This window comes from Canis lupus, chromosome 27 (assembly GCF_011100685.1).
Source record: "Canis lupus familiaris isolate Mischka breed German Shepherd chromosome 27, alternate assembly UU_Cfam_GSD_1.0, whole genome shotgun sequence".
Lineage (NCBI taxonomy): Eukaryota > Metazoa > Chordata > Mammalia > Carnivora > Canidae > Canis > Canis lupus.
This window is the reverse complement of record NC_049248.1, coordinates 15,632,092-15,767,397: the sequence shown is the minus strand read 5'-3', so window position 1 is coordinate 15,767,397 and position 135,306 is coordinate 15,632,092. Positions and strand designations below refer to the sequence as shown.

Below are 135,306 nucleotides of genomic sequence, written 5' to 3'. Positions count from 1 at the left end.
CTTCTTCCTTTTACATATCTCTATTTTTGAAAAATGTCCACCATTATATCTATTAATTTTTTAATGTAAAATACAATAAATATATTTGGTTAGAAATTTAAATATTTGATAACTTCCCTTGCCAAAGGTACTTCAGGCTTTTTTTTTTTTTCCACAAAATACTCTCAAATGATACCAATAAAATACAAACCACTTATCATCTAGGGTTATTTGCAAGAAAGATAAATAATCTTGGTTCTCATGTTCATATAACGAAAACAAACTCGAGTAGCATTAGTTCAAGTGGTTTTCAAACTATTTAAAGTATAATTCTGTTTTTAAATGAAATCTTAAACAGAACCTTAATATTTAAAATAATTTACACCAAGGTACAGGTTTCTCAGATGGTCCTAAATCTCTAGTGACTAGGACAAATATGCATTTCCTAGGTTAGGAAATCCCTAAATCATTCTTGTGGAATCTTGGGGTTCATGTAGCTCAATCCTCTTATTTTACCAGAAAGCAAATTGAGGCAGAGAGGTTACAGTATCTGTCAAGATAACACAGCTGGTAACTAGAACTTGCATTTTCTAAGTCTAAGGTTCTGGCTGTTATGTCATACCATCCTAATTCCTGACTGCAATTATTTTAGGACATGACATTTCCCTGACTCAATTCTGGATTGTGACGTACATCTCATTTGAATTCTTGAGTCCTTATCCTTTACTAGTCATCAATACCTAGAGTCCTGCTTTCATTCCAGACCTGAGAGAAACCTTCTCTGCCAAAAATGTCTGTTCCTCAATGGTGATTTTCTGATTTCCCAGGGCTTGTCTTTAGCGCCTCGCCTGTTATCTGACCAGATGCTCATTACTACATGGCTCCTCCTCTTTTGACAGTGAAGACTTGTTTGAACCTTAAAGTGCATCTTTTATGTCTATTCCACATTTGGCCTGACTTTGCAGTTGAAAGTATTCCAGATACCATGTGCCTTTCCCCAAACTTACCACTCCCTTGCTGAACAACACATTTAGGTTTCTCCACTTTTCTGCTCTCTCTTTCTTGTCCAAGCCATAGGGAAAATGTGAGAGTACATTCTGTCTTGCTTTTCTAAAAATGATTGAAGTGGTGTATATATATATTTTTTTCTTTCATGCACACAAGTCTACAAAGTAATGGTATAAGACAACAAATGACTAATAAGCTTTTCTCTAAGATCAACATGAAGGTGTCCATTCTCATCACTCTTATGCAACATACTACCAGAAGTCCTAAAGCAGTCAGGCAAGAAAAAGAAGCAAAAGTTAACAGAATTGAAAAAGAAGTAAAATTGTTTCTGTGTGCAAACGACATGATTTTCTATAGAGAAAATCCTAAAGACTCAATCAAAAAGCCATTAGATCTAATTAATGAATTCAATGAAGTTTCAGTATACAAAAGTAACATATTAACATATAAAAAATGGTAGTATTTCTCTACACTAACAACAAGTTTTCTGAGAAAGAAAGAAAAATCAATACTATCTGTAATAGCACCAAAAAGAATAAAATACTTAGGAATAAATTTAACTAAGGAGGTGAATAAAATCTCTATGCTGAGAACTGTAAGACATTGATAAAAGTAATTGAAGAAGATATGAATAAATGAAAAGGTATCCTGTGTTCATGGATTGGAAAAACTATCATTGTTAAAATGTCAATACTACCAAAAGACATCTAGAGATTCAATGCAATCCTTGTCAAGATTCCAATGGCATTTTTTTCAGAAATAGAGAAAAACACTCCTAAAATTTATATGGAACCACAAAAAACTCCAAAAGAAGTCCTGAGAAAGAAGGACAAAGCAGGAGGCTTCACATTTTCTGATTGGAGTACTGTAAAGCTACCGTCATCGAAACAATGTGGTTCTGGCATAAGGACAGACTAATAGACCAATGAAAGAGAACCAGGAGGGATCTCTGGGTGGCGCAGCGGTTTGGCGCCTGCCTTTGGCCCAGGGTGCGATCCTGGAGACCCCGGATCGATTCCCACGTCGGGCTCCCGGTGCATGGAGCCTGCTTCTCTCTGCCTGTGTCTCTGCCTCTCTTTCTCTCTATGTGACTATCATAAATAAATAAATTAAAAAAAAAAAAAGAAATAGAACCAAGAGCCCAGAAATAAACTTAAGTATATCTGGTCAGCTAAGATTTGACAAGGAAGCCAAGAATACTCCATGCATGGAGAAAGGTAGTCTTTTAAATATATGATGTTGGGACATTTGGATATTCATACGTCCAAAAATGAAACTGAAACCCTATCTTACACTACTTATAAAAATCAACTCAAAATGGATTAAAGACTTAATGTAAGCCTTGAAACCATGAAACTCCTAGGAGAAAACATAGTAATAATCTCCTCACCATGGGCCCTGGTAATGATTTTTTGTATGTGACACTGAAAACATAAGTAACAGAATAAAAAATAAATAAGTGGCATTACATCAAACTAAAAAGTTTTGCACATCATAAGAAACCATCAACCAAGTAATAAGACAACATACAGAATGAGAAAAAATATTTCTTTGCAAATCATGTATCTGATAAGAGATTAAGGAAAAACGATATAAAGCAAATCATATGACTCAATAACAAAAATAATAATAACAACAGAGAACCCAATTTAAAAATGGGCAAAGGAACTGAATAGGCATTGCTCCAAAGAAGATATATGAAAGGCCAGCAGAGACTTGAAAAACTACTCAATATCACTTGTCATCAGGGAAATGTAAATTAAAATCACAACGAGATATCATCTCATGCCTATTAGAATGGCCATCTTCAAAAAGACAAGAGATAGGGGGCATCTGGGTGGCTCAATGGTTGAGCGTCTGCCTTTAGGTCAGGACATGATCCCGGAGTCCTGGTATCGAGTCCTGCATCAGGCTCCCTGCATGGAGCCTGCTTCTCCCTCTACCTATGTCTCTGCCTCTTTCTCTGTGTCTCTGTTGGATAAATAAATAAAATCTTATTAAAAAAAGACAAGAGATAGCAAATGCTGATATGGATGTGGAGCAAAGGGAAGCCTTGTACACTGTTGGTGAGAATGTAAATTGGTACAGCCACTATGGAAAACAGGATAGAAGATCCTCAGAAAAAGAAAAAGAATACTACCTATGATCCAGCAATTTCACTTCTGGGAATATATCCAAAGGAAATGCAAACATTCACTCGAAAACAAACACTGTTTGGTCTCATATGTGAAATCTAAAAACAAACAACCAAACAAACAAAAACCAAACTCAGAGAAAAATAGATCAGACTTGTGGTTACCAGAAGCAGAGGGTGGAAGGAGGGGAAATTGGTAGAAGATGGTCAAAAGGTACAAATTTCCAGTTCTAAGACACTTGAGCTGTAGTGTACAGCATGATGACTGTAGCTAACACAGCTGTATGATATATAGAAAAGTTAAGAGTATAAATCCCATGAGTTCTTGTCATGGGGAGAATTTTTTTTTCCCTTTCATTTTCTTTTTTCCTTCTTTTTCTTCTTGTTGTATATACAATGAGAAGATGGATAGTGTCTGAACCTATCATGGTAATTATTTCACAATATATGTAAATCAAACCATCATGCTGTATACTTTCAACTTATACAGTGATGTGTGTCAATCATTTCTCAATAAAAATAGAAAAAACATTTTAAAGAAATAGATCGAGATTGACCTGGATTTAAAAAAAAAAAAAAAAAGTAAAATGTTTGTAGAGGGGATTCTTGCAAAGATTATTTTTCACTGGAGTTTAAGATGAATTATTTTATATAGTATGTCAAGATAACTTCAGTCACAAATCTTTCCAGATTTCTGCCTTGGATCTAATTCATAGATGGTCATATCCTTCTCTGTATTTATTAGTCATTAAGTGAGCCTTAGGTGAAAGCCTGAGGTAAGGAAGAGTTCATCTGACAACAAAGATCATCCAGGCTTTTCTCTGCACCTAGAAATATACGAAAATGTCTGCAATGTTATTCTGGATCTGTTAGTCAGCTGCCCTGGTCCTTTTATGAAACAAAGTGGTAATTGCCTATGACCTGAGGTTGATGCCAAAAAGTTTGGGATCCTCCTCTACGTTCTCTCTATACATTTATTAGAAATTTTTATGTTCCAAGTATCAGAATACCCAACCCAAATTCAATTAAAAGTGATTTATTAACTCACATAATTGACATAAATGATTAGTCCACAGGTACGTCTAGTTTCTTTAGAGCTTAGACCAAGTTTTACAAAATGCATTTGCAATCTCTCTTCATTACTCAGCTCTGCTTGCTTGGTGTCAGCTGCATTCCAGGCAACCTCTCCCCTCATGTTTGCCAGGTAGTCCTGTCTCCAGAAATGTATCAAGTCAAAGAGGTAAGCTTTCCCAACCCTAATTGGTGTGAATTGGGTCATGCATCCATCTCTGAAATGAGGTAGATAAAATACAATGAATGGCTCATGCTGCTGTGGTGGTTAATTTTACATGTCAGTGTGGAAGGTGCTTTTGCATGAGATTAATATTTAACTCTGTGAACCTTGAATAAGCAGATTGTCCTACATAATGCGGGTGGGCCTCATCCCACCAGTTGGTGACTTGAATAGAAGAAAAAGACCAGCCAACGAGAGCAAGAAGAAATCCTCTGGTAGACTGCCCAAGGTTTTCATCTGCACCATCAGGTCTCCTTGGTCTCCAAGCTGCCAGCCCACACTAAAGATCTTGACTTCCCAGCTTCCTTCATCATTCAAGCCAATTCCTTATAATACATTTTTTATCTCCTATTTGATCTATCTACCCATCCTACTAGTTCCATTTCCCTGGAGAGCCCTAGGCTAATACAATTGCTGAATGGGTCTTCCTCCAGAGGTGGGAATAAGAGAGAGCTTCATCCAGATGTTGAGACAGAAACTAGGAATGGTCTTAGGGAGGACATAGCAAGGCATGGGTCTAACTAGACAATGAACAAAGATCCACAAAGTTTTCACAATTTTTTATGACCTTCTGTTCTCTCTGCTTCCTTTTGTAGCTCATTCTTTAGACCAAGTAGCTGGCTAGATTTGAAATTCAGTTCGGCCACTTATTAAATATATGACCTTTGGTAGGTTATTTGACCTCTCTGTTCCATGTTTTCTCCTCTGTTTCTCACTTAGAGATAATAATTAATAATAATAATAATAATAATAATAATAATAATAATAATATAGTTCATATCTACCTTATAGGAATGTGATGATTAAATACATAAACAAAAAAAACAAACAGGGCCTGAACATAGAAAATATATGACTGCACTATTATTATTATTATTATTATTAATCATAACTTCCTTTGATCTCTACTTCTTCCCTATTTATTGAGTTCCTAGTTTCTCCACATTACATTGTTCACTGCTCCCAATTGAACTTTCCAGACCTATTGTTTTTCAGGTTCTCTCTGACTCTTCCATTGTAATTTACCCATGCCAATAAGATTTTTATCAATGCATACTTTCTTTAATTTATAAAACTGAACAGACAACCTAGAATCATAATTTTTAGAACTTGTGGAGATCATCTAGTCCAGTAGTTTCCAAAGTAGAGTACACAGGAGTTTTGATTCATTTAGTTGAGGGAGAAATACTTTAGGATTTATATTTTATGTATTTTAAATGTAAATTTTAAAAAAGAAATGAGTTTGTTATTTAATGAATGGATTCATGATAACATATTTGTGTGTATATTATTTATATATATATCTTATAATACTATATGTTAGAGGGTAAATGCTCAATTTTTTTTAACTGATAAGATAATGTAATCAAAAAAGCTGAGAGACCAGTGATCTCACTTGGTCCTCTTCTTCACAGAGGAGGCAAGTGACCCCAAAGAAAGAAACAACTTACCCAAGATCTCAACAGTGAGTAGAAGAAACTGATTTTCAATGGGAGACAGTGTGAGATGACGATAGCTAAGTCATTTAAACCATGGGGTCTCAGCTTCTTCATCTTTAAAGGGGAAATTATAAGCCCTACCAAATAAAAATGTTAAGATTATTGAATTAAATGAAAGTGTATTAAAGAGGGTAGCAAAAAAAAAAAAATAAATAAAGAGGGTAGCACAGTGGTTGACCCAATGAAAGGGCTCAATTAACATTAATTCTCTTCCTTTCATGTCTCAGAATAGAGGTCTTTTCATTGACCTATAGTGCCTCTCAAAAACTGGAATAAATAGTGCTGTGTTATTTGGTGCTAATAAAGATATATATTACTAAGGAAAATTTTTGCATTTCAAAGTATTTTTAAAGGAGGCAAACATCATCATCATCATCATCATCATCATCATCATCACCCCAGCACCACAATAGACTATAGCTGAGGATATAGGGGTAACAGTTTCTTTTGCTATCTTCCCCACAAATCAAACCATCTGAGTCAACATTGTTGTTGGTATCAGATTTCTCTAGTGGAGGAGTTTAGGAGCAGTGATCTGTTTGGAAGGGGAAGCCAAGGACTTGTCCTAAAGGGGGCTGCATAGAAAGTGCACTGTTTATTTAATGTATATTTATTTGGAGGGGACTATTCTATTGCCCCACCCTCACTGCAATCATCTCTGGTTGTTGTCACATATCCAGTATCCTTAACCTAGCAGTCTTTCCACTCTTTCTCAAAATCCTATGCAAACAATAGTAAATCTCTTTCGTATTCATATGTGTTCCAAATAGCCACTATCCTATGCGAACTCTTCACTTTCAACTTAATAAGTCTTCCCATCCTTAAATCAAAACTAATTAGCTTTGTTTTTCAAATTGCTGACACTGGGGGTCTTTGCTATAACAAACCTGTGTGTGATTAGTGATATAACGGCTGGTGCTGAGCTTGGGCAAATATTTATAGAGTAATCATATTGGATAGGGTTGAATAACCTCTTGGATTAAGTGTGAGTGTCTGCCAGGCAATGCTGCAAAATTGTGCTAATTTAATGGTACAGTCCATTGTTCCATCTACTGATACAACCTCTACAGACACTGATACAAATATAATCAGGGATATTAGGGCACAGTATGGTTCCTTTATTGGCACCCGTGGCAGTAATATGCCAGAAGAATCCAAATATCACTTTGCAAATATAGATTATGTGGTAGGTAAATGGCAGCTCACTCAGGGAGAAGATTAAATATACGCGTGTACACGTAACATAGTGACGACCCTAAGGTAAGTACCATTGGATAAATAGTTGTTGCCTTATTTGTCTATTAGCTATGAAAGGGACAATTTTGCTTTTATTTACTTTCAGGAACAGTAAACAGACCTGAATTAGGCAAGCCAGTGCTAAAGGAGGATTTCTTGTATATCAAGCTGTACGATATTAATGCCAACTGCTCATGGGGGATACGGCAAGTAAATCTGAAAATATACACAGTTAATTCTCAATAGTAGTTCTCAACTTGCAGTCTGAAAGGAGATGCAGACCTTGGGAAGGAAGAAAGGAAAGCAGTAGCTTTTAAAAATCATGCGGTTAGGTGATGGCCAAATGGAGTCTACAAATTCCATCCTAGTGTGTGAACCCGCTGTCCAGTGCTTTGCCAGCCAGGGCATTGGGACCTATTAAAACAAAATACTATAATATTAACATACAAATTACTTTAATAAACTAGGTCATTTCTTTACAAATAAATATTACTTACTTGCAGTGTTATATGAATGTTAATTTTTTAAAGATTTTATTTATTTATTTATGAGAGACCCAGAGAGAGAGGCAGAGACATTGACAGAGGGAGAGGTAGGTTCCTCGTGAGGAGCCTGATGTGGGACTCGATTCCAGAACCCTAGGATCATGACCTGAGCCAAAGGCAGAAGCTCAACCACCGAGCCACTCAGGTGCCCTATAAATGTTAATTTAATAAAGAGTCTATATTTGAGACATATAGGTAAAAAGACCTGGAGTTTTTTATTTGCATTAATAATTGCAGTTGCACCACTTTTTAAAATACAGCTTAGCTATCTTTTTTAGACACTCCAACTGGTTAGCTATATTTAGATGTGAGGAGGAGGCACAGTAATTCTTAAAGAGTTCTATGTTTCTTACAACTGACTTGACTGACAGTCCTTAAGTGCTATTTCTTTCAAAGCAAATATGACTCACAGCCCTTAGGTAGAGTGTGTGCACAGACTAGAAATATTGATCTGTCCACATCCTAGAAACATTAAGACACAATAAAAAGAATTTTTAACTTAATTCTGAATAATGCAATAGCAAAAGCGTACGAACAGTACACAATCGGCAATGGTAATGTATCCGTAATGTTTTCTAATGCCAAGGATTTAATTTAAACTCAGAAAACAGAATCTGTCTTTCCAGCCCAAACTCACCACCCCCAGCTTAACTGTGACATTTCTGAGAACAATAAGTGCCTAAAAAAACTTACTCAAAGATATAAATAAATATGCATTATTTCAGTCATTGGGTACCCGGGACCCACCTCATAATAACTGGTCGCCAGCTCAAAATTTAGAAATGAGAGCAACCAGGAGGCAGTCTGGTAAGACTTCCCTTCAGAGTTTGCTAATAATGGAATGAAGAAATCTTCCCTATTACTCCACATCAACACTGGCCAGAGGTAAATGGAGGAAGAGGCAGGTTGCAATAGGCAGCCTGGCACCAGTCGATAGATACTCCCCTCCCTGGTGCTTCTTCAACTACATGGAAACTTCTTTTTCCACTTGCCCCTGGCCAGCCTTCTTGCTGCAATTATTTCTGGTTCCCACAGAAGGCAGCAGAGAATAATCAATACTGCTGTGGGTTACAAAACATGAAGTTTTCTTAGTTTTGGCTCCAGTGGTTTTCCCAGCCTCGCAGAGGTGCCAGCTGCTGGATTCTTCCCTCCAACGGTAGTTCAACGACAGGGTTGCAGGCTACATGGCTGTCACTACCTTAGGAGTAGTATTTTCAATTAAAAAAAATAGGTTTATTACATATAGTTCTGTTTCCATTTAATAAATGTATATAATCCTTCCCCAGGGCAATGGAGATATGCTTCCACACAATGACATTATTTGGGGAGCAAATGGCAATAGATGGAAGAAGAATGGGTGAGAGGCCCAGAGAGCTGATGAGTGTAGGAAGAAAAAGACAGATGGATCACCAAAAGACAGTGTCCATGACTTCTGACTTCTCCTGTTTCCCAAGCCTGTCTTTCTGCAAATCAGTGCCCCAGTCCTTCACCCTTTCCTTCCTCAGTACCTCCCTGGAGTTTTCAGTGATGTGCTTGGCTCTCACCGCATAAAGCCGAGTATCGCTTGGGAAAATGCACATTCAGCCTTCACCTATAGGTTAAAACTTACCCCATACAGTACCATCAGCCCAGTCCTTAGGCAGAAGGAATTTAAGGGTCCATATTTAAGATGCTTTATCTCCATGTTAAATCAGGTTGATTGCTTTCATGACATTGTGATTAGGGCAACCAAGTTTCTGCAGGGCTGGATTCCTGTCCCTGAGCCATCTTTAGCACCTGGTCTTTCACCTCATTTGTGCCCCATCCCTGTATGTAGGTTCTTGACATCTACTGCTGAATGTCTGAGTATCTGTTTCTTTGGATCTCTGACAGATGTCTCTATAGAGACAGGCCCCATAATAACTATGTTACCCCATAATATTACCCCGTAATAACTCCATCTCTGGTTAGCAAGACACATGAGATTCAGTCTAACCCTGCTTCATATGCCAGCTCTTCTTTCTCCTTGGAACCATCTCCCAATTTCAATTTCTCTTTTTATACTCATGTCCTTGTCCTCCCGAGTCCAGAGCAATAATCTGGTTACAGTCCTATTCTAGAAGCCCTGCCATGTCTATGGACCCTTGGTTCTGAGGATCTTTGAAGTGGTTCAACTCCATATCCCCTAGAAATTCTGATCCAAAACAGTCTAATTAATTCCAGGCAAGAATCTGTATTTTCAAGAAGCCAATTTTTATGGTTATTTAAGCTTTGGAAACACTGCCCTAGAGCAACTTTTCTAGAGCACAATTTGAGACTGACTAAAATTCTTGTGATACCTCCATGTCTTGTGATACCTCCATGTCTTAAATGAGCCAGTGAAGATTTCAACACAAATTCTGGACTGTAGGAAATGTTTTTGAACAGAATAGGACATGTGTTTCAGGCAATGGGCTATTTGCTTATTGTTTTAGGTGGAGTGGTGTGATTCAAAACTAGAATCATTCTTTGACAGCTCTGGAAACATCATTAGAGACAGCCAATAATTAGAATGAAGCAAGATTATAGTTTAAAAATAGGTCAAATGAAAAGGACATAGAATGAGAGCTAAAACAAAAAGAATTCCATGAAACCTGGAAACGGAGAACTGAGTTTACTATGAAGAATGTTCTGACTCTAAGAACTATCAATTTACCCAGAAAGCATTCCAAAATATGCTTTGTAGAACCACAACCTGTAAATAAAGAACTTAAAGGAAATTAAATGTACGTTGTTATCTGTGGTGGCCATTGGTGCTTTGCCTCCCTGCACATTGCCACCATTCTGCAGCTGTGTTTTTTCTGGTAATGTCTGACAATATGGTTTGTTACATAAAGCCTTTTCAGTAGCTTCTGTCTCCTATTTCTGCAGTTAGCAAAAGCTAATCACAAAACATACAAAAGTGTCCAGAAAAAGGCAAGTATCAATATTAATTACACACCACAGGTTTATGATGCAATTCTCTTCCTCAGGAAAGTGCTAGAAAGAAACAAGAAAAGGAGCAAAACGAATGAGCAATTGTCTCTAGCCTGGTCTTGTAATAAGAATTGATTCATTAAATATTTCTGAGGATGGCAGAGTCATCTAACTCAATAGAACCTCCTAGATGCTCTTCCTGACATGTAAATCATCGATGAGCAAGAGAAACCTACAGCAGAGCTGAAATTTACTACCCCAGGATGTGGCCCGAGCTGGGTTGGTCTTCTTCCAAGTGACAAGCCCTGCCAAGCGTTTAAACACCTGCTGTAGTTATCAGGACACATATTCCCTTAGACAACTGAGAAACAACTCATCGAATAAGCCAATAAGTAAAATAAAGCGCCAAATATGCCCTCAGCAGAGGCTGATAAAATAAAACATTTAAATAAATTTAGCTGAATACTTCCAAATGGCACACCTGACAATGAAGGGAATGCACAGTGGTGGAAGCCATCAAGAGAAAAGCAATATTGAGCCATTTTTCTATAATTCTCAAAAGCTAAACCCAGATCTAACCTCACCTTCATCGTCTACAGCTAATGTGACTTCTTGCCTGAGGGTGAAGAAAGTGAAATAGAATAAAACAATAGCAACAATAATACAGTTTAGAATTACATGTTACAAGGGACTTGGAATAAAGAATGCAGTCCTCCCTTATTTATTTAGGTGAAGAATGATGCTTTTCTACCTTTCCTTGTTATTTTTTCTTCCTCCACTACTTAACACCTGTTCAGAAGTCCCTGACTTAAGAGGCAGGGCTTAGCTAATGAGGTGTGTCAACACAATTGGAAGCCCATTTCTAAATGAAAATTGCACTCTGCTGTGAGCACAATCCCTTCAGGTTGGAGAGAACATTGATAAAGCAGCAGGGGGGCTAGCTGGTGCTTTCTCTGGAAGAAGGAGCCTGTAGGGTTCCCCAGCTCGGGGAGAGAGAGCTTGACCTAGAGCTATGGGCGAACGTGATAATTCTCCCCCAAATTAGTCATATTTCTCCAGGTTACCTTCAGAGATAGTGAGTAAAGACAGATATAATCCCTCTCCTAATTGTAAACCAGCACCAGCCTAATTATATTCCCATTTACCCCAGATACTCTAAAATCATTGGCTTTCTGTTTGCTAATTCCTCTTATTCATGGTTTTATGACTCCAGAGGAGGCTTTAGGGAGTACGAATTGAAAAACAGTGCAGTGAGTTAGTTCCACATAGACATTAACTATGAAAAAGTAATGGAACGGAGGAGAAAAGGGACGGGAAGAAAAAAAGCCTCATAGTTTAGATGATTTCAGTCAAGGCTGGAGGAGGAGGTGAGGATTTGCCATTTAAGCATGGGGTGAAGGTCACAGATGCGAGAGTGCAAGGCAGTGTTCTAGCCATCCAGCCTGTATTTCCTATCTATCACTCATTCTGGGATAAACTCCATTCCCTTTGTCTTAGGATGTGTTCATATTTAAGATCTATGTAACTGTATTTTTATGTCTGCTTATTAACATTAGCCCTGGGAGGGTCCCCCCATACCAAAGATTATGGGATGATGCTGAAAATCATTAGATGTTAGGACCTGAGAAGTCAGACAAAGGGTGAAGGTCACAGTGGTAAACATGTTTATTTAAGTCTTTCAAGGTAATGTTATCTCCATGTACCTTTCCCCAGTCGTCACCCCACATGATAAGTGTGGTTATATAATGACATGTTGGGAGGAGGCAGTGTGTGTGTGTGTGTGTGTGTGTGTGTGTGTGTGTTAGAGAGAGAGATCATGCTACGTAGTTCTTTATTGAAAACAACTGCTCTTAAAACAGGCTTAAATGCTTTATTCTTCTGTGGCTTTTTGAGGCAAGTTAAATAATAAAAATCTTCCGAGTTATTGCCAAGATCACATAATGTTTATCTCTTAAGTTTTCCCAAGGCCACAACTAAAAAGGAGATTACAACACCAATATTACAGGGTGCTACTATCAGGGAAGGTCAAGCTTTACCTTAGCCTTCAGTTGGGGAAATGGCTGTTGCTGGCCAGATCAGTACTACTAGTCCACAGGCTAGAAAAGGAGGAGGATCAAGGTCGAACAGGACCAAACAAGCACACTGTCTGAAAGGGAAATTCCTTCCTAGAAAATGGGCATTTAAGGTGGAGATATATTACTAGAAGGCAGTGTGCATCCAGGATTGATCCTTCACTGCTACAGATCAAGAAATGTAGTGGTCACCTCACCCAGATGACACTTAGGCCCACATTTATACCAAAAGCAAGCAGCCTCACAACCTCGTAGAGAAGCTGAGAGCAGGAAGAGTGATCCAATCATCTTCACACCCACAGCTGGAAGAGTTCCTTCTAAGGTACTCAAGCAGCATGGCGGGAATCAATCCAGAGAAAATCTAAGAAATTCCCATGAAAATTTTTGCTTTAAAGCAGACAGGTTATTTGTGTTTTTAGGTTTTTGTTTCTTATTTATGCTAGGAAACATTGAGAAATTGAGTTTAAATTCAAAGGTTGCTTGGTAAATATGGAATCAGAGAAATGGAAATCGCATGGCCTCAAGAGATGATAGTTTCATCAAACTATGCAGCCTAGTGAGTCATTCCTCTCCACTGAAGGGTTGTGTTTGCCAATTTAATCACATATTTGTGTTCTCTAGTAAACTTACGCTCTTTCTTTTGAATGTCATTCTTTCCCTGGAAATACATTTATTTTCACCCTACTTTTTTTTCTGGATTCCATAAAAATTCTATTATTTGTATTTATTATCACCATGCTTCCCATTTTTATTTAATCATCCTTTTTTCCCCTTTTTTTCCATCTCCAGAACATTTTCCCAATTAACGTGTTAATTTTTAAGGTCTAGCTTAAGGCCTTTCTTTCCTTACCTGCCCTGCTGACAGTTTTAGGGACTTTAATATCTGATTCAATTTGATACACAGCCATCACAGGCAAGGCAATGGATTAAGTGCTGGAGTGTATATAAACATTTATGAGATATAGTCCTTGGTTGTTTTTTTTATATTTTATTTATTTATTAATGAGAGGGAGAGAGAGAGATTGGCAGAGATATAGGCAGAGGGAGAAAGCAGGCTCCATGCAGGGAGCCCGACATGGGACTCGATCCTGAGTCTCCAGGATCAGGCCCTGGGCTGAAGGTGGCGCTAAACTGCTGAGGTACCCGGGCTGCCCTCCTTGTTTTCTTCATATCACATCAGCATCACATTGGTGAGCCTGTTAGACGACTTCAGAGAGTCAGAGAGTAGGGCGTGCATGTGCAAGAGTCTAGAACATTGAGTGCTTGGATTCACACCCTGCCCTGACACTTGCTAACTGTGTGATCTTGAGCATCAATTTGCTCAACTCCTTTGTGACTGTTCCTCATCTATAAAGTAAGGATGTTAATAACAGCTTCTAGCCTGTGAGGTTATAGTGACAGCTAACTGAGTTCATATGATTAAATTTCTTGGAATCATCCCTGGTAAATAAACAAACAAAAACAATATGTTTGCTATCATGCTCTGTTTTCTCAACTGTTAAGACCTTCACATTTACTTCTTTGTGACTACCTATAAGCACAGAGACACTTTGTGTTTATTATCATGTGGATGGTCTTCTTTGTCACTTAATTTTCTGATACTTTTAGTCATGGAGATGTGGATGGGCAATATTTGTCCTTGTGTTTATTCACTCATTCATTTACTAAACAAAATTTTGTTGTGTAACTTCTCTGTGCCATCCCTTTTAACATTAGATATTCAAAGATAAATAAAATAGATACAAAGCGTCTAGCCTGATGAAGCCCTTAGAGGAAGAGAGAGGTTTATACAAATGAAATAATAAACAAGATAATCACCAAAAATTGTGATACAAGAACTATGAAGAAAATGAAGAGAATGTTACGGTAACAATCACAGGAGGGGCATCGCTTGTGACATTTGTGATGCATTATGAGGTGTGAAATGTGGCAGGAATCTACTAACATTAGAGCTTGGAGGCCATGTTTAGGAATTTGGATTTTATTCTAATTAAAACAGGAACCAACTGAATTGTTCTCAATACCGTCTCTGTATTGAGAGGCAAACAGGATGGGCAAAAAACAAAAATCAGAGTCCATCAGGAGGTCACTACCATTGTCAAGAGTGTATAGATGATGAGAGGTGAAAATTTTAAGCTGTATCTTGGAGGTAAAGCAGACAGTACATCTTCCAAGTAGATGGATAAGCACCATAACAGGAGAGGCTGCTTTCTCAGTGAACCAAGAAGTGAGACAGGTAGATGACACTTCAACTGGGGTGGGAGTAAGGGGTGCTTAAAATCTATTTATTAATTTAAATTAGAGATGTAAATGAATTAAGAGGAAAAAAATGGATCCCAAACCTAAGTCTACTAACAAGTGATGATACATGATCAAAAAGGCCTTTTCCAGACAGGATTATAAAGTAGGTAATGTTTGTCCTTGGCTTCACAATCCATACTTCAAAAACGTTATTAATAATTTTTGAGACCTTATATAAACTGAATGCCTTTCATTTTTTTCTTTTTTTGTTTTTATTTATTTATTCATGAGAGACACAGGGAGAGAGGCAGATATAGGCAGAGGGAGAAGCAGGCTCCCTGCAAGGAGCTGATGCAGGACTTGATCCTAGGACTCCAGGATCACGAACCAAACCAAAGTCAGATGCTTAACCACTGAGTCACCCAGGCATTCCACTAAGTGCCTTTCATCCATTTTCTCACTTAATTCACACAGAAGCCCTGTAGGCATTTACTCTGATTACACTTAATTTAATAGATGTGGCAAAATTGAATCTCAGTAAAATGATTTTTCCAATATGATGGAACCAGGGGCGACACAGCTAGAACTGAACCCAGGCAGCCTGAACTCCTAACCACTAAATAGAACCACTATTTTACACTTTTCATGACATGCCTAATGCTCTTTCTCTCTTTCTTGTTCTTTCTCCCCCACCCCTGCCACCCCCACTCCAACACACACACACACACACACACACACACACACACACACCTCTCTTTAAAATAAAATCTTCCCTCAGGAGGAATCTGTCACTCCTAGTCCCTCCAAACCCACTAATGACCTACAGAGTTTTGATGAATTACATCTTTCATTTCAATACTAGAACCACTAATTGTGAATATCAAGCGTGAGCAAGACAGTAGAGAGATGCTTCCTGAGACACAGCAGCCTTACTGGTTCCTCTGATAGCACATCATAGCCAGCCCTGTGGATAAATGTGGCCTTAGCCAGGAAAGGATAAATGATAGATGATTTGGAAGGAATAAATGACAGGAGTGTTAAAATGTTTTAGGGCATGGGACATTCAAATAAATGCTATTGGATGATTTATTTTCCAAAAGGTGTTATATTCACTGCTGAAACACACCTACGTGTCTGCCAGAAATGTGGCCATAAAAAATCTATGTGTATAAAAAATTTACACTGTAGTGAGCTGACCTCAACCTCTCATTTACCAAAGCCACTGCCTTAGCTCCCAGAACACATTTCCAACTTCCTCCTACACTTCAACACTTGTCTGTGCCACTGCTTTCTCAAGCAGAATGGATTCAAAATTCCACTCATTACCTTCTCCAAACGTTTAATATTTGAGATCTGTTAATGCATCCTTTCAGCCGTTGCCAATACTATAAACTTCAAAGTTTTCATAATCACCTCCCTCATCCTTACTCAGCTTTCCAAGTCCAATCCAATGCAATAGCGAATGCAGGAATGTGTTCTTCCTAATTATCTCACCCATCAACCCTTTTTTGCCATCTGCATGTGACTCATGTAGCCCTAGTCTTCAACATGTCTTAGTGCAATATCTTAACCCAGGTTTTCTAAAAATCAGAGTTTAAGGCAGAGCATAAACACTAACATTTTATTGAGGGGAAGGATAAGGAGCAATGAGAAGATGAGGCCAGGGAAAAAGGAAGAGCAAATACAAGATGATCTGTTATGGAGCTGGTATAGCTTCTCAAAGAAATCCAGAGAATTTTTCAGTTCTATAAGGCAGAATAAAGCACTACTAGGAAGGATCTATGGGAAAGGAAAGGAAAGACGAGCAGATTATCTCTATCTCTCACTGCTCAGAGTCTTCCTTTTGGGCTTTAACTTTCCCATACTTCCATCTTGTTACTGGATCCCTCTGGACAGCCACTCGAGACATTGGAGCCTCTACATGTCCACTCAAGTAGGACCTAACATCATAGCTACTGTGGCTCCCCCATCGCAATGGGTGGCATGACATTCGTGCTGAAGCCCGGTCCTCAACTCCTGGGGAAAGTGTAAGTGACTGGTGGTATTAGGAAATAGGTGACTAAGACTCCAGCATGGCATGGTGTGAGCTGTTGCTGGTACCCACCTGGACAGAAAATAAGGCAATTCACTGAGGTTGCGGTAAAAAGGCAAGCTGATGTGAGGACACAACTGACTGAGTCTGATAAAGCTCACTCAGTGCAATTCAGTTCTATTTTCACCCTCTAATAATATATGATCTTATATGTAAACAAGATGGCCCCATTTGTTCTCTGGAGGGAATGTATAAAACCAGTTATCCAAGATTGTGCCAGTCGCCATCGCCTAAAACAACTTGAAGAGGTTAACAACACAAGCTACATTCCCAGCTGCTTTGGCCAATCCTATAGCCACATCAATATATATTATATCTCTCTTCTATCCACTTCGATTGTATTCATTCTTGGCCAGAACTCTAGTTGGTCTGTATTTCTTACCTAGTGGATAACCTTAGGCCTTCCTTCTGGAAGGGTATGAGCTATAATTTCCTTGTCCTAGGCAGGTTGTGATTGCTACAATTGCCCATTCACAATTATTATAATGCACACAGGCGCCAAGGAAAAGCCCAATAAATCTCCCCAGTTCCACACATGTTCCTTACTGCTCCCATGTGTAGTAGAAGCCCTGGATCCTAAGAGTAATCAGAGTCAATCACCGTGGCCTATAGAGTAACTCTTTTTTTTTTTTTTTTTTTGCCTGATGGTCTACTGCACAAAAACCGTATAGGGGCCAAGCAGTAATTATAGCTTTCAGTTCTAACTTCGCAAAGCCTAAATTTTATAGGGTAAGTGGGAGAATGAAAGTGTCATAAAAATAGATCCTATTCCTATCTTTTCATTCCTTATCCTAAATATTTTTGCTATTAGGGATATGGTTCCAACTACTTGTTGCAGGTACAACAAATATACTGGCTTACTCCCTTAAAAATTGTCCTAAATCAGCCTTCAACAGTCTATTCCATATTTTATCAAACTTTCTACTTGTGAATTATGAGAAACACACATGAATATCTTGGGAGTGAGCCAAATGTTGTACCTCCCTTGCCAAACAAATGGATCTCTTAGCCCAAGGCAATATTGTGTGGGATACTGTGTCAATGGATTAGCCTTTCTGTAAGGACTGGAATGTAATGCTGATATGGGTACTGCAGGAAAGAAAAACAATCCCACTCTTTTAATCTCCTATTACCACTATAATGAATCACCACAATTAGTGGCTTGCAACAACACAAATTAATTATCTTACAGTTCTGAAGATCAGAAGTCCAACATGGATTTCACTGGTCTAAGATCAAGGTGTTAGCAAAGTGTATTCTTTTCTGTAGGTTCTAGGGAGGAATGTGCTTCCTTGACTTTTCCACTTTCTAGAGACTGTCCACATTCCTTAGCTCATTGTCCCCTTCCTCAATTTCCAAGCCATCAATGTGGAGCTGAGTCCTTCTCACACTGCCGTCTTTCTGATTCTTTTATCCACATCCAAGGGCCCTAATAATTAACATTGGGCTTATCTAGAAAATCCAGGATAATCTCTCTATCTAAGGTCAGCTAATGAAGAACTTTAATTCCATCTGCAACTCTAATCCCCATATGCCACATGAGCTAACATATTCATAGGTTTCAGTAATTAGTACATAGGCATATTTGAGGAGGGGGCAACATCATTCTGTCTGCCATATCCACATCCAGAATAATGCATTTTGTTGAACCAGATAAAACTGTCATTTATGTAGCACAAAAATGGTCATATATTGACAGATTCATATGCTTCAATCTATTATCAGTTCTGGTAAAGATGAGTTACTGCCTTCTTCAAGATGGAAGGCCTTCAGTGTAATTGACCTGTGATCATGTGGCTGGCTCCAAAAACATGGTGGCTTAGGAGAGGTGTTAGTCATAGCTGCTGGTGAATTGTACATGCCACAGTGCTGGCTGCTAGATTGCCTTAGTAAGTGGAAGACCCTGTTGTTGAACTTATCTTTAGACTCCACTGCTGCCACCATGGTCACTCTATTTATAGGCCCATTAGAGAAATCCTGGAGTATCAAGGACAATGCTGGATGAAAGTCACAGAACAGCACAACTAATTTACCTTGTATTTACACTCTTTGCTATTACAGTGGGAATCAACTGTTCATGGTAACTTTGGCTTTGCCAGCAGCTGCCCAGAGGGTCCAGGTAACACAACACAAAAGAAAATGGGCATCAACACTCATAGGATTTTGGCCAGTTGAAGACAGAAGACAGGGAAGAACTGGCAGATAAACTGCTTTCTGTTTTTGACATGTTCTGAATAGAAGTGCTATTCAGTCTTGCCAGTCAGGTATGGGGTTTGGTTCTCTGTTAGATACTATAACCAGCACTTTACATTTGCTCTGTTTCATTTCTTGCTTCACTTTCCTTTTCCTTCACTGCTTACATTCCCAGGCTATCATGCTTCATCTCCCTCCTCCCCACAAAATAAAACACGAGCGCATATTTTGCCTGTTTCTGAGATAGGCTAGCACAGCTATATGATAGGTAATATTAGGCAGCAGACTCAGAATGGAATTTTGACGTTGAATTACCCACTGGTCTGAAGTATACATGTAAGGATCAGATCTCTAGATGCAGTGGCATCCCAGTTCTTAAAGCTAACTCCTATGGTTAACTGGGGGAAAAAAAAAACTCCTATGGTTAACTGGTTAATATACATATATGCATGCAAAAGCAAGGTATTAACAGGAAAGGAAGTGTCTGTTATAGTTGGGGCATTGATAATGATGAGGATTGTTAATCACTATCATAGGATAGTGATTCGTGAAGGCATTGGAGGTCTTAATGAAAGAAAATGATAGGCTTAGGCACTTCCTTACCAAGTTAAAACACACTGTTAAGGCCACAGACAGCCTTAACAGAGATTTGTATCTCATGTAGCTATGAAGGTTGTGTCAGAGGATGACCTTGTTCCAGAGGAGGTTGAGCCAATTTGTGATATTAGGAGATGAAATGATTGTGGCCATCATAGAGGCTCAAGAGCCTGCTTAGTGACATTGTTGGGGCTGCTCAGGCCAGGGAGAGAGGCAGACAATAAGCTGGGTTTGGAGACAGGTGGAGCTAGGTAGATCTGAGCTGACACATAATCTATTACAATAACCATGACAGCAGCCTCCTATGGCCTCCCTTCAAGTCCATCCTTGTGATTAGAACTGGTTTTATTGAAACATGTCAATCCCCAACAAGTTTTCCTTAAATATGAAAACTCTATATTCCTAGAAGCCTACTTAGGATATTTTCCTAATCTATCTATCTTCCCTAATCTGTTTTCTAATCTACTCTGCTCCCCTTTTCCTATCTTTGAATGCAAGAGCTATTGTTCCTGCTCTGGAATTTCACCCTAATCTGCCTACATCTGATGGTCTGCAACTCTATGATCAAAGCCCCTAACAAATGATAGTTTTTCAGTAAATCCTTCTAGGACACCCAGACAAAAGAAATCACTTCCTCTTCTGTGTTTCCCCATAATTTAACCTAGACCTTAAGGCCCAAGTCAGAGACATCTATTCAGAAAATGCAGCTGTGATGTAGTAGAAAGGGCATAGGACCTGAGTGGTCTGGATTGTAATCTATATTCATTTGCCAGGGCTACCATAACAAAGTATCACCAACTGGGCAGCCTGAACAACAGAAACGCATTGTCTCATAGCTCCAGAGACTTAAAGTCCAAAATCAAGGTATTGGCAGATTTAGTTCCTTCTGAGAACTATGAGGAAGAATTTGTGCGATGTCTCTCACCTTGATTTTAGTGGTTTGCTGTCAATCTTTAGAATTCCTTGGCTAATAGAAGCATCATCCCAAACTGTCTTCATCTTCACATAGCAATTTCCCTGTATGTGTGTCTGTTTCTAATTTTCCCTCTTTTATAAGGACACCGGTTATATTAGATTAGGGACCCATCCTACTCCTCTATGATCTCATCTCAATTTTTCTAATTACACCTGCAACAATTCTATTTCCAAATAAAGTCATATTCTGAAGTAAGAGTCAGTACTGCAGCATGTGAATAGAGTCGGGAGTATAGAGGCAAGGGGTAGAGAGATACAATTCAACCTGTAATCCTAGAATCCCAATGACTTTGGAGAAGTCTCATAATTTTTTTAGGCTTCATTCTACTTATCAAAAAAACAGTAATAATAATAATACAAATATAAAGCCTGGATTCAATGAAGATCAGTAACTATATTTTAGAGCTGGTAGGTGGAATAACAGAGAAAGAGAAGGGATTAAAATGAAAGAATTTTCCCTAATTTAAGTAACAATGTCTGCCTCTCAACAATTCATGCTTTTAGAGTAAAATCTGGGATTAAAAGGTTGGCCAGCAAATAGGATACAGCAAGAGTATAGAGTAGTCAGTTCTTCATTCATAATGAATTTTTCTTTAAATGGTGAGGAAAGAGAGAGCAAAAGCTAGAGCATGCATGAAAGAAAATTAGAACATATTACATGATCTTCCTAGGCCTGTTTCTACATCTGAAAAAATGCTTATCTCCTACAAGTATGAAAAGAGCACCAGGAGTTGTAAGCTAGCTGTCTCTGGAAATATGTTAGCAGATACAGATTAGCACTGTTTATTTGAATGTATGTGCTGTTCTATTTCCTCCCCATGTTTCCTTTTACTTTTTTCATACATATCTTTCATCATACAAGTACTGAATTCAGATTTTCTGTTTGTATCCACAAATATTCTGCTGCACTTTTAAATAATTTTCTTAAGATATATATGTACGTAAAATATTTCTTTATGAAATTTTTATTATGCAAGGGGAGAACAAAAAAATCTTCAGGGTCAAATCATTCTCAGAAATCATTGGCATTGAAAATAATTTGTATTCATTAATTGAAGCTGTTGGAAAATTGTACCTTAGAATCCCCAACAAAGGCATTTTGCATTATTCACAACGTTTAAATGAGGCTGTCAATCTCATTACACAATAAATAAGGAGGTTATAATGGTTTTGCATAGTTGCAACTATTAATGCTTTTAGCAGAGACTTCCTAATCTTAATTTAAATATTTAGAAGACCCTCAAACACGCGTACACATATGCACACATGACAGAGAGAGTGAGAGCAAGAGGGATTCTTCCAACAGTGTTCAGGCAGATCACAACTCTACATCTCTCCCATCTCTCCTATCTTCTGTCTGAGATTTTCAAGTCTGTCGCTATCAACTCCATCCAGCATTCAATTTTATCTTTTGTATCTGGTATTTGTGGTCTTACATTAGGCAGATTGCTGGAAGAGAAACAGATCCGAATGATAGTTCCTCTACCTGATGCTCAGCAAACCAATAAAAACTGACCCTGAGATTTTGAGGTGAAGAAAAGATAGGCTATTTATGGTATGGCACCATGCAAGAGAATGGGGAGCTAATGCTCAGAAGTCCTGAACTCTTATTTCAAAGTGAGAGCTTTTCAGGGCAAAATTTGGGGCAGGGATCTTCTGAGAAGGTGGAACCCATTGATTAGAGGTCCATAAGATCATATTAGCAGATGCTCTGGTGCCACTTCATTCAGTCCCCTGGTAGGTCTTTTCCACCTCAGGAGACTTGGAATCTGAAAAATATATTTATTCTTTACATTATAGATTTCTTTAAGTACATCTGGTGACTATATCTTTAGAGTAGTGCTGATTAACAACTTGTAGGCTAGTGGGATTGCATCTCTATAGGTTCCTTGGTTCATCCATCTGTGCCTGGGGTGATAGAATCTCTAGTGTTCATTCTTTCATCTGAAGTGAGAAGATGGACATTGGCTTCATAAGCAAAGTGAGAAAAAAGACTAGAAGTTGAGTACAATAAGATTCTCTTGTCATCAAACAGGTTGAAAACATACATATATACAAATAACTATAATATAAAACAGAAGACACCATAGAGAGAAATAAGTTACAGTGTGTGTTCAAGTGAGGAAGAATCTCCCTGTGGACAGGAGTAAAGGAGGATTAGGAAGAGCATCATAGAGAAGCAGTGTTAGTCAAGGGCTGTTAGCAATGAGCAGAATTTTTGAAAAAGACACAGAGACAATAAAGAGTCGAACTCAATTAAAGTGCTAACTAGGTCCCCAAAGCTCCACCAGACCTTATGCCAGTTAACAAGTATCCCCTTTCCTGTATCTACTTCCTATTCCTTGTACTCTCCTATTTATTCAACATCCTTGACCAACTCCTTTGACTTCACATGCTATCCCTGTCCAATCATAGGCTTCTTGCCTCTCCATCTGGATAAGCAGAGCCCAGTTCAGCAGGGTCAGTCAGTCTAAAACTGTAATCACAGCATCATGATGCTTATTTGTTTGCATGTCTCCTTCTTTTCCATTTGACCATGCTCTTCTGAAAAGCAGTCATAACTCTTTATCTGTGGGCCTAGAACCTAGCAGGGCACTGGGCACATGCCAGGGGCTCAATAAATATTAGTCCAGTGAGTCCAAGTCCCACCATATCAACTCAGAAATATAAAATGTGCTTGCTGTTTTAAAATCTTCCCTGAACTTCTAGTCAACATTCTGACTAACATGTGGTTTGTAAGCCTGTGGCCCAGTTTTGGGGGGATACTCCTAATCTAAGATAATTATAATTATCCAAAATAATAAAATATAATCTAATCTCTGTGATATTGTTTCACAGAGGCTTATTAATGCATCTTTTAAATTTTCCTTAGGGCTTGTCATGTACAGTTCTGGGCATGTATAGATGCCCAATAAGCATGTTTATATTGATTAATTAGATAGCATTTCAAAAATATTAATGACCAGTCTCTCAGAATCATTTTATTATATTAATCTAACGTGTAGTCATCGGACCCTTACTACGTGTGACACTGCACTGAGGTGCCAAGGGGGTGTTGGATGGTCGAAGGAGTGTGCCAAAATCGCAAAAGAAGTTTTTATTGCATCAGCCTGTTTGTACCAGGCTTAACCAAATAAAACTTGAAAATTGACCTGATGAGGTGATCTAAAAGTCTCTTTAGGCTCATAATTTTCCAAGGCTCATTATACAATTTCACATTAGAGTTTTCAGCTCTTTAGATCAAAAAGTAATAGACCAAAAACAAACTAAGAATATAAGCAATATTTAGACCACTGTAGGAAGACTCATCCCCCCCTCTCAGCTAATTGACTGAACCAGAAAGCCTAATTAGTGCTACAATCACTTCATACTGGAAAGCATTCACTGTACATTAGAAGAACCTAATGTTAACCAACATTGTACATTAAACCTAGATCATGTTCACTAGCAAGGAAATCATTTTTAATGGAAAGAATTCAGTTTTAATGTTCCGTAATGGGCCATTTATTAGTATACAAGAGGGTCAGAAGAACTAATTAGAGACTATTTGAGCAAGTGTAAGTAATATGGTTTTCCCAGGTTGCCAATTGGGATTCCAAATCCCAGAGCAGAATACTTACATGCAGATACAGTATCAGATTTTACAAGCCTGTGGGATTATTTGAGTGCCCCAAAGCTCAATTTAAATGCCAGGTTGAGAAAATTTGCTTCAGTAAAGCAAGTTTAAGTCACATTTGTCCTTTTGATTTTTATGGGATCTGTGCAGCCAAAAGCCTACTTAGTTTTTTTAAAAATTAGGTTCATGGCATTCTTTTTTCATCTTATGTACTTCAGTATATAAATACTGAAAAGTAAGATCTCTTTTTTTCCGCACAGTCCAACATTCATGACAATAATTATCTGAATTGCTCAATTCCCACTATGTTCCTGTTTGCATGCAACACACTTTACCAGCATTTCCTCAATGTGAAGCCCTCCTAACAGTTTCTTTTTTTCAGCAGTTGTGAGGAAAGCTGTCTGAGGAAAGGGAGTAATTTTGGAATTTGATAGCAAGGCCCCTGAGGATATGAAAACTTGCTCAAAATGCATTGTACAACTGCCTTAGGCAAGTAAGGTATACCCAAGCTATGAACATCTGGCTTGCAACTATTATTTACATAATGAACTCGTTCTTTCCCACCCTCAGTATTTACCTCAGGATCCTCTACTCTCTCCCTCAGGGAGTGCTCCAGAATGCAGCGGAGCCATCCTACACCAATGTCAGCCAGCTGGTAGCCAGCATGGCCTCTACTTCCTTACCTCGCTCTTCAGGATCAAGCACATGCTTTGCTCCTCATGTTTGTCCTTTATGGCTTGCACTTTCATTGTTTCCATCTAAGGTTTTGTTTTTTTTTTTTTTCCTGAATGTATAAATTTCTTCTTCAAGCAACAACCAAAACTCTTTTCTTCTTCTTCTTTTAAACCATTCTTTATGGATTACCTATTTACTTTTCTGTTTAATTTTGAATTAAGATTATAACCTATATAAAACAAAAGAGTATAAAAGTCAGTCTTATGATAGAGTTTACAAAAGAAGTGTGTTTAAGTAAACTTAAAGACAAATTAAGAACAGGAGCCAAAATTATCCCCCAGATTAATCTATAAGAGCAATGGAATCTACAATACAAAGGAACAAGATGAGAATCCGGTTCTGAAGGTAAGATAGAATAGCAAAGAAACAAGACTTTTCAAGATAATTTTCCATTGGAAGAGGAGGAGAAGGAGATTTGTCCTATATAACACCAACAATTTTTTTTAAGATTTTATTTATTTATTCATGAGATACAGAGAGAGAGAGGCAGAGACACAGGCATAGGGAGAAGCAGGCTTCCCACTGAGCAGGGAGTCTGATGTGGGACTGGATCCCAGGACCCTAGGATCAGGACCTGAGCCAAAGGCAGATGCTCAATCACTGAGCCACCCAGGTGCCCCTGACACCAACACTTCTCTTGAAGTTATAATAAGAACATGTGGCATTTGCATGGGGTTAGATAAGTGGAATAATAGAAAAGATAGCATCCTAAAATAATCCCACACAAATGACATGGTGCGGGAATTAGAGATCAATGGGGGGAATAATCGTTATTAAGTCAGTGAGTCTAGGACAATTTGTTATCTACATGGAAATTAATTAAATTGGATTCTTAACCCATACCATATCCAAAAATGAATTACTCCTTGTAGATTTAAGGCAAATATGAAAGGTAAAACTAGAAATTATAGAATAAAATACAGGATATCTTTTAGTGCAGAGACTTCCTAATAATAAAACTGGCACATCATATAGTAAAAGATAGGTATGTTGCTACATTGAATCTAAAAACTAAAACAATCTAAAAACTTAAATTCATCCAACAACATAAGGGGTTAAAAAGAAAAATCACAAAGAGGCACCTGGGTAGTTCAGTTGGTTAATCAGCTAACTCTTGGGGTCTTAATCTCACTCAGGGTCCTGAGATCAGTTCCTACTTGGGCTTAGTGCTCAGCATGGAGTCTGCTGGGGATTCTTTCTCTCTTCCTCTCCCTCAGCCTCTTCTCCTCATGTTCTCTCTCTCTCTCTCTCTCTCTCTCTCTCATATAAATAAATAAATAAATACAATCTTTAAAAAAAAGACAAACCATAGAGCAGAAGACTTTCACTACACATATTTTTAACAATGGAATTATATGTAGAGCCAATAAGCAAAAGACAACACAATAGCAAAATTGGCAGAAATATAAATGAGCATTTCACAGCAAAGGCAAATAGCCCTAAGCACATACTAAGATGCTTATCTTCCTATCCTCGGGTCGCCTGGGTAGCTCAGTTGGTTAAGCAGTTAAGTGTCTGCCTTCTGCTCAAGTCATGATCTCAGGGTAAGAAGACTGAGCCACCTGTCAGTCTTCCGGCTCAGTAAGGAGTCTGCTTCCCCGCTCTGTCTCTGCCCCTCCCTCTCCCAGCTTGTGCTCACGTGCTCTCTCTTAAGTAAATAAAGTCTTTTAAAAAAAAATCCCTATCCTCATTGGTAATCAGAAAAAAAATGTAAATTAAAATCAAAGTAAAAAAGTGAGTAATTAATTTTGTGAAAATTAAAATGATAAATTAAAAAATTAAAATTCAATCAAAAACAAGGTGAGAGTCTCTAACACACTGCTGGTGATGATTTAAATTGTTGCAGCCACTTCGAAAAAAGTTTATTCTGATAGTACAAGGGAAAATTGAACATAGATATATCCTGATTCATTAGTTTCATTCCTAAATATATATGCTATGGTCTGAATATTGTATCTCCCCAAATTCATATGTTGAAACCTAATTCCCAAGGTGATAATATTAGGAGGCAGGGCCTTTAGGAGGTCATGAGTCTAGAGCCCTCAGTGATTAGTGCCCTTATAAAAACAACTAGAAAAAGCTCCCTTACCCCTTATGTCCTGTGAGGACACAGAGGAAAGGTGGCCATCCAGAAGCTTCATCTTACTCTCTGAAGAAAATCCATGGTATTTTAATAGGGATTGCTTTGAACCTGTAAATTGTCCTGGGTAGCATAGACATTTTCACAATATTAATTATTCCAACCCATGAGCATGGACTATTTTTCCATCTCTTTGTGTCTTCCTCAATTTCTTTCAGAAGTGTTCTGTAGTTTTGCTTGGAATCAGAAAAGACCCCGAATAGCCAGGGGAATATTAAAAAAGAAAACCAGAGCCAAGGGCATCACAATGCCAGATTTCAGGTTGTACTACAAAGCTGTGATCATCAAGACAGTATGGTACTGGCACAAAAACGGACACATAGATCAATGGAACAGAATAGAGAACCCAGAAATGAGCCCTCAACTCTATGGTTAACTAATATTCAACAAAGCAGAAAAGACTGTCCACTGGATAAAGGACAGTCTCTTCAGTAAATGATGCTGGGAAAATTGGACAGCCATGTGCACAAGAATGAAACTAGACCATTCTCTTACACTAGACACAAAGATAAACTCAAAATGCATGAAAGATCTAAATGTGAGACAAGAATCGATCAAAATCCTAGAGAAGAACACAGGAAACACCCTTTTTGAACTTGGCCACAGCAACTTCTTGCAAGATACATCCATGAAGGCAAAGGAAACAAGAGCAAAAATGAATTATTGGGACTTAATCAAGATAAAAAGCTTCTGCACAGCAAAAGAAACAGTCAACAAAACTAAAAGACAAACTACAGAATGGAAGAAGATATTTGCAAATGACCTATCAGGTAAAGGGCTAGTATCCAAGATTTGTAAAGAACTTATTAAACTCAACACCCAAGAAACAAACAATCCAATCATGAAATGGGCAAAAGGCATGAACAGAAATTTCACCAAAGAAGACATACACATGGCCAATAAGCACATGAGAAAATGCTCTGCATCACTTGCCATCAGGGAAATACAAATCAAAACCACAATGAGATACCACCTCACACCAGTGAGAATGGGGAAAATTAACAAGACAGGAAACAACAATGTTGGAGAGGATGTGGAGAAAGGGGAACCCTCTTCCACTATTGGTGGGAATGTGAACTGGTGCAGCCACTCTGGAAAACTGTGTGGAGGTTCCTCAAAGAGTTAAAAATAGACCTTCCCTACAACCCAGAAATTGCACTGCTGGGAATTTACCCCAAAGACACAGATGCAGTGAAAAGCCAAGACACCTGCACCCCAATGTTTCTAGCAGCAATGTCCACAATAGCCAAACTGTGGAAGGAGCCTCGGTATCCATTGAAAGATGAGTGGATAAAGAAGATGTGGTTTATGTATACAATGGAATATTACTCAGCCATTTGAAACAATGAATACCCACCATTTGCTTTGACATGGATGGAACGGGAGGGTATTATGCTGAGTGAAGTAAGTCAATCAGAGAAGGGCGATCATTATATGGTTTCATTCATTTGGGCAATATAAAAAATAATGAAAGGGATTATAGGGGAAAGGAGGGAACATGAGTGAGAAAAATCAGAGAGGGTGACAAAACATGAGAGACTCACAACTCTGAGAAATGAACAAGGGGAAGTGGAAGGGGAGGTGGGTAGGGGGGATGGGGTGACTGGGTGACAGGCACTGAGGAGGGCACTTGACGGGATGAGCACTGGATGTTATACCATATGTTGGCAAATCAAACTCCAATCAAAAAAAATATACAAAAGAAAAAAAATAGAAGCTCCGTTCTCATCAGATGTTGACTCTGCTATCACCTTGATCCTGGACTTCCCAACCTCCAGAACTGTGGGAAATACATGTTTGTTAATTAGCCACTCAGAATATAGTACTTTTGTTATAGTAGCCCAAACAGACTAAGACAGAAAATTACCACAGAGAAACTTTAATCTTTGAGGAAGGAGACTTATTTTTTTTTTTTTTTTTAGGAAGGAGACTTATATAAGGATACCCTTAATAGCCCCAAACAGGAAATGACCTAAATGTCCATCAACAGGGTAAACCATGGTGTGTTCACACAATAAAATAAGATTTAGGAATGAATGTTAATGAATTACTATTATATGCATCAGATGAGGTCATTGGCCTAAGGACCCCTGCTGTAGAGTACTATCCATGTCCTCAGGGTTAAAAAAAGTACCAGCATTATACCCATATTCCAGCGCTCGGGAAAGGGGAAGAAGATGCAAAGACAGCAATTTTCTCTAAGGAAGTGGCCGGGAAGTCACAAACATCACTTCTAATCACACTACCAAGAATTTAGTCATATGAGCATACAATGGCTGCAAAAGTGACTGCAAAACATAACCTTTAGCTAGGCAGACAAGTGCCCTTTTTAAGCTCAGGTGAAAGTTCTATTCCTATAGAAAAGAAAGGAAGTAATATGATATGCAGATAGAGACGTAGCCCAATCAACTGTACGCAATCCCATTCCCTCTACCCTCTCTCCGATTATAACTTTTATCATGAAATTCCTGTTTACCATTCCCATTCATATCTGTGTGTCCATGACACTGGATACAGATTTTTTTTTTAGTTTTTAAACTTTATATGCATGGTGTCATACTAGATATATCATTTTGCACGTTCTTTCCCATTCATCCTTACGCTTTTGAGGACTTTTGTCCCTTTCTAATACATGTAGCTCTACTTCACTCAATTTACCTGCTGTATAATGTTCACATGTGAATGTCATACAAGCTCTCTATTAATTCTCCTGCTGTTGAAAATTAGGTTGCTTTCAATTTTTCTCCAAAGTCCAGAGTTAGAGAAAAGGTGTTAGCAATGGTCCAGGATGGAGATAACCACACTCTGAGCTATGTGCTGTGTCGGTACTATGAAAATTAAGAAGGTGGAGCATACTCAGGAAAAGGAAAACTTGCTTTTAATCTCCTTCACAGGCACTTTTCTTCCTCTTTTTCATAAATTAGTTTTCATAAATTAGTTTCCCCCCAAGTTTTGTCCTCTTCTTGTTCTTTAATCTCTCCCTATATAATATTGTCTGCTCCAGTGAATCAAAGTATATAGTCAGCCTTTGCAGGATTCCTCTCATCCTTACTGCATAGACCTCCTGGCTACTCCCTCCTTTCCTCCCAGCCCTTCCCTTCCCTCTGCCTCTCTCTTAAACCACCCCCCACATGCTCTCAATATACCAATGCAGAGCAGTTCAGCTCCCTATCCCCACCTCATTTAATTCTGCATTAAGTTTTGAGAGTAGGGCATATCTAAAAGTTAAAATGATAATAAAATTTGAAAAACTGTACATGAAGCCTTTATTAAGCCTTTGACAAAAGTTCTCTGTCCCTCCAGCCTGCGTGTGTGTGTTGTTATTTGTGACACGACTCTTTGGGTAAGTAGGGCAGGGAGGAATGGAAAGGGAGTGGTCATGTTTCCAGTTACAAATATGGAGGTATCTATTCTTGACATCCTCCTTTGCATGTGCATGTATGGAAACTTGCTTTATGTGTGTCCTCTAAGCATGAATTAGCACTAATTGGTTTATATACCTGTTGTGTGTTTCAGCCACTTTCATGCTTTAAATCTTGGGCTGAATATAGTTGACAGAGGTAGCACTAATTAATTAATGCCACTTTATTTTGCATACTTGGAGTAGGGTCTTGGATATTAATGCAGATTTATGTAAAAATAACCAAATTAATACTGCTGTGACACTTCTTTTAATGGGATCAGAGCCTATTTCTAGATAGAAACAAGTTAATGTAAACATCTGCCTCTAGGAACTATTTTTCTTCAACCAAGATTGATTTTGATCTGTCTCACAGAGTTATTTAAGGAAAAAGAAAGTTAGAAAACCTCTTTAAATACAACATGCGACTTAAATGCTAAGGCAGCAAAGAAACTTTTTTGGGTGGGAAAACAAATCAGAAAGCAAAAAAAGGATGGATTCTCTTTCCTGAATCATAACTTAGCTTGAAACACCCTCTAGAAATCCTTGACACTACCAGCTTTTTTATGGATCATGTACTAAAGATCACAATCCTCACAGCAGTCCATCCTCTCCTGAGTTTCCTATAGGACCTCAATCAAACTGGCTTTCTATAGTCTTGGCCCAGACTAGCAAGAAATCCATCTGGTAGTGTGAGGTTGGGTCACTCTTGCTGGACACCCATACCACACCCACATCCTAAGTCCATAAAATCTACTGTGTTTTACTTAAGCAACAAAGTAAGATATACATACAGTAACATAAAACAAATAATAAAGCATCAAGGACCTAAAAAACCAGCCTGGAGGATGATGGAAGCTTTGAAGACAGGATCCAATTAAATACCATAATGCTTCTTTCTTTCACTTTTTGCTCAACATTCCTGTGTACCCCCAAAACAACACACACACACACACACACACAGATACTTTGCTTGCTCCAAGAACTTAATTAATATTATTGACCAATTGATTGTAAATAAGAAGGGGGGAAAGTGCCTCCAGAACATAGGAGATAACTTCTTAGTATGATACATTTACACACTGTTGATGCAAACAGGTAAGATTGAGGTGTCCCAAATATTTAAGGATATAGAAAGATAAATTGGGAAAAGAGTTTAAAAGGTTTTATTGGTGAAGAGGAAGCTATTAAGGGACGTGATGAATCACTAAATGGATATTAGCAGTAGCAGTATCTTGAACTTATATGGAACTTTTTATTTAATAATATTTGTGATAATTTGTTAATAATTAAACATAAACTGTACCTTGATTTCCTATCTCTATGAAATACATCTTAAATTTCTTCCAGATGCTCATCTACATTTTCCAACACATCCTCATTGGTCTGTGTAGTAGAATAGTCTTAGCAAGACTATGGAAGGGGAGAAAGAAATAAAAATTTTATTGAGTATCTACCATGTGCCAAGATAGACTAAATATGTTATTTCATTTAATCCCCACAGCAATCATATGAGTATTACATTACCATTCCCAATTTTTAAATGAGAAATCAGAGATTTAGAGAGGCAAATAATGTTTTTAATGTTTCACTAGAAGGTGGAAGAATTGGTATTTGAATGGAAGTCCATCTGGCTTCAAATTCCAGCAAACTTCCTTTCCCCTACGTTAAAATCCTCCCTAATGAATGTAGTATATAACTGTGAAGAGATCTTCATGGAGAAATTCTCCCCCATGACCATAATCTAATTTCAAGAATTATTTTAATGGAGAAAACTAACATCAAGTCTCATAGCAAAGCCTGCTAGTAGTGAAAACCTTTAGGAAACTTCTTAGAATACTGATCCCTATAGTAGTTAGGCAATGGCTTTGCATCCTACTACTAAGTCATTCCCAGACTAGACTTTTCACTAAAATGCGGTTGATTGCAAGTGACTTCCAAATCCAAACAGGCATTTTAGGTCTATTTAATAGATCAATACAGTAATTCACTCCTGGGCCCCTGAAATCATTTGTTTGGACCTGATGTCTATGTAGTCAGATTGAGGTGTACACATTAGCATGTGCAAGGAATTACATAAATAACTTGCATTGAAAGATGTTAAGCCAATTTAGATTGTGTGAAGGAGGCAGTATTTAACTCATTTCCAAGTGACTGGGATTAAATGGGTCATTATAAAGGCAATGCCTTCAATGAGCATCGCAAAGGAAAATAAACCTTTTGGCCAAAAGATACACTCCATCATGTACAGATGCTTCAGAATTCAACTGAGCAGAGGCTAGAAAGAAAAAAGTTAAGAAAACCTAATATAAGTTGAAAGGTTTTTTTTTCCCCTTCTTTTCCTTCTCCTTTTTAATCACTTCTATTTGACAGTGAAAGAATCTCCCAAGGGAAATAGTAGAGGACCTGTTGCTTGATTCACTTAAACTCAGTGGACAAAACACCAGAGGGGAATAATTTTGCCTTAATTCCCCAGAGGAATGGGTCTATGCGGAACTAATAATAATTTTCCATCTCTAATTTTGATGACACAAAAACCAGAGTTATGTGCTTATTTGATCCAGTGTTGGATCGGATTTTAGCAGCAACATTTCATACCAACTGAAGTCTGTTAATTATGTGTGCTGGGATACCAGCCAAAAAACTATTACAATAGTCTGAAGGGAATAAAGTAAAAAGTTTTAACATGGATCCTTCCATGAGGAACAGAGAATTGGCAGTAGAAGGAAAATTTCATTACAGCTGAGGTGTGACTCATTTGTCAGGTGTCGAAGTAAAAGAAGATTCTCTATAAGAGAAACAAAAGAGAGTCCTTTGAAAAGAAAGTTAAAAGGAAATCCTTTGCTGATCAATGAATGACTTCAGCGTGCCCACAGATGTAACACTGATAACAGTGAAGCCATATAAACATTCATTCATTTATTCAATCATTTGATAGACAGTTGTCTTATCACCAAGTACTTTGCCAGATGCTGTCAATTTGAAGAGGAATAAGACTCCATCCATGTCTTCAAGAGAGAAGGACAAAGTGGGGGAAAGGTGATATAAATAGAGTGTAATAATATAACATCTTGAACTACAGCTACATAGAAGCACAGAGAAAGAACATGTCACCTGCCATGGACTGAAAGCATAAGGACATCTTCCTAGAGGACAGAAAAGCTGAAATAAATCTGGAAATGTGAAGAAAACTTAGCCAACTGGAGAGGATAGTATTCACAAAATAGAAAACTTCATGGCCAAAGGAAAGAAAGTAAGGCCAGTGCTACATTGGGAACTATTAGTTCAATGTTGGAGCAGAGAGAACCCTGAAGGGAGAGGGAGAGAAGCCACATTATGGTGAGCAATGAGAGTCTTCTTAAGGAGCAAGGGCTTCATCCCGGGGAGTGACAGGATATGGAAAGGACTATGGAAGCTAGAGAAGGGATTGTAATGTCACCAAAGTACAGACAAAGTGATTAATAGGAAATCTCTTACAATAATTAAGGCAAGTGATAATAAGACCGGAATAAGAAACACTAAGGATAAAAAAGAGGAGACAATCTGAAAAGTGTCTGAAGGTAAAATACTTACAGCCTAATGACTGATTGGATGTGGAAGACAGTGAAAGAAGAGAAATACCTCAAATGGCAGATGTTTAAATGAGAAAGGGGAAGGGAAACAATGAAAGGTAACAATGCTTACCCCCAGGGCCAGGACATAAGCTAAAAAGAAAACATAATAAAGACATGTAGGAAGAGACTCTGAGTAATCCTGGTAAATCATGCCATTTCCCTGAGCTAAAGTCTTCATTTTTACCTGTGGTACTTGCACTGATGCCATTGAAGGGATTTGAGCAAGAATCCCCAACATGTGGATTATTTTGAGCTAAAAGCTCAAATATGGTGATCTTGTGGTCTCACAAGAAACTCTTTGCCCCTTCCTTTACTACCTAGAAGAATACAAACTGGAGGTCTTTTCCAGAATTAAAGTAATTACTAGAGGTAAATTTTATCTGAGTGACCCTTCAGCATGGCAGAGTGAACATCTAATTACCAAACATCTGCTCTTCTTATTGCCCTGTGAATTGCCCTCCTCCCCTTTGAAGCCCCAGTCCCCCATCCTATTCCTTAGCACAAGATGGCATATATCTCATTTTGCCTTTCTGTTTTTGAACCCCTAATACATGTGGGATTCCCATACACATGAAATTAAATTTAATTTTTTTTTCTGTTAGTCTGTCTCATGTCAACTTAATTCTTAGACAAGCTGGAAGAATCTTTGAAGGGTAAATGAAAAATTTTCCTCCCCAACACTATCTAATAACATACCCAGGTTTATTATATTTGTGTTCTGGTGTTTTGTTTTGTTTTGTTTTACCAGATAACATATATCTGTATGTTACATATAAAAGTGCCTCAGTACATTTTGGTTGATTGAATTTGAATCTAAATCTGCTAGTACTTACTGTTCCATGCCTTCTTTAAAGTCAGATGCCAAACTAGTTCTATAATGCTCTTTTAGGCCTATTATTTCCTTCTCTTTTCTTTATTTTTCTATCAGTGTCTCCAACAGACTGAGACACACTGAAAATTTCTATTCAATCTGATTATCCTGTAGCACAATTCTGATATGAATCAGCATTTTCATTATATAAATCTCAATTTTCAGTTCAAACTACCAGTATTTAAGGCATTACATTTGGAAACTCTGAATCATTCAGAGTTTACCTGTAAGTACAAGCTAAGAAAATGATAAAAATCAGAACTTAATTCTGGTAGCTATTTAGACAGATGGAATATCAACATGGCCTTTCTATTCTAATTTTTACTAATCTGCCCTGACATATAAATTTTTTCATTCATTTAGTGAGTATTCTTTGAGAACTACTTTGAGGTTATTGGATGTTTCCATTGTGAGGGGGTAAGGATGGACAGCAAAGCATCCTGCTATTATGGAACTTAATCTACAATAGGGAAATATTCAATTAAATGTGTGTGTGTGTGTGTGTGTGTGTGTGTGTGTGTGTGTGTGTGTGGATGGATAGATAAATGGATGGATAGATGGATGGATACATTGGTTAAAAATTAGGCAGGGTAAGGTATACTGGACTAAAAGGGCTTCTTAAGATGTGAGACTTGCAGTGTTAAAACCAGAAAAATCCCAGGCAAACCAGAACAAGTTGGCACTCTAACGTGTGTGTGTGTGTGGGGGGGGGGGGGGGGGGAGGACAGAAAACAATTTTAAAGAGGAAGTTCAGTGTATGCCTAATTGAGAAGATGGTATCTGAGCAAAGCCTTGTTGGAAGTGAGGAAGTTAGATATGTAGATATTTAGGGGAAAAGTATTCAAGACAGAGGAAAAAGCTAAGGAAAAGGCCCTGCAATAGTGACATATTGGGTGTTTGTGAACATTGTGAAAGTATGTGTCATGGATGGACAATGTCTACAAGGCAGCAAAATTAAATGAGTGAGGTTTGAGCCAGAAAAGCAATATTCAAATCTAGGATCTTCTACTTCTTAATAGTCTGATATTGGACCTCTACAAACTCTCTAGAGGAATAATTATACATTTTTGGCAATATAAAAATACTAAGTTTAAATAGTGATCAGATAAAATTATATTTGTGCTAAATTACCAAACCAAATGAACTTGGACCCAAAATTCATTGTAGCTGTTTTATAATAAGTACTCTTTGAGTCATTTAGATTCTGTCAATATAAATAAACCCAACATGAGACCAATCAGTATAATTTCTCTTCTACATATTTCTGCCTTTGTCTTAATAATAAAATATGGGTGTGGAAATCCCAAAAGCCTTCAATAAATATTTGGTATGATGATAATAACCCCAGCCTTAAGCTGTACCAAGACTAAGTGTTTCACACACACACACACACACACACACACCCTTAAAAACTTGGATTTTCTCATCACTTTAGTTCTTATTGACAGCTTAGCTGTATAATTCATACTGAAGAAAATCTTTCACTGAGAAGGACTTTATACGAATTAGTTAGAACTATTGTTTTCAGTAAACCATGCAATTGTATTAAATTTCATATTCATTTTCCATGTTGTGGACAGCATTTACCTGTTCAGCTAGAGTGAATACTTCAAATAAAACTAGATTTACAGAGTCCAAATCTTTCCTTCTTGGTCATTTTCTACTCAAGGATACATTTTGGCCTGACATGAACCAAATCACAACAGAAGTCTCTTTCTTTTCATATTTTACCACATCCTAAGCAATTCCTCCAAGGACTTCCTCAGAGTTATCTGCAGATGGGAAAGGCAATTCACAATGCAATAAAATTTATAGCTCATAAAATTATGAATAAGCCAAACGTTAAAAAAGAAAAGTTAAACTAGGTTTAAAATGATTTTTATAATATCAGCCACATGAATTGACACAGAAAATGAATTGCAAATGTAAGGGAATGCAACAACTAAATGTTCTGTGCTCTCTGGGTGTTAAATGGAGACTGTCAGCATAGCACAAAGAGATTCAGGAAATAGTCATTGATTTCTCTCGGTAGAGGTGGCCAAAGGAAGGCCCAAAGTAGATTCTTTAAAGCAGATTAACTGGGTATGACTATAAGTACACAAGCCAAAAAAGGGAGGTATTTGGAAATTAGATGATGAAGTGAAATGAGTCAACCCGAAATCTTCTATATGGTTATTTTGTTAAGAATGATAAAAATACAAGCAAATAAAGAATTAAACAATCTAATCTTTATTTTCTCTCAGTACTAGAAGTTCTTTTTTAAAAGAAATATTTGAATACTTAGCAATATTAGAATAACCTCAGTTTTTCACTTCACTAACCTACTTACCATGGATACCCTTGGCAACAATGACATCAGTATCTAGAAGGGTTGTTGATGAAAACAGATATTATAAATATCTAATCCAGAATTGTCAAGTCCCCAACACAGAAGTGTCTTTGGTGGTCTTTTCTTCTTATACCCACCTTTCTTGGATGACCTCATATATTCTATTTGCTCTAATGATAATATATACATTGATGATTCCTAAATAAACATCATTATGGCTCATATTCTTATGCCCCCAACCCATATTTCTTCTATTGAGATCTGAATATTTCTCAGTAACTTCAACCATATGCCTATGTTCACACTAAATATCTGGCCCCAACCTGCTCTTTCTTCTATATTTTCCATCCCGGTTAAACATCTTTCTCCCAAATGTGTGTGGGGACCCAGGAAAAGGGTAATGAAGTCGCATTTTATGCATCCTTCTGGTACCAATATCTCTGGCTCATTCCAACCAGTCAGCATATTTAGGCATCAATACCTAAGACGTGTCTTCTGAGTTTCTCTTTTTGTCTATCTCTATTATCACTTGTTCATTCCCAGCTTTTCTCTTACTTAGCTCTGTATCACTGTGGTCCCTCTGAAAACTTCGTTTCTGAAGCTCCCTTACCAATTGATTTCTGCTTCAGTTTGATCAGGGTGAGTGGCACATGTGGAAAATTGGAGGCTGGGAGAAGGAAGAGGATCAAGTTATTCTAGCCACATAGAGACCCAACTATTCCATATTTATCAGACTTCAAGGTTTTTCTCAAACTCTGGATAGAATTCTTTTTTCACCTTTTCCACAAAGCAAGTTTCCACTGTCTTCAAACCTACCTCAAATACAAACAGATTGTCTCCTCACCTCACCTCTTACACAGGCATCTTATATAAGCATCAAGCAACATGCTCACAGCACTTTGAAAACACCTTCAGTATAGCACTTAATGTATCAATGAAATTGGTTCCTCATCAAAGATATTAAGGATACATTTTATTCTTATCTAACTTGACATTTGACATTCAGTTCTTTTTAAATCTACTGGGCAATCCCACCTCTGCCACTCCTGTTTTCTTCCTATGTTTCCACTCACACAACTCTTTTCTCTGTCTTAAATATTAAAATTCTCTAAGATATTTTGTATTGCCTTTGTTTTTCTCTTCCCACCCTTCTTGACTGGCTTCAACCACTTTTATGTTTTCATTTAGCATCAGTAAATAGCTGACTCAACCAGTATCTGTGGTCCATGTTTGGATATGAATATACTGAGTATCTCTTTCTGTATGATCCATAGGCTTCTCAAAAGCCTCTTAAGAAACTTAGTTCATTATTTTCCTCAATTTCATCAGGTTTCCAACTACAAAGTCCCTCCACCAATCTGTGTCTCAGGAAATAGCATTGTAAAACTTCTCCAGCCTGGGAGTCAAAATTGATTTCTTCTCCCCTAGCACAGATATTTAAATCAGCCAGAAATATTTTAAATTAGCCGCTTTAATAACTCACTAATGTGTACCCTGTTTTCTATCCCCATCAAAATACCTTAAACAGACACCTGAAAAGATGTTCACCATTACCAATCATCAGGGAATTGCAAATCAAAACTACAATGAGATATCACCTTACACCTGTAAGAATGGCTAGAATAAAAAAGACAAGAAATAACAGGACTTGTCAAGGATGTGGAGAAAAAGAGACCCTTGTGCACTGTTGGTGGAAATGCAAATTCATGCAGCCATTGTAGAAAACAATATGAAGATTTCTTTAAAAATTAAAAATAGAAAACAGAATTACTGTATGATCCAGTAATTCTGATACTGAGTACCCAAAGAAAACAAAAACACTAATTTAAAAAGATATGTGCACCCCTATGTTTACTGCAGCAGTATTTGCAATAGCCAAAATATGGTAACCCAACTGTCCATCCATGGATGAGTGAACTAAGAAGTAGTATATATATATATATATATATATATATATATATATATATATACTTCATCATAAATAGTGTTATAATGTAGTAATGTTACTCAACCATAAAAGAAAATGAGATCTTGCCATTTGTAACAACATGGTTGGACCTGATGGGTATAATACTAAATGAAAGAAATCAGGTAGAGAAAGACAAATACCAGACGATTTCATTCACATGCTTTTAAAAAACTAACGAGAGGAGGGAGGGAGAGAGAGAGGGAGAGAGAGAGAGATAGAGAGAGAGAGAGAGAGAGAGAGAGAGAGAGAGAGAGAGAAAGCTGACTCTTAAATGCAGAGAACAAACTGGTGGTTACCAAAGGGGAGGTAGGTAGGGGATGGGTGAAAAAGATGAAGGAGATTAAGGGTACATTAGTGATAAGTGCTGAGTAATGTATGAAATGTGGAATCATTATATTGTACACCTAAAACTGATATAACACTGTATGTTCATTATACTTAATTAAAAAAAAAAAAAAAAGTCCTGGAAATCCCAAAACACAGCCATTTCATTGGCTGGAATAGAGATAGGGAGAATTTTCCACATTGAATGCCTCTTCCATTGTCCAGTAGCCTCTGCGGTATCTGGCAGTAGGTATGGAGGAAATGAAGCTCTTTTCCTCACTGAGTTTACCCTGCAATGCTCCTAAAGAATGTGCATGTGCTCCACATGGCTCACTAATGGTGAGTTTGCCTGCCCTCTGTTGGCTTTTGGGCGCAGCACAGAGCGCTCAGAATTATAGTGTTTCAGTGGACATGCGCCCCCCTTGCCTGCCGACCGACAAGGGCAGTGCAGGATGCTCTGGGTTTACTGGACATAGATATGCAGCCCCCCACTCACGCACGACTACTAAACTAATAAATATTTAATATCAAACGAAGAAAACTACTATACTGAAATAAAAAGCATCTTGGTATTAATAGAGGTTAAAAAATACCCTTAAATAGAGTCTCATTACTTATTACCCAGATTGCTTCTATACTAACCAGTTTCTATGGCCTCCTGTTCATACTTCCCATTGCTGCTAGAAAAATGTTCCTCGTTGCTCCCTAGAATATAGTTCTGACTGCATCAATCCATATATGGAAACTTTTGATGGCATTCTACTAAGTTCAGAATAAAATCTATACCCTTTATCTTTATAAAAGATTCTCCACAATTTCACCTCATCTAATTCATCTTTCACTACCCCCTTCTTTTCACTGTGCTCATGTCCTATCAAAATATTTGCAGTTCTCAAACTCTTTCTTTGGTTTCACATATCATTGCCTGTGGCTCACTCCTCCCCCTTCCCAGAATGCACTTCCTTTGGCCTGGATAACCCATTCTTCTCCATTGATATTTCACTCAACCCTACCACCTCCAGAAAGCTTTTTGTATACAGTTGCCTTAAAGTGTATTTCATCTGTTATCCCATAGTGCCTTGTGTTGTGTTATCCCATAGTGCATACTTCTATGAAAACAATTGTCACTATTTTCTTTTTTTTAAGATTTTATTTATTCATGAGAGACACACAGAGAGAGGCAGAGACATAGGCAGAGGGAGAAGCAGGCTCCTCACAGGGAGCCCCATGCTGTACTCAATCCCAGGACCCCAGGATCATGACCTGAGCCAAAGGCAGATGCTCAACCACTGAGCCACCCAGGTGCCCCAATGTCACTATTTTCTAATTTTATTTTTATTTCAATCTCTACCATCAGACTATAAATTCCTTGAAGGCCAGATCTATGTCTCTTTCTCTGAGTCCTCTCTACTTATTATAGTTTTCTAGGATAAGCAAAATTAAATAAATATCTCTTGGATGAAAAAAGTCATCTTGTCACAGTCATATGTACATATGGAATATCTAAAGTATATACTTATTGAAGAAATTGAGAGTTAATGATCAGGTCTTATTTACCCTTGAATCCCTAGCATCATGCAGAATGGCTGACATACAGCAAGTATTCAATAAATGTTAAATTTTTATTGGCCCTAAATACTCCAGATTGAGTTGATTTGGTGCCTGAGTTCCCTGGAAAGCCATGCCAGCCCTCTGCTCTCTTGTCCTATGTCAAACTATGGAGTAATTTAGTCTGTCAGTCTGTCATTTGAAGACCTATATTAAGCAAACACTGTGAAAACCTTAAAAGATTTGGTCTTTGTTCTCTTGGAATTTTTACATAGTTGCATATATAAGTTTAATACCAGAGTCCCTCACACGATCAAGACAGAAAGGCCTTACTATTCCTATAAAATAGTTCTACACACCCCTTGCCCTCTATGGATTCAGAGGTAACCTTGTTCCCATTTGTGGATGCTGTTTTACAATACAAAAACTTTTCTAAAATCCCTATCAAGAGCTAGGAAATGAGTCAGAAAAAGACATCTCACTCTATGAGATAACTCTCTCTAATTTCCTCATTAGTGAAAACGACATCATCATAAAGAATATCTGCCAACAATCTGATATAAAAATGTACATGCATCATGAAAAATAATTGCTGTTCAATTACTACTGAATTATAAAGCCGCCGTACAGGTGCAATAATGCAAGAGCTTTGAAAGTATGAAAAACTGCTTAGCTTAGGTAATTACATGTGTTCAAATAAAGTCCCCAGAATAAAATTTGCAGTTTGAAAAAACCAATAAAATCAGAACCAGAATGCTATTTATAGCTATATATTTTTTAATTTTCTGGGTTTTTTTCCTCTTACATAAATTTTGAAAGGCCAGGCATAATTTTTAACTCTGGGGTCCAGAAAAAGAGAGCGATGTAGTAGCTCTTCTGTGCTTTCTACCTTCCCCACCTCTCAAATTGGATCCACAGGGACAGTACTACAAAGATAGAAATAGCCATAACCAAGGTAATTGTATCTTTTAAAATAGTTAAATCTTACTTATGCCCTCTGCATAGTTTACATATATGAAAGAAAAAATTTATAGGAAGACAATTCCATTACTATTGTGAAAGGGATATATTTCTTATAAATTTCCAAGGTCTTTAGCAAGGGAAATTAGAATCAGAGAGCCAGAAAGGACCTTAAATCTCATCTAATCCAAGGCCTTTAGTCACTTTTTAAGAAAACGGAGGTCCTAAAAATTTTATTGTACACATTTGTGTAGACAGTGGAAAAACTGGATCTAAACACATTCCTATTATATTATAGATTCGATTAAGCATAAGCTCTATTGTTCCAGATCAGTTTCTAATTTTCAAAGAACTCAAACTTCAAAGCTCTAAGACATATTTTTACCCAACTGCAGTGTTATAAAAATAAAATTAGACTAGCAGCAAAAGGACATGAATTTATGGCAGGACAGGCTATTAATTAGTTAAAATAGCTTAGAACAGTCATTTCACCTCTCAGACCTTCAGTTGTAAAACACTGTGAAACAAGGAGCTTGGCCAAAATGCCCTCTCCCAGATCTAAAATTATACAATTTTGAAATTAGAGGCTAGCTGGTCTAAAATTATGAGTTTCTAAAATGAGATACGACCAGTCCTATTTGTGTATCCCCAATTTCCAACCTCCCCCACCAATGGTAAGACATCTTCCTTAGGGGAGGCATCATTCCTTTAAAGCATGTCTGTTAACTTATGGCCAAGCTCATAGTCTAAGCAAATAATTGTTTTGCGGGAGGGTGGGTGGTGGGTGGTGGGTGGGGTGTTAACATTCATCATTACTTTAAGTTTTCAAGACCAGTGCTATAGAAGTTAATTACTTCCTCCTACATATTTTCCCCAAAAGTGGTGCAGGCAAAACCCAAATCTGAGATGAATGACAGAGAATTAGTTTTACCTTCTTGTTGATTAACATAGAATGTGGTCCAACCACTTTCATTTTTGTTTTAATGAAAATATAATCTAGTGTTAAAATAACAGCCACATTGTTTAATTTACTCTAAGTAATAAGAGGAAGTGACTCAAAAGAAATTACAATTAAATGGTGCATGGGTGGCTCTGTTGGTTAAGTAGCTGCCTTCAGCTCAGGTCATGATCCCAGGCTCCTGGGATCTGAGCCCCACAAAGGGCTCCCTGCTCAGTGGGGTATCTGCTCTTCCCTTTCCTTCTGCCTCTTCCCTGTTCATGCACTCTTTCAAATAAAGAAATAAAATCTTTTAAAAAAATTAAAATTAAATTAGATTTGTATTTTGTAATTAATTTTAAAACAACTAAAGCATATCTGTTTTCCTATTTTAATAAAAACTTCAATTTTTTCTCAAAAAAAAAGATTATTTTTGCTCTACAGTTTATGTTTAGCATTGGCTGTGGTCTCCTACAGCTGTCTCTAAATCCCTTCCATAGGAATAGCATAAGAGCCCCATAAATTCTCATGAAATTTGAATGGTATTCAACAGAGGTGATTAACTACTAAGCAATGTTCTAAGCTTTCTTTGCTTTGGGAATGTGTACTATTGTTACACAATGTTTCATTGGAAGGTAGGTTTACTTGGGCTCAAAGCAAGAAGAAACTCCACATGCATTAAAAAAAAAAAAGTGAATCTGATTCCCCTCTTTCATGGCCTATTGAATATGCTATTGGGGCCTCAAACTCCATCTGTCACATAGGTCATCTTCTTTTACCCCAGATCTGTTCCTTTGTGCTGCATAACACCACTATCCACAGAGATGTCTATACTAGAAACCTACACATCATCTTTATTTTTTTTTAAAGATTTTATTTATTTATTAATGAGAGACACAGAAAGAGAGAGAGAGAGAGAGAGAGAGAGGCAGAGACACAGGCAGAGGGAGAAGCAGGCTCCATGCAGGGAGCCTGACGTGGGACTCCATCCCAGGACTCCAGGATCAGGCCCTGGGCTGAAGACGGCGCTAAACTGCTGAGCCACTCGGGCCATCATCTTTAATGTCCTTCCTTCCTCATGCCACACATCTAAGGAGCCCTAAAACTTCTGTCTGAATTTCTATCAAATCCTAGTGCTTTTTTCCCCTATTTATTTTTACCTAGATTGCTATATTCATACTCTAGGTGGTAATGGTGGGAAAAAGAAGTAGCTAGAAATTATTGAGTCATGCCAGTGCGCTCTCTGAGCCAGATCTTCTGAGTCTGCTCCTGCCTTGAGCCATTAAAAACAAATTCTCAGGTCCTTCAGAGTAAATGCTCTATATTACAGACAACACACTCTGTTAGGAAACCCTTCGCCTTACATATTTTCCCCAAACTGAATTCTATCCCTCAAAAGAACCCAAGCATAGATATTGCTTCAATGGAAACCTTTTTGTGAATTTGCTGATATCGGGATACAAGCATTACTGTATTTTCTGTGGCACTTTCTTTATCCTCCATCATGATACATAGCTCACTGGACTGTAGTTCTTGCTTGATTGTTGATATTCCTTACTACATGGTAAGCCCCAGAAAGTCAAGGCTGGTATTTTGGTCATTATGGGATCCTCAGGGCCTGGCTTCTACTGGGCACTTAATAAATATTGGGTTATAGTTAGATAAAGTCCACTGGTACGCAGGGATGCTGTTGTTTTCTTCATAATGTCCCCCAAATATCTAATCCTAAAACATTCTTTCATGTATTCATTCAGGAAGTCAACAACACATTCATCCATTCAAAATGTTTTAATACATAGGCATCAAGTGGATTTTACTCAGTTACTAGAGTCAAGATCCTGGTAGCAGACTGAGAAAACCAAAGGAATAGCACTCCTTTGAGAACTCTGAATAAAGGTTATTTGTATCTGAATTTGGCAAATGGCATAGCCACCATCAGCCACTAGACACATACTAAAGCAACTAGTACATTCCAGACAATGTGCTAGGCAGTGGGGCTATAAAATCAAGTAGTAAACTGCTCCTGTTCTCCAAGATCTCATAATCAGTGCAGAAAATAGTCATGCAGACTAATTAATAGAACATAACATTATGCATTAAAAGAGAGAGAGAGAAAAGAAAGAAAGAGAAAAAAGAGGAAGAGAAAAAGAGAAAGAGAAGGGAAAGAGAAAAAGAGGTATAGTGTTTTCAGAGCACAGAAAAGATTATCTGAGAATCAGAGGAGCCTTTCCTGAGGATGTGATACTTATGCTGAGTTTTAAGGAATGAAAATAGGCTCCCTGAGTGGAGAAGTGTTCCAGGCAGAAGCAGTAGCATGTGAAAAGCATGAAAAGATAAAAGAGCATAGCCTAGTCATGAAACGATGAGTATGTTATCCAGCTCCATGGCAGACTGGCAAGGGAAGATTCTTGTCACAAGGCAGCAACTTGATCTTCAGAGGCCTTAGGTGCCAGCAAAGAATTTTTAATTTAATCTCTTAGTCTAAAGGAGTTGTTCAATGACTTTAAGCATGGAAGAAAATTGATCAAATTCAAAATTTTAAGATTTTTTTTTATTAGAGACACAGAGAGACAGAGACAGAGACAGAGACAGAGACAGAGACAGAGGGAGAAGCAAGCTCCATGCAGGGAACCTGACGTGGGACTCAATCCCGGGTCTCCAGGATCACACCCTGAGCTGAGGGCAGCGCTAAACTGCTAAGCCACCGGGGCTGACCAAATTCAAAATTTTTTAAAAAGCCTCTGGAGAGTTTAGGGAGAATTAAATGGAAGAATGTTCCCCGATATCTTGGAATTGGAAATGACTTTAGGTGATATGTAGTTTGGGCATTAAATAATGTAGAATTCTGTGGAAAAAAAAAACTGTTTTTGTTTTTACATATCTTTCCATATTCTTATTATATAAAAAGAAAAAGCATCTGTTAGGTGTAGGCTCTGGAGTCAGAACACCTAGGTTGAAGTTTCTGCTCTAGAATTGATTATCTTGAATAAGTTATTTGGATTCTGGGCCTCAGTTTCCATAACTGTGAAATGGAGTTCATAAAAATAACATTTATGCCATCAAGTAGTTTCAAAAATAAGTGAATTAATTCTTAGAACAGAGCCTGACCGAAAAGCACTTAATAAATGTTAGGTATTATTTTTAATTAGTATTATTATGTTTATCTTCTATTAGGGTGAGTGATACCATTTATAGTAATTATTTAATTTTTCCTGTTAAATAGACTTACTTGATTTTAAAGAGCAAATCATTCTAAACAATACTGCTAAGGAAATAATATAACATATGAAAAAAATCAGGACAGTCAGAGGGACAAGAGAATACACAGGTATGGCAAATAGGTGAAAATAATGTACACATGACTGGGGTTGAGATCAAAGGAAGCCAAACTGGAGGCAGTGAGAAAGGGAGAAAGGTTAAAAATTCAAATTTAGATCAGGGTAGAAAAGGTGAAGAAGAAAAAGATGGATTTGTGAAACATTTAGAAGGTTGAATTGACACTACTTTCATGCTCCCAAAGTCTAGGATGGTGCCTGGCACGTGGAAAGAACCCAACAAATATTTTCTACAAAAGGATAGATAAAAGAGGTGAGTAAACAATAAAGAAAAAGTCTAAGAAATCTCACAGTTTCCAAGTCTGAATATTTGGGTAGGTGGTGATGTTAAAGAAAGTAGAGCAAGAGGAGTAGGACCTGGAAAGAAGATAATGAGTTAGCATAGGATGTGATGAATCTGAATTTTTCAGTAGAAATCTAGATGGTGATGTCCATCAGTTTACCAGAAACTCAGGACAAATGTCCTGGTTACACATATAGGTTTGGTAGCTAATCAATTCCATATTCTTAAGTACATCTTTGTTTTTCCTTCATGATCAAAACAAAGACAGAAAAATAGGGATGGTATGGATGGTTTTGATCAGTCAACATTTTCCAGAGAAACAGAACCAAAAGGATACACATTTATCTTCTATGTAGGAATTGATTATTGTGAGGAATTGATTTACATGATTGTGGAGGTTTTATGAGTCCTATATCTGATTGAGGACTCTGAGAGGCTGGAAATCCAGGAGAAAGTTACAGTTCTGGACCAAAGGAAAAACAGGAAGAGCCTATATTGTAGGGAAGTCCAAAGGCAATTTCCTTAAGGATCACCTTCTGCTCAGGGGAGTGAGCCTTTTGTTCTATTTTGGCCTTCAATTGATTGGATTAAGCAATCTGTTTTGCTTAAAGTCAGTGATTGAAACATAAATCTCATCCAAAAATGCCTTCATAGAAGCATCCAGAATGTTGTTTGGCCAAATTATCTGGGCATTGTGGCCTAGCCAAGGTGACACATGAAAGTATTACAGTGTACATGTGATAAATCCTTCTCATCTTACTGACTTTATACACATATATCTTCTATGTAGAGTTCAGTGCAATAGCAAAATTTATAATAGTCATTAGTTGGTATGGAAGAAAATCCCCTCTGGAAGACAATGGCCTTCATTATTAGTTATCCCCAGAAAAAGAAGAATGGAACATTTTCTGTGTACTTGGGACTGCATGAACTATTATCTGCTGGGGTCTGAAGTAATTCTCTTTCTCACTAGATAAAAGGACCAGGGTAGAAATATATATAATTGCCAGAACCTCTGTATAATGGAAGAGTAAGGATTAACACAGAATGTCTTTCCTAAAACAAAACTACAGCCCAATATGTACCTTTGCATTTCCACTTTCAGCCTGAACAATGCAGCAAAAATTTCATCTCAACAAGTCTTTGTGCACAATTTTTAATAATTAAATTATAGTTAAGGCCAGTCCTTGGTCATGTTCTTGACAACATTCAAACCAGGTTTTTACCAAACTTCATAGTCAGCAGAATAAAATGGAATTGATAGGCCTAAAAGAGTAAATATCTTCAAATGACCTTTGTGCTTATCATATACAGAAAATTATTGAGCTAGGAAAGCTCTTCCCTTAAAAAATGCTTATTAAGTGTTTAGAAGACCTATGAAAAGTCATTCCACAAATGTACATAAAATTTGAAAGTGTTACAGTAACACATTGTAAAATACTACAGCTTTCTCAAAAGTTATAATCAACTTGGAGATTATAAAAATATTTTATAATCCTGCATTGCTAAAAATAGCCTCCTTAAAATCAAGGGTTCCATTTCTGGTACATTATCGCAGCCCTCATGGGATCTGATGCAGTCACACTCTGGCTTCTTAGTAAAAACCATGGAGGATCATTACTTCATCAAATGAGCTTGTGACTAATTTTCCATATTAAATAAGATACATTTTCCAATACCTATAAGTGTGGTCAACACCACCCTACACATTGACTTATGACTTTTGTTTTGCCAATGAAGAATGCTACTGTTAAGTATAGTCTTTGCATTCCAAAAAACAACAAAGGCTTTTCAATTAAAAAAAAAAAAAAAACACCTGAAGTTTATATTGCAATTTGATTTATGTCAACATGCCTGAAAGCTTTCCCACATTTTAACTCAGTAATATGGTTAAATACTAGTCTATGAGTATAATGTGGGTTCTTAAATTCCATATGTGAGTGACTTCATATATTTGTCTTTCTCTAACTTATTTTATTTAGCATAATACTCTCTAGCTCCATCCTTGTCATTGCAAAGGGCAAGATTTCATTCTTTTTGATGGCTGAGTAATATTCCGTGTGTGTGTGTGTGTGTGTGTGTGTGTGTGTATGTGTATACATACCACCTCTTCTTATCCATTCAACAGTCAATGGACACCTGGGCTCTTTACATAATTTGGCTATTGTTGACAAGACAAATGATCATAGGGGGAAAGAAGAGAGAAGAAGACCAAGAAACAGTCTCTTAACTATAGAGAACAAACTGAGCATTACCAGATGGGTGGGGGGGACCTGTTAAACAGGTGATGGGGATTAAGGAGTACACTTGTGATGAGCACTGGGTATTGTATATAAGTGTTGAATCACTAATTGTACACCTGAAACAAATATTTAAATTTTTTAAAAGAATGTAATGTGGAAATAGGCAAAGCTTTATGAATAAATACTCATTCTAGCATTGTTTATAAAGGTGTTTTTTCTTTTAGATGTAAATTTATATTCAAAAGTTAAAGAACATCTGGGTTATAACTGATCTGGGACAAATGTAACCAACCAAAAATGGAGGAATAGTTAAGTGAATGATGTATCTATTAATGCAACCATAGAAATTTATGTTCACAAAGACTTCATAATGGAATGTTAAATTACCTACAAAAGGGATATAAAATGCATTATACAGTAGGTGCATATAATTATATAATTTAAATATTTAAAGTCTATTAATAAAAAAGAGTTACAGGGGAAAACAGCAAAATAAATTCTGCAAAAACTCTCACTCTTTTTCTATTTCCAGATATTTTCCAGGTTGGATCTAGGGTACATGCATTGCTTTTAAAATGGAGGGAAAATATGATTTTATTAAGGGAGCTGGAGTGAGAAAGAAAACAAGCCTGATGTTTGGGGGGGAGGGGGGGCGGGTTGGCGAAAGTTTGCAGGAAGTTAGCATAAGCCTCATTTACAGGCTCAAATTTGTTGATAAAGGTGATGGTATTCACTGATCCCTGCAAAGTGTTACTGTCTAGTGGAATTGACGCTTGGTCCTTTAAGCTCTCTCTGAGGTTGATATTGAGAAATAGTTTAAAAAAAAAAAAAAAGAGGTGTTTTCCTATTGCTTTAACTCGACTCAGTAATTGCTGTTGCACTCCCGGACTCAACCACCTCCAAACCACATGTTTGCATTACCTGTGGCCCGTCTGGGGACAAGGAAATGCACTGTAGCTGAAGAATTCAAACATGCTAATCATCAGGCCCTGGAAAGGGTTAGCGCTATCCTACTTCTGATACACCCCTGTGTCAGGTGCTAATTAAATATATACCCAGTGGCTGGGGAAAAAACTGTTCCCTGAACTTGGGACAAACAACAACAAAGTATCACTTAGGGTTCTCTGTAAACCACAGAAATCAAGCATGTCTAACTTAGTCAAAACTAAAATTGACTGAAAAGTGAGTCCTTTACAGAAGAACAACTAATCATGTCTCCTGAAGAATACCAACCAGGATGGCACTGAATTCTCCATCAGTACCTCATGAACAATCCCTTTTTTGAGAGCTACACCTGAATGACTCCGCTTGCACATCCAAACTGGAATCATTCCACCCATGATGAAAATTCTCAGGGAGGAAATAGAAGAGGATTGCATGGGACCATGCGCTGATTCCTTTGGCCAGAAGAAAACCCCACCAGGATCCCATGGAATAGATGGCAGTTATTCCCCAACAGTAAGACTATCTTGGGGCTTGCCCTAGGTGGTGCCAGTTTCTATCGACTTTTCAGGAAGAACTATAAATAGCTTTATGTTCACTCACGAAAATGTCCAAGTTTAGATAACATATTGCATGATCACTCTACACAAAGGAAAAATAGGGCGTTGTTACCAAAGAGGGGGAAGTGGATGCTGAGCAGATGAAAATAGAATGAAACTATTAGTAGGAGCTGAAGCAAAGCATTTGCTCCCAATCTCTCAGGTCAAAAGATAAGAATCAGAGTCAAAAGCCCTTATCAGGCTTCTGCTTCTGACTCCAACATAAAATTAACATTCCTTTACTTGAGTAACTGTTGAATTATGACTTTAAGCCAATAGTTCCATCTCCTCATCTTCCTATGTCCTTGCAGCTAAATCCAGAAATGTTCAAGTGTTCCTCTTTTGCTGCTGCTTTTTTAGCTTAATTGGTGCCCTCCTGCTTTCCAAAATAGAATGCTAACATCCACTCACCCAGCTGGAGGAGGGTCGGGGTGATACCGGATCCAATATTCCCCAAAGCATGTGTGGGATGGTTGCTGCATCCCTGCTGCTGACTAATAATAAGGAGTCAAAAAGCACCTTTTGATTTTGATTTCCTCTGAGAGGCTGTTCTACAAGCATGGGGTCAACTTAAAGGAAAAAGGGTTTTTGTTTAATATTTTCTCCTTTCATTAGCGCACTTAAATTACTTTCTTACAAACTCTGCTTGTTACCTAAATGTACTAGCACTTTTTGTTACCTAATTAGCTTTCTTATCAGAATTCCAACCAAAAATAACAAGAAATGTAATAATGATAAGGTATCCTGCCCCCTCAAAACAGATTTCCTTCCGCGCTTTATCTCTTGGTGCTGTTCTGGCTTGTTTAATTAAAGTATCAGAAATTATTAGGCTCAAATTATTTCTTGATCTAGCGCTCAAATTCTCCCGAAAAACTGCTTCTTTTGCCTCAGTATTTAAACCTTTATCAGTGTGAGACAGATGAGTTTCCACACATATGCAACAAGATTCGTGTAATACAATATACGTTTGGAGGAAGAGCCTAATTAGCCTCCAAATAATTAGACAAACAAATCAGATTTGGCTACTCTGGGCTACCATGAACATTTAAATCCTTGTGTCTCCTCTCCTGTGCTCCCCAACATTAATGTGCAAAAGAACCTTGCGAAACTTTAGCATGGAGCTGTGAAATTCAAAGCAGAGATCTTATTTATTTTTTCATTAGGAGGGTGGGAGTAAAAAATCACCCAGTTCAAAACACTGACATAAGTTGTATTTGAGAAGGGGAGTCATGTCTGTTACAGATTTGAAAATAATGGATGAGAAAGTATCCTTACATCACAGCACTGAGAAGGAGAAATCTATAAGGCAACCTGGTTATTTCTCTTTGGGATATACTGTGAAAAAAATTTGGGTTGGAATCTGCTTGCTTCTGGTGGAGATGTGTGAGAGGTTCACTTTCTTTGAAGTTGTCTGCAATATGATCCCCTTTTGCACTGTCAAGCTTGGCTATCCCAATTACCAAGCAGCCATTTTGAACTTGTGTTTTATTGGAACTTCAGTACTTAGCCCAATGTTTGCAGGATGGCTTGCTGATGTCTGTCTAGGAAGAAACAAACTGGTATATGTTTGCTTATGTCTACATTTTCTGGGTGAGTGTCCTTCTGGCTGGATCGTTTTGCAACTTAGTTGAATAGATTTTTGTTAGAATTTTTACTCTCTGTTATCTTTATCTTGTTCTTAGTGTAAAATGTGATAAATGAAGTAAGAATGTTGTTTCAATTTGCTTTGTTCTCTGTATTATTTGGGGGATGTTAGTAAATGTATGTGCGCGTGTGTGTGTGTGTGGATATGTGGATGCTTTGATACCTATATTGTTGTACTGATTGTATTTTATAATAATTATCTCTTTACATATCTATCTTCTGTACTCCTCAAACACACTTCTTTTCCCCCTTGCTACTCCAAGCCCAAATTTGTGACAAATTCTAAATGAAACATGAGGTTCATTTGCTTCACAGCTAAGATGAAGTGTGCTAAAGATTTTTGAAGTTCATGTAAAACAATTGAAGAATGTTCTCATCAAAAGGTGGTTTTTAATTAGTCATATAGTAATTAAGATTGCATATGAAGATATGATTTCTATATTATGAACTATGGTTACATGCTAAATACATTAATAAATTCAAACACTACAGTAGGCTTCTTTGCATAGAGAAAAATAAATATATCTACAAAACTTTGGGAGTGAAGTGATTGTGAGAAATGTTGGAGAAATGTCAAGATTGTTTGATAAGGTACAGAGAGTGAGTTGATGAACAGTCTAGAATTTTGGACTAAAAAGTTCAGTTGTTCTTCTGTATAACAAGGAGTTACTGAAGATATGATGAAAATATCTGGGAAATGTTTTTTCTTCAATAAACAAGATAGGCAACCAAAGTGAGAGGTTAAATAGAGGGAGACCAGAATACCTCAGGAGCATGGTCTAGGAGAAATGTCAATCCAGGAGAAAGCATATGAAAAACTGTAAAAACATGGCAACTAAACAAGAGCACAAATATTATGAGGAACAAAAATTAACTCCAAGTTTCTGAGCTGAGGGACTTAGGAAGCTAGTATGTGGTTTACAATACTGAGAAATTTAGCAGAAATGCAAGTGTGGGGAGACAAGGGAAGAGATAAATGAGTGAGGGATGAATATCGAGTATTCAACAAACCCTCCAATAAATTGCCATTCACCATTCATCAATTAGATTGTGATCCAAACATAACTCATCAGTTTTGTTAAGTAAAAATGAAGTCACTGCATGGCAAATATTCATTCGACATTCAGCAAATATTCTTCAGTGGCCACTCAGTGCCAGGCATTGTCCCAGGATCTGGGAATGCAACAGAAAAGAAAGCAATCTCTTTTTACCAAAGTTGACTTTCCAGTGTGGAAAAGAGAAAACAAATAAGCAAAAGATATTATGTAAGATGTTCGGGAGTATTATGATGAAAAATATAGGTGAGTAAGGGACAGAACAGACTAGACAGTGACATGATTGCTGTTCTGTATCAGGGAATGTTTTCTGATGAGGAGTCATTTAAGTTAGTGTCTGAATGATTTACTTTTCTCAAATTGGTAACTGGCCATATCCATGGTACTTGGCAACTTCTTATTTAACACGGCAATTCCTATCAGTCTAAATTCCTGTGTAAGCATCAGACTAGAATTGAGTCCAAATTTTGGAATTTGACAAACAAAAGACCTAAGTCAGATCCATAGCCATTCATTTTCTTGCTAAAAGCTATTTCCTTGTGCTCCTTACTCATGGCTGCCATCAAATTCTAACCAATCACTGAGTATCAGAGTTTCTATAAAAAATGTGTCTTTTGTTTCAAATGCTAACCCTTAGCTCAAAATCCAGCTTTCTTTTTCAAGGCCATTACAATGGCCTGCTTACTGGGCTATCAGACAATCAGTGTGACTCCAATCCATACACCTTTCTACTCACAACATTGACTTGCTCAAAGAATACATCTATATATTGGCTCTCTTGCCTAAAAAACAATACCTAATTTAGTTCATAAGAATCTTTACAATCTGTCCCAAATTTACCTTACCAGACTTTTGTCTCAAAAATGACCTCAACCATGCTGAAGTTCTTGCTTGCCTCTAATCCCCTACTTCTCTCCTATTACTTATACTTTTTTCTATGCCTGAATTTATCAACCTTCCTTTATTTCTCTACCCCATAGCCAAGACAAGAAAAATCCTGTCCTCCCTTTAAGACCCAAGGTGTTCAACCACATTCTAATCATACCTCTACAATTTCACTTACCACATTATAATTTCCATCTGCATGTCTGTCTTCTACGATGGACTTGTTAGCTCCTGGAGTGGAAAGTCAGCTGTCCCCCACCACCTAGCAGAAGATATGACACATCCTGGTGTTTTATACAGAGCTACTAAGGATATGTGCTGATTTTGTAGTGCACAATAGCACACATCGAAGAGACTCTATCATACATGTCATAGACTTGTATTTTTATTACTTCAATTTTATAACAGATAAAAATAAAGTTTTGATCTAATGCAATCAGTATATTATGACATTTTCTCAAGAGATGGAAGTAGAGTGCCTTCTTAATTTGCACAAAGGTACCACTAAAAGTGCTTTGTCTCTAAATATATGGCTGCTGCAAGAAGTAACTCCTCTGCCCATCTCCTTTGGTTAACCCTTAGCCTAAGCAGGCTTTACATCACACTTCCAGAGACAAGGAGGATTGAGGGGCAGAGAGAAAGCAGCTGGGATCATATTTGGCCAAACTTAATAGGAAACATTTCAAACTCACTAACTTACAGGGCCTACTCTCATGATAAATCATTTTGATACCACATACTGAGTACACATATTCTTCAGATTGTAAAGTCCACTATAAGGGAGAGAAAACATTAGACCTAATTTCTGCCTTTAAGAAACTTATAGTCCAAATGAGAAAACTAAACACATACAGCCACCATTTAAAAATAAATAAATAGGGATCCCTGGGTGGCGCAGCGGGTTGGCGCCTGCCTTTGGCCCAGGGCGCGATCCTGGAGACCCGGGATCGAATCCCGTATCAGGCTCCCGGTGCATGGAGCCTGCTTCTCCCTCTGCCTATGTCTCTGCCTCTCTCTCTCTCTCTCTCTGTGTGACTATCATTAAAAATAAATAAATAAATAATAAATAAATAAATAAATAAATAAATAAAATAAATAAAATAAAATAAAATCAGGGGATCCCTGTGTGGCTCAGCGGTTTGGCACCTGCCTTTGGCCCAGGGCACGATCCTGGAGTCCCAGGATCGAGTCCTGCGTGGGGCTCCCTGCATGGAGCCTGCTTCTCCTTCCTCCTGTGTCTCTGCCTCTCTCTCTCTCTCTCTCTCTCTCATAAATAAACAAATAAAAATAAATCTTTAAAAAAAAAAGTCATACCAGCACCTAGGTGTCTCAATTGGTTGAGTGTCTGCCTTTGGCTTAAATCATGATCCCAGGGTCCTGGATTTGAGTCTGGCATAGGACTCCCTGCTCAGCAGGGAGCCTGCTTCTCCATCTCCTCCTTGCTCATGCTCTCTCACTATCTCTATCTCTCAAATAAATAAATAAAATCTTTTTTAAAAATTAAAAATAAAAAAATCATACCAAAAATATGAATGCTAAATCAATAAAATGGAGGACAAAAGTAATAGGGAGAAGCCATTTTTCGCTAATCAAATTGACAAAAAAAAAAAAAAAAGATGATTTGACCAGTTGATGAGAATTACAAAAAGTGGCAGATTATATCTGGGTTACTCTGTAACATTGGGAAAGCCACTTAATCTCACCAAACCTGAGTTGTGTTTTTTTTTTTTTAATTGGACTAAGAAAATCTATCTTCTGACATCACAAAGGTTTTCCAAGATGAAACAACATAATACATGTAAATGTTTTACAGAATTTAAAGATCTTAGCAAAAGTATGGAATTGAATCATAATTTCTATTAAACAAGGAAAGTGTTGTAGTCCCTGAGAGATGGAGTTGAGAAGAGGCTCACCACCCACTCCTTGTCCTTTCCTGTCCTCCTCTTCTCCCGCCCTGTACTGAATCACCCACCTCACCTTCTCACCTTTGTGTGTGCCAAGATGGCTCTGCTCAGTGGCATAAGAAGTGAGAGAAATCAAAGGGCAGGAAAAGGAGAAAGAGAAGTAGAAAAAGAAAAGAGATCTATATTCTTCTTACCACTATGATAATGTTCTCTGTAAAACATTTTCTTTAACAGGCTCCTTATAAGTCTGAGATCTTCAAATTTTCTATCTCTCTAGTGATTGAGAACAAATAACCCTTACTAACAGTGGTTTTCTCTGGGGGTGAGATTACAGGCATCTCTCATTTCTTATATATTTCCAAATTTTGTTAGAATGGACATGGTTTGCTTATACATTCTGAGAGAGGAGATAGGTCAAGTTAAGGGGAGGGGGAATAATTAGGCCTCTGGATGAATTAAAACACCTATTGAAATTTTTCACATTTAGGAAATCATGCTATCTCCAGAATTGCAGTGACTAACAAATATTTCAATGAAAAAAATCACATAAGGATGCTACTTTCAGAGGAAAACCTTATTTATAATGCCATTTGGTGATTCAGTTGGTCTATGCCATATTTATTCTCCTTTTTTCTCTACCTACAGGCTCTGCTTTGTTATCTGTGGTTGCTTTTCCCTTGGAAGATTTCTATATAGGCACTTACCATATGATTAACAATATACCAAAAAAAGAGCAGAACAGGCTGTTTTACATAGCGCTATTAGCCATCTGCCTTGGCACAGGAGGAATGAGAGCCATCGTCTGCCCACTGAGTGCTTACAGCCTTCAGGAGTATGGATCCCAGAAACAGATGTCTTTTTTTAACTGGTAAGCATCACTGGCCAGGAAAGAAATGAGGCTTATGACATTTCTCCTCTTCTGAGATTTCTCATTGTTTGCTCTCTGCTCCCATTTTGATGGTAGTAATTCACTGTTTGTCATTGACTGGCCTTGGTAAAGTGATGACGTGACAGTGCCTATGACAATGATTCAGCCAGTAACTGTGAGAGTCTATGAGTCAGGTACAGACCAACACAGCTTACCAGAGCCTTCCTAAAACACATAGATAAATTATAAACAAATGTGAGGTGGCTTGTCATACTTAATAGAAGGTGGCTTTGGAGCCAAATAAGCCTTTACTCTACTTAACACAAGCTATCTGACCTTGGTCAAGTCATTTATTCTCAAAAAGTTTCAGCTTAATCATTTGTAAAAGGTTATAATACCTCTTCTTGGGTTTTATTAGAGGCAATAAGATGTGTCTTGCAGCCAGAGAACCTGGCACATAGTAGGTGAAAATAAGTGGTAGCTATTACTAGTTCTGCCCACACTGGAAGAGACTAATATTTGGCAGAGATTATAAATTCACAGGATAGTGCAGAGAAGATAAAGAGGATAGAAAAAAGTATTTTATAATTTGTGGAAACATCAACCAGCAACTCTGTTTTGTATCCACTTTGCCCTTAACATCTAAAAGAGTTTGTATTCCACAAAAATCAAACTGCTGTTCTGTGAATCTTTTTTCTCTCCAAGTTCTTAGACAGTTTTATGTGGTTTTAAGTAATCGATTTTTTATTATCCAATACAAATTCAAAAAATAATTTTGATCTTTACATAGAGTTCTTCAGTGTTTAGTACGGAATTTTGTTGTTATTATTACTTGTCAGTGGATGTCAAGTAGATCTGAGATACATTCTTTTGTTCCCTCTTTTCTGTGAAATGAGTTGTCAACATTTTTCTAACTATTCTGTCTTTCTCCCAGTGTTAGCAATGGAAAAAAAAATCAATGCACAGACAGAATCAGACAAAACATTTAAAGAAAATTCATATTTAAAGCAGCATTAAATGAAAGAATTTAGAATAAATAATCTAGGTATATATAACTATCCAAGGCAGTTTCTTTCTTTCCTTCTTTCTCTCTCTCTCCCTTTCTTTCTCTCCCTCTTTCTTCTTTCTTTCTTTCTTTCTTTCTTTCTTTCTTTCTTTCTTTCTTTCTTTTTCTTTCTCTCTTTCTCTCTTTCTCTCTTTCTCTCTTTCTCTTTCTCTTTCTCTCCCCCCCCCAATTATATTAATATTACAAAGCACTCAGGCCTATTTTGGATTCAGTCCAAACGTCAGAAAATAATGCAGTTTTACCAAAGGTGGAAGGGACTCTCTACTTTCTTATAGCAAATTCTGCCTCCTTGACCTGCCCAAAGGAGAAAGAAAAATCCTTCTTTTTTATTCTATTCGAAGGTTTTAATCCTTAATTAGCAACATCATTTTGATTAAATAAGACTCTAGAGGATTAAGACTGGAGAGCAATCAGTTGTTCTGAAAGATAGCTCTGGAGAATTTATTGTACTGTGGTCTTAGTCATTCAGAGTTGTGTTTAATCAAAGTGACATTTCTCAGTGTTGATTACAAAGGAGACATTATATGAATGAAATATTTCCTTTGGGAAAGGGGGGACTCCCAATGAGTTTGTACTTTAGGCCTTTAAAGGGGGGATGGGGAGTAGGGTGAAAATGAATTTCTGCAGCAGTGAGGAGCCAGGCCAAATTTAGAATGAACGCATTTCAATGTGGTTTCTTATTCTTTCCTAATTTCACTAAAATCTCTAATAAAAGCTATCATGCAGGGGCGCCTGGGTGACTCTGTTGGTTGAGCATCTGACTCTTAGTTTTTGGCTCAGGTCATGATCTCAGGGTCAAGACATCTAGCCCACATTGCATCAGCTCCATGCTCAGTGGGGAGTCTGTTAGAGGTCCTCTCTTTCCCCGCCACCTCCCCCTTCCCACCATGCTCAAGTGCTTTCTCTTTTTCTCTCTCTCCCTAAAATTAAATAGATAATCAAAATAATCATGCAGAGTTTTTAAAACCTAAAGTTAAAGCACCTAGAAATGTGCATGGGGAACCAAGATGTTACTTTTTAATGTGGTAAAGGATTCTCTGGATGGTAAGCTTCTTGAAGGCTGAATCTGCTTGTTACAGGTTTTTTGGTAGTTTGTTTTGAGGGGTTTTTAAAATCATAATACCAACCTACAGGGAAATTTCTCTGGGCAACTGCTTTTTGTAATTTATAGAAAAGAATGCTAACTCTATTGGTATACATACTGCAGGGGTGGGTAGCAAGATGGACAGAGACACTTACAGAAGACAGAAGGGACAGGATCCCAGCTCTGTCACAGGAGTTTTATGCTTTTCGGCAAGTCCCTTTACTTCTCAGAGCACCAGTATCTCATCCACAAAACGAGAATACTCTGGAGGGCATTTGTATAGCTTATAAATAAAGTATCCTAGCACATCATAGATACTCAAATTCTGATAGCTATTATTATTAAATGACAAATCAGCTAAAATCATTGTCTAAATTCTGGGTAAGAGGGAACCCATTTAGGAGGAGGCCATCTTTAAATGGGCAGTGCCTTAATTTAAAATCTATTCTCCAAGTAAAAAATGCTTCTAGAAATCACAAGCTTGGTTAATATAATGAATTTCAGTAGTGTCTTTAAAAAAACAGCATACCACTTGAATCTGTAACCGCTTGAAAGTTGCATCCAGTTCTATTTTCAGCACAGATGTCAGATGTTCCTAGTCACAGGACCTTTAATGAGATGTGTCATTGCATCTATACCACCTAAAGCTTCCCAGTGATTATGTTAAATAGTATAGACTGGAAGTCTCGAGCATTGAAAGCACCACTTCCGAGTAGAGCTGCCAAGTGTAGGTGAGAAAACCACTCCCAGCCAACATTACCATCTGGTACTGGATCTTCCTCAAGTATGTACCTTATTGAAAGAATAAAGCTAAACTCCCTGAAATCAAGAGGCATAATAATCTTCCAACATCCTTGTGCTGTTATCTAGATTAGAACCTGAATCTTCCAGCATTTTCCAAAATCTGAGGTGTGCAATTAAGAGTTCACCACATTGGAGATCATCTAGGTAAATACACCTGTGCAGAATCTTTTCTGGAAGCAAAAAGAAAGGTGGATAATTAAGTCTGTCTATAACCATAATTTTAAATTCTACTGCAATTAACTTCAAATCTTGCTTCCACATTTCTCTACTTACTTCACCTGGTAATTTGCATCTGATCTGCATATCATAGTCTGTTCCTAACCAGTTACCAGAGTGAATTATACATGATTTAAAAGTCCAAATAGAATATTGGTAGAGTTTGAAAAAAATCTAGAGACTGACTTATTCTATTCCAGAAATTTTAAATATCTGGTACACAGATTGATTCTACATAACATTTGTCTCACACTAAAATATTCTGATGTTAATACTTGAATTTAATAACTTTTATATTAGGGAGACACTAGAGGTAAAAATTTATTATCCCACAGAATTTCTTTTCAGAAGCTGTTTTACTATTCACTTGAGTGTTATTTGAAAGCAGCAATCCTCAATCCTAGATGGACATACCCCCTGAAGACTCAAAAATACTGATTCCTGGGCCTCAATATCAAAAGCCCAAAATATATTGGTCTGTGATGAGTTCCAAAGACCAGGATTTTTTGCTTTCTTAAGTTGCCTAAGTAGTCAGGTTTAAGAACTACTGCTCTCAAGTAGTCATCTAATTTTGAGAATCACTTAAGGGCTTTATTTAAAAATGTTTCCCAGGCCCCACCTGTAACACCCAAAATCAGAATTTTCTGGAAGCATCGCTGTTAATGCATACGATTTTTATCAAGTGCTTCAGAATTTTGAAAACAATTCCAGAGGTATAAGGAAAGGGGATACTAATGTGGTCTAGAGATAATTTTGAAAAGAAATGGAACTGGACTTTTTTTGAGTGCACATACTGGAAGCTGCGTGGCTTTGGAAAGTTTTGACAATTCCCAGCAATTTTTCACCACACTTAGAAATATATCTGGTTCAGAGATCCTACCTAATCCTTGAGAAGAGAAAAGAAATAGAAATCTACTTAATTCTGCACTAGTAAAATCATAATTTATAAGGTATATTTCAGCCAACAAATTCAAAGCAGTTCATAGAATAACTGTATTAATACTCAGAATATCATCTGAGGTGCATACTGAGGCATAGCCTGTAAATAGCTTTAGAAAAAAATCACTAAACCTTCCAAAATTCTATTTGCATGGGCTCTAGCCAAGTTGAACAAATGCTACCCACCCACTCTAATAACAACAGTCACCTCCTTCCTTACCTTTGCCAAAATTGTAAGCTTTCAGGAAATACACTCAGAATTCCTCTCCAACATATAACTGTGGAAACCAAAGAATATTAAGGAAAGTAAAAAGAAAAAGAAAGAAGAAAGAAAGAAAGAAAGAAAGAAAGAAAAGAAAGGAGTAGAACGAAAGATAGAAAGAGAGAAATGACCGTAACTAGAAAGAAAGAACAGAAAGAAGAAAGAAGAAAGAACAGCACCAATGACCCAAGAAAGAATAAGGCAGAAAGAAGAAACGAAAGAAAGAACGAAAGAAAGAAGAAAGAAAGAAAAAGAAAGAACGCAAAAAGAAAGAAAGAAATAAGAAGAAAGAAGACAGAAAAGGAAAGAAAGAAAGAAAGAAAGAAAGAAAGAAAGAAAGAAAGAAAGAAAGAAAGAAAGACACATTTTTTTATGTGGCTTACTGCTCCTTCTTTTTCTTAAGCCCTGCTTGGTTGCTATTCAACTTGGTAGGTACATGACTAGGGGCTTATTTTCATCAACAAACATGCAGTGTTCTAAAAATCTTAAATGAAGGAAATAAGAAAAGGATATATAGGAACAACTGTTATGGTTGTTGAAGGAAAAAAGGAGGGGAATTCAAGAGAGAAAAAGAATAGAGTAAGTTAAAAGAAGGAGAGGCAAGGAGAGTAAGAGATAAAGAGTGAGACATTCTCCTAAATTTCTTAATTAAAAATATTCCCTTTACTTAAATTGTGCTGCCTACTCACCAAAAATCAAAAATCTTCCTTTTAAATGTCTTTTCTTTAACTGCAATGTTGAAAAAAATTACAGATAAAAGTACCTAGAATTGTAAAATTTCCATTTGCTGCTTCGTTCTTAAATTGATGGCTTCCAGAGTTTTCCTTGAAGTCCTTCAATGGGTCAATGGTTATGGTAAAAGGAGCAACCATTGACAACTACCTTCCACCAAGAAATTAGCAACCAAGTGTTTCCTTGACTTTCCTAAACAGTTCCATTTTATCCCACCCAGGAGCCACAATCCCCTAGTGAAGTATCTCAATATTGTTCAGTGCAAAATAAAATATTCTCCCTGAACTCTGTAAACTGTCCACTGCTACCAGAAAGACCCAAGAACTTGCCTTCCCTCTTAGACTAAAACAAAAAACAAACAAAAGCAAAGCAATGCAAACCATTTTCCCTAAAATCACTGATAATAAGTCTGAAGTATGTCAAAATGGGTCAAAGAAATGACAAAAAAATTGAGCAACTTTATTCATTATTACTAAATAAGTTATGGGAAATGTTTAAAAGAAATAATTTCAAAGGGACTGTTGAGATTTGCAGCGACAAGTTTTTTCCCACCTTATTTGTATTCAATACCATAGGATCACGCAGACAAAAAAAAAAAAAAATTAGACTTATACCTACTCCCAGTTATTTGCAGTTCCCAGTCTGTATTTAAAAGTAGGCTAAGGAAACATATTTTTACTGCTGCTTTCAATTTTCCTTAATCACTGGTATTTATTTTGCTTTAGTGCTTTGCTCTCTGACTTTCTGTGTGAGAGGTGCTTTATATACTCAATTTGCTAGTGAGCTATGAGATGAAAGGAGTCTTAATGGTGAGTTTGAACACTGTGGATTTTTATTTCTTTTTTTTTTTACAGTTGATACATATACAATTTCACCCTTAATTATCTATGGCTTATCCTGTCCATGGATCAATAAAGGCATATATAAAACATGCTTGTACTAGGTAATTCTTCCAGAAAATTACACAATCAAATAGGTTGGATGGCATTTGTTAAAATACATTTAGTACTTGGTGTGAAATCTCTTCCTATACATAGATATTCAACACTATAATTCTTTTGTTTCTAACCACTTTTCACGAGATTTAAGTCTTAGAATAATTATAATTTTCCTTGACCCTCTTTAGAGCATTTTAGCTTATATCACCATGTTCTGAAGAGCCACACAATGTCCTCTTGGATTTTCTCAGCAATATTGAACATTTAAAAAAAGGGTTTCCTAAAGATTGAAAGAAATATACACTGCTTGCAGCCCCAGCTTCTCCCAGTTGCTACAGCCACAACTCAAGTGTGCAGCTGAAGCAGCATGGATGACCAGAGACAGAGCCTAGGGACTCTATCCAGTTGTCCTATAAAACTCTAACTTTGTGTCTCACCTGCAGTGTGACAAGTTTCTAGTCATGAATTATAGTAAACCAGGTTCCTCAGCATGGCCATGTTTGATGTTTTATCACTTTCCTAGTTCAATTATTGAAAGTTTGTCTTTATATGTTGTTGTTTGATCACTTGATTTTTTTAATGAGATGCCATGTTATTCATCAATCATTTATTTCCTATCCCTTTACTGTGGACCCAGAACCATGTTATGTCCTGTGGAGACAAAGAATAAGCTGTTGCTGTCAGAGAGCTTGACAATCTATAAGTGAGAAGATAGAACGGACAAAAGTGAAATCATTCCAGAACAGATTGTTTTAGAAGTTCAGAGAACTTCTATTTAAGACAATATTGAATGAAGGAAAAGAAATTTGATATGGGACTTTAGTTAAGTAGGGATTGGGGTGTCTAGTGGCTCAGTTGGTTACGCATCTGTCTTCCGCTCAGGTTATGATCCCAGGGTCCTGGAATGAAGCCCCACGTGGGGCTCAGCGGGGAGCCTGCTTCTCCCTCTTCCTCACACCCCCTCCACTACCCTGCACACGGTGTGTGCTCATGCACACACTCTTCTTTCTCTCTCAATTAAATAAACAAAATCTTAAAAAAAAAGTTATAGGGATGAAAATGAGCAAGCCTGTTTAGAGGAGAGTGAAAGGACAAGGCTAGCTGGGCGCATGTCTCCTTTCCAAATATACATCACACACTTACCTCCCTCTCTTCCTTGACTTTGCTACCCCCACAGAAGTTCACGCCTGGCTCTCTTCCAACTACAGTACCTGTGATTGGTCTCCTTACCAGGCCCTATCTACATGCATAGAGCTGACACAGTAATCCTTTTTCCCATTTGAAAGCAAATCATTTCAGCCCCCTAATCAGTCACCTTCAAATGACTCCCCAATGTACTAAGAATAAAAACCAAACTCCTTACTATGGACTTCAAGTCCCTGCATAATCTGGATCACCTGTACTCACTGATCCTCTCTTCAAACGCTCTATTCCTTGCTCACCATGCTCCAACTTCACGGCTTGTTTTGTTTCTGAAATCAAGATGGATGAAAAGTGAAGAACAAGACGATGTTAGCTTAGCGCAGTGCAGCTACAGTCAATGTTCTTCATTCAGGTTTTACAAAAACCCTGTCTAGAGGGTACCCTATTTTAAAAACAAAGACCCAAACTTCCAGAATGCCTAAGACACAGTTTGTGATTCTCACAGTAATCACTCAAATTCATGTCTTTTTTTTAATTAATTAATTAATTTATTTATTTGAGAGAGAGAGAGAGAGAGAGCATAAGCAGGGAGGAGAAGCAGAGGAAGAGGGAGAAGCAGGCTGCCTGCTGAGTAGGGAGCTGGTTATGGGGCTCAATCCCAGGACCCTGGGATCATGACCTGAGCCAAAGGCAGATACTTAACCAACTGAGCCCCCAGACATTCCAAATTCATGTCTTTTGAGTACCATTCTAAAGAGAAAAAAACAATATTTATAATTAATAATATATAAAATGTGGTGAGAGGCATGAGTGAAAAGTAATTTCAAATGTTAAAGCTTATACTAATGAGGAAATGGTGGTGTCATCAACTTGATAACTAGAAAGACCTAGGAAGAAGTATAAAAAGACACCTAAAGTTAGCCTCTTCTTAGAGGGTACACCAGCACAGATGGCTCCTACTCATGGCTTTGCAACAACACAGCCATGAGAATTTAGTTGAATCAGTTCAGGTCTCCAATGCCAAAATTCCTTCTCCGAAACAGAGATGGAAAATTTTTGTGATCTAGGGTTAGGGAAAGATCTCCTAGATACAACACTAAATGCATGATCCTTAAGAGGGAAAAATAATAATAATTGGGCTTCAACAAAATTAAGAATTTATGTTCTTCAAGAGACGCTGTTAAGAAATGAAAAGGCAAGTCTCAGCCTGAAAGAAAATATTTATTAATTATATATTTGATGAAAAGACTTGCATCCAGAGTATATAAAGAACACTTAAAATTCAATAAGAAAATAGACAACCTAGTTTTGTTTTAAATGGGCAAAAATTTTGAACAGCAATTTCACAAAGAAGGATAAAAGCACATGAAAAGTTGCTCAATATCGCTAGTCATTAGGAAAATGTAAAATAAGAGCCATAATGGGATATGAACACACATCTATTAAAATGGGTAAAATTAAAGACTGATCATACAATGTGTTGGCCAAGATGTGGAGGTTTCAGAACTATCATACACAGTTTGTGGGTAATGCAAAATGTTATAATTACTTGAAAACCATTTGGAAATTTCTTAAAATGTTAAATATTCATCTATTGTATCATCCAGCCATTCCACTCCTAGGCTTCCTCCACACCCAAAATTGAGTCTTTATCTATAAAAAGATTTGGATGTGAATGTTCAGAAAATTATTTGTAGTAGCCATAAGTTGGAAAAACTGTCCATCAACAGATATATAGATAGATAAATTGTGGTATATTTATGTAATGGAATACTATTTAGCAATATAAAGGAATGAACTGATAAAAGAAAAAAAAAACAGCATGGGTCAGTCTCAAAATAATTATGCTAAATGAAAGAAGCCAGATAAAAAGAGTACTTTTTTTTTTGTATGCTCCATACCCAACACGGTGCTTGAGCTCACCACCCTGAGATCAAGAATCAGAGGCTCTACCAACTAAGCCAACCAGTCACTATCATCAACTTCAAGCAGCCCCTTAGTATTACCTAGCAAGCAACCAGTATTCAATCATTCCCTTCCTCCTCTTTTAGATGAGTTCTAACCTTTTCTTTTCTCCTCAAACCTTCAGTATCCCTATAGCCATTCTTACCTGTTGACTCTGTTTCTTCTTTCACTTAGAAAAAGAAAGAAGAAAGAAAGGTACAGGGAAGAGAAGGGAAAGGAAGGGGAGTAGGAGAGAGGGAGGGATGAAGGAAGGAAGGAAAGGAAGAGGGAGGGAGAGAGGGAGAGAGGGAGGGAGGAAGGAAGGAAGGAAGGAAGGAAGGAAGGAAGGAAGGAAGGAAGGAAGGAAGGAAGGAAGGAAGAAGGAAGGAAGGAAGGAAGGAAGGAAGGAAGGAAGGAAGGAAGGAAGGAAGGAAGGAAGGATCAATTAGAACATGTAGAGGAAATGCCATAGGATGAGCCCTATCCTTGACAGACCCATCCCTCAGAGTCTGGGGACAACCTGTTACCTGATTCCACCCAATAGAATATGGCAGAGATGACAGATATTAACCCCTGATTATGTTGCTATATGGCAAAAGTGCAGGGATTTTGCAGTGTAATTAAAGGCTCTAGGGGCACCTGGGTGGTTCAATCAGTTAAGCCTCTGAATTGGTTTCAGCTCAGGTCATGATGTCAGGATCATGAGATCTAACCCTCATTGGGCTCCTTGTTCAGCAGGGAGTATGCTTGAGGCTCTCTCTCCCTCTCCCTCTGCTTCTTCCCCCCTTTGCACACACACACTCTCCCTTTCTCTCTCTCTAAAATAAATAAAATCTTTTTTTTTTTTTAAGTCTCTATTCATTTGATTTTAAATTCGTCAAAGGAGAGATTACCCTGGAATCCTGGGTGGGCCTTATCTAACTAGGTAGGGCCTTTAAACCTTAATGATAATGTTAAGTGTTCTAAAACTTAGATCTCTTAGTGTTTGCCCAAATGAAACATTTATCAGAATTCATAAAACTCTATATTGAGCAGCTATTTAATTGTATTTAATTTTACATCAATTTTTTTTTAATTAATGTTAAGACTCCTCCTCTGCAATGGGATTCCAATAGTGGGGATTGAGACCCGATGAAAAGTTGAGTGATACAGATTATTTCCCAAAAATTACAAACCAGACTACTGCTATAGGTACTTCATTATAATATTATTTGTTAGGAAGAGGTACTGAAAGTGTTATTCAAATGACACTCATTTTTCTGGTTTAATGAATGATCTAGTATTACCAAGGTATTCCTGAGTTTACCCTTACTTTGAAAAAGTAGAATAAATAGGAAGGATCAACTCTTTACTCACACAATCTTTTACAGATTCATTAGGCACATTTTTTAAAAGGTGTTATTTATTTGAGAGAGAGAGAGAGAGAGCATGAACCAGAGGGTGGCAGGTGGTAAAGAAAGAGGGAGAAGCAGACTCCTTGCTGAACAAGCGGCTGGATATGGGACTTTATCCCAGTACCCTAAGATGGTGACCTGAGCAGAAGGCAGACACTTAACCAACTGAGCCACCCAGGTGCCCTCATTAGGCATGTTTTAATAAGTATTATCTACTGCTTCTCTAGTGCCACAACACGTAGTTGAGTGGTTGCTATAGAGATGGTATGACCTACAAAACCTGAAATATTCACTGAGGCCCTTTCCAAAAAGTTTGTCAACTTCTACTTTAGATAAGAGAACACATTCTTTCTACCTCTGTTCTAAAAAGGAATGAAACCAAGATAACAGAATAAGATATGTATAAGAATATGATAAGAATATGATAAGACTCCATAGCTGATATGTATACACTTAGTAAGAAATCCAATAAACAATATTTGCACATTCTAGTTCAGCTAACAGACCAACACTTCATAGCTTACATTTAGATCAAAGCATTAAACTTAGCAATCGTTCTCTGAAGTAACTGAATGGTATCTGAAGTAACTGTCTGTGTATCACAGGTTTTGTTGGATCATGAACCTGAAAGCAACTGTTGTCTTTCTGGGAATATCTTACATTCAGCACTCAGGGGCCTGGGTCCTAGTTTTACTCATTCCTTTTATGTCTACACTTATGGCTCTGATAACTCTTCATATGATGCACTGTAACCTGATTTATCAGCCAGAAAAATGTAAGTAAATCACAACTTACATTAATTTCTTGATTTTTATGGTTTTCTTGATCTACTCAATCCTCTTCATCTTTGATCCACTGTAACTTCTCTTTCAACTCACAGAATTTGTAGAGTCTCCTAGGTATTATACTTGAAAGCAACAGGGTCTGCAAGAATATCAACAATCTCTAACTTGTTTTGTTTTTTCCTCGTTGAAAATAGTTTAATACTTGGGTGTTTTAAACATAAACAAAAGTAGGGAAAAAAATCATGTATGCACTCTCAGCTTCAACTCTCATCAACTCCAGTCTTTCCTCATCCTGCCTGGTAATTTTGAAGCAATAATTAAATATTATAGTATTTCTAAGTGAAAGAAGTCAGTAAGAGTAGGACAAATACCCTATGATCTCACTCAGATGTGGAATTTAAGAAAGAAAACAGATAAGCATATGACAAGGAGGAAAAGGAAAAAACAGAGAAGGAAGTAAACCATAAGAGATTCTTTTTTTTTTTTTTAAGACTTTATTTATCTATTCATGAGAGACACACAGAGAGAGAGGCAGAGACATAGGAAGAGGGAGAAGCAGGCTCCATGCAGAGAGCCTGATGTGGGACTCGATCCTGAGACTTGAGGATCACTCCCTGGGCCAAAGGCAGACACTCAACTGCTGAGCCACCCAGGTGACCCATCATAAGAGATTCTTAAAAATAAAAAACAAACTGAGGGTGGATAGAGGGAAGTGGGTGGGCGATGGGCTAGATGGATGATGGGAATTAAGAAGTGCACTTGTTGGGTTGAGCACTGGGGTGCTGTATGTAAGTGATGAGTCACTGAATTCTACTCCTGAAATCAATATTGCACTGTATGTTAACTAAAATTTAAATTTAAAAATTTAAGATATTATAACATTTCATCTGTGTGCATGTATGTCAATGAAATACTTTTTAAAAAACATATTCACAATGTCATTATTACAGACACACAGGCACACACACACACACAATGAAAGAGAATTTCTCAACACAATTGAATATCTGCTCACTGTTAAGATCTCTGTTTCCATTTTTTAAATTTGTGTATTTTGTTTTGTTCTAATCAAATCCAAATAAGGTCCCTACATTCTAAATGGCAGATATGCCCCTTACATCCTCTATAGTCCCCTTTCATTTCTGTCTCTTTTCAAAAATTTTTAAAGAAATCTGTACATTCACAGAGCATTTCTCATAGTCTGGATTTTGCTGATTGCAATCATGTATTGTCACTCAACAGGTGTTTCTCCTTAATTCCTGTTAATTTTCTGAAAGACTTAAATGCTTGATCAGATTAAGATTTTTTTTTTTTTGGCAAAATTCCTTCATAGATGGTGTTCCGTACTTCAACGAAGAGGTGTGATGTCTGCTTATCTGTTTTTACAGTATCAGCTGATGATTTCTGTCTAATTCCATACTCCACTTTGGTTTGCAAGATGGTGGTAGTCTATAGTTATTCCTCCTTTATTACCTGAAATAACTCTATAAAAAGAAATATCTCCTCATTAACTATTCAGTTATACAGAGGTACAGTTTATATAAGAAGAAGAAAACAAATGTTTAATTCTTTTCCCCTATTTTTAAGCCTTCAAATTAATGAGTTGAACTTCAATATCGTCCATTGACAACCTGTTAGTTGTTGTTTTTTTAAACTATTATTATTAATTAATGGACTTAAAACCTTCAATAAGTTTCAATCCACTGCAGTTATTGATGTTCAAATTATTCCATATTTGGGCAGTGAGGTCCTTTTCATGTTGGTGGCTGAGTCCTTCAGATAAGTCCTTCCGTTATCTTTAGTTGCTCTCTTGCTTTCTGATATGACAACAAACTCTGTGGTTATCATTTCCTTCCCTGAACTTGGAATCATCTTTTTTCCCCAAAACACTGTTTCCTTTTCATGTACATTGGTATTTAGAGACTATAATTTTGGCTCTGGGGATGCTCAATGCTATTTAGTCTATCACAGTTTCTAGGCTTTTCTGTGCACAGAACTACAAAATGTAATTTTTTTCTTTCTAAAATAACATACATTTTGTAATATACTAATACTCTAATCAAAACCAGTGCTGAAGGATTTTTACTTATCAAACTCAGATCCTTTTCTATTTCTTCCCAGGTCGACAATCCTGGTTCTTAAGGACAGCAATACATTTGCACATTTGCTGTATCTTTGACAATAACACCCCCAGTATGGCTGTTGAAAACACTTTCAAGATTCTTGCAGGTTTTTTTTTTCTTTATGTTATAATCCCTAGGAATGCACACCAAACTTACTGTGTTTTAAAGTCACTTATAGTTTTTCTTTGTCTGGTTATGTCACTAACTTTATATACAATTAAGTGTATTTGTTCCATTTTTCTTTATACTTAGACATGTTTTTAAAATTTAATTTAAAAAAATAAAATTTAATTTTTTTAAGACATGTGAACATTTCATGTACTAAAATTCATGGACGAAACAAAGTGTATTTGTATTCCTCTATCCTCTCCTATTCCCTTAGGTCTACACTTATATATTTTTAAATAATTAAAAATTAAATGGAAGGATTCCATTTTTGAATAAGGGAAAATACTAAAGTTTTATATGCATATGTATATGTCTCCATGTATGTATTTTCTTCCCTCCTTATATAAGCAATAGCTATTATTCACTCTTCTCACCTGCTTTTCTCATTGAATATAACGTAGGGATTGCCTCATGATTGTATATACAAAATATGCCCCATTCCTTTTTTTTAAAATTATATATATATATATTTAAAATTTTTATTTATTTATGATAGTCCCACAGAGAGAGAGAGAGAGAGAGAGGCAGAGAGACATAGGCAGAGGGAGAAGCAGGCTCCATGCACCGGGAGCCCGATGTGGGATTCGATCCCGCGTCTCCAGGATCATGTCCTGGGCCAAAGGCAGGTGCTAAACCGCTGCGCCACCCAGGGTTCCCTGCCCCATTCCTTTTTACAACTGCTTGGTACTCCATTGTGTAATGAACCATTGTCTATTTCACCAGTCTCATATTGTTGGGCATTTGGGTTGTTATTTTTTGCTTTTGCTATGTTAAGTAGATTCTAATGAACAGCCTGATGTAATCTGCTCTTTGCATTTTTTCCTTCACCTTAAGGATAGATTCTTAAAAGATTATTTAATCAAGTAAATTACCCACAATTTTGCTATATTTTGGCAAATTCCCTTCCATAGTATACCATGTTGTGTTTCCACCAAAAAATGTATGAGAATGCCTATCTTGCCATAGTCTTTCCAAGAGTAATGTGAAACTTTAGGATTTTTGACAGTTTGAGGGTGGACAGTGGCATCTCACTGAAGTTTTAATTGACATTTCTCTTATGAGAAAAGTTGAACATCTTTTCGTTGTCTAGAACAATTTGTATTTCTTTCAGTGAACTATCTGTTCATACATCTAGTCCATTTTTTTTTCTATAGGATTGTGGACTTTTTCTTTCAGTTTTTGGAAGATTTTTCTGTATTGGAGATGTTAAAACTTTGTCTAATGATAAAAGTTGCAAATATTTTTTTCTGACATAGGCAGAGGGAGAAGCAGGCTCCCTGCGGGGAGCCCAATGTGGGACTGGATCCCAGGACCCTGGGATCATGACCTGACCTAAAGGTAGACACTTAACCACTGAGCCACCCAGGTGCCCCAAATTTGCAAATATTATTCCTCATTTGTCATATATCTTGAGTTTGATTCCTGTGTTATTTTCTACATGCAAGATTTTTTAGTTTATTTTGTCTTTTTTGGGGGGGGGTTAGGTTTAAAATAAAATTTATCAGTCTTTTCCTTAATTGCTTTAGATTTTGAATTACGTTAGAAAAGTTTTATTTACTCCCAGATTATAAAGATATTCACTCATAACTTTTCTATCAGTATTCATATTCTTTTTTCTTTTTTTTATCTTTGCATTTCTGACCCATTTGGAAGTTATATTAAAATAAGTTTGAGGGTGCCTGTGTGGATCAGTTGACTAAGCCTCCAACTCTTGATTTTGGCTCAGATCATGATCTCAGGGTCATGGGATCAAGCCCTGAAATGGACTCCATGGTCAGCACAGAGTCTGCTTAAGATTTTCTGTCTCCCTCTGCTCCTCCCCCTGCTTGCACACACACACACACACACACACAAACACACACACTCTCAAATAAACAAAATCTTTTTAAAAATAAAATAGGTTTTAAGAGTGAACTTAGTTTTATGTTTTCCATATAGCTATCAAATTATCCCAACTCACTTATTTAAAATTCTGTATTTTCCCCACTATTTTGAGATGTCAGCTTTACTGTATACAGCAACTTGTATTTCTGGAGTTTTTGCTCTGTTCCTGTGGTCAGTCTATTTTTATCTATCTTGTCTAACTCTAACCTTAATTTCTTATAATTTTCCTTTTACTACTATCAATGTCTTTACTACAACTATGATCACTAAGAGTGATGAAATGAGGTGTATTTTTACAAATTGAGTACCTTCACCAACATTACTTTATTCTCACCCCCAACCTGTGAAGTAGGTGGGAAGGGTACTGTGTATCCTTTTATAGCTCAGATTCCATATGTTTTACTCTTCTCCTGTGGCAACTTCAGCACATCTTCACCATATTATGTTGAAATGATCTACTTATGAATACAGTTAGGTATTCCTGTGTCTTATATGGTAAATGCTCAGTGTTTGTTATTGGTAAACTGAGTGCAGAAACTGAGGCATAATTAAACTAAATGACTTACCAAGGACCTCACAGAAAATGGCTGATGTGGAACCAGAAAGCAGGCCTTATTTTTCTCAGGCTAGGTCTCATTTTATTTACTTATTTTTATGTTTTAAAATTTTTATTTAAATTTGAGTTAACATACAGTACAACATTGGTTTTAGGAGTAGAATTCGGTGCTTCATCACTTATATACGACACCCAGCATACAGCTCATTTTATCACAGCACAATCAAGAGTGTAGAAAATTTCATCCACAAGAGCTTCTGACCCCATTTCTCAGGACCCTGTAGTCTGTGGATCACAGCTAAGCAGTGCATATCCTCCTAGCAGGCTGTGGAATCGGGTTCAATATGCAGAAAGGTATTTGAGGGATGGTCTTTGTCAGCCCCACATGGCAAAAAAAAGAGAAAAATGTAAAGTACTAAATTTTATGGAAAGACAACTTCAGCTATTTCTAGAGTGTATAATTAGCACATAATCCTGGAGTTTTGTGAATATATGTATTTATTACACGCACATACAAAAATATATAATTTTTAGATTTAAATTTTCTAAAAACTATTATGGCATCCATCCATTTGCTTCCTGATTTCCTGTTTGAGAACATATTTATCTCAATACAGAAGTATAATTCTTCATATTACATATTTTAACATAGATGAAGTAAACTGTCTTTGGAAAATTACAAGAAAAAATTATTAGTTGCAATTAAAAATATGACAGAAAATCTTCATGAGTTGTTTACTTTATACAACACTCCATAAAATGAATACTTCGCAGTTTTGAGTTTTGTTTTGTTTTCTATTTCCAAGTTATAAGATCACCCAACTATGATGAAGTGAAACTCTGTCTTCCCTCTAGCAAACTATATAATCCTTATTTTGGCTTCTTCCTCTCTGATGACTAAATTGGAAATTCCTCAAAGCTGTAATTCAAAGCCATAGGTGACCTTAAAGAAATGATTTTTTATATGCTACCTTTTATTTTAAGGTAACTTTTCAAATGTGGACCATGCATTCCATTATGTTTAGCTGTCAAGCACGGCCTTCATTTGCATTTCTTCCCACTGCTATAATTTTGAGAACTGGCAGGTGACCAAAGAAGAAAAAATGTGCATCTACCATCTAGAGTGCAATGTAGGCTTTTTTTATTATAATTAAGTAGCATAGATATTCATGATTAGATCAAGGTCAGAGGAGCAGAACATCAGAGCCAAGGACTTAAAGGTACAAAGAATAGAAAAATTGCTTTCTAAAGTTTTTTTTTAATAGTAATAGCTACAATCTTTAAGTTTTGCAATAAAACATTTAAAATAGCTCATCTGTTTTATTTTAAAATGTGCACGCCTGGTGTGTTTGCCATGCACATTTAAACTAGAGCTTGAAGTCTCAGTTGCATTTTCATTCCTTTTTTTTTTTTTTTTTTTTTTTTCAACTTCCCATTTCTGCTCCTGGTGCAGAAAAGCAATTTGAAAATTATAATGACAATGGATTTTTTTTAAACGGAGTCTACATGACACCCCAAATTATTTGTACAGAGGGCATGAATTTTCTATTAAGTCTAATGGATTAATCCAAGGAGGCGGTGTGATGTTTAGATGTCAATGTTTTCAACAGGATTATCTCTCCTGACATTCAGAGCTAACTCCCTGGTTTGATGGGGCAACTGTTGCTCTCCTCGGGCAGACAGATTAACTGTACGATTCTTTTTCTTGCCCTTTCCAACTAGCTTATGATTCCCTCCCAGGCCAGCTGATCAATTTAGGCTTACTATTTCCCCTGCTTTCTTTTCCCCTCTGACTTAAAACCCGTATAGCACATTGTCCACTCCTTCTCAATGCCCTTGATAGTCTTTTTCTTTTCTCCTCTGATCATCTTCTAACTGATGCGAAACCCTAGGATTCATTCCAGGGACCCCATATCTTCATATCATTTTTTCTTAAGTAATCTCTTATCCCACTTTCAATGCCAGCTATGCACCAAATGCCCAAGTTCATATTGACCTCACCTTGAAACTCGTATATCCAACTTCTAGTTAACATTTCTTTTACCACACAAAACTTTTATTTTTTCAATTTGATACATTTCTACACAGTTTACCTCCCCTCTCCTATCATATATATACATTTTGAAATTCAGAGAGAAGAATTCTAATCAAATTGTGGATTAGTCACATGTGTTTAATGCTACTTCTCAAAACGTCATTAAAATAAAAATACAAGGATGAAAAGGTATAAGCCCTCAAAAAGTGAAAAGGAAATAGGTTATTAGAAGACAAGAGCTCATACATTTCTTGAAGATGAGCATTGACATTTTGCCCTGCTTATCTAATAGTCCTCTCAAACTTAACCTGACCAAAACTCAACCCCTGATTCACCAAGCTGTAACCCAGCCCCTTTCTTGTTCTCTCCATCTCAGTGTAAATCACCAACATCCAGTTTTTTAAGGGAAGAATAAGTAGTCATCCTCAAATTGTCTCATTTCTTCAAACTCCCCCCACATCATAAAATATTGCTGGTTGTTCAAACACATATCCCCTGCTGTCCACTTCTCTTCATTGCTATCACTATGTCCAAGTTACCACTACCTCTTGCCCTCTAGCAGCTTCCCTTCTTGTTTTCTAAAACCTATGATCCACACCACTACCAGACTTCCAGAGTAACTTCTTAAATGTACAATATCCCCCCTCTGCATAAAATTTCTTAATACTTTCCCATAACATGCGAGTCAGACCCCAAGCTTCTTACTTTAGCCTGTAAAGTCTGATTGATCCCTGGCCAACTCTTGGACCTCACTTCCTTCAATATTCTTACTAACTGAGCTACTGCCTCATTGGCCTTTATGGATCCTGAACCTCTTTCAGCTTCTTTCTTTCTTTTTCTCTTTCTTTCTTTCTTCTTTCTTTCTTTCTTTCTTTCTTTCTTTCTTTCTTTCTTTTTCATTTCTTCTTACTTTTTAAGAGATTTTTATTTTATTTTATTTGAGAGAGACAAATAGAAAGAGCATAAGCAGAGGGTGGGGGCAGAAGGAGAGAGACAAGCAGATTCCCCACTTAGCAGGGAGCCTGACCCTGAGCTTGATCCCAGGACCCTGAGATCATGACCTGAGCCAAAGTCAGATGCTTAACTGACTGAGCCACCCAGGTGCCCCTCAGCTTATTTCTACCCTATGACATGTCTCACATATGCTGCTTCCATATCTTTTGCCTACTTCTGGTCATTCAATCCTCAGTTCAATTTTCAACTCTTTCTGTAGTCTTCATACTCTATCCCATAATGAATGTCTACCTTATCGGTCCATTTTGTTTTCATCATTGAACATGCCTAATATTTTTCTGCTTATTTAGTGCCTCCCCCACCATAAAGAAAACTCAGGGATTTGTGAATCTTGTTCACTATTATATTCTCAGGACCCAAAAGCCCTTGGCACATAGTAGGTACTTAATATGTTGAATGAATGAATGATTGCATTCACATTTGTTTGGAATCAATTATGTGCCCTCCTTGTCCTAGCTAAAACTTTAGACCTCCTTCATGCTCAATCATTTCTTGTTCTTAACCATTTTGTTTTTGTTGCTTCATATTACCCTGTCAGATATAATTTTATTTGTTTAAATATATTTATTTTTCAAAGTTGTATTCAGTTGAAGCTAGTGCTATTCAAAGTCTTGTCCACGGAACAGTGCTGATCAATGAACTGTTTGTTACTAGTGTGCAAGAAAATAAATACAGACACTGAGAAGAAACATGTAGAAATATTTACATAAAGTTAGATTTTATGTCTGTTTAATCTAATAATAAAAATGTCAGAACTTATATTTTATATTTTATTTTATTTTATTCTTAAATGAGATTATTTAGGTATTACATTTTGCAGTATTTTTAAAATGTATTGACCATAATGATTGAAACTTAAAAAAAAAAAAAAGTTTTTTTAGCACAGCTAGTTTAAGAAGTAATAATCTAAAGATTTCTCTTTAGCAATAAGATGATAGGCACACCCGGTGGCACAGCGGTTTAGCGCCGCCTGCAGCCCAGGGCATGATCCTGGAGACCCTGGATTGAGTCCCACGTCACGCTCTCTGCATGGAGCCTGCTTCTCCCTCTGCCTGTGTCTCTGCCTCTCATTCTCTCTCTGTGTCTCTATAAATAAATAAATAAAATCTTTAAAAAGAAAAAATAGAAATAAGATGATAAAGATATTCAACTGTTTAATAAGATTACATATATCAATTTGCCATGCATTAAGAGCAGATGCGGGGATCCCTGGGTGGCGCAGCGGTTTAACGCCTGCCTTTGGCCCAGGGCGCGATCCTGGGGACCAGGGATCGAGTCCCACGTCGGGCTCCCGGTGCATGGAGCCTGCTTCTCCCTCTGCCTGTGTCTCTGCCTCTCTCTCTCTTTGTGACTATCATAAATAAATAAAAATTTAAAAAAATTAAGAGCAGATGTTAATTCATCTTGAAACAAATAATGATTTGCTTAAACAAAAAAGGAAAAATGGGTTCAAAACATGTATTCAATATAAGTGCCTAAGTTTTAAAAAATAGTAGGGAAATTGGGGAGAATATCCTTGGAATTAGTCTTCCATGCTGTGAATAGCGATCATATCATCATAAAGTCTATTTGAAAGCATAGAGTAAGTTGGATTAATGCCAGTAATAACCTTACCATCTACACATCCCTGTTTTGCAAAAGTTGAGCAGAGAGCAGGCTGATGAGCAACAGAGACAACATCATAAGGAAATATCAGGAAGTTAAGCCTCCTAGCTCAGACCTGTTCAAATTCAGTCTCCAGACTGTTCATCAAGACATTCTCAGTTCTCATTTTACTAAAGTCTTAAGTAAACTAATTGAAATAGCTAAGAAAGTCTCATAATAGAGCAGTTCTTCCTGCAATAATAAAAAGATGTCCCTATTCTTTCCTAATAGACATAGCACTCACAGGTGTTTCTGGGCCCTTGGCATTCTCACGCCTGGGGCTTTCCTCTGTGTCTGGCAATAGTGACTAAGAAGAGGCAATAGTGACCACAGGTATGAGCCTATAGGCGATGCAATTATTCCAACATACTTCCACTTGACCTCAACACACTTCACAGAGGCCACCAAAGGGCCACTGCTGTAATCATTCTTGGTCACTACCAATTTGGACTGGATTTGATTCAGTGACTTAGAGGTTAAAGGTTCCATATTCAATTACCAGGCCCCCCAGCTTCCTCAATTAATCAAAGGCTGACATAATAGGTCTATTACAACTCTTAAAAGAGATCAAATCAATATAATCACTCTATAACTATAAAAAATTTTTAATAAATATTCTTTATTTAAATATAAAAACCAATACTCAGTGGCACTTATATGAATTTGGTTAGAATGTATTTCATGTAGAATTTCATTATGGGAAATTTGAACATAAACAAAATAACAATCAGATTATACCTTTAATTTCTATAGTGGCCTTCTCTGGGGGAAACCCAAACATTTTTACATTTATTATACCACTTATTCTGCAACCATGATTTGGTGTCTAGTAATTTGTGGGAGGATTTATATGGTCAAGGGAGTACCATGAAAAATTGTAACAATTATGGTGACACAGCTGTACTGCTAACTAAAAGGGGGGGGGGGCTTATCTCATTGTATCAGGAAGTCCTAATGGAGTCAAAGAGAAGGTGGAATCTGAAAGATCATAAAAGAAGCAACAGTGAGGTTGCAAATCACAAGCAGCAAGTGACTGCGAACATCTGAAGCAATAAAATGCTTCGGATGCTGAAGTGACAGCCATATAAACCCAGATGAAACTACTGGAAAAGTCAAAAGCCAGCTAATCCAATCTGAACTTTTAGTGACACTATCAACATGTATAAAGTCATTTGAAGAGTTCAAAGTTTAACCGTACGTCTGAAATTCAAGGATAAAGTCAAAGCAGAGAATACATTTCGCTTCATCTCCATGTCAAAATAAGAAACCACCCTCTACCTGACAAGTGAGGATTATTTATATAACAATTTATATTAAGAAATAGTACTAGTTCTTTGTGTTACAACTGTAAAAGAAAGTTCTGGTTGTCTTACTCATTAATGAGTTAGACTTCTAAGAGATTGTGGAATTTCTTACTTTGGTGTTTTATTTTGTCACCTTTCTTCCCTTTTTAGTATGTTCCCATTGATCTTATCTTTTTCATTTTTTACATTAGCTGTCAGGCACCACCTTGGGCTGGTCACCAGGATGCCAGAACCCTTGTCAGAAGAGTGTTCCTTTGAATTCAACCCCTTGGGTGCTAAAACCTTCTCAGTCACTTTACTGCCCTTCATCCTTGCAATTGTCATCTTTCTGATTGACATCTTGGAAAATTGAAGAACAATTCCTTTACTAATACATAATATCTCGAATTACTTACAGGTTGCTCCCTCCTGACAACCTTTGGGGTGTTTATTAATGCACTGAAAATATGCTGTCTGCACTATTGCAGTCTTGCTAGAGATGTGACAAGCTGGTTAGACCATGCCAAGAAAAAAAATGGTGGTTGCTACAGTGAGCTCCATGTGGAAGACACAAAATATTTCTTCACCCTTCTTCCTCTCTTCATTTTCCAGCTCCTCTACAAAATATGCATTATGCAGGTAAGGAAGGGTAATTAGCACTAACCCAAGAATAATAAAATGATCGTATGTGAACATTACAAGTAAATATTTATTTTCAGCCCATCAGACTCTCCTCACTGCCTAACTTTGTCAGGCAGTCATCCTATAAATGTTTCTCATCACCATAGGCTTTAATTTCAAAAGACAAGTGAGGTCAGGCTGAGGCATACCTGAGGAGCACCCAGTATGTTGTTTCTCTCGTAAAACTGGAAATGTCTTTCAGAAGATGTGGACGATATTTCAGAGTGCATAGTCACAAGGCATAAGAGCAATACACGAAAATACAAGATCTATGGGCAATTACCCAACCTTTTTTCAGCCAAAGATTGGCCTTCCTCCTTCATTAAGCCTTTAAAAATTAGTACTAACATGTAACTAACTTGACTGATTTAAGTACCACCTCCACTGTATTCTTAAGTATATGTACTAATGAGCAAGTGATTTTTTTTTCCCCACCCACCTTTAGTTCCTTGGTGAATCAGTGCCTGTGCTATGGAGAAATTAGAGGGAAAATAGCAAGTCCAAAGTACTTTTCATAAATAAATGTGATTTCAAAAAAAACAACTTTAATATGATAATTGTCAAAGACAAACTTATGAAGACATATAAGTGATTATAAAGTCTTTGAAGAAATTCAGGACCATATTTGCTGCTAAGCCACAACTTTAGAATTTAGAAGGCTAATGAGTAAGTTATATCCATAAATCTTAGAGCAGTAGAGCTGAAAAGAAATTTAGAGATTAACTTACTCAACTACTTCATTTGTTGAAGAGGAAACTGAGACTCGGAAAAATTAAGTGATTCTGGAAGGGATAGCTAAGTCACATAGTTAATATTAGTGAAAGGAAAAACAAATCCACCTGCTGACTCTGAGGACAAAGCTTGCTCTAATAGACCAGGGGTCAGCAAATTACTGTCTGCAGGCCAAATCCAGCTCACTGCTTTTTTTTTTTCTTCATTCCCTGCAAGATAAGAAGGTTTTTATATTTTTATATGCTTGAGAAAATCAAAAGAAAAAATATTTTATGACATGAAAATTACAACAAATTCAAAATTCAGGAACAATAAATAGAGTTTTATTGGAGCATAGCCATTCTTGTTTATTTGTCATACTAGGTCTCCTAATGCATGAAAACAATAGGACTGAGTATTTGCAATAGAATCAGTATGTGGAAACATTTTTTATCTAGAACTTTGCAAAAAAGTTTGACAAGAACCTTTGCTATAAACACTGCATGAAAGCTAAGTTAATTTAGCAAATTCAACTTCCCTCCTGACTCCACATTAGGAGCCAGCACAAAAACACAAAAATATAACCCATATATATGATCTTTAATATCATAAAAAATATTAAAAAGCAAAATTAATAGTAAGTACAAAATTACTAAGTGGTCCATAGCCAGCCTCAAACCTTCTGTGCAAATAGCTGATTCTTTATCTTCGTAATGCAGTGACACTTGCTATTTCTTTTGACTAAATTTGAGCTTCTTCTGCAAATTGTCATAATTTTTTAATTTGACATAAATTACCATAAATATCAATAAACCAGTTTTTAACTCCCTCACCAAATCTAGATGCCCAGTTATTGCAAAGAACAAAACTACTATTTTTTGATCACCTATATGTATCATAGCTCAGAAAAGATGACTTTACAGCATCCAATTTAATCCCCATAGCAAGCTTACAAAGGCTGATATTATGATCCTAAATCCAAGGCTCAGAAACATTAAATAACTTCTAACTTGCTTGCAGTCACCCCACTAACATATGGCATTCCGACTCAGTGCTGGTATCAATACCCACACTTTCCTATTACCCAAAATGCCTCTCTTTCAGCTGCATTAAAAATTCCTGAGAAACACCTACTGGTTCCAAAATTATTCACAGTAATGTTATGCCAGAAAATCCAAACAGAAGAAGAAGAAGAAGAAGAAGAAGAAGAAGAAGAAGAAGAAGAAGAAGAAGAAGAAGAAGAAGAAGAAGAAGAAGAAGGAGAAGAAGAAGTTTAGAATGTACTTCTCAAGGGAGGCAGAGAAAACTTCCAATGGGACAAGCTGAATTAGATTTTTCCCTTCAGATGAAATAATCACCAACATAAAAGCGATCAAAGTATCAAGAATAAAACATCCTTGAATTCCATATTTTAAATTTAGTAGCTATTATTGACCTTCAGTTCCGAGGCATACATTTAAAATATGTTGATATTAAGGCTGATGATGTTGCCATTTGACATTACTGGCCACTCAAAGGTGAAAATGAATCTCTATTGACAGCAATTATTTCTGAATACTCAGAGGCTTGTATGAAATAAAAGTATTTAAAATTTTAAAAGGGGATGATTTCAGAACTTGAGGCAGAAGCAGAAATGATTTCAAGCTTTCAAGACACTGGAGCCTTTTCTTAGATTAGGCAATATATTAATATTGCTTCACTAAAGATTAATAGTACATTCACCACATTATTAAGTTAACAGGTTTCTGTGTCTGTGATTCATGCCGATAATAACTTTATTCCTATTAACAATAATTCTCATTTGAAATCAGTAACAGAAACTTCCAAATTATGCTGGGAGCCTTTCAGTCTTAGAGCAGATCTGCTGCCAGCACTTAAAAAAAAAATCATTCATTTTCCTCTGATTGAGGGATACGTGCTTAATAATTTTATTGAAGGAGGGCAGAACTAGCTAATGTCCCCTTCAGTCTTGCCGTCTGCACCCAACCAAAGCAGTCCTTGTTTATAATTCTAAAGGTCAAATGAAAGCTTGGAAGGTGAATTATCACCAGGACAGATTTTATATAGATAGAAAGAATGTCTGTGAAAATGTGGTCCATTTCTGGTTTTAGGTAGTTAACATAGCTAACATAGCTAACATAGTAGGAGGCTCATTTCGTAAGTGGTGGGCTTGTTAACAGCTGTACTCGAGACTCTAACTCTTCTTATACTCTCTCAAATTGTACAATTGATAACAGGAGTCAGTGAAAAGTTTCAAACAGGAAGTTATCTATTTGAGGTGGGCTGTGCTCCCAATATGGTGGGAAGGCAGAAATCCTAATGCAGTGCATGCACAGCTAGAAAAAATGGTTGGAGAATCCATTCCTTAAGGACAAGACTCAGGGGGACCTCCTCTCCAAGCCACTTAGCAGCCTTGTGTTCCACTGGGAATTAAGGACATACTAAGCACTGTGAGTGACAATGATGAGTGATTGCAACCAAGTTCACAAACCAGAAAAGTGACGAGATGCCCTCCTTCCTGTGACACCGTCTTTTTAACAAGAGGTTTGGAATACTTGGAAAGGCTCCAAGTTAAGGTTATGCTTTTACTTAGGACTAGGGATTTTTAAAAATGAAGAAATTCTGATACTACTACTCTGAGGGTTTGGGATGGGGTACAGGTTTTCTTTGTTTTGGTTTTTTGGTTTTGGGGGGGATTTTGTGTGTTTATTTTTCATTTCTTATCTCTTAGTTTATTATGCAAGCCTTTTTCATGCAGCTTCCTTTGTGGTCCGCAAGTGCCACACACTTAGTTTAAAACAGGAGTGTAGGGATCCCTGGGTGGTGCAGCAGTTTGGCGCCTGCCTTTGGCCCAGGACGCGATCCTGGAGACCCGGGATGGAATCCCACGTCAAGGCTCCCGGTACATGGAGCCTGCTTCTCCCTCTGCCTGTGTCTCTGCCTCTCTCTCTCTCTCTCTCTCTCTCTCTCTGTGTGTGACTATCATAAATAAAAAAAAAATTAAAAAAAATAAAACAGGAGTGTAAACACAAGTATGTTTTGTTTCTCGTTTTTTTGTGTTACTTGGCTCATTTTAGAAGTGAAGCCAATCCAAGAAGGCAATAAAGACAGCCTGTGACAAGTGCTGTGTTTCTAGACTGGGCCTCTCTTCTTTGTAACAATCATTCCTATCTATTTTGCCACCAAACTAGATGCTTTACAAAGGATTTTTTTCTAGCCTCCATTTTTTTTCATCAGTGTAAAAACAAACATCCATAATACTTTGTACTGTCTTTTATTTTATTGTTTGAGGGAAAAGTCTGTTTCATTATAAGCAATGTTACATTTTTTTAGTAAGTTATTTGATTTCTTATGTGTCATCCTAAGCACAAAATTAGGGCCAGGCCACCTTTACTTTCCATAGGAAAATTAAGAAGTTAGACTGAGTGACAAAAGATTCTCCATAAAGGATCAAAGGATCAGTAATATTGTCAATAGACTAACAGAGCTCATATTGCCCTTTGTCAGCTCATAATTGGGACATTGAAGAGCTGGGGAACATCCTGCTCATCTGTCACAGAGAACGTACAAAGGGCAAGAAGGCATCTGCAGCAGGACGCTTTCTCCAGAGTTAAACTACTATCTTAATGCCTGGCTGCTTTCTCCCTCAAATACAGATTCCTTCAGGATATTATGTGCAGACCATGAATTCCAACCTGAATTTGGATGGATTTCTTCTGCCAGTTGCAGTAATGAATGTCATCAGCATCCTACCACTATTAATTCTGGCTCCTTGTATGGAGTATTTCAGCACCTGCCTCTTTCCCTTGAAGAGAAATGGATCATTTTTGTTGGCATGCATTAGTAAGTACAACTCAGCATCTCAAGCGAATTGTTTGTAACTTAAAAAAAAAAAAAAAAAAAACTCTGCTGAGATCTAAGCTAGCTATATGTTCTGGAGTAGAGACCCATTTTGGCAAATTGAGAAGAGGGTGAATTTAAGAAGAATAACAGCCAGCTCCTCAAGTCTCTATGCAGACATCAGCAGCCCATTTTCTTCCCATCCTTTTATGCTTCCTCAGAGGACACAGCTAATTTAAAGACCCAGTGAAACTTCCAGTACTACCAAATGGCCTATCTTCCCTCAAGGGAGGCAGTCCTTACTCCTGAGTCAATGCTGAATATGTTCTTAAAAAGTAACACAGGTTAACGAACCCATAAAATGCCTGGCTGTACTTGGGAGGCTTTAACTTCTGAGCCAGTAGCAAAATTTACTAAAAATTATTAGTATGATTCAGAGTTTCTACATAATACTTATTCATAAAGTAAGGTACATAGCAAAAATTTCAAACATTTTTCCCAATTTTATTCATCTTCCAGCTTAATTATCATATAAGATTTTGAAAATTTAAGGTGTAAGATGTGATGATTTGATACATTGTATATATTGCAAAGTGTTTACCACAATAAGGTTAGTTAACACCTCCTCTACCTCACATAACTGCTGCTTTCTTGTTGTTATGGTGAGAACACGGAAGCTCTACTCTCATTTTTGAAAGGGGAAAACATTAGGTCATCTTACTCAGAACACAAGCAGTAGACCGTAAAATAAAATTTCTCCCATTTCAGTGGGAGAGAAGGAGCTGAAGCCCATTCTGATCACACTCGCCTCTTCCTGGCCGAGCTCCCTCAGGCACCACCAGGGAACAGGGGACAAGTGCTGGTATAGCAAAAACCAGGTTCAACCTAAGAATCAGAGCTCTGGGCCTCAACCTCTGATCTGCCACTGAGCTGTTGCTGGGTGACCTGGAAAAGTCACCTAACCTTTCTGTCTTCTACTTCACTTATTTTATTTACTGAGGGGCATATCTTAGATACATTTGTGGTCCCTCTGTTCTGAAAGACTTTACAGAATCACTCCAGATGACTTCAGTGCCTGGAGCATAGACCGGACACATAGTGAAAGCTCTATAAATGTTTACTATTGAGGCACAACCTGGGTGACTCAGTGGTTGAGTGTCTACCTTTGGCTCAGGTCATGATCCTGAGGTCCTGGGATGGAGCCCTGAGTCAGGCTCCCCGCCTGTGTCTCTGCCTCTCTCTCTGTGTCTCTCATGAATAAATAAATAAATAATCTTTAAAAAATTAACTAGTATTGAGCTATCATGTGTAGGGAACAGGTCTAGCTGGTGGGCATAAACAGAAAGCAAAAAGGAATTTGAAACGTTTAAGAAATATCATGTAATGGTAACTTAATGTCTTATGGTCTACTTGAGAAGTAATTCCATTGAAATAGTCAGGGTCAGGCATCTAGAAAATTTTCTTCTCTTGGTTAACCCATTCTTATTCTTAATTCTTTCCTTTTAGAGATCTGTGGAGACCATGTAGCCTTTTAGTAACCTGTTATATATTTTTGGCTGTTTCTCTGTTTGTAGAAGTTACTTTTAAGGAACATACTTCTTGTTATTTACCAAAGCCATCAACCAGATTACCTCAGATCACATCACAGGATAGGTTTGTTTTTGGAAAGAATCCAAAATGACTACACTTGCCTCGGTGTACATTGCCATCTCCAAGTATAGAGGACCTTAGCAAATAACCTTTGTTGATATAGTTCTTAAGCCACTAACTTCAACATTATTTATTGTAAGAGATTTAGGCAAACCATAAATCTTACTAAGCTTTGAGAATCCTTAAATCTTAAAAAAGTACTTTTTGGTCTGCCACTGTAGAAATTCTAAAACCAGTATTTAGTGAATGCCCAACACTATTTCAAGATATAAACAAAAAGCAAGACATTGTACATGCCCTCAACAAGTACACTAGTTTTTAAGAGATTGATTTTATTTATTTATTTATTTATTTATTTATTTATTTATTTATTTATTTAATGAGAGAGAGCAAGCACACGCAGGAAGGGGCAGAGAGAGAGGGAGAGAATCTCATGCAGGCTCCATGCTGAGTGTGGAGCCTGATGCAGGGTTCAATCTCATGACCCTAAAATTATGACTTGAGTTGAGTTGAAACCAAGAGTGAAGGCTTACCCAAGTGAGCCACCCAGGAGCCCTCAGCAAGTACACTATTAAAACAGAGTGAATGTGGGAAAGAAGGGGGTAATTTATATTGCAAAATGGCAAAGACTTCAACAGTCGTGTACAGTATACTGGAAATCCAGTCTGGGCTCCCAAATTATGCTTAATTACTAATTTTTTTAATTGGGCCATTTTAGGAAAATATGCTATACAACATGGCTGAAAGAACTACATTAGAAGCCATTCCTGAGAATAAGATATCTTAAATTCATTTTAAATATGAGTTACTTTCTCTTGGACAGTTCTTCACTCTTACATATTTAAAATCATTTCTATTCTTTAAAAGGGGTATGTTTTTTATGGATGGAGGGAAGTTAGGCAGAGTTACCTGACATATCTCATTTATATGAACTAAATATTCCCCTTCAAGTTTGGTAACAGACTTGTTGGACAGGAAAAAGAAAAAACTAGACTCATTAAAAGAAAAAGAAAAAAAAGCTATGTTCCTCTGAGTACAGAATACTGAATTCAGTTGTTTCTAAGCCAGACTCCATTCATTTGTTCATTTACATACTTGTTCATTTATTTGCATAATATTTTGCTATGGGAATATAAAAAAAAGTGTGATGATATGCATCTTTTAAAACTAGATGTTTGCTTCAGTTCTCCATATTCTGCTTATGATTATGGAAGATTAACAAGTTTTATCAGGACATACAAGCACAAACAGGGTAGTTTTTTTGGTAGTAATTTACATAAGTGAATTAGTCCAATATTAAAATTTCCTTTTATGAGTTCCTAATTTGAACCTACGCACCTTCTTATCCTATTTAGCTTCATGATAAACCATCATTTAATAGATCAAAGGTCTCAAGAGAGACTAAGTGCCATTTGAATTCAAGTCATCTCATTCTAAGGCCATTGTATTATTATTATTATTATTATTATTATTATTATTATTATTTTACATACCAGTTATAAATAATTGTTAAGTTATAGCAGGTAAATAATTTATCATTGTTAATTGGAACCCTTACTATTTCTTGTTTTTTAAGATTTTATTTATTTATTTGAGACAGAGAGAGAGAGAGAGAGAGCGAGCACTCACTGAAGGAGGAGAAGCAGACTCCTCCCTGAGCAGAGAGCTCAATGTGAGGCCTAATGCTGGGCTCAGTTCCAGGACCCCGGGATCATGACCTGAGCCAAAGGCAGATGCTTAATAACTGAGACACCCAGGCACCTCCTTGCTATTTCTAATTAAGTCTATGAAATGAAGGGAAAAAAATCCTTTCATCACCACAAGGGACAGTTACGTTTGGACCTCCCCCCCCACACACACACAGTCTCTCTTCCACATTCATCTATTTCCCTCCCAGAAACTGTCATGTTTCAGGAGGCAGATGATGCAGACAGTGTAGATGCCTAGTGTTTGACATGGATAATCCCAGCCCAGGCCAAAAGTGAGGGTTGGTCAAACTACAAATTTAACAAAGGGAAAAATAAACTTACTTCTTCTATCTAGCTCATAAACAATGCAACGAAAGAAGGGTTTCTGATTCAAGATATGACAGTCTTGCATTTATCGCCTAAAGAAATCAAAAAGTATATCACAGTACCAACTATAAAATATCTCCAAACCCCCCAGAACTGTGGAAGGCCAAAGCTTGATATACTCAGACTTTTATAAAGACCAGTTTCCTAACATTACATGTGAACAGATTTATCTGTTTAAAAGTCAACCTTAATTCACCTAAAATCTAAAATCAGTGATATTGTGATTTATTCTCTGTCATAATTGGACATACTTCATTTTAGCCTTTTTCAGTTCAAAAATGTTTACATTATGAGTATTTCCTTTCCTTAGTGTTAATTAAAATCCTGCAGTATGTGGTATTTAGTGGTTTAGTGCTGACATACACAAGTATTAATCTGACTAAAATTAGCCTAATTAAGATTGTTATTAAGTCTTACATAAAGCAGAAGTGTATAACACAGTAGGTAGCAATTATCTTGGCTTTTAAATAACATTTAAATTGAAATGTGGATGAAGTACTTTCAAATATCTCACAGACCTTCCTCTTTAAAATAAAAACTTGAAAATTCACATTTTAACCCCATGTCCTTTATGATAAAGGGACAGCCAAGGTGTTGGTCACTTTTTACGAAACCAGTAACTATACTTGTTCTAAAAATTGACAGTGATAAAAGGTTCCTTTTTGAGAGAGCCTGGGTGGCTCAGTCGGTTAAGCAGCCAACTCTTGGTTTGGCTCAGGTCGTGAGCTTATGGAACAGGAGACTGAGCCCTGCCTGGGGCTCCACCCTCAGCATGGAGTCTACTTGAAGATTCTTTCCCTCTGCCCCTACTCCACTTGTGCATGTGCAAGTGTCCTCTCTCTCTCCTGAATAAATAAATAAATCTTTTTTAAAAAGGTTCCTTTTTTGATTTGAACCAAAGTGCTTGATAAACTAAAAATTGAGTCAGGGGTCCAATTACCTTCATTGCACATAGGATTATTTTAGCAAAACCACTCTTTTATTACTACAGTTTTAGAATTGATGCTTCCCCCCCCCCAAAGGATCACAGTGCATGCCCATTGAAAATACCCAATGAAGAAACTGTAAATACTAGTAAAAAAAAAAAGTAATGTGTAAATATCTCTCCTGAATCATTAATTCACTCAATTGTTGATTTGTTTCATTAAAGCATATCAATGTTCTCAAGTTCTTATTTTTAAGGTGGACATCAACAACAGATTAAACTTGAGGTAAAGTAGGCTATCTAGAACACCAACCGAAACAATAATTGATGTCTTATAGATACATTTGTGAATCTGATCTCTATGTAAATGTGTTACCTGCTCCATATTTAAAAATTAAAACACCAACTAAAGCTGACTATCCTGAAATGAGTTCCAGTGGTCTAAAGAGATACAAAAGATAGAATATGAATACCTCAATTCAAATATAGGAACACACTACTAATAGGAACAATAAAAGCAAAAAATATGCCATTCTTGTAGTGGGTAAGTAATATCTTCTGCAAGGTAGCAGATACATATGACAATAAAATCATAGCTGTCTCTGTGAGAGTGGTTTATGGACACCCATATACTCTTACATGAGCAAATTTTCTATTCTGGGAATTGGCCAAAATCATGGATCATTGCTCACTAGAATTTCATACTCACAGTTATATTATGTATCAGAAACTCATATATCAGAATACCCATTAAAAAATACCATAGTTTTCTCAGTCAGTAAATTTAACCAATAACTGAAGAATCTTAACATATCTATTTTTTAGTATTAGATTTTGTTTCAATATGAAATGGCAATATTTGAATAAATTCTGACTTTTCTTTATTTCATTGTGGTTTAATTTGGAAAATTATTACATGGCAGGGTAATAGAATAAACTATAAGAGCTTCAAGACTCTTATGGACTTGTCTACAACTACACAGCTGATATTAAAACATACATTATTTATCTGAATATAGTATCTCCTGTGGAACCATGTGCTTTATCTTGTAAATACAGATCTGCTGGAAGTTTAAAATGTGTACATTCTGATAAACTACACTCTGCTTTAGACGAGTTATGATCTCATAGAAGTTAAGAATAAAAGTGGAATGGATTAAATTTAGGTTGGAATCAAACTTTGTTTTGAATTTTAAGAAAGTCATTTTTCACTAGCATCAGAGTGCAGTAGCAAATAAAAAGCAAATGTAGTTATCTAGATCCTTCAGGTAAAAATATGCTTTGCCCTAAAATATCTGGGTAAATGAGTTAAATATTTGCGCTTCGCTTGAAATTGTCTAGAGAACCGTCTTTCATTGGATTTTGCTAGATTAGGTCTCATAGTGCTTTCTTCGAGAGTAGTACTTCTCAAAGTTTAATGTGTACAGGAATCTCTGAGGCTTATTGTTTAAATGCAGATCTGATTCATTCCTTCTAGGCTGGAGCTTGAGATTCTGCAGGGCTAGCAAGCTCCCAGGTGATACCTATGCTGCTGGATAGGGATTACAGTTGAGTATCCAGGACAAAGAGGCCATGAGACTGCTCTGTCATGTTTCATGCTTGTGTTCAGGCAGCAGGAGCCCAGAAAAACTGCCACAATTTCTCATGAGGTCAGAGCTAAAATTCAGGAGTAGGCAATAAAAGCTGATGGCTAAACCAGGGCCAAATCTGGCCCACCATTTGTTTTTACACTGCCAGCAAACTAAGAATTATTTTCACAGATGAACATTTGATCTGATGATAAGAAACAATAACTTTAAATACCAATAAACTGAAATTTCATCACCTCCCCAAAAGAATCATTATTTTGAATTTCATCAATCAAAAATTTGTGGAACATTCTATCTCTTGTTGCATAAATTACCTTCATATCTTCAAAATTTTGCCCTTTGTCCCACAAAATCTAAAATGTTTATTATTGGGCTTTAACAGAAAAAAATAGCAAATATCTTGTCTAAGCTTTTGCCTCTAATGCTACAAACTTTTCTGAATAAAAGATAACCTTGTTTAAATAGTACAAAGTGATAACCAAAAAAAGAGGGATGAAGAGGTGGAGGTGATGTTTTTTTTATCTAGATTACCCTAAATTAGTTAGGATGAAGGGCATCATAGAAGATTCTCATAGACTTCAAATTCTAAAACGAGACAGTTTGAGCACTTTCTTTACAGTTCATATGATTATCATGGACAAAATAGTTTGTGCAATTTGTACAACTTAATTTTTTTAAGATTTTATTTATTCATGAAAGACACAGAGAGAGGCAAAGACATAGGCAGAGGGAGAAGCAGGTTCCCTGCAGGAAGCCCAACGCGGGACTTGATCCCAGGACCCTCTGGATCATGCCCTGAGCCAAAGAGAGATGCTTAACCACTGAACTACCCAGGTGCCCCAGTACAACTTAATTTTTATATAATGCCTGAACACACCTGTATCAGTTTTCTCAGGCTGCCATAACTAAATACCACAGACTAGGTGGCTTAAACAACAGAATTTTTTTGGTCACCATTCTGGACAATAAAAGCCCAAGATCAAGGTGTAGGAAGACTAGGTTTTTCCTAAGGCTTTTCTTCTTGGCTTACAGGTGGCCATCTTCTCACTATGTCTTCACATGGCCTTTCCTCTGTGCATGCACAGACATGGTGTCTTTTCCTCTTCTTCTAAAGACACTATTGGATTAGAGCCCTACCCTTATGGCTTCATTTAACCTTAATTACCTCTCTAAAACCCTTGTCTTCAAATAGTGATGTTGGGGGTTAGAACTTCAATATATGTATTTTGAAAGAAACATAACTCAGTCCATAGCAACACCAAATATATGTATAAATCCATCTCTGAAATTGGGTGACATATTATAATGGATTGGCAGGATATTTTTTTCCTTTCTCAGCGATACATAAAAATGTATTTCTTCTTATAGTTGAATTCATCTTAGATTCAGGAAACATGTTAGGTTAGCAAACAAATAATTCTGAAAAATTCTGAAATTGTTTTCAAATTTTAAGTGTTATTTGTCTAAGTGAATACTGCTAAGTAATATGATTACTAAAATATTTTTATTTAGATCAGTGATAAGTTTTACATATATACACAAATACTATATTTATAAAGTAGATTATTTGTTATGTATAATATTTATTACAGATTATAAAATATAATTATATTTATTTAAAATATAGTATATAATATATAATAATTTATAACTTTTTGTGTGTGATAAGAAAGAACACAAGGTCTATCCTCTTAGTAAATTTCAAGTACACAATATTATTAACTATAGTCACTATGCTGTATGGTAGGTCTCCAGGACTTATTCATCTAGTATAACTGAAACTTCATACCCTTTGACTAACACTTCCCCATTTCTTACTCATCCTAGTCCCTGGCAACTCCATTCTATTCTCTGATTCTATGAGCTTGATTACTTGATATTCCATATGTAAGTGTTATCATGTAGTATTTGTCCTTCTGTGTCTGGCTTATTCTACTTACCATAATGTTTTCCAGCTTCATTCATATTATCACAAATGGCAGGATTTCTTTCTTTTTTAAGACCGAATAATATTCCATTGTATGTATATACCACCTTTTTTTTATTCATTCTTTATTCATTTGTCCATTCATCGACATTTAGTTTGCACCCATGTCTTGACTATTGTGAATAATGCTGCATTGAATATGGAAACACAGATATCTCAAGATCCTGATTTCGATTCCTTTGGATGCATACCCAGATTTGAGATTGCCAGATTACCTGGTAGCTCCTTATTTGATTTTTTTTAGAATATCTGTACTGTTTTCCATTGTGGCTACACCAATTTATACATCCCCACCAATAGTATGTATTAGAGTTCTTTCTCCACACCCCTACCAACACTTGTTATCTCTTGTTTTTCATAATAACCATCTTGACTGGTATAAGGTGATAGCTCATTGTGGTTTTGATTTGTTTTTGCCTGATGATTACTGATGCTGAGTACTTTTTCATATACCTGTTGACTATTTCCATGTATTCTTTGGAGAAGTGTCTATTCAGTTCCTTTGCCCATTTTCTACCAGATTTCTTGACACTGAGTTTTAGAAGTTCTCTATCTATTTTGACTATTACCTCTGTATCAGATACATGGTTTGCAAATACTTTCACTATTTTATAGTTTTCCTTTTCATTTTGTTTGCTATGCCAAACCTTTTTATTTTGTTGCAGTCCCCACTTGTCTATTTTTGCTATTTTTTTTTTTTGCCTTGTACTTTTGATGTCATATCCAAGAAATCATCACCAAGACCATTGCTTTTCCATGTTTTCTTCTAGGAGTTTTACAGTTACAGGCCATATGCTTAAGTTTTCAATCCATTTTCAGTTAATTTTTTGTACATATAAGAGTTCAATTCCATTTTTTTTGCATGTGAATATCCAGTTTTCCCAATTTGAGACTGTCCTGTCCCCATTGTGTATTTCTGGCACCTTTGTCGAAGATTATTTGACCGTATATGCATGGGTTTATTTCTGGGCTCTCTATTCTGTTCCATTGGTCTATATGCCTGTTTTTACACCACTACCATACTGTTTTTGTTATTGTACATTTGTAATATTTTTCAAAATCAAGAAGTGTGATGCCTCCAGTGTTGTTCTTGCTTAAAACTGCTTTCGCTATTTGGGATCTTTTGTGTTTCCACATGAATTTTAGAATTGTTGACTTCAATATCTGTAAAAAAGATGTCACTGGGATTTTAATAGAGATTGAATTGAACCTGTAGATCACTTTGAGTAATATGGATATCTTAACAATATTAATTCTTCTAATCCATGAACATATGATGTCTATTTATACCTAATTTAATTTTTTGATCCATGTTTTAGAGTTTTCAGTTTACAAGTCTTTTGTCATCTTGGTTAAATTCATTCCAAAGTATCTTATTCTTCTTGTTGCTATTGTAAATGGGATCATTCTCTTAATTTCCTTTTTGAATAGTTCATTCTTGTGTATAGAAATACACGTGATTTTTCATGTTGATTTTGTATAATGAAACTTTACTGAATTTGTTGATTAGTTCTCACAATTTTTTGTATGTATTCCTTAGTATTTTCTGTGTCAGATCATGTCATCTGCAAACAAATTATTTACTTCTTCTTTCCTGCTCTGGACACCTTTTATTTCTTCTTTTTTCCTAATTGTTCTGGTTAGGACTTCCAATTGTATGCTGGATATCAATAGCAAGTGTGGGCCAGTAAAAAGTAGGGGAAAATATTTCAGAAGAACAAAGCAAAGACTCTAAGATGGGAAAAAATTTAAGGTCATCAAGAAAAACCAAAAAAATGTGTCTGAGAAATGGTCCAAAAGGAGAAAGTAGCAAGCAATTAGAGTGAAATGATAAGCACAGGCAAGATCATAAAGGCCAATTTAAAGATTTGGGATTTCATCTTATCATATGGAAATCCATAGAAGAAATTTAGCAGAAGAGTAACATTGAATTTGCATTTATATAAGATCTCCCTGAGTCTTAGGTACTTAATAGGGTACAGGTGGATAAGAATGAAAAATGGAAGACACATAGTCTGGGTTAAAAATAATAATGACTTGGACTAGAATGATGACAGTAGGCTATAAAGTGAAGCAGGTTAATTCACAATATATTTTGAAATAGAACCCGGAAAACTGAATAATATATTTGGAGATAGGAGGAAAGACAGAGGACCCTTGATTTCTGCCTTGAGCATGTGAAGGTACTGGAGGAGATGGGGAAGAGTGAAGAAGAAGTAGGGGAAAGATCAAAAGTTCTGTTTTGTGTAATCACTTCTTTGAAAACTTCCCTTAGAGATTACTTGTATTTCTGACCTCTTTCCATGGTTTTAGCTCTTTTTCTTGCCCCAAATGTAAATACGTTGAAAGACATTTCTAAATGTTCTCTTCACTCACTCCCCATCATTTTTTAATTTCACCTGACCTTAAATTTCCATTCCATGTAGATGATTCATTAATCTTCATCTCTTGACTCAACCAGTATTCTGACCCATGATTCACATTTTCAAGTGTTTTCTGAGTACTTCTCTTTGAATTATCTCTTTGTGCCTCTACCTCAACTCAAAATCAAATTCATTTTCTCCCTATCATGGGTCTTACTGATATTATGGGTAGTACCATCTTTCCAGTCAGCTAGACTTACACTCAACATTAACATCTGCTTCCTCCTTGCTCTTGCTGTGGTTTTATCAGTGGAATCTATTGCATCTTATGTTTATATTCTCTGTTTCCTGGAAGTGGGAGCCCTGACTGTAACTTAAGCCCCCATTATACTATATCAAGATTTTTAACTTTCTATCTTCCTACCTCCACTACCTCTCCCATTCTATCAACCAGCACATAGCCTTAAGAGCAATCATCCTGAATGACAGTTCTAATCATTTCACTTGTGTCTCACATCTTCAGTGATTCCATTATCTTCAGAGCAATTTACAAATTCCTTAAAAATATATTAAATGCCTCTTATGATCTGACCTCAATCTATCTCATCCCCTGATTCCCAAATAACTTGTTTCTCACTATTCTGAAAATCTGTCTGAATCTTTCACAAGTCTGTTTTTGCTCATGCCAATGATACTACCTTCACCTCTCTATATGGACACTCTTCTTTTTTTAAAGCATAAAATTATTTTTCTCATCTCCCCAGATAGAAATAAGTTCTTCTTCTTAGATTCCCCAATAGAATATGAGTTGGCAATGACTGAGAACAGATATTTTTTAATCTTATATCTCCAACTATGCCTAACATACTGCCTTGCATACAGCAGGAAGAGAGTAAATAGTAAATTGAAATGACATATTAGCTCTTTTTGGTAAGTCTATAATGTGCCAAGTAATCTAAATAAATGCAAGTTTGTGATAAATGTGATCTTAAAAGTAGATAATATTGAAACTCAAATTTTTAAACGAGGTGTTTAAAGAACCAAAATCTCTACCCCACTATCTATGAGCCTTTATGGAAACTAATTTAAAATAATTAAAAACTCCTCCAATTTTCTGTTATTCAGAAATTTCTGTTATTCCTCCTTTTTTATACCATCTATTTCTTAGAGACCCAGTAAAGAGCAGACCTTACAGATGCATTTAAATACTGAGATATAATCAAAAAATTTACCTACCAGTTTCTCTATCAACCAAAACAAACACTAAGCTATTTAAACATTAGATTGATTTTTTTGAATTGAAAGCTTTGCCTTATCTGAAATTTTATGCAAGTTAGCAAAATGTGACTATCTCTAAATTTCAAGTAAATTCCATCAACCTCAAGTTTGCCTCTGTTTAAACGATGGGATTAAGTCCAGTATATATGAATGATAAATTGAGGAATGGAATGGTTACAGTGGATATAAACTATAAAAAAATCATAACAAAATCCCTACTCATTTTCAACCAAAATTTTTAGATAATTCCTCAAGAGTGAAAGGGGAGATGCCTGGGTGGCTCAGCGGTTGAACATCTGCCTTTGGCTCAGGGCGTGATCCCAGGGTCCCCAGGATCGAGTCCCACATCAGGCTCCCTGCAAGGAGCCTGCTTCTCCCTTTGCCTATGTCTCTGCTTTCTCTCTGTGTCTCTCATGAATAAATAAATAAAATCTTTAAAAAATTAAATTCAAAAAAGAGTAAAAGGAAAAGAAGAGCTAGACCAGTTTTTTCATAATTGCCTCCATTTATACTCTTTATCTGGTTAATTCACCTTTACTATTTTTTTCTAAACAAAAGTTTCTAGTCTTTAATTCTCTAATGGCTGCTTTACTTCTGCAAAGATTAGAGAAATGTCAGAAAACTGAAGACAGATTATGTCAAACCATTTTTAAATGATTAAAATCTTATGAAGAGACTTTATTTTAAATTTCTCTCAAATTATTTTTGACTAATATAATATCAAAAATAATATATCTTATCTGAGGACAAAATTCAAAACTATTGCTTTACTTTCAATAATTGCTCCCTATTGCTACCAGGAGCTGTTATAATAATACCAGTACAGTATCTTATTTAAATCTCATAGTGACCCTACAAGGTAAGCATCATTAACCCCACCATAGAGTTGAGGAAAGTGATCATGAGGCTAACTAACGTTCCAGAGGCCCTCTAAGCAGTAAGTCAGGAAATAAGGAGTAGGTGCAGCTGTTTCTGAGAGACTAGAGTAGAAGTACAGGAAAGTCATATAACACAGCTAGCTGGCATCTGGATATTTCCAAGGCAAAAAAATATTGAGGAAACGTCCCCTAGTATCAATGTGAAAGAAATGCTGTGGTCTATTACACTGATTTGGGACTTTTTCTTTCTTTCTTTCTTTCTTTCTTTCTTTCTTTCTTTCTTTCTTTCTTTCTTTCTTTTTCTTTGTCTGCATTATTTTCCTTCAGTCGCTGGAAATCTTTCTGCTGCATTGTCTGTGATGGTCGCTGGCTTCTTTGAAATACACAGAAAACACTTCCCTCCAGTGGAGCAGCCTCTTTCAGGCAAAGTCCTCACCGTTTCTTCCATGCCCTGTTTTCACCTGGTTCTTCAGTACATTTTACTTGGAGTGGCTGAAACACTGGTCAACCCAGCCTGTGAGTAACGATTTCACCACCTCATGTAAGAACACACTAAGTCTTTATACAGAACACATCACCTCAAGCGGTTGGCGACCTATTCACTCCCTGGAGATTTCCCACAATGCTTCAGAACAACCTATTAATCACTCTCATTTTTAAAAAATGCTTAATTTCTCTTCATTCCTCTGCCAGATGCAGAACAATTATTAATTCTACCTGAAAGTAGATGGAAGGAAAGATTTACGAACTTAAAAGCAGTAACTATTTGGTCAAATACACAAGGGGAGGAAAAAACTGCTAAAACATAGAAGACAAATCCAGTATACTCAGATAAAAACTCTCCTCTCTTTCTTCTTCCACCTCCCACCCTCTCACTCATACATAAATTCACATATATATAGTCCTTCCAAAATGACATTTATAATGTACTCTGAGAGTGTATAAACATGCAAATGAAATGAAAATTTGAGCCAATTTTCCAGATAACTCAATGTCTTTAAATTAAGTTACACTAAATTAAGTGTGATCACTGGTGTTTTATAAGATGGGTTCAAAATAACTTTATTAAATATCAAGGGTTTTCTGGATTATCTAGATAGCTGATATTAATTAAACTAGCCACTTTACAATTCATCAAGATAGTTCAGTGATTCTTGCTATACAACGGAGTGTGTGTGTGTGTGTGTGTGTGTATTTATTAGAGTAATCTATTGCATCTTATTTTTTACCTTCGTTATATTTCCCTGCAGTAAGAGGGATTATAACTGATTATAACTTATTATACTTCATCAAGATTGCTTTTTGGTTCCTATATTCCTACCTCCACTATATCTCTCATGCTACCAACCAGCACATGATCTTTAGAGCAATCATCCAAAATGACAGTTCTGATCATTTCACTTGTCTAAAATCTTCAATTATTCTATTATTTTTCCAAATTCCTTAACTATATATATTTAGTAAAGATACATATATATGCACATATATATATATACATATATATGATACCAAAGCAATTCATTGAATAAGGTAAAAATAAAATCAATTAATAGAGTTTGTGTGGGATGTGATATCTGTCACCCCACTGATCCTCAGGGTTGATCTGGCTGATCAGGCTGACTAGACAGGTGTCCTCTTCCTCCCTCAATGCTTCATGTGTGTCTCTCCCAAAGCTGCACACTCAGTGGAAAAAGATGATTTTCCGCACAGAGGAGAAGCATTCTTCAGTCAAGGGTATGTGAGTAGCTGCGTGCCTATGCTAGCACCTCCAAACAAGCTCTCAGCATACATTCATAGGACAATGTAGGGTAGTCAAGCTTCCAATGCTCCAGACACATCTAAATGAGGTGCTGCATGTGGCAGTCTGACTTTCAAAAAGCGAGAAGAAGAAAAGAAAAGAAAAGAAAAAAAAGAAAAGAAAAGAAAGAAAAGAAAAGAAAAAAAGAAAAGAAAAAGAAAGTTTATGGGACTATAATCATATATGTGTGTTAGACTTCTTTTTAAAAAGATTTATTTATTTAGTTTGGATGGGGTCAGGGGGCAGAGGGAGAGGAAGATAGAATATCAAGCAGACTCCCTGCTAAGTGTGGCACCCGACTTAAGGCTTGATCATGACCTGAGCTGAAATCAAGAGTCAGATGCTTAACTGACTGAGCCACTCAGGTGTCCTGTATTTGACTTCTTTTTATATTTTTAAATCCTTCCATTCAATACATATTATATAGGTAAATTGTTTTATGAGATTCTTTGATGTTGATGTCACTGTTTGATAATACAAGAAATAAAAGAGAACTATAAAAGAACACCACTACACAAATGTTTGTGACTTCCCTGACATCGTTTCTAGAAAATTGTTGGAGGTAGCCAAAATTTTGTAGGTTAGAAATGAAGCATGGGAATGAATGCAGATGATTAGTGAATAAAGTCAGAAAATTCCCAGCAATCTTAACAATAGTGATTCAACGTACAAAAGTCAGAGAAGTACTTACAACCATAGACAATTAAAAAGGTATATCATGTAATATAAACCTCTTAGTCTACCCTTCCCTGATTTACCCATCAGGAAATTGACATCCAACTAAGTCAATTGTCTTATCTGCTATATAGGTCATGGGGTAGGGACCAGAAGATTGTTTTGATTTCCAGCTGTGACTCTTACTACATTTGTGACCTTAAGAATTCATGTAACATCTAAGCTTCATCTTTCTGATCTTTAAAATGGAAATAATTGAAATTCTCTATATCACAGCATGAGTGTAAGAATCAATGGGAATGGGGACTGCTCCATGAAAATTAAATGACAACATGTGAAAGGGTGTTTTGAACTGTAAATTCAACAATTACTCGAACCTCCCACCCACCCTCCCAAAAAAAGAATTACTCTTCTGGGAGGCAGTACAGCATACTGGTTAATATCTATGGTCTTAAAGTCAGACAAATCCAAGTTTAAACCCAGTTGTGCCTTGACTAAGTGTGTGACTCTACACAAATTATTCTGCATTTCTGAGCCTTTCTCATCACCTATAAAATGGGGAAGATTGTTGACAGGACTGTGTGAAGTACTTTATGTAGAAGAAAAAGTAGAGTACCTAGTATATAGATAGCACTGAATAATTATCAGCTATAATGTGTGCTGCTATTATTATTCTAATCTTTCACATGAATTAATAGGGGAAGACTCAGAATTCAAGCCCAGATGTCCTGCTCATACCTCTTTCTACCACACCTATCACCACCTGAACACTGGTGGTGTGAGTGAAATTGTGTCTTTCTCACGTGAGTCATCCTAAATCCCTTTTTTCTCCTTACTTCTCACATCCAATCCAAAAAGACTCAGTCTTTACTCTGCAATATAATATAAATCTGGCCATGTCTCACTATCTTCTTTGCTATTCACTTAGTCTACGTAGTCACCATTATCTCATCAATTCAATCAGAGCCTACTGACTCATCTCTCTGCTTCTTCTTCTGCCCCAGGAGTTCATTCTCTTCAAAACAGGCATCATGTTCTTTCCAAAAGAAGTCCTATCATTCCCCTGCTTCAAATTTCTCAATAGAATTTTGAAATTAATACCTTAAATGGTGAATAAGACTGCCCATGATTTGGCCTCTTGTACTGCTCCAACTACATTTTATAACATTATTCCTTCTGACTACTCCACTAGAAATTTGATGATCTTCATTCTGTGTTTCTAAAGTGTCAAACTTACTTTTGTCCCAAGGCCTTTGTGTTTATTCTTCTCTCTGCCTACAATTTCCTTTCCTCTATTTTCAAGTGTCTGGCTTCTTCTCAGCATCAAATTTTCTCAAAGATTATCTCTTCAGAGAGGCTGTCCAGGTGATCCTATCACTTTCACTCCATTACCCTGTTCCATTTTTTCTAATAGCACTTGTCAGGACCCACAATTATCTTATTTATATGTGTATGTTTACTGCCTGCCTCTCACCATGTGAATGTACAATCTTTAAGCAAAGATTCTTATCCTTATTGTCCATCCTTAAGTTATGAAGTTCTTTCTCCCTTAAAAGTGCATGTACAGGGAAAATTATTAATAAATATACTGAATAAGCAAATGAATTGATAAAATTTATAGCTATTTCTATGTGAGTATAATAAAAATATATCATTCAAATTACTGACAATGACCCACAGTGATGGCACTGAGCAAGAGGGTACAGTGGATTACTCCCAAATTTCAGGGATATTGTTTACTGTACTAAGTCATATCATATCTTAGAGATGATCTACAAGAAAAAAAATGGAAAACTTTTCAAATTATGTCTTAGTTATAGCAATGTATACCCCAGCTATCTGATAACCTGTGTTTGTTTTATTTATTCAAAAGATACTGTGTTGGTATCTACAATATGCTTGGTACTACTCTAGAACCTTAAGGCACATCAATTTAAAGAAAATTCTGCCATTGTAGAACCTACATTCTACCAAAGGGAGAAAGGTAAATGATAAGTGTAATAAATAATTAAATTACAGAACATGTTGGGTGATGAGTACTCTAGAAAAAGAAAAGATAGGGCAGGACTGTATTGCCTAGCATAGGGGGCAGCAGGTTGCAGCATTAAAGGATGGATAGGATAGACCTCAATGAGATACTACTTAGGCAAAGCCTCAAAAAAGTTGAGGGAATCAACCACATGGATATCTGGAAAGAACATTACTGTTAGCAGGGGAGTTACTAAATGCAAAGATGGAAATATACCTGACAATGTAGTGTAAGAGGTCTTGTGCAGTTGGAGGAGAGTGAAGAAGAGAGAAACTAGTAAGAGATGAGTCAGAGTGGCCACTGTAAAGACTCTGACTTGGGCTCTGAGTGAAGCAGGAAAAGGAATGACATGCTATTACTTACTTACACTTTTTAAAAAATATTTCTGAAGATATTTAATCTGCCTTCTTCATTTCATGTTCCACACATACATAGAAAAGTAGCAGTTGGTTACCATCCTTACAAAGTTCCAGCAAGCATCACTGTATAAAACTATAGGTTGTAATTGTGTACATGTAGACTCTAAAGAATTTCAAACATTTCCAGTCTTCCAGTTCTCCTTTCTGCTCCTCATCTCTTCCCACTCACACGTTGATCTTCCTTACTTTTCACTGTTGAACCAGTATTTGAAATATTTAGTCAGTATTTTCTCCTTTTCCAATGACTTCCATGCCTGATAACTACTTCCCTTGATCTGGAGGCAATTTCTGCGCTCTGTTTACCCCATGGTGTACTTTTCTAGGCTTCACAAATGAAGTCAAGTCCTACTTTATACAGCAAAAGGCCAGAAGAAAATTCTCCAAAGAGAACTGGTATAATCTTATTCTGAAAAGGATGTTACAGATTATTTTCAGTTACTTACACTTTTTTTATTAAAGATTTTATTTATTTATTTATTCACGAGAGACAGAGAGAGAGAGAGAGAGGCACAGAGACACAGGCAGAGGGAGAAGCAGACTCCATGCAGAGAGCCTGATGTGGGACTCAATCCTGGGTCTCCAGGATCATGCCCTAGGCTGAAGGCGGTGCTAAACTGCTGAGCCACCTGGGCTGCCCAGTTACTTACACTTTTAAAGAACCCTTCTCTCTGCTGTGGAGAATATACTACCCTGAGGAAAAGGACAGATTAAGAATATACTACAGTGAAGAAAATGATAGAAGATAGGTGAATTAAGGAAAGAAAAATGAGTGCTTCAGACCAGGATGGTATCAGTGTGGGTGGTGAGAATAATCCAAGCTTAGTTATATTTTGAGGAAGGAACAATAGGGTATGAGAAAAAGAGAAGAGTTAATGATGACATCAAGGTTTATGGCGTGAGCCTCTGGAAGGATGGAGTTGCCATCTTCAGAGAGACAAAAGACTACAGGTGGAAGAAGCTTTGGGGAAAAGATCATCAAGTTTAGTTTTGGACCTGAATAAGATGTCAGATAGAGGTTGACAAGTAGGGAATTGGATTCCAAGTCTATAATTTCATATTAAGTTAGGGGATATATGCAAATCTGAGAGACACAAGCTTATCGATGGTATTTAAAGCAATGGGATTAGTTGAGATCACCAAGGGAGTCAGGGACATTAGGAGTTGGTGTTATACAAAGAAGAGGATGCAGGAACTCAACCCTGAAGCACATCATCAAGACATTAGAAGAAGATGAGAAATTTTCAAAGAGAGAACTGAAGTGACAAGCAAAAAAAAAAACAAAAAAGCAAAACCAAGAGAGCAGTATCTTAGAAGTCATATGAAAAAGTGATATCAAGGAGGAAGGAGTGTTCATCAAATGTTGCTAATACATCCAACAAGACTAGGACTGAGAATTGACTATCTGACTGAGCAATATGGCAGTTATTGGTGGTTTGGAAAGGAGCTTTCTTATGTGGGATGTGGGAATGCACAAAAGCCTGCTTAGAATGAGTTTAAGGGATAATGGGAGGAGAAGTATTGTAGATGATTCATGTGAAGAATTTTGCTGCAAAAGAGAATAAAGGAATGGGACAGTAGCTGACAAAGTAATGGAGTTAAGAATGAGTTTTTTATATCTGTATAAGGAAGGAAAGTGAATGGTATCATACAGCACATTGGTGGGAATGATTCAAAAGAAAGAGAAAGAGAAAAATAAGAGAGAGAGGGAAAATTAATAGTATTAGAGTGGGGGAAATCACTGCAGGGAGAGAGGTTGAGATCTAAATTACAAGTTGAGAATGTGGCTGTAAGTAGTAGCAAGGATGCTTCATTAATGCTAACAGTTTGGAGGACAGAGTATATAGGTGCAGGAACTTCTGTGTACATAAATAGGTGTGGAGATTCATATGGAAACTCCCCGATGGCTGATTGAAGTAAGATGTAAGGCCATGAGCTTTGAGTGAAGATATGGCTGTACGGGGGGGGGGGGGGGGGGGGGTTGTTGAAGAGAAAGGAGAGGTATGAAATTGTTGTCTAATATGAGAGAATGAATGAGCCAGGAAGATATGGAACATTGCTAGGGAGCAACAAGAGACCATTTGATTGTGGTCAGGAATTTAAAATGAGTTGGTCAACATGGTTATGCGTTCTTCTTCCAGAAATATTGAGCAGCATGGATCTAGGGGCAGGGATGGCAGAGCGTGAATTTTTTGGCCAATCAATTTCCAGAAAGCAAGAGAAAGGCAAGGGAAAGAGGGTATGTGAAAGAGTATCATCATAGCAATTGACTGTGGAACTTAACTTGGCTAAGAAGAGGAATAGGATCATAGAGGCATGAAAGAGGTGAGCATAAGGAAAGGAGCGATGGAGTGAAGGCCCTGAAGGAGTCTAAACACCTTTGTGGTTGAGCAGCAGTTAACTGGGAAGACAGAAAGTTGTAGTTAGTGGGGGATGCACAAAGTTGAGATTGTGGAGCATTTACAATTACTGGTCTAGGGCATGGGTCAGCAAATGTCTTCTGAAAAGTGTCAGATAGTAAATAGATTTTTCACACCAGGCAGACAGTCTCTGTTACAACCACTCAACTCTGTCATTGTGGTGTACGAGAAGTCATAGACACATAGATAATGAATGGGTGTGCCTGTGTTCCAATAAAACTTTCTTTATAAACACCTGGCAGGCTGAACCTTACCTGATGGTAGTTCACCAAGTCCTGGTCTGCTGGCCTGGGGGCCAACCAAGGTTTAGGGTGTGAGCATGGTAATGAGCGGCTAAGGTAGTGTTGAGGACAGGGACATTAGAAAGAAGGTCAAGGGACTGAGAAACCAAGAGCTGGCAGGATGCAAGTTTAGAAGGATGATCTTTATACATAATTGTCAGGAACTAAGGCAGGAATAGAACTGGAGAATGTGACAAGGAGAGAGGAGCTGATAACGTTGACTAGCAGAGGAAGATGGCCTAGAAATTGACAGGTGACTACACAAAAGAGAAGTAGAAGGTGATCTGATTGAATAACACTGATATAATCAGAAACAATGAACTGAAGCTCTTAAGAGATGAGGGAGGAATGGTGATCTGGACAAAGTTCCATAGCCCCAGACAGAGGTCCTTTCTTACATATGTTCGAAATACTCACCCAACATAAGAAGCCCATCTAACCGTTTAAGAACAATTGGAGTAAAAGAAATTCCAGCAATGAGTCCCCAGTACCAGGTGCCTCAGGAAGGTGGTAACAGCTCTACGGTTTAGAGCTTCCACAGATGCTGTGATGGGGCATCTCTGCAAACACTAAGCAGCCTCCGCCTGGAGGCACATTTCAGCTCTCATTGGCAAGACGAGCTCTCACACACACTGAGTATTTTTTACTGTGTCTTCATGGTAAAATGAGAACTTTGGAATAGTGGCAGACTTGTGGCCACTATCTATACTATTAGGTGCTAAAAGAAGTACCACGGAGCCTAAAAAATCAGGTTGATGATCGCTAACAAAGAAAGAGATCAGAATGTTCAAGGGGATGCCCGAAAATGAAGATCGGAAGACTTGAAAAGCTAAGTCTTCTAAAAGGGAACCGGAGGCTTTCAAAACGACTAAAATGACACCAAAGAGAGATTAACCAGCAGGCAGAGAGCTGGCAAAGTGTGTTCATGAATTATATACCGCACCAGAAGTTCTAGCAAGAGAAAAGCATAGGATTAATAATTAACTAGCAGAGTAATAATGGGCTTGTACATTCTGCTTTTTCTCAGTGAAAGAAATCGGTCTTTCTGCCCATTGTTTGTCTCTTCATATTTATAGAAAGGAAAGTTCATAAGCCAAATCCTTTTTATAAGAGTGAATCATTTCTTCCCAAAACCTCTTCAGCTTTTCCCTCACCCTGTCGTCCAGATCTTCCTGAAAAACACTTGTGAGCTTGGCCTGGGGCTCTTGCTGGTGATTTGCACTACACAAGAGAGCTGTGAGACCCATGGCCCCTTGCTGCCAAGATTTGAAGCCCTTCTTCACAGTATTTTATTTATCACCATCATTATCTTCACCTCCAATAAACATCTGTGGTATTAAGTGCCTGTTTAGCACTATCTTTAGTGTCCTGTATGTCTCTGCTGTCTGCCTGCCCAGGCTTTAAAATCTAGGAATGATGCACCCGTGCCCGAGCTGAGGGCTGGCCTCAGCTTCCGCACGCTGCACATTCCCTGGAGCACAGATGGGGACTCCTTTGTTTCTTCGAATGTTTCTTCGCTGATCAATAAAAACATGTGGAGGACAACAGAAACCAAAACAGAAATGTTATATGAATGCTAGGAAGAAACACAAATACATGTATATTATATATTAGTAAGTTTCTTTAAAGGGGCTGAACAAATGCAGACTTTTTCTGGGGTAAAGTGCAAGTAAACCAGAGGGTAAAGTTTTCCCAAGACAGAAGGGAAGAGATAATAAGATCTTTTTATAGAAAAGGAAACTAAGGGGTGTGTGGGTGGCTCAGTCAGTTCAGTCTCTGACTCTTGATTTGGCTCAGGTCATGATTGCAATCGTGAAATCAAGTCCTGAGTTGGGCTCAGTGCTGGGTGTGGAGCCTGCTTGAGATTCTCATTCTGTTTCTGCCCCTCCTCTTTCTAAAAAAAAAAGAAAAAAGAAAAGAAAAGACAGAAAAAAGAAACTGAAGTTTTAGCCTCTCCAGTATATCAGTTTTCTATCACCACTTTTTTATTTTTTTAAAGATTTTATTTATTTATTCATGAGAGACATAGAAAGAGAGGCAGAGACACAGGCATGAAGCAGGCTCCATGCAAGGAGCCTGACAGAGGACTCGATCCCGGGTCTCCAGGATCCCACCCTGGGCTGAAGGCAGTGCTAAACCGCTGAGCCACTGGGGCTACCCTATCACCACTTTTTAAAATGAACTTTAGTGTTTATTTTTGATCTCTCACTATAGAAAAATTTGCAAAGTATAGAAGAGTAAGGAGAAGGTAAACTAAAAATAATTCAAACACTCAAAGCTAACACTGTTCCTGTTATTTTATGTATTTCCTTCCAATTTTTTGTGACACATATACAAATGAGAGAGATTAGTGTAATAAACTCCTGTGTATTCATGTTCCAGCTTCAATAATTTTCATGCCATAGCCAAACTTGTCTCATCTCTACCCTCACTTGCACACTCTCTTCTTCTTCATTGTATAATTTTGAAGCAAATCCCAGATATCATATTATGATAAATGTTGTAAATATTTTAGCATGTACCCCTAAGGTTGCCATGCATATTTTAGTATAGTTAATATCATATGTACAAAATCAGATATACTCATTTTCATCTATGCCTGATACCAGAAAAATTTTGATTTTTTTTCAGTTTTTATTTAAATTCCAGTTAGTTAATATACAGTGTTATATTAGTATCAGGTGCACAATATAGTGATTTAGCAGTTCCATACATCATCTGATGCTCATCACAAGTGCACTCCTTAATCCCCATCATCAATTTCACCCATCCTCCCCATCCTCTCACCTCTGGTAACCATCAGTTTATTCTCTATAATTGAGTCTATTAAAAAAATTATTTGTAATTGAAATTTTAAAAAAAAAATTATTCCATGATTTTTTTCAACCTCTTGCCACCATTACCCCAGTAATGACTTGGGAGAAAAAAAAAGATAACCTTTTTGAAGATCCAAAGCTTATGCAATCATCTCTCTTTAAGTAACCTCTCCTTAAACAGGATAATTTAAATGCATGTAAAGGACTTTGCACAAGTAGGAGCCATTTGACTTGGTAAGATTAATACTGTTAAAAATAGCCAACCTGATTCAGTTCTTACAAGTCAACATTTTATACATATTATAGTATTATACGTACATTATAGCAAGTAAGAGCCACGGTACCTCTGCAAGTGAGTGATGATATTCCCATTTTACAGAGAAGAACACTGAGGCTCAGAAAGTCTAACTAACTTATTTAAAATCACAGAGGTAGTTGACCTGAGATTATAGCACAATCTTGTCCAACTCCAGAACCCATCCTCTTAACCTCCATGCTAATTTTATATGATAAATTCAAGTTTTCTATTGGAAAACTAATAATTTACATAGAATCACAGGATCATGGGTCTTATTACTAGATTGTCATATTACCTAGTACAAGCCTCATCTCAATCCAAAATTAATAAGAAATATTCAAATCAGGGTGAAATTTGGGTGAATATATTGGGACACTTAAACCCCAAAATAATTAAATTTTCCTTGTAGCTATACAAGAGTATAGTTTGCCAAATATTACTCCTTTTAGACATATGTAAACTATAACATCATAATATGTCTTACTATAGTAACTTTAACAAAGTCCAACCCAAATTTTGCCTTTATCAGTAAACTTTCTTTGAGGTATGATCAATACTAATTTGAATAATATCTATGGAAGTATTTTACAGAGAATGTTCTGAATTTTGACCTTCTCTTTTCCTTTCAGTCTCTGTAATATACAGATTTGTTCCGAGTACCATCAGAGGAACCTCTATGAATTTTCTGACACTGTTCAATGGATTTGGTTGTTTCATGGGGGCATTGCTGGTGGAGTTGGTATATCTCATCTCAGAAGGTAAAAATAGGTTCATGGTATGCATATATATATATATATGTACATATATATGTTTATATATATATATTGATTTGATGACTAGAGAATCAGGAGACAAAATCTTAAAAGAAGGACTTTGCCAGTGTAGTCTTTTTTTTAATTGATCCACTTTTGCAATTAAGATAGAATTAAGATAGGAAATAGACTCTTGCTGTATTCATTAATTTCTGGGAATTGTTTTTCTTTTGATAGGAGGAGGTAATTACAGAATGTCACTTCTCATGAGACCCTGTCTGCTGTCTTTCTTTAGTGTGTTTTAAAACAAATCGGTCATTATATTCTTATTAGATCTTTCAGTGAGGTCATATTCAATAATGCCTCATAGGTGGCACAGATATTCCTCAGGAAAGGTAAGTCTTATAGAAACATAGGAGGATGGGGTATCTAAACGATCTTTTTTCCTTGTGATTTTCTAGAAATCATATTTATGCAGCCAAAAGGAAACTGTGAATTGAAAAGCAAATGGTCTTGGAAAATTTTTTCCCATAGAAATTGATAAAAAAAAATACCCCATCTGAAAAATGCAACAAAAAAATACTCCTTATATATGTGCTGACAGAAAAAGCGACAGGATGACAATGATTAGATGTCATGGTGAAATGCCTTGGGTTGTATTTTAAATCCACAGACTTTTTCCTTTATTTATTCTAAGATGATAACATGGCTTAACATTTTTTAAAATTTACTCTTGCTTATTTTATAAAATACTACAAGCTTATTCTCTACCTTCAAAAGTATTTACAATTGTGCACTTAAAATAATGTAAAGAAAGTGTGGGTTTGTGTTCTCCTATAACAAATTTAATTTACTTACTTTCAAACTATGGAAAAATTAACTTCTATGAATAAGAAACTTTTTTTAACACTATCTTCATTCAAAAAATATTTATATGGATGACGCACTCTGTTCTAGGCACGATGTTGGACACATTGGCATGCCATGACAAGAAAATAAACACTTTAAAATCCTTGCAAAATTCCCAAGGGTGTAGGGAAGCAGTGAAATTAAAAATGATAAATTTGATGATAGGTAGAGATCTAGGGAACAAATGTACAATCCTTGAGGGAATATCAATAAGATCAAGTATTGCCCTTGTATTAGTTAACAAGAAAATTAAACAAGTATGTATTGAATATTTACTGTGTGCCAGGCTCTGTGCTACACGGAATTTGTGAGATATTACTCTTTTCGCAAAGGACGAATATTCAAAAAGTCATAAAGAACTGTGTGAACAGCAGGCAGGTTGTTGACTGCTCCAGTGGTTAGATTCTTTTATGTATAAACAAGGAACAAAGCACCGGTATTAGACCTTTATAAGATAACCTCAAAAAGTCTTACCTATGTCTTTACCTAAACATCTTATGTGTTCGGCATATGCTTCAACATTACTCAATGAAAATGTTTTTGAAAATTTGCTTTTAAAAATGTCTATAATCAAACCACATTGATATATTCTAGAAGAACCATGAAGTCAATATTACTATCGGTTTATATTTTTTTAAGATTTTATTTAGTTGACACAGAGAGAGAGAGAGCACAATCAGGGGAAGCTGTAGGCAGAGGGAGGGAGAAGCAGGCTCCTCCCTGAGCAGGAGCCTGATACGGGGCTCAATCCCAGGACCCTGGGATCATGACCTAAGCTCAAGGCAGACACTTAACCTATGGAGCCACCCAGGCGCCATCAGTTTATCTTGGTATATAAATCTCCATTTTTCACATATATGTTTGAGGAAGGTACCCAGTTAGGCCAAACTTCACAAGACTGTGCTCAGTTTAGTCACTGGCCACAAGTTCATAGGTTCCTCAGGACTGCCATTGCTTCTGATAAGCTGGCTACAAATGTGGAAGTCCCCACAGCTCCCCTTCGGCTTGACAATTTGCTAGAATGACTCACAGAATTCAGGAAAGCACAGTACTTATGATTACAGTTTTATATAGCAAAAACAAAGCAAAAAAAAAAATCAGAACAAGGCCTAAGAGGGCTTCAGAAATGAAAGTTCTTTCATCCTCAGGGATGCAAGGGCCAACTGGCACACCAACGTGTGACAATATGCAGAATATGGCCAGCCAGGGAAGCTTACTTGAACTTCATGTGCAGAATTTTCATTGAGGTTTTATTATGTACACAGGATTGATTGAATTATTAGCCATGTGATTGAACACAGTCTCTAGCCTCTTCCCTCCAGAAGTTGGGCTATCACATGAGTCAAAGCCTCAACCCTCTAATCACCGTGCTTGGTCTTCCTGGCTGGCCAGGCCCCTTCTGTGTCATCTCATTAGCATAAACCATCAGGTGGGCCTCCAGGGGTCCATCATGAGTAACAAAGATACTCCAATTACTCAGAAAACTCAAAAGGTTTAGTGTTTACTAAAGAGGAACCAGGACAAAGGCCCGGCAAATTCTCTATTACACGGTTATTCTTGCAATCCATTTCATTGAAAAGCTAAATTTTTCTTAAAAATCTGAATAGTATGGTAGGAACTGTTACATTATTGCATTTACTGCAACAATCTTATAAAGGCAATATTCTCCTTATTTTTGAGATGTAATAATTAAGACCGAAAAAAGAAAGCAAAGTGGTCCAGTCATCACAACTAGTATCTGACAGAGATTTGACCCTTTCAGCATTTTGAAACCAACATCAACATTGCTTTTAATACACCAAAGAGCTATTAGGAGTCACCCAATATAAGGACTTTTTTTTTTTTTAATTTTTTTTTTTATTTATTTATGATAGTCACAGAGAGAGAGAGAGGCAGAGACACAGGCAGAGGGAGAAGCAGGCTCCATGCACCGGGAGCCTGACGTGGGATTCGATCCCGGGTCTCCAGGATCATGCCCTGGGCCAAAGGCAGGCGCCAAACCGCTGCGCCACCCAGGGATCCCAATATAAGGACTTTTTAATGACATTTGTTACTTCTGCAATACAACCTCCTCTGATGGGGGTCTGCATGTTGTATATTACTTGCTGATAATATTCTAGATATAATAAAAGATCGATAAACAAAAGTTTATATAATTTTGGCAGAATTTACCTAGGACAAATGGCAAGGACATCTTAGACACATGGATGTGAGTAGGGCGCTCTCGTACACTTGTATTCGAGAACACCATTTAAATTACCACTAATTAATTCACTTCTTCTTTTAAAGGTTTTTGCTATGTTGTTGTTCATAGTAATATTGTGTTACATTAAGTCCAATCCCAATAAATCAGAATCTGACAATTGGACATTAACATCAGAAGCCATCTAGTCTAACATTGTACTGAAAACTAGATGTACCAGCATCCTCCAATGCCCAGAAAAATTCTCTGCATTGATGTAACCTGTGTCTGCTCTCTTGATGACAGTATTTCAAGGAATAAATCTGATTTTCTATCCACATATCAACTCTTCCAACATTTGATAAATATTCAGAGAAATAATGAGGTACAATGTTCAAATCCAGGCAGTCTAAGTATGTGTTCTCAGTTTCTCTACCACTAACAACAATACATAGTTCATCATGCTGTTATCAGGATTAAATGATTAATACACACAGTAAATACTCAGTAAAGATAGCTATGTTTCTAGTAGTATGGCATCTAGGATTAAACACAATACTCAAGATGTTACTTTTATCAAACTGGTGTCTCTCTCCCTCTCTCGCTTTCTCTGAATGCCAACAAAGATCGTGTTGACTTTTTCAGTGGTTGATTGTGCTTACGGCCAATTCAAACCTGAGGCTTTTTGTTTGTTTGTTTTTAACAGTTGCTCCCAGTTCAGTTTCACTCATCTTTCACAATTTTTTTCTAATTAAATGCAAGACTTTATCTTTATCCTTGATAAATGTCAACTCATCATCTTAAATAATAGACATTTTTAAAACTTGATTCTGTCACCCAGTGAATTACTAATCTTAACTTCTTTACTAGCTCTGTGTCATCTGCAAACTTAGTAAGCAAGTTCCTAGACTTCTTCCAGGTAATTGACAAAATTGTTGAATTGGACAGGAACAAAAATAGAGCCTTGTGGAAAGTTCCTAGAAATCTCACTGCAAGTTATAAACTAATCTTCCCCTTTTGGATGTAATCAGCTCCCACTTCATCTAATTACTATCATTCAGCCCATGCACTTCTCCATCATTCCCTGAATGACGTCACAGGACACTTTGTCATATGTTTTTCTGGAAGCAGGATATATCTGTGTTTGTGAAAATTCCTTTAGCCATCAGAATAGCATTCATCAAGAAAGGAAATGAAGTTTATTTAGAGGATTTGGTTCTTGTGACCCTAAATTGGCTTATGTGACTAATTAGGGTCCCTAAAAAAGAGTGATCTTTTGTACACATGACATTGAGTAGGTCACCATCTTCTCTAAGACTGTTTCTTCTTATTTAAAAAAGGGAATGCTGTACTGCACTTTTCTCAGAGATGACGAGAGGATAAAATTAAATAATGCATTTGATCATTTCCATACCAGAGATTCTTTTAAATAGAAAATTAAGTCATATATTATAGTGGCCCCTTTGGTTAAAAACATACCAGTCTTTTAGTCAAATAACCAGACCAATTTTCTTGATAAACCAGAGTGACACCAACACAATAACTATGTGCTTAAGCATCCCACACGCCTCCACATTCCATTTAGCATATAAGATATTTTAAACCTTTAAGGATTCATGTCAGCTGAGCATGTGTGTATGTGAGTGTGTGTGAGTGTTGGTGTACGATTGGGAGAGACGATCGGCTCTCACAGTCTCCCGGGCTCCAAGCCGCATTAGTCATTTTTAGCACCATGATGGAGAATGGTGTGAATGCGGTAAATTCAAAAGATTTCTCAAAACTTGACTGTGCAGACAGATAACTGTTAGAGTGACATTTTCAGTACAAGTGAGAAAACTGATCCTTCTGGGATCTCTAACTCCGAGTGCTTTAAAGGAGAAGATACAAGACTAAACCCATCCTCCTACACTAATCATTTCAGGAATAGTTTCTCTAAAAGTAGCAATGCTAATAGAAGGGAGTGAAGAAGTCACTCAAACTGCTTATTTCCACTCTATCCCATTAGCAACCAGATCAGTTTTCTCACACTCATGGGTTCAAGCTTACCTTTTGACGAAAATAACAAAATAGAATTCAGTGGAAAGTGACATCTTAGTTATGGACGTGCAGGTGATTGAAAGATCCAAAGCAAACTGTCTAAGGGAAAAAGAATAATTGGGCAGAATCAAGAAGTCAGGGAAATATCTTCTTGTCCCTGTTAGTCCTGCCTCCTAGAATTCTGGAAAGGAGCCAAGAATTTAGCTGTTTGATTCCCAACAAGATCATTTTAAATTAAAAATATGATCTTTTAAAATTCTCATTTGAATATCTGTGATTATTGAGACCACTGACAGCCATGTCAGCATGAATCCCTGAGTTGCTCTTGAAACAGGAATTTACAGTTACAGTAAACTTGAAAGAAAATATTTATCCACCTGAAAAGCTATTTAGATGGATTCCATGGACCCATGCCTATTTTCTTAAAAATATGTTTCTTCAGATTCATCTCAGCGCCCCAGATCCAACTTCATCTGTGTTTAGAGATGAGATTTTAGACCTAGGTAGAGAACGTGACCTGCCACCTCATAATTTACCTTTAGCCAGGACAGACTCTACTTGCCCATCCAGCTGGTCTAATGCCACTGTTCCTGGGGCTTCTTTGATGAGACCCCTGACAACTCTCAAAGGCAAATCCTGCTCATGGTCTTCAATCAGAAGTAGATTCAGAATTCTCCTTGTACAATGAGGTTTTGAATCTCAGATATAACTTATTCTACACCCTCAAACTTTGGAGACTGCTCAGAGGCCTCAGGATTCATAACAGTATCAAAATAGAGCTCAAAATACCACTTAGACTATGGGAAGCAATTATCTACTGCTGTTGGCTTGCAAGAGGTAGAAAGGGCTGATTTTTGAGTCAGACAAACTGGAATTCAAATTCAATTCAGCCTTTAACAAGCTGTGAGTCTTGACCACAGTACTTAACTTTTCTGAGCCTTAGTTTCTCCTTCTCAAAGATGATGTCACTAATAACTTCTAAGATTTCTATAAAGACCAGAGGAAATAGATATAAAGCATGAGGTTAATAAAAGTGCACATAAATAATGATTTGTGGTGTTGTTATTATAAATTGAGTGGGATCTCAACTTTTTTCAATTAGGCCAGGATTATTATCATGGGTACGATGATCTGGTATGGCTTTAATAATTCTTCAAACAAGAATGTGTTCCATAAATGAGGACATCAAGTGTCCTACTCAGCTTCAATTCCAGGTCTGGATTGGGATGAGATGAAATAAAGTAGTACTCTAAGATTCTTCTTGGCCTCATGGACCTATGTCATTAGTGGCACTTCCTTCACACTGAAAACTTACAAGTCTACATGGAATTGCATATGCATTAATGTTCATGCTGGAAATTGAAACTAGACATTGAATTTAACACTAGAAGGATGAGTGGTATTTGGCTTGATGAATATAGGAGTAAAATATTTCTGGCAGAGAGTATATATACCAAGTATATATACCAAGCCCTGGAAGTAAGAATTAATAGGTGCATCAGAAGAACTCAAAAACTGGTAACATGAAAAAAAAGAAAAAGAAAAAAAATAGTAACATGAAAATGATCAGCAAATGGGAGGAAATCGCATAAAGTCAGGCTGAGGAATTAAAAGCAAAATCAAAAAAAATCAAAAAAAAATTAAAAAAATAAAAAATAAAAAATAAAAGCAAAATCATGCAGGACCTTTGGCTTACGGGAATTTTTTTAAATTTGAATGCAATATGAAATCATAAAGGCACCAAAAAAGTAACATGATCTATTTGTTTTAAAATTACTATGGATGCAGTATAAATTAGAAGGCAAAAAGAATGGTTTGGGTGAAGTTTACAACTGAACTAACCCAGGCAAGTCTAGGATAGTGATGAACTAGGGGAAGTAGGCAGATGGAGAGAAATGAATAAGCATGATTTTAGAGGTAGAATCAAGAATGCCTAGTGGAGTCAGGAGGTGGTAGGATGCAGGAAAGAGAAGTGGTATCAAGGAAGCATCCAGATTCTGCCAAGAGCAACTGGGTGGACAAAAATCCACCCAAATTACTAAGTGGAGAACACTAGAAGACAAACAGATTGGAAAACTTGTCACCTGTTCACTTTTTAACACATTAATTTTGGCATACCTGTGAGACATCCAAATAGAAATCTCTAGAGCTCAGTAAAAAGATCTGGGTTAGATATATAATTATGAGAATCCTTGGCACGAAAATAGGATTGGCACCCACAGAAGTGAATTAAATTATCTAGTGTGAATATTGAGAATGAGGGAAAAAAAAAAAAAAAAGGAGCACAGTACTTAAACCTGAAAAGGCCCATGTTAGAGTTCAGATGGTGGAAGAATGGCCTGCCAAAGAAAGAAAAGTAGCAGCCAGAGAAGTTGGGAAAAATATACTTACACACACACACACACACACACAAACATACATGTGTATATATGTGAGTGTGAGTGTATGTATATGCATACTATTTTAGTGAAGATAAAAGAGAAGATTGTTTCAAATAGGAAATGGTAAACTGGATAAAATCCTACTGGGTAAAATCCTACTGTGAGGTCAAGTAAAATGAAGAATGGAAAATATCTGTAGATTTAGCAACTTTATGATCACCAAAAACTTTATCAAGAGTCATTTCAGTGGTGAAGGGAATGAAAACCAGATTGGAGTAGGGGTAAAGAACATGTAGGTGGTGAGTAAATAAAGTATCACATTCAAACAACTTTTTAAAGGAACCTGTCAATGAAGAAGACTTAAGAGATAAAGTGGTGGCTAGATGGGGAAGTGGGTAGATTTGCCAGAGTTAGCAAATAAAAATACAGAACACCCAGTTACATTTGAATTTCAGGTTAACAATGAATATTTTTCTTAGTACAAGCATGTCCCATGCAATATTGTGAACATACTTTACACCAAAAACTTATTTGTGCACTGTTTAAGACATAATTATCCTAAAAAATAATTTGTTGTTGTTCTGAAATTCAAATTTAACTGTGAGTTCTGTATTTTATCTAGGAGGTTAGGTGTGAGTTCAAGATACTTTTGTATTTATTTCAAGAGATACTTGGACATATTTAACTGATGAAAACATCTGGTGTATATGGAGAAGCTAAAAATTCAAGAGAAAGAAAAGAGATTGACTTCTCCCTGGAGGGTGGATGCTTCTTTCTTGCATTCATACAGAAGAAAGAATGGGAGGTATGGGTGCAGGGTCAAACAGAGCTGTGGTTCTGCTTTAGACAGATGCTGGCAGCTACTTTTCAAGACTTTCGGTTTTCTTAATGAAGTATGCAGTGAGCCATTCATGAGAGCAAAAGGGGGTTTGGATGAAAATGAGGAAAAGGAAGGGCAGGGAGCTAAGAACGTGTTATCGCAAGAGAAAGAAAAGATGGTTTAGAAGAAAAGCATTAAGATTGCCAACAGTGTTGAAGGCCAGTTGATGCTGGTAACCATGAAGAGTGATACCGAATGACCTAAAGCGTGATTTTGTCCAGTGCTATTCAGGTGTCCAATGCAGTTATGAAGCTGTCTGGTAGACTTGTAAACAGTCTAAAGACCACAAGATGGGGAAAAAGGCACAAATTCTACTCTTGAATGAAAGTAATGTGAAGTAAATCTTACATGCAATTTCCCTCCAAATATGCAAGAGAGGGTGGATATCTTTTCAAATTCTGAAATAAATCTCCATCATTAGCTAACTGAAGTTACAAATTAGAGAACAAACTGTACAAATAAGGAGATATTGGGCAAAATCAGTTCCTGTTACATCCATGATATTATTTAAACTCAGTATTTTACCATTTTAAATAGCTCCACTTTGAGGTTGACTTATAAATTCAGTTCACAAATACATATTGGGTTCCTACTATGTGCAAGCACTGGCCAGATAGTGAATTAATAATACCGGGGCTGATGTTTAATTAACAAGAAGAATCTTATAGAAATATTTGACACTCAAATTAATATCAGATATATTCATTTGACTAATGCTATTACAATTACAGTTCATAGCTAATGGCATTATCGGGCTATTATCACAAAGCATTACCTCTCTTCTAAAACTCATTTCCATGATAATTCATTGAAATCATCATGAGAACACACTATCTTGATGGGTTTTTGCCTCCCAATGCTCTTCAAGAGAATGAACTCACCCTTATGAAAAAGCCTGTTATCCCAAGTATCACCCATGCTCATTCTTTCTGCAGTTCAGGTGAACAATGCATAGTGATTTCTCTACATTTTTGAAAGACACGGTGTCCCTTCCTGAAAACAGCAACCTAACTTCATTTTATCCACAATTCCCAAAGTAAAAATGCAAATTAGAGTCTCAAAGCAGACATTGTTATGAGAGCAAGGTATCAAGCATGTGCGAATTTGGGGCCCAACCTCAGTTCACCCATCGAATCAACAAATAATTATTCTGTCTCCTTTGCATGACTTTAGGTAAACAGTTCAGCTTCTCTGTGCCTCTGTTTCCTTGTCTGTAAATTGAGGGTAATAATACGAGTACTTAGACAAACATGAAAAAGTGGGAGAAAAGCCAAAGTTAGCAGATAGTTGTTAGATATTATTTCCTTCAGATATCATGAAAATTAATGTGTTTTAAAAATTAACTCAGGTAGGAGAACTATGAATCTCAAATGAAGCATTTAAATCAGGTTACTGAAAGAAGGAAGGAAAGAAATTAACATTTATTAAGTGTCAGTTATATGCAGACTTTGCTATATGTACTTCACAAATTTATTATTTCATTAAATCTTCACAACAATTCTTTGGGGGTAAATGTTTGTAGCCCCATCACAGGTAAGAGGAAAATGAACTGAGAAAGTTATATAAGTTGCCCAAATCTTACAGCATCGATGGATTCCTGATTCCCAAATTCCTTTTGCTACACCAGGGCTTATTTCCCGTGGCACAGACGCACGTCTGTCCTGGAGAATGGCAGATATGCATTTTTAATTACTTACTTCTTCAGCAGGTAGTGAATCGAGAGGTAAAGTAAGGTATAAAACCCATTTCGGCTCTGTCTCAACAATTTTGGACATTTACTAGCTCACTAGCATTACAAAAAATAACTTTAAAAACACATCTCACAAAGTCTGAGGGGAAGTAATGGTTCGCTGTGCCCAACTATCATTTGAAGAGATTCCAAAAGGCATATTTTAATATTTTCAGAGTTCCATTACATTCAAAATAAAACAGTGTTAGCAAAAAGGGGAACTACTCAATCTCCCTCCAAAAAGACAGCAGAAATCTGCTTCTAATCAAAAGCGTTATGCTGTAGCATTTAAAATAATGCTGTGTATATTTGAGAAATTTGGTAAATCTAGGGTTTCAGCAGGGAGTAAAGGGACATATCACTGAAGTGAATGAAAATTAGGTTTCAGAATAGATTGGTTATTGTTACTCGGGATGTTATGATTTCCCAAATAATATCTTAAGACAGTTTTATACATAGCACATAACTTTTAAGTTACAGCATCCAGGCCACTATTCAATGCTTCAACTGCTGAGGAAGAGTAGGTTACAACAGAACACCAGCCGTTTCCATTGTTTTGTAATAAACCAGAAATGATTTTTAGAAGTAAGAGTTTTCCAAATGTATGCTTGATGAAGTGGTTTTAAAATATTATTTTTTGCTGTAAAGGTAATATATGATGAAATCCAAATTCTAAAAGGAGGGGTGGGGAAAGACCAACAAGATGATGGCAATTATTATTTGGGTAAAGCTTTTCCTAATATTTTTTTATTTGTGTGCATGTGTGTGTGGGTATGAGATTTTATATAGAGAGAGAAGTTCTAAACAAAATTAGGCTCTGAATATACCCTGCTGAATGCTCAATTAAAAAATTATATCAAGTTCCTACTTCTCTTCCTCTTAGAAGTATCAGGAGCAGATTTCCATGTCATTTGAAATTAAAAAAAAAAAAAAGCTCACTTTTTTTTTTTCTAGAATCCTGGAAATGGGATTATTCATTCAATTAGGATAAACATTTTAAAGACTATTAAGAAGTAAAGACAAATTGTTTTCTAAAAGGCTGCATCAATTATGCCACCATTGCAGTAGAATACTACTTGTCTTAATGTGTTAATTGCAGCCCTGAACATAATATTTGATCTTTGTTAATACGATTGACAGAATTATATTGTGTTATTACTTTAATTTGTATTTTTCAGAACAGAAAATTGAAAATTTTAATGTGATGAACTTGATCATATTTTTTGCTCATTTTTCTTTTTGTCTATTTGTCTTTTTTTCTTTTTGACTTAGCTGTTTTTTTTAACTTTAGGGATATTATCACTTAGTCAAATTTATTGCTAATATTTTCCTAGTTAACATTTTAATTTCATAGAGGAGTTTATTTTGCACAGGTTTTGTTGATACATGTAATCAGATCTATCAACCTTTTTCATTGTGACTAATATCACTGCATTTATCTATGGTTGTGGAAATTTCAGTAGTTTCATATCTTGAATATAAGATTCTCATCCATGTGGACTTTATTTATGTGTTAAGTAAACACTTATTTCCTTCAAATAACCAAATTTCACAGTGTAATTTGATATCTGTTGTGAAAAGTTAAACCATAAATATTCCGTAGCCATAGGATAAGCGGAACAGAACTAATCAGTTAATAATATATACTTTCTTATATTCTTAGTTCTTAGGAGATTCTCGGGCTCTTTGGGGGCTACCTTTCAGCTACCGCTTGGTTTTAGCTTAGTGTCACCCTCTTTTTAATTATTACACCTTTATGATATATATTACATATCAACTATTGCTAATCATACTTGTCCTTACGGTTATTCTTCATTTGTAAAAATCTTATTTCCTATGGTGTGTATTTTCAGATGGATTTTAGAATCATCTTATCAGTTTTCCCCAAATCTCATTTTTATTTTAATTAAAAAAGTAAAACTTGCTAGTTAATTAAAAAAATAAAGCTTTGATAATACGTAGTGTTCCATCTAAGTATATAACTTTTTTATTTATTCAATGTAAAAAAATTCAGTTCAATAAGATACTCTTTTCTTCATTATTATCCTGGACATTTCTTGTTGAACTTATTGTTGGCATTTTATGCTCTTTTACTTTTTTTGTTTTTGTGAACTGAAGCATCTTCCCTCATTATAACTCGCTGAGATAATTATTATTATATAGGGGGATTATTAAAATTTATGTCTGTGTCTTGCATTCAACTTCTTAAACTTTCTTAGTAAATTTATGAGAGTATTCTAGTTTATCTTTTTAAGTTCATAGCAAAATTATCTAATCTTAAATACAATTTTTCTAAAAATCCTTTTTTCCCATATTAACTCCTCTGTTTTGCGTCTTTATCAGGATGCAGCCCTATAGAGCAATGTTAATACCAGAAGACATTCACATTTTATCCTGTTTATAATCTTAATATGGATCTCTCTTATTTTTTATTAAGCATATTTTTAGGTTTATGAAGATAATGTTAAAGGATATTATTTATCATAAGAAAATCTCTTATTTCTCGTTTTCTAAGATTTAAACAAATCAGATTAGATTTTATTGAATTCTCCTTAAGTAGTTCTTGAGATCACCTCTTGATTTTCTTACTGTTCCTGATAATATAGTACATTTAATCAATGGATTTTCAATATTAAATAAACAATACTTGTCAGAAGCAGTAGTTGATGATCCTTTTGCTAATGCTCTGGAAAGATCCAGAGGAAAGATTCATTTCTTCCATGAAAATTAAAAGATGCATTCAGGATGTAATGTCTCTTTTGAAGATAATTGTAACTTTTCCCCACTGTTTCTTGCCAGTAAGATTTTTTTCTCTTTTTGGCTCGATTTGGACAATTAGGGTTTTCCTAGATAATCATCCCATTTCCATATTTTTCTTAAGTATTATTTTTTTCTACTGAAGTATAATTAACATACAGTGTCATAACATATATTATAACGAATATATTATTTCAGGTGTACAATATAGTGATTCAACAATTCTCTACATTACTCATCCTCTTTACCTATCTCACCCAACCCTCCACCTCCCCTCTGCTCATCACAGTTTGTTCTTTATAGTTAAGAGTCTGTTTTTTAGTTTGTCTCTTTTTTCCTTATTCATTTGTTTTGTTTCTTAAATTCCACATATGAGTGAAATATTATACTATTTATATTTCTTGGACTGACATTTCACTTAGCATTAGATCCCCTAGATGTACTCATGTTGTTACAGATGGTAACATTTCATTCTTTTTAATGGCTGAGTAACATTACATTTTTATTTATATTTATATATATATATATATATATATATATATATATATTTGTATACACCACATTGTCTTTATTCCGTAAGATTTTTGACACTTTATTTTTTTTCCTTTAACTTTCCTTATATTTGTTTTGTTTTTTAGCGCTTTTTTTGGGCTGAATGTTTAGTGCATTTACTTTTTCCTTAAAAACGAAAACACATGTGCCTTTAAATGTACCTCTGAATAGAATTTACATCTCTATCCCTAAAGTTGTAAATGTGATTTCTTCATTTTCTTCATTTTCAAATACTTTGTGGTTGCAGGTTCCATTTTCATTTTGACCAACTAATTATTTAGGAGCAGTAATTTTTTAAGAGCAGTATCTTTAATTTCTAGGAGATTTGGTTTGCTATTGGTGTTATTAAAACTTCTACAAGAGAGGAATTTTTTTTTACTAAACAGTATTTTAATCTTTACTAAATTCTTATCAATGGCATTATTCTAATTCTTTATATTATTTCTTTTTTTGCCTAGTCTATCAAAAATTGACCAATATGTGATATAATCATTCACAAGAATTGTTGATCTACCTGTTTTTATCCTGTTTCCAACAGACTTGTTATGTTTTTATTACTTAAGGGATGTACATTGACATATCTTTAATTTGAACTGTGCCTTTTATAAATATAAAAAGATCCTTAGTGTCCCTTTGTCATGATTTTTCCTTTTCCTCTGCCTTATAATTTCCTAAATTATTATTATTATTTTAACTTTTGTCAATTTGTGTTAGGAGTGTTTTTTGTAAGCAACAGTTGTGATGTATATTATAGTTGCTTTTTCTTCTATATATTGGCCTTTTTTGCATTTAGTCATCCTCAAAATAAGAGATTTGCTGAGAGGCAGTACTTGCCAACTAAGAATATGTGTAGGTTCCCTTAGCGTCTGTCACTTTCCAAATTTTTAGTAAAGTGCTCTGCAAAAGTGCACCCATTAAAACCCATGTTACTATGAGGCAGACTGCTGGGCCAGAGTGAGAATTTTACACCATTTTCTGGTTGTCCAACAATCTGATCAAATGATGTGATGGTCAACTGGTCTCAAGCATACATGGAGTGCTCCCTAAAAATTACATTCATCTCTATTCTTCTCATTGGGAGCTATGCTATCTGAATTCAGTGCCCCTTGACTGTCATGCTCCCACTACTTCCTGTCTTAAGGTTTAAGGAGACATACTCCCTGATATAGTCTAGAAGCAGAGGTACTTGGTGCTGGCTACTGACTAGAATGGAATACAGAATTACTATTTCTCCTCAAAACAGTAATTATACATTATAGCAACAGCAGCTACCAATATTCTGTTTAGAACTGACCTTGACTTCTGTGTGGGGGCATGTTCTGATCTACCTCCTATTCACCTGTTTGGTGTGGGAGGGATCCTCAACCTAAATAGGATATGGTGGTTGAAAACATGGCACCTGGCACTGGAACGATGGACTGACTGCAGGTTATTAGTCACATACACTTACGGCCCAGGGGAGGAGAAGGTGACATGCAGGGCTATATGGGGTCTGCACTTGGAAGTAAACAAGGGTCTGTGGAAGCAGGTTTGCTAGTAACAACACAGTGAGGCAACTGTTGGGTCCAGCAGGATGATGTGATTGCCTATTTGAATAATATTGAAGGCTGGTAAGGATGCAAAAGCTTTAGGATGAAGACCAGTAGCAGGCAGCTTGTCTGACTAATAGGGAAGCTAGCCAGGTGGGGAGGACTTCCCACTGGGTGAGGAGTGTATCTGAAAGAGCAGAAAAATATGTGATTAGTCTTTTGGGGCCCTGTTGGACTCCAAGACATAAGGCCAGCACATGACATTTCGAGCCTTACAATGCAAAGCATAATATAGGACAAGAAGAAAGCCTATTTCTCTTTCATATTAGCAACTTTGTGCTGTTCATAGTAACATAAGTCTATTAGCATCAATGGGGGCTTTCGTAGTGCTATTGTAAGAAGATGAGGGTTCTACTGAGCAATGCCTCAATTTACCTCTCTGTGCTTTCGCTCTTAATCTGTAAAATACAAGAATTAATGTAGGTAATTCCATAGTCCTTTTGTCTCTAAAATGGCCATGATAATTTAAAATAAACAGAAACATTTTACTTAGTATTTATAAGGCCTAATATTCCAGAGTAATTATCGGTTTGCATGTCTCCCCTACTAATCTATGAGCTCCTTTTCTTAAGCAACTTGGAATGCCCATTTGCTGGTACATGAAAACTTCTTAACTAATGATTTTCAAATGAACAAATAAATCTAACTGAACAAGAAATATTTGGAGGACTTCTGAGGCTTGCAAAATATTTTGTGAATGTTCTATTGCTCGTTACTAACCACACTGGTTATACTATTAGAATACTTAACTAGGGTCCACTGTGAGCATTAACATATGGCACTCACTGTCCCTGACTGTTTATGTGGTACACTTCTTCTCCTGTTGTTAACCTTCCTACCTACCCAAGCTAAGATCTGGAGAAGTTTAGTTCATCCCATTCTAGAGCTAAAGTCTTCTCTTTGTCTCCTTTTGCAAGGATGCCCCAGATTTCAATCAGCTACTGGAAATGTCAGATGAAAAATGGCACAAATGTGAATTACGACAATAAAAGTTTATAAGCTACTAAAATAAAGTTATAGTACCTAAGAGCTGAGTCAACTGACAATGTTAAATGGAACATTTTACAACCAGTCCTGGGATAATGATAAAAAAAAAAAAAAAGGTACATGAAGAACATGAAGAAATATCTGACAGGAAATGGGCCCAAGATCAAGCTCAAGCTACATGATTTTGTATGAGCTACTTCTAAAGTGTGTGTGGGGATTGATAATCTAAAGTTTATGGAGCGCCACCTCTGTATCCAACCCTGACGTCTATTATCTCCTTTACTTCTCATAACAGCTCAGTGAGAAAGGTGGTGTCATTTTAGAGAGGAGAAATCAAGGCTAAAGTGGTCCAATTGGGCAAATGCCTCTAAACAAAACTAGTAAATAATAGAGACAATATTTGACTTCAGAAGTCTCTCTGCTGGGGATCCCTGGGTGGCTCAGCGGTTTAGCAGCACCTTCAGCTTGGGGTTTGATCCTGGAGTCCCGGGATCGAGTCCCACGTCAGGCTCCTGGCATGGAGCCTGCTTCTCCCTCCTTCTGTCTCTGCCTCTCTCTCTCTCTCTCTCTCTCTCTGTCTATCATGAATAAATAAATCTTTAAAAAAAAAGCCTCTCTGCCTCCACAGTTGATGCTTTCTCTGTCTTTTCATACTCAAAGCTATCTCTTTACATAGACTGATCATCTCTGTAGAAATCAAACAAATTTTAGGTTTCATGAAGTATCTCTCTCTGTCCAACTCAATGCTGGGGTATACTCCATACTATCAATTCAGGTGATCATTCTTACCATGGAGCTTACCACGGAAATTAGCTACATAGGGAACATAAAAATTATAGCTAAGCAAAAGCAAAAATATGGGACTAGCATGAAGATTGGCCTTATGAAGGAAGCTGAACACTAAAAATGATATTCAGGCTGGACTATAGAAATGTTCTCAGGAGTTTGAATAAGTGATGTGGCAATCTTTCATTTTATTTTTTAAATAACACCCCTCACAATATGTTTTGTGTTGCTCATAAATTCCAGCTGCCTTTCCCTAACCTTCCTGGCACAACATCCTCCAGTCACCCCTCATGCCCATAATTCCAAGTCATGGCGCTTTTCACCTGTGCCCCTCACATGTTCTCCAGTGGCAAATAGATACAAAAATACTGGCCTGCGCAGGGGGAGCTGGTGCCATATCCCAATGGGCTGGTATTTGCTGCAATTGCACAATGTTTTAGAAATATTATGTTTTACCTTTAAAGATCTTACAAAATTTACATTCTTCTTCCTCATCTGATTTTGTTATAATATAAAGATAGCCTTTTCAATTACTTATTATGGACCAAAACTCATGCTCCAAGAAAAATTAATGTCATGGTAATTCTGAGGCTTCGTGTACTCTGTACAAACTCCTCTTACTCCAGCCAGAGAAACACAGTGATAAAATGGTCTAATCGCATCACATGCAAGGTGCTGATGTGAAATGAAAAGGACAGAAATATGATTGGGATATTAATTCAAGAGAAATAAGGTAATAGTACTGTTTGAATAAGCTTAGCAAGGTGAGTTAGCTCTTCCTGAAAATATGTGTGATGTTATCTTGCCTTAACTTCCACCCCAACTCCTTTCATTCAAATACAATCAAATGTTTAGTTTCTACACACATACACACACCCACTTACCATACACACACACACACACACACACGCACACACAGAGCTACCTAGACCCAACAGACAAACACAAAGGGAAACGTTCTGTGAATGTACTCCTATCAGATGAATGCATTATGTCAATATAGCAATCACGCCATTCATTTCTATTGTAATGGGACACAAATTAATAAAATGGGGGAAGCTACCACATAGCTTTAAGCTCAATACTAGATTTTAATTATGGGTCCAAGACACAAGCTAATCTTTATGGTTGGTCCATAATAATAGTCGTTGTTAAGTGACAGAAGAGAAACAGCTTTAGACGAGAAGTGGCACAATGAATCACAGCTGTCATACTTATGTACTTGCTGACTACTAACCCTGAACAGAGCATTTAATTCAAATCTCATTTAAAAGTGTGCACTGTCAAGGAAGAGGCCAAGAACCATTGCCTAGTTCAGGAAGTAACTCACATCCCATGTACCAAAGGTAGCCCTGAAGATCAAGTCGATGGGCACATAGCCTGATTACTCTGGTACCACACCCCCCTTCACAACCACTCTAGGAGCTTCTCCTGTAACAAAGCAAGAAAATGCCAAACCCTTGGCATCTGACTGCTCAAATAAGATCAATTCTTTTTCTCAAAATGCATAACTTTTGGGGGCAATATTCTACCCATTCAGAATTGCAATTGAATTTAAGTTCTCTCCGTAAAGATAGAGTTTGCCTTTTGAGCAATCTTTTTAACATTCAGTTATACTCAGTATCTATAATATATTTGCTAATGCTAAGATCCCATTGCTGTTCTAAGATTATTGCACAAAGGGGATCCTGTGTGGCTCAGTAGTTTAGCGCCTGCCTTCGGCCCAGGGTGTGATCCTGGAGACCCGGAATCGAGTCCCACGTCAGGCTCCCTACATGGAACCTGCTTCTTCCTCTGCCTGTGTCTCTGCCTCTGTGTGTGTGTGTGTGTGTGTGTGTGTGTGTGTGTGTGTGTGTCTCATGAATAAATAAAATATTTTTAATAAAGATTACTGCATAAAAAAGTGTTGTATATATAATACATTATTTCATATAATGTAATAAATAATAATATCTCAAACTCACTGTAGGAAAGTTGAATGTGTGTAGAAATATAGATGATATGCATAGATACAGATTTGGATATGGAAAAAGAGAGAGAATCATAGCAAAGATTCAAAGCAAAAGTTAAAATTTAGCAGCAAAATAAAGCCAATTACCTGGAATCCTAAGTAGTTTCATGTATACTCACTATTACTCACATAATAGTTTTGTATATAGCAGTTTGACATGATATGGAAGTGGGGGTATGTTATTTAGAAGTATTAATTTGAAGGCATTACTTATCAGGTCAAAAAATATTTTCATGTCAACCAGAGATTGCCAGTAATTTGACAATTAGGGTCTGTGATATTATAATGAGGGGACACTGGATTTAAGTTGTCAAAATAATTAACATCTGGTATCTATGTGTATTATGTCATTAACTTTACAATTAGAATATGCAACAGACTTTCTATTGTGGTAAATAGTTTTCATTCATTCAATACATATTTACTGAACAATTCCTACATGTCAGGCACTGTTCTAGATACTAGGTTTATAAGGATGAATGAGATATATACATGGTCCTGGTAAATCAGCGTAATCAGGGTTACTCTTATAGCCCAGTTCTTCTGAACCTATATTATGTTATGCAAAATCAGCCGTTTTGACTTTCAAAATATTTGGGGTGTTTTGTCACTTTATCATTAACTACAGAATTAAATGAATTTTGACAATGAGTTTCAAATGAGCTTTTTTGCTTTGTAGATATTATTGAAGCAAATAAATCTCTGTGAATAGTGGAACGATAAAACATTCACAGAAACTTATAACTCTGCAGTTGAATAACAATTACATTTGTTCCAAACAGGCAATTGGTTTCCAAACACATTAAACAAAGGCAATTTAGAAAGCTTCTTCTTCTTTTTGGCATCATTAACGTTGTTGAACGTCCTGGGATTCTGGAGTGTTTCACAAAGGTAAGTGTGTGGTAAGATGAGCAATTTCTGAGTCCATGAAATATTGATCTGGGAACCATCACTGAGCCAACGGGAATCCTGTATGCCATGACTGGACAAATTAGCATATTAGAGAAATTTAACAGATTACTCAGAGCAAGAAATTTCAATTTACACTTCACTTTTTCCATTGATCCTTATAATAAAGTTGTGCTTTACTCTAATCTAAAACATGTTCTGAAGAAAGATATTTTTTCTCCACTCTATAGTACTATTTTAGAATTAGAAATAACCATATTGATAATAAGAATGAATGAGTCATTATCATTAAAAGCAAATATCATTAAACAAATAGCTAGAAATCTAATGATGCTTAAGATTTGGATTCCATTCAGGCCTTTAAATCAGCAGTGACCATTTCAAGGTCAATAACAAACTGCAAAATCATTTAGTCAGTCACCTGAGACCATTCAGTGGCTTAATATGTATCATCTACCATCCATCCATCGCCATACCACCTCTCTCTCTCTCACTGACATATTCTTGGATAGCTGTGTACTTTTGAGTAAATTGTGTAACCTCTCTGAGCCTCTGTTTTTATACTTCTAAAATAAAATCAAGAATGCCAACATCTTGTTGGGTTTAGGGCTTTAGGGATATGAATTTTGGTAGAGGACTGAGCATAATGTCTGTCACATTGTCGACACTACAGAGATCTTTATTTGTCTCATTTCCCTCCATTCACTTGTCTTTTTAGTCATATTTTATCCCATGATTGTCCCTTATCCCTTGCCTAAATCATTCATTTACTCATTAAATAAATCTCTGTTGGAACACCAGTCATGTGATGGGTACTGAAGAAAATTAGAAGAACACAAAGTAAGTAAGTCAATAGATGTTTAGTGCTCCTGTGCTTCTATTCTCATAGAGCTTATGGTCCAGTATAGGAGAGAGGCACTTAAATCCTATACAAGGCAGAATTATGATAAAAATCAGAAGTCCTAATGGTTCCCTGAATCTTTAAATTTCTTACCTTCCAAATGTGTGTTAATAAATTAACCCTTCACAATGTATAGTTTCTCTAAAATACCTATCTCAGTCTTGGATTAAAAACAAAATTAGAATATCAGAGAGTCTTACAGAAGAATCCAACAGAGGGGCACTTGGGTGGCTCAGTGGTTGAGCATCTGTCTTTGGCTCAGGTAATGATCCTGGGGTCCTGGGGTGGAGTCCTGCATCAAGCTCCCTGTGGGGAGCCTGCTTCTCTCTCTGCCTCTGTCTCTGCCTCTCTCTGTGTGTCTCTCATGAATAAATAAATAAATAAAAATCTTAAAAAAAAAAAAGAGAATCCAACAGAAACATCCTCAGCTTTGCAGCAAAATAAAGTCATCAATGAAAACTGAAGGTGAAGGCAAAGCTGCTTTCCCTTCCAGACACCTAAGTGGTGCCCATATGCCAATGCTCATAAACCTTCAGTTTCTCAACTTTTATTTTTCCTCCCCCTGTAAGATCTGACCTTTGTCTTTTCATAAAGTAGTTTAAAAGGTGATCTTTCAAATTAGCCCAGGTAAATCCAGTTCCACGACTTAGCTGTACAAACGTCAGCAAGGTATTTAACCTTGCTAAGCCCATTTCTTCATTTGTAAAATGAAATAATAAGAATAGTAATTGTGCCATAAAGTTGTGGGAGTGAGAAAATGTTCAAAAATCTTAGCTAGAGTAATAACAATGCCCTCAGACTTTGTCTCATGACCCCTGCTTCCTCCTTTTTAATTCTGCTTCTAGACTCATGCAGAGGTGTGGCCAACATGACCAAAATTATGGGCTGAATTCATAGAAGAACTAGCACTGGAACCAGAATCTATTAGCTCAGGGATTTACTCATTCATTCATTCATTCATTCATTCAACGAATATACTAAGCATTGTTCCAGGCACTAGAAAAAATAGAACTGAAGAAGGCAAACTACCAGTCTACATGGAGCTAATATCTAGTGCTCAAATTGAATTATTTGTGATTCTTTCTCTGCGATTGTCAGACATGTAAATTAGTATAAAGTAGTGAAATATGGTGGAGTGGGGTACAGAGAAGGAGGCAGGTAAGGCTAAACTTGTACAGAGCATGAAATATTAGAGGAACCAAAGGTAAGAAGGGACTAAGTGATAACAGAAGATTTATTTAGAAATAAATCTGATTCTTAGCATATCTTCTCTATTTCCCTATATCTTTTTTCCTCCTTTTTCTGTATACTTTTTGAGGAAATGGGGAAAAAAAGAGAGAAAGGTTAAAACAAAGCAGGGAGGAAGGAAATTAATTGTCCAAGTGTTGCGCACGCCTATATCTTGTGCCGCATGTGAGACAAATAACATTTACTCTCCAGCCCCTCCTGTTACCTAAATCTTACCACTTTATAAATAATAAAACTAAAGTGAAAACCTAGGTAAATAAATTGACTAGGTTAACACACCTAGGATTAAAACCCAAGTATGTTTGTTTATAAACACTTTCTCCCATAGTGTGCTAAGTGTCATAGTAGAACCCTCTATCTACTCTGTGGCAATCCTTTGACTCTGGTGGGTAGGAAAGAAACCAGTCCCTTCAGTTAAAGTAACCATACCACCATCACCTGTTGATCAGCATAGGGAAAGAATGGATGTCACATATCAGAAGAAAAAAGAGTCTGGAAAACTTGCCAGTAAAGATCAAGCATCTAAAACTAATGACAGTGCAGAGGCACACATTACTTTGGGTGTCTATTGTCCATTGGGGTGGGATGGGTCAAGCCAGAAGTCAGGCAAGAAATCATATGGAACTTACAGTAAGTAGTAGGACATCATGTCTCTGGTGAGGAGTGAATGATTCTGATTTATTTCTATCCTGATTGTGACTATCAAACACTTAACAAACAATAAGTATGTAAAGAAACAGGAGAAAATATAGATACTCTAGGGAGAGTATTATTGAAACATATTTAGGAATCAGAAAGTACTTGATTGCAATAAACATCGAGTCACAATCCAATTTTTACCAAACCCAGCCATGTTCAGAGCCAGATAATGGCAGCAAATCTATCAAGAACAGGACAATCCCAAGTCATTCTTGTCCCTAAGATTTTGAGAACAGTATGTTAATTATGAAACAGCATATTCACCAATAAATAGGTGGCCCTAGACCTGTGTTGGCACCCAAGGGTGCCCCCATCACGGAGTTTTATGTTAGTGTGATACAATCCTTGCATAAGTCCTAGAAACAAGTAAATCTTGTCAGGGTCATTGGGATATCACCTAACTCAGTATAGTTAGGAATTATCTATGAATATTAGGTCAGACTTACTTTTCATTTGTACAAAACAAAAACAAATGAAAAAACCACCCCAAAACATGACACAGCCCTCTGCCACTGTCTGTATTAGAGTCCTCCTCCATCAAATCTGAAATAGGCTAAAGGTAACATGTCATACCTGAGGGTGTCCAGGTTGGAGATGAAGAAAGTAGATAGATAAAGTGTCTCTCCCTAGCTGAAAAGCATGACAAAAACATCACTATAGTGCTGAATATAAATATGTATCCCATATTAACTGCTAAAATAAAGATACCACAGATGTTTTAGGGAGGGAGAGCAAAGGGTATTTGTTTTTATAACATCGCCGCTGTTCCCCCAATGTTGTAAATACATCTTAAAGTTGATACCACCACACTAATTTTGCCAATGATACCAGTAATCTTTTGTGCATAACTCATAACAATTATTGAAAGAGACATAAATCAGAGACAAAAGACTAGTTATTCAAATACATTCTTCTCTTGCAGTTTCTTTTAACAATATATTGAGAGGGGAAAAGAAGGCCTAATGGACTTTGGAAAACTTCACACATCAGAAGTAGATGTCTGTCCCCAGAGGCCTACATGTATTTGATAAGATTGGACTTATCGCCCATATTCATTTGTTCAACCAGTATTTGTGAACATCTGCTGTGTTCAAGGTCCTGGGGACATAGCAGTGAATAAAGCAGTCTGAAGGTCAAGTCCTCCTGAAGCTTACTCAAAGGTGTTTAAGAAAATAATGTGTCTTTAGACATAGTATACCATAGAACCAAAAGGCCAAGATTCTGAATAAGAACTTGATTCCAAACCAAGGCTCACATGAGCCCCGAGGAACTTATTTAAACTTTTAGAATTTCAGTTTCCCTATCTGTGAAATGGGGATAGAAATATCATCCTTCCGGGCTTATAATGAGAATTCAATAAGGTCGAATGGGTATAGTGCCTTAGCATGGTGGCTGGCACTTCAAAAGACACTGAGGAAAACCAGGCATTCCTCGGGTCAGGAGTGAAGGGTACACATTCTAGAAATGTATTCATGGATTTCTTCTTTGACAGTGGTGCTTTTCACATAGGTTCAAGACCGAATTTACAAATCCTCCACGCATCTGATGAAGCTTTCATGAGTCCTGGCCTCCAGGAACATTGTTGAGTTGATAGGGTTTCAGACTTTCCAAGTCTCTTGCTGTCAGACCATTGCAGATTGTAAAAGAGCGCCATCTAAAGGCCCTTATGAGAAACCTTAATACGTCCTAAAACTCCTTTTGTCGCTTTATAAAGACTGTTTTGGTGAGCAGGGCTCTTAAATAATCATCACTGTTGTGCCAGTATCTATGGGCCATAATAAAAAGTAGACAAGCACAGGAAGAAAGCAAATGATTTATCAAGTCATCTACATCTGGTCCTAAAAAAAAAGCTTTCTTTCTTTCTTTTTAGGTATTGTAATCTAAATCATTTTAATGCCCAGAACATCAGTGGATGTAATCTTGAAGAAACACTTCTCCTCCATGAAAAGTCTCTGAAATTTTATGGCAGTACACAGGAAGTTTCTTCGAGTATTGATCTTTGGGAGACAGCCCTATGAAACTATATTTGACTCTACCTGTCTTATGAGCAAAGTATTCATTGTTTTCTAGAGCTGAACATCTTATGCATTTTAGTTTAAGAACTAATATGTATGGGAGTGACTTTATGAATATGATCTGCGTACTTTATTTATAAAGACCAATCATAACTCCTTTAGTGAACTATTATGCCTTTTACATTAACACATTATACATTACAATAAAGTAATTTCAAAGTCTGTCAGTACTCCAACAAAATGACAATTCCATATACATTACAATATTTTGCAACTTTTTACAATAATGGTTCAGCCACTAAAAGCAATATAAATTATATTTGTTAGCTTTAATGTACTAATAGAATCAAAATAATCATATGTTAACATTATTCCTTTCTACATGTCTATTGAGCACTTATTACATGCCAGGCCTTGTGATCATGTACTGTATATGTCTGACTAAATAATAAATCTATATGTTATTTCATATAAATCCATATGTATGTATCTAATCTTGATGTTACACTATCAAGATATGAAGTAAGGAAATTTTCTCTGAATTGAAAAGCAATGTTAACTAAAATAGAGGTCCTTAACAAAGAAAGAATATTCACATACTGAAGGAAATATAAAATAAAGGTAAATGATGGAATGATTTAAAGGAAAAAGGAAAATTGAAGAAGGTAGAATGAGTGTTGAGAGGGTAAGTGATAAATCAAATAGAGAAGATTAAAGCAATTCCCTAACCCCAATGACATCTTTTGGTGTCCAGTGCTACCAATTTAGACACATCTACAAAATCATCTTCCAAAAGATATTCTTCCTGTATAAACAAAGCAATGTGGAAACTCATATTAAAAATAATGAACTGGGGCACCTAAGGCATCTGACTCTTGGTTTTGGCTCAGATCATGGTCTCAAGGTCACAAGATCAAGTCCCACATCAGGCTCCGCATTGAGTGTAGAGTCTGCTTAAGATTCTCTCTCTCTCCCTCAGACCCTCCCCAACTCCCTGTCCCTCCCACTGTAAAAGAATAAAATAGAATAAATAATAATAATAAACTAACATAAAATAAAATTAATGCCCCGTGCCTTTGTAGTAGTGCTTGTTAAAGTTTGGTTGAGGGTCACCTACTTTAGGAGAATCTTTCTGGTCCCTATCAAAGACTACTTTAACCCAACTCTTTTTCCAGGAACAGTGGTTTTAACAAATACACCTGAATCATTCCAGTGCTCCCTAAAGTATAAGCACCACTGCTTTCTAGGACAATTCACAGTGGATAGGATAGGTGGGTTTATCAGCAATTGCAAATGGTTCTGCAATTAAGCTCCTCCCCTGTGAAGGCCTAAAATATTTTAGAACTATAGAATAAAAGATTTATTCATCTTGATTAGATATGATATGCATTTTTAATTGCAAAAGAGCAGCTGTAAAGCACCAGGTGTTTCTCTTACTCAAACGATTTTTTGTTTCCTTATTTGTTTTGAGGACAAAAAGACTAGCTCTTGCACACATGAATTCTTACCCTGTAACTTTTCCAAATCTTTCTCTTTTTTGTATTTGTTCTCTGACAAAATAGCAAGGCCAACCCCTGGATATGTCTTGGAGGTTTTCTTTGCTGCAAAAGGTTAAATGCCACGTTTGCAATTTGGGTTTAATGAACACCCAAAATATCAAGAAACCTTTAAACACCTCACCTTAGTACAAGTGAGAAGCTCTGGCAGTCTCTCTCACCACTAGAAAAAGGGTCTGTTTTATTTTGTTGTTGTGTGTGTGTTTTTTAAATTTGCCTTCATCTCCCTAATTTCTACATCAGAATAGAAAAAAGTGCTCATTATGCTTTCACTCGTCCTTAGAGATGAAAAGAGATCTACAGAATTATAAAGTTGACCCAAAGCAAACACCAAAAGAGCTTAGAATTCTCACATTGGGGTTGACACTTGTGATTAGCTAAATTGCAGTAACTACACATGCCTCCATTCGGAACAGGATGCATTCACACTGCAGTTTCTTCTCTAGAGCCTAGCAACATTATCATTGAGCACCTGGAATAGTTTAGGCATTAAGTGTAATTGGTTTTGCTTTACATAAATCTGTAGCTTTGTAAATAAGCGGAGCATTTCAGCTTCTATATAACACCAATTAACTTAAAGGGATGTGTTGTTTGCAGAAGCCTGCTGGGTCTCTACTGTATTTCTCGGGTAATATGCTCAGTGGCGGGCAAAGTTCTGTGTCCCTGCACTGTTCCAATTCCTCCCAGGCACTCGGTGCCAAG

The 135,306-nt window shown here is 36.7% G+C and overlaps 1 protein-coding gene across 2 annotated transcripts; it reads left to right on the top strand.

The window, feature by feature from the left end:
* The first annotated feature begins 51,873 nt into the window (after positions 1-51,873).
* On the top strand, positions 51,874-133,563 carry SLC15A5 (solute carrier family 15 member 5). Of its 2 annotated transcripts, XM_038576144.1 has the most exons (9): positions 51,874-52,234; positions 56,778-57,000; positions 68,128-68,297; positions 79,433-79,653; positions 84,063-84,249; positions 97,319-97,507; positions 108,354-108,482; positions 128,059-128,167; positions 132,904-133,563. In XM_038576144.1, the coding sequence occupies exons 1-9, from the start codon at positions 51,874-51,876 to the stop codon at positions 133,049-133,051; spliced, it is 1,737 nt and encodes a 578-aa protein (XP_038432072.1). In that variant the 3' UTR covers positions 133,052-133,563. The 2 variants fall into 2 exon arrangements, with proteins under 2 accessions (XP_038432072.1, XP_038432071.1); XM_038576143.1 differs by lacking the exon at positions 97,319-97,507.
* The last annotated feature ends 1,743 nt before the right edge of the window (positions 133,564-135,306 follow it).

Excerpts from the sequence above, each read along its gene's own strand:
- SLC15A5 (XM_038576144.1), top strand. The coding sequence starts at position 51,874 with ATGTCTGTTACAGATTTGAAAATAATGGATGAGAAAGTATCCTTACAT. Across the intron at positions 57,001-68,127 it reads CAGATGTCTTTTTTTAACTG|GTTTTGTTGGATCATGAACC; the intron begins GTAAGCATCACT and ends TGTGTATCACAG. Across the intron at positions 128,168-132,903 it reads TTCTGGAGTGTTTCACAAAG|GTATTGTAATCTAAATCATT; the intron begins GTAAGTGTGTGG and ends CTTTCTTTTTAG.